Raw genomic sequence first — 121896 nt, 5'->3', positions numbered from 1 at the left:
CATGCATCCAAGAACACAGTCAGAAATAAATTATGTAACATTAGACGGACTTTTCTTGTAGATTAGTCATAGAAAATGAGAACCAAGTTCTCCTTGTGTAGCAACCAGCAAACAAGTTGTAGCATGACATGTTTGACCCGGCATGTACAGTACTGTACAGTAACACAAAGAAAAACAACAGTTCCACATTCTGTCCAGTATAAGAAATAAGGGAAACATTTTGTTTTATGCAAACTCTACTATATTATGATCTGAACAATCAATGTGCAATATGTTGAAAAACAACATATGACATCATCAGTGCATTGTCAGTTCTTTTTTTTACATCATGTCTTTCTGTCAGAATATGTTTTGCACAGTTTCCATTCTCTTTTTAGTTTCTGGAATATTACTGCAGATGTTTTTTTGTTTTTTCATACACTCTGTTATTCTCCTCTATGTGGCTGAAGCTGCATTAGCAATTATTTCCAGGACCAGATCCAGAGGTGGAGCACAGCACAACTTGCCAGTACAAAACTTGCCAGTACAAAAAAGAAACTAAAACTAAAGTTTTTAATTATAAACAGGTGTGTCACTGTCTTTTCTTAAATGTGCAGTTGTACAACTTGAGAATATCTTCAGTATGTTTGCTGACATTTCAGATTTCACACTGGAATTTCCATCATCTGGTAATATTAAAACCTGCATTGTTTCAGGGACAGAATAAAAGGAGACTCAGATCAGAGGAGTCCTCACTTACAAGATACTCTACGTTCGATCTGTTAAGACTCTAAACTCTGCAGGAACAGCAAAGTAAGTTTGAAACGTAATTTGGTAATAGGACCTGAAAAATATGAATGCAAGTTTGTACCATTTTGGATTTTTTAATGATGAAATATTTTATTGATTTTGTTTTCTCTTTAGACATCTTCAGACATGAAGTTGCTTCTTGCAGCAATTGTTCTGTTTCTAATTGTGGAAACCAATGCACAGTGGTACAAGTTTCCTGGTGAAGTTATTCAAGGTTAGAAACATCTTCACAAAAACAATGTGTATAATTGTAATGTTATATATCCAGGATTATGTGGAGAATTACCTGATTTTAATTTCTTTTAAAATGTAATTTTCTCTTTCATTTAACAAAATAATGTCTGCTGTCCTTCTCATCAGGAAGTCGTGATATGTGGCGAGCATTCACGGACATGAAGAAGGCCAACTGGAAAAACTCAGACAAGTACTTCCATGCCAGAGGAAACTATGATGCTGCCCAGAGAGGACCAGGGGGCAGGTGGGCTGCTGAGGTTATCAGGTGAGCAAAAATCAGTTTTAGTCTTTTTTTTTTTTTTTCTTAGCTCAGTGTGAAGTACTTCTGGGATCATTTTTCAGCTCTTTAGCAATTTTCATTTACATGTTTCCACTAACTATATCAAAAAGTATTCTATCTGTTGTTACTTCTATGCTGATGACAACCAGACTTATGTATCATTTGATCACAATAACATTTCATGATAAAGGAATCTGCAGTTCTACCTTGATGAGGCTCAATGTTAAAACCTCCTTAGTGAAATAAAGATATTTTATCCATTAAACGACTTTAAGTTAAGCTTTGAAAAGCACTTGTGTTGTTTTCTGCTTGTACTGATATTCATTGTCTATTTTCCCAATTCAGTAATGGCAGAGCGGCATACAATTGGATAAAGGGTCGTGATCGTGAGGACATCGGAAAAGATCTGGAGGCAAACCAGTGGGGGCGTAATGGAGGAAATCCCAACCGCTACAGGCCACGAAGACTTCCTTCAAAATACTAGTACGAAGGCTAGTCTAGTGTGGGAGTTACTGACCACACAGTTTGAGGGAAATTCCTCTTATAATCATGTGATTTTCCAATATAATCATGCTTTTGCTAGAATAGATGTGTCTTATATAGCCACCATGATATTTCTGTTGAAGATTTTTGGAATGTAAATACAAGTAAACTCATGAAAAAAGACTTTAGCCTTTCCTGCCACTCAAGCACATTTTCTTAGGTCAACATAAAATACTCATTAAAGTGTTGTCATGATGATGATTGGTGGTTGTTTTTTTTAAGTATCTATAATGGTTAAACAAAATGCTCATCACTTACTTATCAGAGCTCATATGTGGAAAAGCAAAAGTCACTAAATAATAATAAATTGTTTGCAGTGAGCCTTGTTGTCCAGTAAATCAAAGAAAAATAACTCTGTTATTCTCCTCTTCTTGGCTGCACCAGCATCAGCAATTCTTTGCAGGACCAGGTCCAGAGGTAGAGCAAAGCAAAAATTGTCATTACACAACAAAAAGAAAAAAAAATAAAGCTATTGACTATACAGTTTGAAGGAAATTGCTGTTATAATTTTGTTTTTTTCCAATATGGAATTATGCTTTTGCAAGAATTGATGTGTCTTATATATCCACGATGATATTACTGTTTAAGTTGTTAATAAACCGAATATAAGTAAACTCATTATAACAGAACTGTGGCCTGTAAGTGGGTTGAAACCTCTTCCTGTGCTTTGTCTGTTGGGTCCAACAGCTATCTATGAAACAGCTATGAAATCAGTTCATTACAATTTTTTTTTTTATTATTGTGCACAGATAAATACATTTTTTAATTTGCCCATATCAGAAACAGTCTCTGACTGCCAAAACTCAGAAGAAGAGGAAAAATTCCCCCAAATAACTTTCAGAGGTAAAAGAGACCCCCTTGGAGAGCAATAAGATACAATTGATAATTTAATAAATAATAAAATGTCACACTCCAACATGGGTTATTTGCAATACTCGCAGACAAGAAAGTTGCTAAATGGAACAAACATAATGCAGCAGTGACAAAAACAACAAAATCATTCACGATTAATAAAAATTGAAAGGAACATAATTGGCAATGACATTTTTTTCTAGCAACGCTCTGTTTATACATTTGTTATAGGTATGGACATAATGGCTTCATATTGTTCACTGTGTCATAAAATATGCAGCTATCCTTCTTTTAATTTGAATTTCTGCAATTCAAAAGAATTGAAGTTACACATTGTTTTGAAAATGTAAAGTGAGTGAAAAAATGTTGCCTCGCAGTGGAATTAAGTCTGCCTCTCTGGGGCATTAGTGGATTTATTGTGTCAGATTTCCGTCCTATCCATCTGTGATTGTGTGCTTGGTGTTTCATTCAGCTGTAATGTTGATACATGGCCACTCGGTGGCAGTGCTGGACTCCACATCACATCTGAGGCTGAAGCTCTTCAGAGGAAATCTTCCTTCATCTCAGCATGGACAACATAATAAAGCACAAGGCTGATCCATGGTGATCGATACAACTGGCAACAGAGTTAATGAATGTGATTACTGTTAACGTCTAGAATGAAAGCCTTGAAGAGCTTGCCACCATATATCAGCTCTTTATGAAACTAGTCAGAGTCACTATTCAACACGCTCTAGTGATTGAATAAAGTTCCCCGGGTAAACACTAAATTTGAGAAAACTCTTTTCAATTTCAGTGGTCCGTACACTTGGAACATTTTGTAACGTACATTTAACCTTGATACAGTTATACCTACAGATCAGTTTAAGACTTTGATTTCAAACTACTCAGCATTTGAATGTAACTGTTTTTAACTACGGCTGTCCTGTATGGTTGTCTGCCATTTACCTTTAATGCGCCTCTTTTTTATTTGTGTCTTGTCATGTTCGTTTGCTTGCCGTTTCTTATCATTTTCAGGACTTTTTTTCCCATTTTATTTGTATTCTGTCATATTGCTTCTTATCTGTTATCATTTTTATGTACCCATTCTGTTTACTCGCTCTGTGATTCTGTTCGTTGTTTCTGTTTGTTATCACATTTTTGTACCTATTCTGTTGACATCATTGAAAGTGATGCCCTCAATGATTTTTTGAGATTTAAATAAAGGTTGAATGAATGAATGAATGAAACAAAATAGCTACATGTCTTTCCAGAAACAGGGCTGTTGTTAGTCTGGATAAGCCACAAAGAATGAAAAGTTTTATTGGAAACTACTTTCTTCAGAAGAAACAAAGCCTAAGACAAATTGTTTTACCGTGTTGCATTTTAAAATGTAATATAAGGTCCATTCACCTCTGTTGTTTTGGGACAAACAAACAAATGTGAGCTCGCTATCTCAAAACCTGCTGCATAGATAATACAAGAGGCGTGAATATGTTTTTTTGTGTGTGTAATTTTTGCAGTGGCAGTGCTGGACCCCACGTCACATCTGAGGCTGAAGCACTTCAGAGGGAGTCTTCCATCAGCTCAGTATGGATAACATAATAAAGTCATTGTGATCCATTCTGGGTGATACAGCTGGAAACAGAGTTGATGAATATGATTAACCTCAAGAATGAAACAAAATAGTGGCATGCCTGTCACTGTACTCAGTGTGAAAGAAAACCATCATATAGCTTATTAGGTAAAATAATAAAAATACCATCAGTCGTTGAGGTATGTGACTTTTGAGACTTCTTCTTCTTTGAGACTTTTGCTCATTCTTTAACCTGCATCAGTTGTGTCAGTGAGCACACATTTCTTCCAAGAGTCTTAAATATTTAAAATGAAGATTTAACAATTATAATATTCAACCTATTTATTTATATAAGTAACAGTAGTTGGTTGTGTAAATAAAGACAAAAAATGCAATAAACATTGGTTCTGTTGAATATAACAACACAGTCATGAAATGTGCCTTTCACGCCTTGAATACAGTAGCCAACCGATAAAACTTGTTGAAAAAGGGTTAGTTTTCAGCCCTGGCAGCTCTCCATAATCAGTCGTACAAGCATAGCGGCTTGTGGGCAGGCTATTTGTGAACTCACACTTCCTTCACTGTTTGGTTGGGGGCGGGACTAGGGGGAAACAAATCTCCAGGGGGAAACGATACTCGATGCAACACCAGCTTGGAAAGTACCGATGTGATTAGCCAGATTTTAAATCTTAAACATTTAGAGTTTGCGAGCAGTGCCGAACAGCATGTTCTGAAAAGGCACTGCGGCAGTTTTATAAAACCACCAAAGCAGGCCCTACTTTGATTGATACATTGATCAAGAATGATCAATGAATGTTCACTGGGCTTGCAGGAGCCTGAATGTAACTCACAAGCAACAAACTCCCATGTATCCAAGAACACAGTCAGAAATAAATTATGTAACATTAGACAGAATTTTCTTGTAGATTAGTCATAGAAAATGAGAACCAAGTTCTCCTTGTGTAGCAACCAGCAAACAAGTTGTAGCATGACATGTTTGACCCGGCACGTACAGTACTGTACAGTAACACAGAGAAAAACAGCAGTTCCACATTCTGTCCTGTATAAGAAATAAGGGAAACATATCTTTTCATGCAAACTCTACTATATTATGATCTGAACAGTCACTGTACAATATGTTAAAAAACAACATATGACATTATCAGTTCTTCTTCTTATTATTATTATTATTGTTATTTTTTACATCATGTCTTTCTCTCAGAGGATGTTTTGCACAGTTTCCATTCTCTTTTTAGTTTCTGGGATATTACTGCAGATGTTTTTTTGTTTTTTTCATACACTCTGTTATTCTCCTCTTTGTGGCTGAAGCTGCACCAGCAATTATTTCCAGGACCAGATCCAGAGGTGGAGCACAACACAGCTTGCCAGTACAAAACTTGCCAGTACAAAAAAGAAACTAAAACTAAGGTTTTTAATTATAAACAAGTGTGTCACTGTCTTTGCTTAAATGTGCAGTTGCACAACTTGAGAATATCTTCAGTATGTTTGCTGACATTTCAGATTTCACACTGGAGTTTCCATAATTTGGTAATATCAAAACCTGCATTGTTTCAGGACAGAATAAAAGGAGACTCAGATCAGAGGAGTCCTCACTTACAAGATACTCTACGTTCGATCTGTTAAGACTCTAAACTCTGCAGGAACAGCAAAGTAAGTTTAAAATGTAATTTGGTAATAGGACCTGAAAAATATGAATGCAAGTTTGTACCTTTTTGGATTTTTTAATGATGAAATATTTGATTGTTTTTTGTTTTCTCTTTAGACATCTTCAGACATGAAGTTGCTTCTTGCAGCAATTGTTCTGTTTCTAATTGTGGAAACCAATGCACAGTGGTACAAGTTTCCTGGTCAAGCTGTTCGAGGTTAGAAACATCTTCATGAGTACAATGTGTATAATTGTAATGTTATATATCCAGGATTATGTGGAGAATTACCTGATTTTTTTTAAAAAAAATTCTGTAATTTTCTCTTTAATTTAACAAAATAATGTCTGCTGTCCTTCTGATCAGGAAGTCGTGATATGTGGGGAGCATACAGGGATATGAGGGAGGCCAACTGGAAAAACTCAGACAAGTACTTCCATGCCAGAGGAAACTATGATGCTGCCCAGAGAGGACCAGGGGGCAGGTGGGCTGCTAAGGTTATCAGGTGAGCAAAAATCAGTTTTAGTCTTTTTTTTCCTTAGCTCAGTGTGAAGTACTTTTGGGATCATTTTTCAGCTCTTTAGTAATTTTCATTTACAAGTTTCCACTAACTACATCAAAAAGTATTCTATCTGTTGTTACTTCTATGCTGATGACAACCAGACTTATGTATCATTTGATCACAATAATATTTCATGATAAAAGAATCTGCAGTTCTACCTTGATGAGGCTCAATGTTAAAACCTCCTTAGTGAAATAAAGATATTTTATCCATTAAACGACTTTAAATTAAGCTTTGAAAAGCACTTATGTTGTTGACTGCTTGTACTGATATTCATTGTCTATTGTCCCATTTCAGTAATGGCAGAGCGGCATACCATTTGATAAAGGATCGTGATCGTACGGACATCGCAAAAGATCAGGAGGCAAACCGGTGGGGGCGCAACGGAGGAAATCCCAACCGCTATAGGCCACGCGGACTTCCTTCAAGATACTAGTACGAAGGCTAGTCTAGTGTTGGAGTTACTGACCATACAGTTTGAGGGAAATTCCTTTTATAATCATGTGTTTTTCCAATATAATCATGCTTTTGCTAGAATAGATGTGTCTCTATAGCCACCATGATATTTCTGTTGAAGATTTTTGGAATGTAAATACAAGTAAACTCATGAAAAAAGACTTTAGCCTTTCCTGCCACTCAAGGACCTTTTCTTAGGTCAACATAAAATACTCATTAAAGTGTTGTCATGATGATGATTGGTGGTTGTTTTTTTTAAGTATCTATAATGGTTAAACAAAATGCTCATCACTTACTTATCAGAGCTCATATGTGGAAAAGCAATAATCCATAAATAAGAATAAATTGTTTGCAGTGAGCCTTGTTGTCCAGTAACTCAACGAAAAATAACATTTGTACAGTAAGAAAAATGATTAGATATTGATGAATTTACTAATGAATCATCTTCCTCTTTTCAAATGTTTAGCAAAATGTTTGATGGTTAAAGACATGAAATTCAGGTCTTATGTGCTATGTCTGTTTGGTCCAACAGCTATCTATGAAACAGCTATGAAATCAGTTCATTACAAATCTTTTTTTTTTCATGTTAAATGTATTTTTTAATTGTGCACAGATAAATACATTTCTTAATTTGCCCATACCAGAAACAGTCTCTGACACAGCCAAAACTTGGAAGAAGGGGAAAGATTCCCCCAAATAACTTTCAGAGGCAAAAGAGATCCCTTGGAGAGCAATAAGATATAATTGATAATATAATAAATAATAAAATGTCACACTCCAACATATGTTATTTGCAATACTTGCAGACAAGAAAGTTGCTAAATGGAACAAACATAGTGCAGCAGTGACAAAAACAACAAAATCATTCACGATTAATAAAAATTGAAAGGAACATAATTGGCAATGACATTGTTTTCTAGTAATGCTATGTTTATACATGTGTTATAGGTATGGACATAAAGGCTTCATGTTGTTCACTGTGTCATAAAAATATGCAGCTATCCTTCTTTTAATTTGAATTTCTGCAATTCAAAAGAATTGAAGTTACACATTGTTTTGAAAATGTAAAGTGAGTGAAAAAATGTTGCCTCACAGTGGAATTAAGTCTGCCTCTCTGGGGCATTAGTGGATTTATTGTTTCAGATTTCTATCCTATCCATCTGTGATTGTGTGCTTGGTGATTCATTCAGCTGTAATGTTGATACATGGCCACTCGGTGGCAGTGCTGGACTCCACGTCACATCTGAGGCTGAAGCTCTTCAGAGGAAATCTTCCTTCATCTCAGCATGGACAACATAATAAAGCACAAGGCTGATCCATGGTGATCGATACAACTGGCAACAGAGTTAATGAATGTGATTACTGTTAACGTCTAGAATGAAAGCCTTGAAGAGCTTGCCACCATATATCAGCTCTTATGAAACTAGTCAGAGTCACTATTCAACACGCTCTAGTGATTGAATAAAGTTCCCCGGGTAAACACTAAATTTGAGAAAACTCTTTTCAATTTCAGTGGTCCGTACACTTGGAACATTTTGTAACGTACATTTAACCTTGATACAGTTATACCTACAGGTCAGTTTAAGACTTTGATTTCAAACTACTCAGCATTTGAATGTAACTGTTTTTAACTACGGCTGTCCTGTATGGTTGTCTGCCATTTACCTTTAATGCGCCTCTTTTTTATTTGTGTCTTGTCATGTTCGTTTGCTTGCCGTTTCTTATCATTTTCAGGACTTTTTTCCCCCATTTTATTTGTATTCTGTCATATTGCTTCTTATCTGTTATCATTTTTATGTACCCATTCTGTTTACTCGCTCTATGATTCTGTTCGTTGTTTCTGTTTGTTATCACATTTTTGCACCCATTCTATTTTTTTTTTATTTGTGCTCTCGACATCATTGAAAGTGATGCCCTCAATGATTTTTCGAGATTTGAATAAAGGTTGAATGAATGAATGAATGAAACAAAATAGCGACATCTGTTTCTTTCCAGAAACAGGGCTGTTGTTAGTCTGGATAAGCCACAAAGAATGAAAAGTTTTATTGGAAACTACTTTCTTCAGAAGAAACAAAGCCTAAGACAAATTGTTTTACCATGTTGCATTTTAAAATGAAATATAAGGTCCATTCACCTCTGTTGTTTTGGGACAAACAAACAAATGTGAGCTGGCTATCTCAAATCCGGCTGCATAGATAATACAAGAGGCGTGAATATGTTTTATTATGTGTGTCATTTTTGTAAACCCACCAACTTCCTACAGATCATTTTAAACAACTTGGTACTGACAAGACATTTTCACATTCCTCAAAGACACATTCCCCGCACACGCCCGTCTTATTGATTACTCTGACTGATTAGAATTCTCCTCAGTGCTGAGCTATGCTGGGAATATCATGAAGTCACCAAACTCAACCTACCCGCAAGGATGACAAATTCACTTCACGGTTGTACATTCCCAGGAATAATGATTATGTCAGTCAAGTTTGCACTGCATGTTTGGACCATTATACCTAAGAGCTGCTCTTATCAGGGAAATAAGTAAAAACACCTGTGATGGGTGGAACATGGCTAATTTATTCTTCTAAAACAAAAAACATCTTTGAACCCATTTTACAAGTAAGACTACGATAGCAAGAGGCATATCAAAGTTTCAATGTTTTTCTTGCTTTTAGCTTTTGAATAATTTTCCTTTTTTTGTACAATGTCATTAAATACAGCAATAAGGCATCATTATTTCTCTTGTGCCATAGAAGCTTGAAGATGAGGTGAGTTTGGTAAAAAAAAAAAAAAAAAACTTAACTCAATTTAGTGCACCAAAAACAGAAAGTACAATAAAGATTTTTTTTAAAAACTACTTATGAATCAAACACAGTTGAGACAACAACACACAGTATCTTTGAACCCATTTTAGCCAGGTTAGGCGTGTCACTTCCGGCTGCCATCTTTGTTTTCTGTGCAAACGTTGGCAACCTTTTGGTTTTTTTAATCTTGCAACATAATATTACAATTACTTGTTAGAAAAATATATATAGTGGTTCAGCAGAGGGAAGTTTTCTCATTCATGTGTCAGACTTCGGGAATGATGTTGTGAGTTTTAGTAAAACGACAGGTAACACTTTACAGTTAGGTACACAAAAGTTAGGCTTTTTGTTTTTTGGCTAAGGTCAGTTTACTTTGTTAGCTAGCTTAGCTGATGTAGCCTCAACATTCATTGTTAATGTTAGCTAACGCCTATGCAGCATTTAACATTTAACACACTTTAAACCAAACGTAGCTCTTACATGGCCGAATGGTTTAAATGTTAAATATAAAGTACAATGACGTGATTAAAAAGAAAACAACCTGTCCTATAACTTTAGCTAGCCATGTAACATGTTTGGTTGTTGGATACTTTGGATATTTGATTCTAGTAGCTATATTTTTCATATGTTATAATGAAAGTGGTAACGAACGACAAAGAGTAACGGATTACTCTTTGTCTAAGTAGCGGTTCGGGTGGGGTGGCTGGCTCTCGTATTCAAGGGCCAGACAACTGCAGTGGGCTCGTCTGATTTTATGCTCGTTCCGGGGCGCCGCTGTCAGGCTCGGCTCTCCGTACGCTTTCCGTCGGTGAAACACACACTGAGTGATGCGCGACCAGCCAGCACCATCCCTCTCAGATCCGAAAAGGAGGTGACTTGATCGGCGTATGACATTCTCCAGGTAAGGCGCAGTTTTTGTTAAAATGTCAGACAGCTGGTCATCATCGGTAATAATCCATGTGTCAGCGAGGCTGTAGTAGTCTCCCTCCGAGGCATCCGGAGGAGCTGTGGACGGATGCTGATCCGCTCTGCCTGTGGATTTGTCCTCAGCATCAGTGTTAACAACGGGCGGTGAGCTTTGACCGAAAACGTCTCTTGCTTTTTAAGTCTGGCGTGTAATTTTAAGATGTATGTATTTCTGGGCAACTCGGTTAAAAGATGTAAGGTGCTTTGAAGTACGATCACACCTAATGCTAAATTTTTTAGGTGATTCATCCATGCGCAGGCTCGTCTACGCCTAAAACAATCGATTGTAGTTATATTGCTATAGGCCTTTAGTGTCTCATGAGATGCGGAAGGTCATTAATTTTTAGATGTCCTTAATGGTCCAATTCCTTTCCTGCATCGTTTTAGTAAACGGCACCTCGGGCATGTGCAGCCTGCTCTGAGTTCTCTTTGTAGAAATGTCTCATTCACCCCTGATATCTACTCATTTCCTTTAATATGCATCCTATTACCCCATACTTGTTTGACATTATAGTGATATCCAGATGAATTCCTCCCATCCATAGTGCCAGTCTCAAGATTGAAGTTGAGAGCAGTGGTACAGGTTCACTACACTAGCCCCTGCTGAAAATACTGGCTTCAAGTTATTTACCAGCTAAACGTTTTATAAGGCTTGTAGGTGGCTTGAGGCTATATTTGGTGGAGGATGTGTGGATCCTTAAGTGCCTGTTGTGTGCCACCCCGTGCCAGTCCCCGGCCACAGGGGAGGGCAGTTGCTGACAGGCGTTGTGTCTGGCTGTTCATTGTTCAGAGGGAGCAGGGGACAGGCTCAAAGGGTCTGTTCTGCATCATACACGGTTTTGTCCTTAGCGTCTGTCCTCATCCAGTCATGCAGAATGCATTTCATTAGCTATTGTCCACTTTTATGATATCTCTGGGCTGTTTGATGTTTACAGTTCAAGTCTTGTTTTGTTGGTTTCTCTCACAGCAACAATGTTGTCCCTGAAGTTGATGCTGGCCCACAGTGGAATACACAATACATGCTATAGGGTTAATAACAGCGATGTCAACCAGTAAGATTTAAGTAAGACTTCCATTCAGTATTTGGCTATATTTCAAATGATTAGACGTGATATAATCAGACTATGATCATTGGCACAATAGAACAGGAAAAAAATCTCTTTCTTTTCCACTAAAATGAAATCAAAAGTAAATATTTGGATCCTAGTTTGCTAAGCTTGAAAAGACACGCTGCAGCCTCTTTTTTGAAACTCTGCACAAACAATGAAGCCAAACACAAAAGATAGAAACGCTCTCTTCCTAGCCTTGATAAATGATATACAAATGTTTATTTACGTTCTGTAGCTAGTGAGTAGACAGCGATATTTAATTTTGTTTGACAACAAGAGTAAAGCTGACAAAAAGGTTAACAGTTGGATGGAATAGAGATGGAAGATGGGACTTGTACAGTGGGGAGAAGACAACAGAGAGGCAGAACAATGGCTGTGTCACAACTGAGGATGACCAGTGCTATCGAGGATGAGGGCAGATAGAGGAGAGTAATGCATGGCTATTAGAAAAAGTGAAAGGCCCCTGGAGAGCCGTGATAGAAGCCTATAAGGCCTTGGAGGATGCGTCCAGCATGTTGAGTTGCTGCGATGTTGAAAGTGGGGATGCTTAGTTTTCATCTCCTCCCTCTCTTTCCAGCGTTTGCTCTCGGTCTGTCCTCACTTCCTCTGCACCGTCCTCCTGTGCTTGTCTCCTTCACGCCCCTGCTTTGTATCCCGTACCCTGGGATAGTTTTCTGTTTAGCACCTGCACTGAAGGACAAACACCCTCCCTGCAGCCTGCTGGGATTTTATTCTAGCTGCAGCTAGAGGATACTAAATTGGACTCTGGGGAAGGAAACAGAATGGAGCAACACCTCCATCTGTGCAGCACAAATTATGAAAAATACTATTTGGAAATCTGTTATTAAACCATTAGCCTATCAAGGCAGTTGATCTAAATACACTTGTTACTAGGGTCAGCTAAACAAAAATATTATTTTAGAGTCGTGGACAGGAGTGCCACAGGGAAATCAGTTAACCATTATATAATATAATGTGTTATATCTTCTTAAAAGCTTTGCTTTGTAAGCTATGGATTTCACATACAGCGCCAACACTTACATTCTCTACTCTGATCATAACATTGGTATGGGCGGAGGTTTGATGACATACTATCATGTCCTTTGGCAAAAACAAAAGATTCCAAGATAATTAAACACATAAATAAGGCTACAGGGTGGCTGTTGATTTTTTCATGTGGCATAAAAATGTTAGAAAAGGCAAACAAAAACAATGATAAATGATGAGGCTTTTGTAAGATAAGATAAGTGGTGCTGCAGTGTTGTTCCAGACAACTGTATTGCTGTAGAAAAGTGTGAACAATTAGAGCGTGCAAATTTATTTTCAACACAGGATTTAGCATGTAGAGGACAAGCTGTGAACCAAACTGTTGCTGTGTGGTAACTAGCAGAGAGAGATATGCTGACATATTACAGATGAAGGGGTTTACCTGTGAAGTTACAAATTACTTCTCAAAACAAAGAAAATGACCGCCATGTGCTGAACTTTGGTTATGCTGTTTTGATTATGGGATGCTTTAGGGCTGCATCTGATTGATATTTTTTATTGATTAAATGTTAGTAATTATAATATCTTGGTTTTATGTAGCGCCATTCAGGAGACCCAAGGACACTTTACATTAAGGAGGGCACAAAAAAATAAAAATGACACTTAAAACAAAAAAATAAAACAGTCAGGAAGCAGGAGCTGAAGTCAGGAAAAGGGATGGTTGGATGGATTACAGAGCAGGGTGGATTGATGGAGGGTAGACAGAGTTAGTTGAAGTTGCATGTTTTTTAAACATTACCTCCGTGAAGGAGGTTATGTTTTCACCCATGTCAGTTTACTACAACTACAACTAGTACCATTCTAGTCACAAAAGCCTAACTCTATTTCCCAGAGCCCAAGGAGTTATTGTTTAAATTACTTTTTTTAATCTGACGAGGACTCAAATACCCAAAGATGTTCAATTACAATGATAAAAAAGAAGTAGCGAATCCTGACAGACATTTTAGATGCTCAAACCTGCCATTTTTGTCTGTGTTTTAGTATATGACTTAAATGATTTTTGAATTACCAAAATTCTTGTCCATTAATATTCTGTCCTCCATTAATTGACTGATTGTTAGATGGACTGTTAGATTCAGCATCCACAAACATAGTCAACTGTCTCTGTAAGGTGGAAATTAGAGCATCAAGGCTTAAAATAATGATGACATAAGGCAGCATTCTTTTTGCAGATGGTTTGCGTGCCAGCAGACTTATTCATTACTTTACTTGCAATATTACATCTAGCTTGTTTTTATGTGAATGTAGTGTGTGATGCTGTGGCTCACCAGTAAGAGCACCATGGATGCTGTCATATTGTCCTACGAGTTGTTCCATTATTCACCATCTGTGGAGGATTTATCTCCAGATGACATCATCACTACAGTCTCTTCGCAGCTCAGCTCCACAAACCAACAATGAGCTGTGCAATATTATGTAAATCAGATACATATGAATCACACCATGAATTTTCACTTATTATATTATTATAATGTTTTGACTTAGTGGTCATGAGTCTGGTTCAGGTCCTTCTAGTACAAAGCCCTACTATTTCCATACAGGATTCTTTCCTGAAATCAAACTTATTATTGATAGGATTCAGATGCAGCTAAAAACATTTTCCACTCTTACTTAATATCAGATTTAGAGGATTTGTGCAGCCTTGGCAGATTTATATGCTCTTTGAGGGCCATGTAGTTTTATTTTGCAGTCAGCCATATCAAGCTTAATTTAAAATAAAAACCTAGGCAAAAACTTTGTGGCAGCCAGCTAGAGTGGTCAATAGCGCGAGAGAATTTAGAGCTGACAGAAGCACCTCTACATGTACTGATTGAAAATCCTTTCTATCCCTACTGGTTGTGTTTCATAAGGTTATTTGAAATAGCACTGCAACCTTATATATCTACAGAGCTCATGTACTTAACTTCAACTCATTGTCTTCCACTGCACTGCTTTGATGGCTGTTCTGTTTGCCCAGTAAGGACTTTAATCTTCTGGTTTTTAGCTTGCCAGCAGCTGTTTTGTTTTTCCTTTTCCTCAGGGTTTATAGACTAATCACAATTCACTGTTCGTCACTTGACAAAATGGTTTTCTGGTTCACATGTGAGCTTGATTATAGCATCAAAACTTAGTCAGAGTTGCAAGGATAACTGGTGATGACTCACCATCACATATCAGATGATGATGCTGCTGCTCAAAGGAAATATACACATTACATATTCAGTTTGACCTTTCATATTCAAATTTGTATCCAGTGATCATGGCACGATATATGAGTGTTATATCAGATTGTAATTCGATATAGCATTTGGCTTTTTAAACTTGTGCTTTTTCAGAAATGTCTGATCAGGGACATAATTTGCCATATCACTACCGTACAAAATGCCAGGCTATACAACTTTAACCATCAGTTGTCTCTAAGTAAAACATGAATATCCTGAAGGAGTTAGCCCTTGTTGTCCAGCTCTTGACTTTGTTCTAGTATCACACACATGAATATGACAGCCATATCAGTGTTACTCAAGCTGTTTTGACAGCACTGTCTCATTCGATTTCAGTTTTTGCTTGAAAGTGTGATCTGTGATTCTGCCTCTGTCATGGTTGTTTTTTTAAACCCTCACTAGACCTCTTTGATTTGGAGACAAAGCTATCTCCTATAGCTTTCATCCAGTGGATACAATCAATCTGAAGTGGCCTGATCGGTCTTTGAGAGGCCAAATATTATTCTTGCTGAAGTGTTGACTTATGGCTTAAGTGTATTACATGTTAATGTTGCTATTTACTAACAGGTAAAGATGACATGCTGAAATCCAGGTCACACTCTGCGTCATTCATGGTTTAGGGGCACTATTTTGGCATTTCTTGTTTCAGTGTTTGTGACAGGTGTTAAAATGTGGGCCAGTCTTTGAACTGTTTGGTTTTGTCTCTGAAGCTCTGTTATGGTTCAGTAGGTGTATAGATAGCATGCAGAGTCACTTTTAATGTATTTTCTATTCAAAGTTAAAGGAAAGAGAAAGAAAATCACCTCTGTGCCAGTAATACAGCAGCAAGCAAAGTTCTACAGTTGTCTTCACTGTGACTTGTTGTTTTTTCTTTCAGCATTCCCTTTACATTGTCAATAATACTTCTTGGTCCTGTTTCTATGGCCTTGCTTTAAAATCAATTGTGGTTTGAGAAGTCAGTCTCCAGAATGCATCAAACACTTGTCTTTGCTCCCTTGACATTCTTCAACACATCAATGACCCGCACCTTCAAGGAATCGATATTGAAGCAGCGACTAGTTGAGGCATGAAGAGGGTTTGTTAGCGATGTCGCAGGCCAGCTGGATGTGTCATTTACTCTTTCTTTGGTGTTCAAAATGACACCGCTGAGTCAAGTGTGAAGGCCAAGTCCACATTGTCTCAAGCCTAATGTTCTCGAAACACAAAGGTAGGGTGTACAAAATCTCCTTTGACTGTCCTGCCACTATACAAACATGATATTATCCTCCCTGCTGCTTTTAATAACCATTACTTCCATGTATGCAGTTATATAATCAAAACTGTACTGGTCTTTATAGGTGTTTTTATTTTTTTGACTGCTTCTGTTTGTCTTCTCAGAAATCTTCTTTTGCACACCTTTTTTGTCCATTTAGCTAAGATTCATGTTTTGTATCTTTTTGTGCATAATTTTTTTGAGAATTTTGAGAATCTTATCAGACAGAATTACCTTTAAAGTAATCCTTAAAACTTTCTTGTCCCTCTATGCTAATCACAAAAACAGCAATGAACAGTGCTCTATTTGATCATCTTATAAAGATCATGCTGAAGCCTGATATCCTGTTTGAAAACATATTAAACTCAAACTCACAACAGCTGCATCTCTACTGATAATAATAAATAAATGCAGTAACTTTTGCTGCCCTCCATCTGCAGCTATTATCAGGTATTATTTTAACACAATTTAATTTATATTTTTTGGGACCTGGCTTGTGGTCTGAACCAGTGGATATTGGTCCACTTCTTTCCATGATCTGGTTTTGTATGATGATAAAATACATCTTGATTATATATATGCATATTTGTATATCATCAGGATGTCCTATAATGTAACCTGCTGTGCTGAGCAGTGGCTTAAATCTTGATCTTTTTGTTGCTCTTTTCTATTTATGAATTGCGTTAATTATTCTGCATGTCATACAGTAACTTCAACAAGGTCACCTTTGAAGTAATACAACCAACACACATCTTCAAGGTTTCACCCTCCACTTTGCAGCCCCCATTTTACTTCTCCTGCAAATCAACAACAATATATTTCTCCCTTTAGCGTGTCAATGTGGAAATATGGAACGGTGCTTCATGGTACTACATGAAGGCCGTGCTCCTTCGTGCTATTCCTGAGTTAGATTTATGAATATTGAGCTTGTGAATTATATAGTTTAAAGTGCCGATTATTTTTCCCAAGTGCTGTGGTGTCCGTTAGAATCATTGAGGTGTGCGTACACATCATTTCACCTCTCTTTATGGCATTAGCATGTAAATGAGTCCAAATCAGTTTCACACTCTGTGACTAAATCAGGTCACATTGGGAGGAAAGCAAGATGGCTAAGAAAGAAAGAAAGAAAGAGAGAAAGAACGAAAGAAGCCTTTCTCCCACAGCGCTTGGTGAAAGAGAAACCCATTCATAGCTGCATTAATCATGGGTGGCACTAAAGAATCGCTCTGAGGCGACACCCAGAGAAGCATTGAAACAGCCTTATTCGCTAACTGGATCTGTCTGAATGACACCAGTATGCTTTCCTTCACAGTTGTGTCTTCTGTGATCCAGCTCAGATGATTAAAACATTTGATAGATGTACCTATATGGTGCAATTTGATTACGTTTGTATAAACTCTTCTCTAGTCTTAATATTTTTATTTGTATTGTTATTGAATAATAATCATAACTTTATTTATGATGCACCTTTGAAAACAGACAAAGCAAAAGCATGATACTCAGTAAGGCAATATACAGTAACTACAAAAGCTAACCAGTCAGGTAAAACAGAAACAAGACCAAATTAAGGAAACGTTCAACAAGAAGATGAGGATGCAAAAAGCAAAACGTAAACTGTCAATATAAATAAAAACAATTATAAAGACCAAATGCAATGAAAAAGACAACATTACACAAAAGCAAATAATACAAATAGAGGAATTAAGAATATGAGCAATAAAAGCAATACAAATAGTTTAAAAAAAGACGACATAAAAGCAAGTCTTTAAAGATGGATTTTAAGCAGGGATAGATTTGATAGAAGTCACTGTTTCTGCCAGCCTTATCTCTAAGTCTGTCCAAAGCAGAGGGGCCCTGATGGCATAAACATGGTCACCTTTAGATTTAAGCCTCTACTTTGGAAAGGCCAGAAGTGCCCCACTTAAAAAGAACCAAGGCTGTGAACTGGCTCAAATGTGGTCAACATTTCTGCTACCTAGCTTGAGGCCAGACCTTGATGAGCTTTAAAAGTGATCAGTTTAAACTTAAAATTAATTTTCAACCAAACATGGAGCCAATGGAGAGAAGCCAGGATTGGGGTAATGTGATGTTGTCTGTTAAAAAGCAGTAAGAAGTGTGCTTGCTGAAAAAATGGAAAGACTAGAGTTTGACTGACTAACCCTAACCCTAACTTTATTAACTTAATGTTCACAACCTGTAGCTATAATTAGATAATGATATGAAACGTTGATTAAATATGCCACTGTCCACCAGACTATAATTATTCTAGAGAGTGGCGTTTCTTTCCTGATAACATCATCAGTGTTATTTTCTCAGACTGTAGAAAGCTCCTTCACAGAAAACATTATACAACTGTTTTCACAAGCTTACTAATACTCCTTGTGACAATTAAACTCACTGGCATGTGGAAAATTGCCCCTAAAAGAGCTAGAAGAGATTATTTAGCTTCAGAGCTTAGCGTATATGTTAAGTATTTTATCAGTATGGAACTTGATCCAAAATGGAACCCAACCCTAATATTGGAGCCATGGCTTTTGTGTTACAGGACAACAGAATGCATGAACATGAAAAATGTGAACTATAAATTTAGCTGCAAGCAGCAACCCAGGGCAGCAAGCCAGAGTGTCAGAGTCAACCAAAATAGATTGCTTAGAGGTACAATAAGGACATGCCAGAAGTGGAAGTACATGATCAGGAAGAGATGCATGTGTATGCACATTCAGGACAGACTGAGCAGGCTTGAGTCCTTTTGGTTACACCTTTACTAAGTTGGAGTCATTCTGTTGACGTTTTAATCAATCAGGTACTTAGTGTGTTTTCAAAGACGCAACACTGCATTTATTTGCCTCTTGCTCAGTAGTTTGGCTTTCTTAGAGTTCTCAGCATTATTTTATAATCTTGTAGTATGAGTGTGTGTGTACAGGGCAAGCATACGGTAGACAGTCAACAACTGTCACTTTGCACTCGGATCTTCCTCCAGAATTTGCCTTTTTATGTTGTAAGATTTTGAGATGCTGACTAAAGAGGAAGATGCAGGTATTCCATATGCATAGGATCTAAAATGAAAACCTGGAGTTTCAGTCAAACTAACCGTGGCATTGTTAGTTTTTAGTTATGCATGTGTGTGTGTGTTAGTGCTGGCGTGTGTATGTGTGTACCTTAAAATACCAATTTTACGAACCCTCCTGCTGCGTTGTGAGTCATAAGATGCCTCCTCTCCCTCGGTATGCTGTCACTTATGTCATTACTTAGGCTTAAGATGCAACCACCAAGCCAGCTCATTAGCTTCCGCATTTTTTTGAGGAGCAGTATGCTATTAGCATTTAGATGTGCAGAGAGCTTCACCTGCTGCTGTCATTGTTGGGCTATGCAGACAAATTCACATCTGGTAAATATCTTTTAGTGACAGTGAGAGATTGCTGCTATTCAAAGAAACATTTGTCGTCTATGGATGTAGAGGTAAATGTACTCCCCTATAAAATGCAGCATGCTGTTGTTCAAGCATGACGAATGTAAATGAGGCTGAATCTTGAACTGCTTGGAGAACAAGCCTCTGGGCCGTTATTTCTATAGTCAGACATGTTTGTTGATTGACAGCACAGATGATTGTTCATCATTTGTGTGATAAAGGTGATGGAGTGACCAGATGGCTGTTTTATCTGCAGTGTAAGACTTGCTCAGAGAGGAATGGGGGAAAGAGGAGACCTTGCAGACAAAAAATAATAAAAAAGCTTTAGGACAAATGTAAGAGAGAGCGAGAGAAGCAGAAAATGCAAACATTTTATTCTATAACACTCTTTTAACAAATATAAAGTAGATTGCTTCAGTGCAGCGCTGTCTCTCCCAGATTTCCATGACCCAGTTATCGTGGCCAAACAAATACACAGTACCAATATTATCATGAGATCTATAGAAAATTAACAAAAAATGCTATTAGTCAAATTCACCTTTAACTTTGTTTTGTTTCTTTTTTGGCAGATACATTTCTATCAAAATACAAGCGAATATGTAGATGCTAGTCTGCTACAGAAGGTCTGAAGAAGTTTCTTAAAAAGTCTCAAAATATGATCAAGCAAATTAAGGTCACACATTGTCTTTGATTTACTAATTTTCTGATTTGCTGTAGGTATTACTTTTTCAGATGTTATTTATTGTCAATAATAGTTGCAAGCTAGCTAACAAGCAAAGACATTGTTTTGACATTCATAGGCCTTAAATTATATTTGTTCCCTGCTTAAAAAAACCCCCTTAAAATTTGACTTTGAAAGAACCCTGGGGGCTGTAGTTGAACCTAAGTATTTATTTGACTTTGTGTTACAACAGTACGACATGAAAAGTTTCACATGAGTAGTTTATCATCCCACACACCAGGTAGGATATTAATTTATTAGCACATAAGTTGCTTTTGAATGAGTTCCAGTCACACTTATTTTCTTGGGAAAATTGAGAAAACAAAACAAAATATGAATGGATGCAAGTTGCATTTCTTTTGCCATGTGAAATTGTTGTAGAGCAATGGCATTTAATTTGAGGAAAGCTCAAACATCTTGGGTTGCCTCCGCAGCAAATTGCTTCTCAGAGCCCTGGACAGCATGTTAGCATTAATCCTCTGACCAGAGGGAGGGTGGTAAAGTTGACTGAGGAGCTGCCAGTCATGTACAGACTGATGTGGAAACATCCATCTAATCTATATTGCTGTGCTGTTGTGTGTTCTGGCGAGAATTGCGAAAAATCCCCTCAGAACCTCAGTAACTCTTAAAAGACCAAACACAGCAGGTGCTTTTATATCTCTGGCCCAAACTTTACTCTTTGTTCTTCAGTGTTGTTATATAGGCCATCTCTCTCCTGCTATTATTCACTCACCTGATGGGTTACAGTATGTAGCAGGAAAGATTTTATAACACTTCAGCACTGTCAGAAAGCAGCGATGTGCCTTCCAATCTGTGTGCCCATTCTGTTGTTTTCTGGTCTATGGATATGAGGTCAAACATGAATGATGTAACAATACATCAGGATATTTCTAGAGCAGCATCAGTGATGATATATTTTCTGGCAACAATATACTGTATATACCAGCCTTAAAGTATCTGAGGTTGAAATCTTAAGTGCTAAAATACCAAGAGCACAGTAGATGCAGTCATTTATTTTTCAATACTTTAAACATTTGTTTTTTCTTCTCTTTAGATGAGGCCTTTCATATCAATGTGCAGGGTTTTGGTCAGAAAAAGTGCTTTTCCTCACAAACACATTTTAGTCTCAAAAAACCTTGCAGCAATAATTTTTTTTTAAAACTTCTATGATGCTTAGGCCCAGCGGGTCGCTGGTCTTGTAATACGCTGGTGGAAGTCCTGTTGTCCTGTTGTTGTCAGAGAGAAGAGAGGGCGAAAAAGTGCAGCTGGTACCTGTGTATTGAATTCTACAGAAAAGTAGCATTTCAACAGTTATGTATAGAAAATCTATATTTTTGACAACACTGCAGTGCACTGACTTAAAATGTACACCTCCCACACAGGGTCAAAACAATACTAAATGTTGCTTATGTGAGTGGGACGGTGAAAGTGAAGGGAAAGTAATGCAATCTAATGTTAGTCTGTTTATTTAAAGAGCTGTCAATCAATGTGGATTTTGATCAGGAGTTTTGACTAAAAGGCTTATTCTACACAGCACAGCAAGCCACCTGTTTTACATCACAAACACACCTAATTATGTTAAAAAAAAGTGCATACTGAGAAGATGCTTAGGAGCTTTATAGGTATGTTAGATTATTTTTTATAATTTAGACAACATTTCTTGAATAATTTATCAAGCAAATTATATCTATTACCTACAGAAAAAGCATATGTTTTGGGTTTGCCGTGTATTCACACAAGGTTTCTGTGAAGTACTGTACACCTGTATACACTATACAGTATACAACACTTAACATATAGTACACTGCATTAAACTAATTGCTGCAGCACTGCATCAGAGAGTTTCGCGTACCTTCTGGTTTTGGTTCAGGAGGCATTTGAAAGGTCAGAGGAGAGGTTCCACACCTCAGCAATAAGCTCAAAAACAGTCCATTGGTTTAGTTGAACATGCTGAAATTGGAACCGTCTGTGCTGACCTCTCAGCCTCGGGTGAGTTGAGGCTGGCTGAGGAATATTGATGAGAGAATTAAAAGAGGTGGGTCTGAAGTGAATAGATAATTAATCTGAAGATAACAACACAAGTTCATATGTCAGTGTTAACTGTACCACTCATACGTACCATGTTTTGATTTTATGCACAATATTATGCACCATATTCTTTGATAAGACCTGAGATGGAATTATTCATATGTTGCATTTGGTGGTTTTTATCTTAACACTGACTGCTAAACAGCACTGACAGTAAAGCTGCAGGTCAGGACATTTTAACTGTACTGTTAGCAGCCAGCAGCTTGTTTATCTCTGCTGTGCCTCAGAGCTCTCTCATTTCATCCTCTGTTCCATCTTTGGGTGCCTTAAGTCTGTAATTCAGCAAAGACAGCTTAGTTATTGCTCTGGGACAGGAGGTCAGGAAAGCATGGCAGTGAGCAACCTTGTAAAATGTTGACGGGGTGTAAAATGCCAGGGAACAGCTTATGCAAGGTTTTAGTGTGAACAGGGCACTGTAAGCTTTCGCCTGTCATGGCAGAGGAGAGAGGGAGGACGGAGATCAATGTGGATAGATTTCCTACTGGAGATGAGCTCTGATGACCTGAGATGTAGGTGTGCAGACAGCTATGTGTATTTGTCAGCTTGTTTTATGTGAATTTTCCTGTGTACACACATGCATATACAGTATTGAGGTCTGCAGACTATTCTCATTATCCTCTCTCATTCATAGCAAAAAACACTTTTAAGAAGGGAAATCATCATTGTATCACATCATGTTTTTCCCCTGAGACGAAAGCCCCTTTGATACAGCCTGTTCAAGGTGGTAATAGTCGGCCATTTTTCCACCTTGCCGTTTTGTATAAAGGGTACAAAGAAGAAATTGGGGTTCACTGTGTTTCTTCCTCTGAGCCAGAGTCCAACTAGTAACAGAGTTGAATCGACTTGTCTGTAGAAAGAGCAAGCCCCAAAGGCGGGACAGCAGTGTGACGTTTTGATGATGTGTTATGTATGTGACCAAAAAACGTCAGAAAAAGCATTCTTTTTAAATGCAGCTAGCAGCAGTTAGCAGGTAATTCAAAGGCGAAGAACAGCAACCAAAAATGTCCGAAAATGTCTCAGGTCCAGGACGAGATCAACCGCCATACAACCGAGATGGTCCATGATTATTATTGCCATGTTATGCTACTGTTTTCTGACACTGTTATGTTACAAGTCACGTCCGTCGCACCTCTTTGCTGAAAGAATGCAGGCATACTATTTAAAATTACACACTTCTTTATTGTGGCGGTATTGCACAATCTCACATGTTTATAATGTTTTAAACTTTGAACACATAAAAATAATCTGCATTAGATAACAAACAAGATGTCTCCTTCTTCAATGAAAAGTACATTAGCAGCAGGTTGCAAGTTTCCACATCACACTTGCACACATACATGGACATAACAGAGACGTGAAAAACTGCAACTTAAATTGAGATATACTGTATAGTTTGTAAATTAAAGTCAAATTTTGACATATTCACTGAACAGAATGAGCATTTACACTCACCATCATTCCTAACCATCTGGCCCTCATTGCTTGAGCAGTGAATGGATGAATGGTTCAGATAACACCTAGGGCTAGAAGTCTATAGTGGTTTGCTGTTTTTGAGTGTGAGCCACAAGTTACCTGTTGTAGAGTTTGCATGTAATATTTGGTATATTTGATGACCTACATTATGTCGTTGGTACAGCATTATCGCACTGAAAATGAATAAGGACAAATAAAAATCTTACATTGTATGTAACCACTCTGATTTGGCCTTTGGAAAATGCCCTTTTTAAGTGCACGTAATTATTCCAAACAAGCCTATTATCATCTTTTTAGCATTCTTGTGTGGGCTCATTTCCATTAATCATTATGTGTCTTGAGGTTAGAGTTAGTAGCAAAACGATTCTCAATGCATCGTAATGCATCTCAGTGTATGGCATCCTCAATGATCTATATTACTGTACATGGCTACTTTTTCATCATTTAAATTCCCCATTTATTCAGAAATTCCTTCCAATAATCAGACTACAGCAGTATACAAAATAAAAGCTATATCTTTTCAATACATAAACATTACAAAAACAAAACATTTATCCATCTGTAGTGCCTTTCACGTTAGTTGCATTCTACAATAATGTTTTTACATGGCAGCTTTAAGATGAGGCATTTATTAACTCTGAAGTTGACCTCCTCAGATCTTGGCTGATTAGCAGGGCATGTTGTAACAGTTATTATTTATGGATGCAGACATTAGCTTCAGGTGAAAATGTGTTTCGTAATTGTTGTGAGGCAGAAGTCATGCTCAGCGTGGGTCTCCTCCAATTTGTGCTTCCCAGCAAGGTCATAAAATCTGTTTAAAAAAATACGGTATGTAGCTTTGGAGCAACTTTGCGACGTAACTTTATTGTCCAGCTGAAGCCGGACAACCAACAATCAACAGTAAGCTTCAGACTCTCGATTATGCTCCGTGTCTGCATCGATGCATCTTATAATCGAGAAATTTCCACACCTCTAAGTGATAGGGGAGGTGGGTGTCTCGTATATGTCCATGGACCTATAAATTGCTTAGTTTTCGCTGTAAAATATCTATTTTGTATTCAATCACATGCTTATGTGCACTATGTTTTGCTTGTCTAATTTCTGGGTGGAATGCTTATATCCAGTTGTTAAGAGTACAGTAAAACAACTTCTTGAGTAGGGATGTAACGGTATGAAAATTTCACACCACGGTAATAGTGACCAAAATTATCACGGTTATCGGTATACCGCGGTATTTTTAAAAATGTCTTCAAAATGTTGAAAAAACACTGATACACTGATAAATTGAAATAATTTCACCAAGATTTATATTTAAATAGATTTATTATATATTAAAAGGGTTAGGGTATAAGCAGCCTGTTTTTGAAACGTGTCCTGTAATGTCTGCGTTACAGAGGTAGAATGAGATGTATTGGCAGTAACACTCGATTGGCCAGCAGACCCTCTCTGTGAAAAAAATGAATAGAAAATGTCATTATTAATTATTACTGTCATTGTTACTTAATACTAAGGGTGCAACCAACAGATCACAAAACTCACAATCTAGATCATATCACTTTTGTGAGAAACAGGTTGGATAATCTTTTAGATCAAAACAAAAAGGATTATTGTTAAATTAATTATTAATACTCTATTTTGGCTCTTATCTCTATCTAGACACTTGTTATATTCACCATTTTAGATTATTCTTTATATATAGTCTATTCTACAAATAATCCACAAGTATTATATATTTCTGATATTACTTATATATATTGGCTGTCTGTCTCTGTCTGCTTGCTCGTCTGTTGTCAATGGACTCGGTCAATTTGATTGGTCTAATGGCTGCTGAGCCACAGGTAGACGCTGCTCCGGTGAACGGAGCTGAGATGAAAGTCAGTCATCTCAGTCAGTTTGCATTCACTAACTCAGTCCACCCAGTACGTGTTTGTCTCAAATCCTCCTCACAGCAGCTCTGCATCAATATTTGGGGAATTATTAGGTCAACTTTAAAAAGTAAAATCTACAATTAATAAGCGGTTCAGATAACGTGCCAAATCACGGATCAACTTCGTTCAGTTATACCACTATCTGGTCAGTTTGCATTAGTGACAGCAAATTAGACAGAGAAAACTCGACATACACACATCATGCACCCCAGCTTAAGGTTAATTTACCTTGCATTCGCTGAACAGTTGAGGGCGATGGTTGCGCAAATGAGTAAGTAAATTGGATGTGTTGCCGCCCCTCGCAACAACTTTCTTCTTGCAGCTCCTGCAGATAGGGCTGCCATCCTCGACCAGCTGTCCCTGAGCATTGTTATAACAACCAAAATACGCCCAGACTTCAGATTTGGTTCTCTTTGAAGGCGGAAAAATGCCTTGAGGGCCGCTACTATCACGTCCTCCCTCCGCCATGTCTTCTTCACTACATAACAAGCGCATGTTGCACGCTGCGCCTGCGTAGGGAGACTTGGATAAAGTATCTCGCGAGTTTTCCACACCGTGGTTATCGACCGCGTCGGTTACCATGGTAATTAAAACTTAAACGGTAACCTTCACCGTCGGGAATTTTACCGTGGTTTACCGTGACACCGGTAACCGTTACATCCCTACCCTTGAGTACTGTGATTAGTCAGGAATGATCTATAACATTGGTAAGGGTATTAAGGAGAGACAAATGCAGCATAATGAGCAGTTATTAATAATTAAAAATAGTTATTTATGTATCTGGCCATTTTTGCTTCACAGTGTCGAAGATGATATGGTGCTGGGAATGAGGCTATACAGTATAATAGTGTAAGATTCCTCGAGTGTAGCTCACTGGAGTATGCACCCCTTTGTAAATGTTTTTTTTTTTTTTCATTTGGGTTGTTCGTAAGCGTGATCCACTGAGTGTTTTGTCTCAGACACTGTATAGCTGCAGTGTGCTGCAGTGTGAGGTGGACCTGTGGGACCAATACAAGCCTCAGGGCTGTATGCAAGTAGGAGGAGGGGAGCCATGGTGAAGTACAGCAGTGCTAAGACCGGAGAGCCACAAACATTGCAAATAGTTTGAGCACAATCTGTGTGTGTTATCTATTTCTCACCTTGTGTGGACAACAAATGTGTTTACATCATGTCCTTGTGGGTAACCTGTTCTCATTCCCAGGTGGTCAAATTCAGACATTTTGTCATGCCATCTTGCATTTAATACAGATGCACAAGGTACCCTTTAGTGCAGGCCTATTCACCTACTTTTTTTGAAAGGCCTGATTTGCAAACAAGGGAAGTGCTAATGGGTCAGACTTTTACATTCCCAGTTTGATAGGTCTGCTTTAGTGTCTGGTGAGAATGGCAGAAAGCCTCTATAACATGTGGCTAACAATGAAAATAGTCACAGCTTGGTTAGGTTTGGCACCAAAATGACTTGGTAGGTGTCTGAAAAGATTTTTTTTTTTTTTTCACAAGGTACAAGGTAAATAAATTTGTAATTTTTTAAACAAGGGTTTAAAAAACAAAATAATGTTAGAGTCCTTGAGTCCTGCTACATCTATTTTATGGAGTGTTTAGTATTCTTGTTGAGGATGAGTTCAGAAGTCTCACAGCCTGGGGAAAAAAGCTGCTCCGTAGTCTGGTGATACGGAAACGGATACTTATGTATCTCCTGCCAGAAGGCAGCAGGGTGAAAAGACTGTGGCTGGGTGGGCGTAGTCTTTTAGTATCCTTAGGGCTGTGTGTAGATCATGGTTTGGCTTAAAATAAGTATGTAGCAACAAAACGCCAGTCTGGTTTGTGTCTCGCCTACCAATTAAAAACAAAATTTCCTACCCAACAAGAATCACCAATTGCTTATTTAAGGACTGAGACATAGTTTTTGGGTTAAGGTTAGAGTAATGCTTCTGATAAGACGCGGGTAAGTGTTACAGTCATGCATGTGGAAGTTAAGGTTAAAGTTGGAGTGTTATGGAAAGTCCAAACAATGTCCTCACAAGCAATTGTGTGTTGCCACTGAATAAAGAGTCTGTCATGTCTGTAGAAGTAAGCACCAAAGTTGCTGTTTTCCCTGTCAATAGTTTTCTATAGCTGCTTTTTCTTTGTCTCGCACTCAGGCATTGCTCGTCTCTTCTGCTCCTATATACCAAACTTTGTATTATTCCCTTGGAAGATTGAGTCAGCAAGTGTTGATCACTTGCAGTTCAAAAGACCATTTTGCCTTTCTTGTTATTCCCTCTCTCCAACATTTGGTCAGATACATTGCTGCTGAGGATCCAACAGCATATAAGTTCTTGTTTTAAGTCAGCTGTTTGTGAAGCAAAGTTTTGGTTTTCTGTTACTTTGATCAGTAGTTATTACATAGGCAAGTGGAAAACTCTTGATATCATGTGGGAACCATGGTAGATTAGCTATTCTGTTATTTAGCACACAGCTGCTACTGTTTGTACACTTACACTTACCTGTTCCTTTTGTGTGTTTTTTTACCCCCGTCTGACCAAATCACTTCACTCAACAGAACCCCCACTGGCTGTGAAAGAGCTATCATACTGACACCAACAGTGTGTATGCTGGTGGTGTGTTTTTCTGGCTGATCTGATCAAATTGATGAGTGGGGACAGCAACTTGGGGCTGTCACATGGGGACTCGGGCCATGAGGATGAGATGTGACATGCAGCCTTGGCTTGGTGGCAGATGGTGAAGCCTTGCTGTCACAGCTGAGCTAATGTTGCTGTTTTACTAAGTTTGCTGAAACTCCTGCCCTGAAATGCCAGTTACTCCCGTTTAGCTACACTGCTGTCATAAACCGCTGTATTAAAAAAATAAAGATAAAAACTAGGGATACATGATACCAATATACTTTGAATAATTTATTTAGAGATGAGATGTGTCAATCTGTGTCAGGAGAGTTTCTGCAGGGTTTGAGCATATTATCATCCCCAGCATGATGCAATTTCAAAAAATTCTGTTATGAATTCAGGTCCTTATTTCAGAGTCAAATGACAGCTGCCCACAGTGCCACTTTCTGTTTTGTTTTATTCACCAGATGTCTTCTTACCACTACAACCCAAACAGTCCCATTTCTCATCATCCACCCTCGTAGCCTCTGCACATCCAGGCAGGAGAAAGGGATCAAAGCTCAATCTTCGCGCTGAACTGAGTGTCTTTCATGTGCGTTGTCAGTTTGATGCTCAGCGTGACGCTCTGTCTCCTTTTGTGTTTTAGGTCACCGCCTGGAGCAAACAGTAGAGCTGCTCTGCCTACCTACGGATATCAGTAAGTTCGCTTGACTGTGCCTTGACAGGTTTTAACAGTATGATGTTATAATGAACAGTGTGGGAGGACTCCTTAATGTGTCACATAAAAAGTACTCAAGTTCTCCCAAATTGTAGAGACACATCAATAATGATAGGATGACCACTGTCCACTGTGTTTCTGTATACTGGTACACTCAGACCTGTTTCTGGGCACTGAGTGAGCACACATAAACAACCTCCAGGCGCTGGGGAGCTCCTGATCTTGCCTGGCTGTCTACTGAGTAATGCCTCTCTGGTGTAGAAACAAACACTGAAAGGAGAAGATGAGGGAAGGAGTAAGGAATAAAAGGATGGAAAAAACATATAAGGGTCGAACCAAAGAGATTTTGTTGTGTGGAGGTTTACTTAGCAAGGCGGCAAGGTGACTCTTCTTGTGTTTACAACTGCATTAAAGCTCATATCTTTAATGTTTTTACTTCTGCATGATGGAGCATTGCAAAAACAGAAATCATCTGCTATTATAGTAAATCCTATTCTGATTGGCTTGTGAACTGAAACGAGTCCTTGTTGACAAGGCCAATATGCAGGGCTCCTGAGAGAGAACTCACACACTTCACACTATGTTAGTATTTTTACGCATCAGAGACAAAACCCATTAATTGATATCACACTTCCCTAGCTGAGACACCTTTAATGTTTTGCCATGGCCGATTGAAAAACAAAACAAGCTATGCACTTTCAGAGGATTTAGAGAATATGAGGAGAATTCAGTGCCCTTACTAGCTGAGTAGAATGAACCCTGTTTATCATGCCAATAATAATAGTTAGTTATCCCACCTGTAAATACGTTAAGAGGTTAACGACAGTCACATTTTTGATATTGAAGTTTCTAGTCAAAAATACTGTGATAGACAGTTAGTTCCTCTGATGGAGGAGGAGGGAGGGCATGATGGGAGAACCCAACTGAAGACATACTGTACAGAGGTGGAGGAAGGGGATACAAAAACAACAGTTGAGCAATCCAAAGTGTCGTGAGTCTCTCAACACTGCCTCCCCTCATCATTTATTAATATTCTGCTAGAATATTCATCCACCCTGGTACAGCGCCATCCACCCACAGAGAAATTAATAGAGCTCTGTATCATCCTGACACTCAACAGTATATCACAGCCTTTGTTATTGTAGTCACTTGAATATCATCCATCATCAACCGACTCCTTCCATCCGTTCCGCTTGTGTGTTTATTTCATGTTTACTGTTGATAGTCACCGCATCCTTTTCTGTAAAGTGATTAAAGAGACACAGGGCAGGGCTGTTTGTTCTGGGGTTTCGAAGTCTGAGCCTCAGTGTGGTCTGAAAGGAGCTGTGACTCCAGAACTAGATCACTGCCGTAAGCTTCGCAACCATACTCACTCGAGTTGGTCCGTAAACAGTCCAAAATACTCCTCCATCCATCTGCATGTCACTGATATGGGAAATCCGTGGCTGTTTGGATCCATATGAGAACTTTAGGGATAGACTAGTTTTGGGGATGGCTGCATTTGGAATTTGAGTCATCCAGTGCAGCGCAGTGATGTGTGCTCAGTCTGCCAGCTGCTATGCTTCACTTATTCTGATTAAATCCTTTGAAGATGAAGGGAAGGACAAAGAATCTGGCATTCCCATGACTTGTTATAAATCATCAAAAGCCTGAGCAGCTCCATTAATGTGTACACTGGTTTCTGGATACCACACTGTGAATGTACTCATAATTAACCCCTAAGTCATAGTGGAATTTGATGCCACGATATGAAGTCGGTCACATCTGTCATCGCAAATGTGTAAGGAATCTTCTGTACTTTCCTTTCTTCTGCTCTTCCTAGGAATTGCAATCATCTGAATTGCAATCATTCTTCTGCTTATTACCATTTAGTCAAATTTGCCAACCCACCGGCACACAATATATGAGGTTGCCATAAATGCGTGAAGGCTGTGAACAAAAACAGTTAAAATGTGATATTTTCCACTTCAAATTGTCTGTCATCCCCCTCTTCAGGTGGTATTCCCTGCTGCCCTATGTTGCTCAACTAAAGTGCATTGATACTCTAGAATAATCTGAATCATCCATATAAATTCAAAGTACCTTGTAGAAAATGATATTTTTTTGTGATGTTGGAATTGAAATTTGACCTAACATAAAAGTGTACCCACAAATGGCTTCTTGCTCAATTTGAAATTACAATTAATTTGGATGAGGAGTTTGCTGATGTATTATCTTTTTTCTAAAAACTACATCTGGTTGTCTAGCAAAAAATTTGATTTCGGAATTAGTGTTACTGAAAGTATTGAAGTATCAATACATATTCATTTTGGATATGTGAGTCAGTTTCAATATTTATTTTCCACCGTATCAATACACCAGTACCAGCTGTGCTTTCTCACTCTTTATTAAATCAGCTCACTGATGTTGGTAGCAGTGGTATCTCTTTTCTGCGGTCCGCTATTCTCTTCATCCTTGCCATTGTTATCTGCTTTGTCTTAGCTTAACTTCCTAAATAGCTAGATGGCTAAGTCTTTTTTCATGCTTCTGAGGCTGAACACAGCTAAGTTACGGACATGTAGTGTGGAGACCCTTTTAAACCTGGCACAGGGATGTATGTCGGTGGTGACGGGAGACAGTTTTCTCCGCTTAGTGAGATCTGTGGGTCAGAGCGACAGTGGGAAACAGCGGCGACTTCAGTGATATTCTAATGAGCAATTCCTGCCTTGTGGTAATGCTGAAGGGACACACTGTCTCCAATTTGAAAAACACACAGGTGATTGTAGTGGACTCGCATCTAATCTCACATCTCAAAGCATGGGTCAAAGTCATTTATAGAGAATTGACTAATCTAGATACAGATTTGAGGAAGTTGAGTATTCTGACAAACAAGCAAAGAACAAAATGAATTCGATATAAAATAAAATATTTGCAGAAAAAACATAAATTGCTAAAAATTTAACCATTAAAGATCCTCAACACCTACAAAAAATTGGCCGTTATGTTTGATCTAATCTAGTTATCAGATATTGGTAAAGCAGTAATGATCTGCCTCCTTCCAAAGTCTGCACGGACATTAGCTAGAACTAAAGTGCATCAGGGGCTGTCAGATTACCTCGGCTCTGCAATGATGTACTCTCAAGTCCTCATAGTGGTGTGATGATAATGTCACCACTTCATTGACTCCTGTAGGTCGATAAGACTAGGTCAGAGTGCAGGGTCAAATATACTGAATCAGGACCTGTGGTGAGTCAGTGTCGTGCTCAGCATGTGAACCTCCAGCTGAAGGCCAGCCTGTTTTCCTACAAGGCCACTGTACTGCCACTTAATAATAAAGGGACTAAATGGGGGAGAAAGGTCCATGGTTTAGTTTTAGGATGAGTAGAAAGACCAGAGTCAGAGTGATGTGATGTAAGGGGATTCAAATGTGAGCTGCAATAATCCAGATTTCTGTCATCATGGGATCAGTGCTGCTGTTGGCTCTGTTTGGTCATCCAGCCTCGATGAGCCCCGTTAGACCCTTCTCTGTCCTTGCCGTGTCTTATGATCCCTGGCTGCATCCCAAGGGACAGTGACATTATTACTCAGCACATCACAGTGAAATGACTGAGGCAATGTATCTACAAGCTGCCATCTTTGGCATTGATTTATCTCTCTTCAGATCTGACCTTTCATAAAATAAAAAAAAGCATGACAGTTCTCTCAATGATCCATTTGTACACAATGTACTCTCGACATTTTCTAGGCAGTATTTGGGATAAAATGATCTCTATACTTGGACATACATGGCAATTTTTATGTCAACTGTCAGTCCAGTGAAAAGACAACTCTGCGCTTATAGCCTGAAATCACAAGTCTGTGTCAGAGAAATTTGCAGTCCACACATGTGAAACCCTCTATGATTAGACCCTCCGTCCAGATAAGGAAGAACTTCCAACACACAGCGACATGTTGCATGTTCAGAGTAGGCAACAATAGTAGTAGTAGAAACATAGAAGTATAACATCAAGAAAATAAAAAGGGTTTTCAACATAATTTCTTTTGTTTTAATTGCATACCAAAGTGTTTTTGTACGAGTGACAGATGCAAAGTAGTTGAAAGAATGTTATCTCCAGCCGGAACAGGTGTCAACAATTGTGGATTGCACTTAGTTTAATTACTCATAACATTTTGCTGAATGTTGTCACATCCATTTCATAAACTTGAGAGCAAGAAAGCATCAACGCCTCATTGCTAAAGCCAAGAAGCCATCAAAATCTGCAGGCAAAAGGGTAGAGTGTTTTCGAGTTGAGTGTTTTGGCTTCATAATTGTTTGACCAGACTTTCATTTCCTGAAGTCACCGCTAAAGTTTTCTAAATGCTGTATGGCACTGTAGATTTCTGGCATCTGTTGTTGTTGTTGTCGCCTGGGTGTACAGTCTGCAGTTTACTTTTCCCTAAGTTACTCTATATTTTGTGCCCTGTATTTTTTATTGAGGATCCTGCTTATATTGATTTTATATTCCACTTCCCTATGGTTTATGCATTTGCTGATTTTATGTTTCTATGAATGCAAAAACCATAAATACAATTTTTATGAATACAACTATTCCCGTAGACCAGTGACTTCAGTGAGATGTATGAGAAATTTGTATCTTTTAATTAGGTAACACATAACTCAAGGTATGCCTGTTAGTTTGTGCATACAACACAATTCAGTTGTCCCCTTTCATTTTCTGACACATTGCAGCAGCATTTTCTTCCAACTGCTCCGACTCCCTCCATTTTTTGCTTAACCAAACATTTATCACACCTGCAACTCTCTTTATTGCCTTTCCTCTTATCCTCATTCCCTAAATACTGTGCATACATATATTTCTGTCAATACATACAGAGAACTTGACTGGACAGGCTGTTCTTCTGCTCTGCCCACAATCAGTTAAATTGCTGGAAATGGTGGAACGTTACAATTCCTCATAACAACAAAAATGTCCTCACTCTGTATATCACTAAACCTAACTTTAATCTATTGCTGCCAGCCAGTAATTGTCATTTTTACTTGACATTTACTGAATATTTGACAATAGATTTATTTTAACAATTATTATATATATTAATCTAAATGCTGTTGACAGAGTAATCTATTGTGAAAATAGATCAAATCAGCACAATGATGACAACTAATAATTAAGTCATTTTTAAAGCAAAAGTGCTAAATTCCTTCAGGAAGAATTGCTATTTTTCTTTGTTTTATGTTAACATAAAATTAAAATCATCAGGTTTTGGCTGTAGGTCAGATACAATACAAATACAAATCATCAGTAGCCCTAGTTGCGACCCTGGACATCAGCGTGCATACTTTCATCTGCCACAGAAATTAAGAAACCATTTTCACAGCTGAAATATTGGCCAATCAAAAGCTTTTTAGAACTTTTAGCAGTCTCTCAACATAAAACAATCAGATGAATATGAAAAATTAAAAAGCAATAATATGACTCTCAATCTGTCTCCCAGTCCCTGAAAATGAAATAGCCCAGCTGCACCCCATAACCTCATCATATCTCTATTTTATACTGTGTTCCCTGTTTTTAGTTTTAGTTTGACCTCTAAATTGCTTTAATATTTTATCTGGACATTTTGTGACTTTCTTCCTTCAAGGGATATTAGTGAGTCTTGATAGTTAATCATGATAACATGATATTAAATCCAAAGTCTTCTTAACTGTTCATTTCATCTAGTTATATTATCAGTTCTGTTATCATGACTGACTCACTGGGGATTTACACTGAGATAGAAGAGAAAGAGAGAAAAGAGAGATGTGTCTGACGACTGTGATCACATCTTGGACGACTGCCTGTGTTGCCTTGACATTCACTATTTAGGCCAGGACAAACAGAACAGACGTAATGTGATGACGCCAAATCTGAATAGATACATGTTTTCCCACCTTGTCTAGGTATAACACTGAGCCTGAGCCAGCCTCATTACCAAACCCAGGCAGGAACTGACTGTGTTCCTGCTTGGCACAGTTTCTACTGAGCACTGTGAGCGAGATTTCCCCAAAGAAATCTAGGTTTAGCAATCCGCAATCTTAAAATAGCTTGAATCATACATTATTACATAGCAGGCCTGCCTCCTCTGTCAAACTACACTTGCTGCTGTGATTATTGTCTTCTTGTTTTCTCCAGCCTTCTACTTTTATAAAGATTCCCCAGCCTCATTAGCATAGCTTTATAGATGATATGAAGAGACTCACAGATGACTTTTCTGTCTCTCAAAAGTAAATGCACTTAAAATGAAAAAAACAACTTTGCAGATTATACAACACACACATGAACAGATACAGTTTTGATGTTTGAATGTATACAAGAACAAGTGCTGGGGAATACGGAAAAACCCTACAGAGCTGCTTTTGCAACATGAGAGCATTTGTTATGTGTTTCTGTGTGTGTGAGTGAGTTGAAGTGGGCAGATTTCAATCTTCCAGCCTGACTCAGTGTGTATCCCTTGGGTTCAGTAAAGCTTTAAGGATGCTTGGAGGTGTGACACCCCCTCCTGAACCTGCCACTGCTTTAGGAGGATTGATGTGACAATTTCACACATACACACACATGCGCATACCACACTCAGGCAGTCAGATGCAACAAACTAGAACCACTGTGTCAACAGTTAGCACGCTTTATCTTCCAGTTCTGAGACACAAAAACACACATTTGTGCACACACACAGTGACATGTAACACAGTGCAACATGGGACTGGATAATCAAACCAAGCCGCTCTCTGTCTGTATGTCTGTCTGTCTGTCTACCTGTCTATTGTTCTTGTCCGATGTGGTGCTGCTCCTCTGTGTTGCCGAGCAGGCGCTGTCTGCCTGATTAATCCCCAGCCTGTCAGCTGGCCAGCAGCGATACTGAAACCAAACAAAAAGTCACACAAAGCTTAGCAGCGTGCATGCTCTCACGGTCCATTTCAGGATGTGCAGAGGTGTGCAGGTCGTGCACGCAAATCACATTGCTCCAAAGCAAATAACGATGAAACATTCAACCCTGCTGTGTTTTTCAGGGCAAACACTGATGCGTGGGAAACCTGAGTGCCGAGTGTGCTTTGTTTTTCAACTCACACTTAATTACAGTCATCACCTTGGTGTGTTGTTATCAAGCCATTTCAGTCACAAATGCATGTAGCCTACGCATGCATGTATAGCTGTGGAAAAAGGCAGACGAGGGCTGATGGATCATGCATTGCAGTACGTGTTTGTGTGTGTTTGTATGTCGGAAACGTGATGCATATTTTCCTCCTGTTTTCCCCGAGGGGCTGTATGATTGACTGAACCCAGAAGTTATTTCATGTGCCTGCCACCAAACTGCATTAGCAGGCCTGGCTGTTACCGCTCAGCCTGTCTGTCTCTCAACAAGATAAGGGGATATTTCCCAGCCCAATATTGCTTGCTCTGTTCTGTGCTGTCACTGAATACAATGACCATCACCACATTCAATGAATATTATTAGCATTTTTCTCAGGAATCTGTCAATGTGGAAGACAGCTTTGTGGGAGTAGAAGTACATGCTGTTTTTGCCGTGGCCTGATATCTGAGCTGACTCTTGGAGAATGGAGTTGATACTGTGGTGTATTGTCCGGTCTAAATGCAATTATGAGGCAGCTGTCAAACGTCCATTATTGCCAGTTACTAACAAGAAGTCACCTGGCTCAGCAGTTTCAAGCTGCTGCTGTGTTTGGGTTTGAAAGGACCTGACAGAGGTTAAGAGAGTGAAGGCTGCTGAGAAATAACTGCTGCTGATTAAAAGTTGACAAAGACTGAGGATTAGAGGCCTGAGGGGAGAAGCTGTTTCTGGAGAGGGGTCAATAAGAAGCAGACGTCTAACTGACGGCTCAGGTGGACTTTTGTGTCAGACAGGGAGCAATTCTCATTTTCATCTCTTCAGGCTTTAAGTGACAATTCAAGAGAAATGACAGGTCAGTGGAGCAGACCCGTAAAGGATTGCTGTCCATTCTGCTGTTTGCTGAGGTCCATATAATGTTTATGTAGTATTCATACATTTGTTATATGATAGAACAGTCACCACTGACTGGATTTTGACAAAACTTTGGGAGCCTCTGACTTCTGCCATATTCAGATTGACAATGATTGATCCAAAGGAATGGTTTCAGTTACAAGAGGAGGTGGGTTAAGATTTAATAGTATGCTGGTGCTAATTCAATACCAGAGTTTCTGTACCAACACTACTACAGAACTAAAAACACATTTCATTTGTATTTTCATTAGTCAAACGCAGCCAGAGATCTTACCTATGTTAACATATGTTAATGTTAAAAAAGTGGCACACTACATTTGGCAAAATTCATCTAATCATTTGCTGATGTGCTGAAAAAGCCTGATGGTCAGTAAGGGTGGCAAAAGCAAAATAACTGACCGTGTTTAGTGAATTTTTGCAAGAACAAAACCTCTTAAATCCTAAGATAGCGATTTGCACATGACAGCAACACGGCTGCCATTCCTGCCAGTAACAAATGAAAGGTAAATGAACATTTTGAAAGGGCAGTAACTATAACCACCTACACTGATGTGTAAGCCACCTACAATGTTCATTGTTCAGTCAAAGATTAGCAAGGATACAACAACAACGATAAAACAACTGACGTCTCACAAATCACATCTCCTTTCCTAATTAAAACTTGGATCCTAAAAACCATACTTTTTGCTTTACAGACAATCTTCCAATCTCAATTCTCATATCCTGAGATTTATGTACTTCATCCTGTTTTTGTCAGAACTCGCACAAAAATGACTAATCCCCAAACAAAAATAAACAGCGGGTCTCTTTTTGTCCTGCATATTTTCCCTCCACATCTTATCAGCCAACAGGACAAACAACTATAGTTTTTAATTAGCAGCATCTCCACAATCTGTATTACCACCCCCCCCCCCCCCCTTTTTGTATTTGGCTATTGGATTAATACCCATTTATTGTGTTGTCACGTTTCAGCCCAATGGGGCAAAGTGGTGTGGGAGGATTTCTCATTAAATCCAAAACAAAAATGTTTTCCCTGCTGTTAACATGTGTGCAGTGGAGGCTGTCCCAACAATGATTGGGTATCCATGTGATGTCAAGGCTGCTTTTACTGTTTTTCACCAAGTTCATAGTTTTGCATATTAAAATAACTTAATGCTTTTTATCAGTCTCGCCCTTTCTCACTCATTCTCTCTAGTCAGTAACCAAACCCAGCTGACAACTTCAATTAAACCCTGTGAAATCGCCCCAGTATCTGTCTCCCTCTGGGGCCATTTAGCCGTGTTTAGCTGTCTGCATGCTGGGCTTGTCGCCAGGCAAACTTTAGAGAGTGTTTCATGTTCCTTCTTAAAATGTAGGCCAACCTAGCCCAATGTGCCACCTGGCCAGACTCAGAGCCCACAAACCAAAGTATGTGTTCACACTGTGAGTTAATGGGTGAAAGTTTACTCTTGTTGGTCATGTTGTTTAGTGGTCACAGGCAACAAGTTTTAAAAAGGCAAAATGTGTGAATTACTTTCTTTATTTAGCTGATAGGTTTGTTGACTTTGACTCAAAGGCCAACTGATCAAAAACATTGCATTGCCATGTATCTGGTTTAAAGTTGAAATCAAACATTGCAAAGTCTACAGATTGAGCCTGCTGACCACTAAAAAGCACATGTTACACCTATGTGATAAGAAATAACTAATCTATTTTCACAGGCCAGACAGACAACATGATAGAAAGACAATATAACATAAAAGGAAACTGTGTGGCACCAATCACAGACAAAATCAAGATTAGTTCTGGAATCATTTTTTAAGCTTGATTTTTTAAGATTTGATTGTTTACATGCAGAGATGGTTTCCTTTTTGATTTTCATTTTGCCTGATGAACAGGATCCTGCTAATGATCCACAAATACATCTTTTTGTCTTGGGAACACCACTATAAAATTTAACCTGACAAATCTCATCAACACAACATGTTGGTGATCACACCACGTGTCTACCTATGATGTAATTAAAAACGCTGAGCACCAGTTGCCACTTCAGCCAGACACGCATAGTCTTTGCTCAGATTACCTGGTGTTTTGGTTTTAATTGATTCATAATTGTTTCATGGAACTGTGTGATGCCTGTTGATTTGCAGTATAAACAAACAAAACAAATTAATTAATGTGGTGCTTGTTGCAGAACATTTAACTAGCAGATTTGTCATGTGCAACATCACTCCAGTAAGAGACTACAGATGAAACAGTTACCTGCTGAGTTAAGATTGAGACTCACCAGAGTAAAGGAAAGGCCTTGTAACTGTTGTGGATTTAAGAGCTAGCATCCAATAGCTGTCTAAGACATTTCACTCATTGTGGCGATAGACAAAAAGTCAGGGGATCACTAATGTTGTTTGGCTTCATCATGAATGTCCAATTAAAAATTTCAGGGCCGTACACCCAACACTTGTTCAGATATTTCCATCCTTCGAGCCACACTGCTGACATGCCCTAATGACTATATTGTCTTTATTTTATCCAGAATTGACAGTGTCTTCTTTGTTTGCAGTGAGGGTTATTCTCCCTTTTTTCTGAGGAAGGCCCGCCGTTAAGTCTATATCTCAGTTAATACCACTGTGAATCAGTAAGGAGGCTTGTTGTTTGTGTCCCTGAAGGTAAATAATATGGTCCTATCCTTGCTGGGCCACCCCAAAAGAAAAGTGTCCATCTGTTGAATTCACTCTGCCTCGTGATTTGATGTGAGGGGGCAAATTTACTCAACACAGCTGAGACCAAAAGTGTTGCTGTTTCCTGTGTTTCCAAAACAGATTAAAACGGCTACATTAGCACAGTAGCATTGTTTGAGTAATGTGTGCATGCTTTGTGTGTTTGTTCAGTTAGAAGGCGTTATTTGGTGATTGGCTGAGACAATCCTCCTCCGAGAGACTGCACTGGAAAACAAAGAGTTGCCATGGTAACAGTCAAGGGTGAAGGAGGAGGGTGTGCCTGTGGTGTGCTTTCGAGTGGCGAGATGGACATTGGCAGGCAGAATGGGCGAACGATGCGTTCTGTGGTCCTGTGCCATTCCCGCTGCTCACCAAGTCTCTGGTTTCCTTCTCTCCCCGTCTCCCGCATCGCTCTCTTGTTGTCGTCCTGAAGTGAGTGGGAGGCTGTAAGGAGAACAAACGCTGAATCTCAATGAGACAGCTGAGAGGAAACTCATTTTCTCGCTCTGTCTCCCTCTGATAGTGCCTTTACTCCTTATTTACAAGCAGCATAGCTCAGCATGGCCAGGTTATTACACAATTTATTAACATGTGTTTAATGATGTGGACATGTCGTAAGGGTAGTGTAATGTCACGCAGTTAAATGTTTACAACATCATGTGATCAGAGCTGACCCTATTAAAGTTGATGGATGTCTGCTTCGTGAAGGGCAACAGAGATTATTTCATGGATCAGAAAATTTTAAGTTAGACATAAATAGTATCTCAGAAATTCAGATTTCTTCCCAGATTGCTTGAATTCACTCTTCAGGTCAGTCTGACAGAATTTAAAAAACAAGCGTTTCAGCACAGCTGGTCTGTGGAGATGGAGAATATCATGATGGTACATAAGGAAGTGGGTATATTGCAGTTATGCTTCAACTAGTAGAGGAGAAGGTAGGATGGCTGCAGTGGGAAAGAGTCCAGTTAAAAGGGCTGAACTTGGCCTTATTTGTCGAAGGAATGTTTGATCTAGAGTTGATGCCTACAGGCTTCATAACCTGACTGACACAGAACCTCACACGGTGTCAGTTCCTTTTTTGTTGTCTTGATCATTTGGCCGAAGGATTCTGATTTAGGGTCATATCTCCAACCATCGATGTCAACAGAAATCAGTTTGACAGGGGTTTCACAGGAGCTTTTTTCCCACTCCAATCAAAATATGCAGAAAACAGATGAAATGGCAATTTTAAAGTCCTCCTCAAGACAAGTTTGCTGTGATTAATGATGTGTTTAATATGTTTTCCACATTAAATGTTTTTTAAAAGTCTGAAGTGCACTGGGAGCACATCTTCTCCCTCACTGCGACAGTGTAGATCCATGTATCACAGTGTGTGTTCAAATTGTCGCCTTGTAAATACATACAAGGGTATGCAGAAAGATATATTCCTCTTAGCTAGGATATTTACATTACATATGGTGTAATATCTGTTAATCTTGATAGCTAACCAAGTCTGCCTGGCTCATTGGCAGTAGTATTATTTCATATTAGACTCAAACTTTGCAAGGATACAAGTCGGTATAGTCAAGATCAGACATTTTAGGGGACATAAAACACATTTTGAGTGGAGGTGATCTTTCTTTGTTTTTTTCATCATAGTTATTAGACATTTTAATTCTCCCGGATCTTAGTGGATTCTTTGTCAGATGTTTTGTTTAGGCTGAAACTTCAGTGTATATATCTCTGTCTGTTCTGGCTTTCTGTGGTTGTTGCCTTTCTTGTTTTTTTAATGTGGGGTACGTGTGTTTGGTAGTTGGTTTGTAGTTGTCATTTTAGTTGGTCCTTTGAATAGCCTCTGTTTTATTGGTTTGCATGACTCAATGCCAATATGACATCTACCACTAGCCCTAAAGATAGGTGCATGTAGTCCACACTTATTAAATGTGGTTTAAGAGTATTGGCGAGTTTAGCCTCCATTACATCCCTGTATTCATTAAACAACAGGGTAGATGTCCAGTAAATGTGCACTCTTGTGGGCAAAATCAGTGCATAGTCAGATCTTTTTAGCAAAATACTATGCTCTGACCATATTTTTCTCTACAAATGTGTCTGTGTGCCTGTGCAAAAGAGAGAGAGTGAGAGAGAGCAGAAAGCACACTTCAATTGAAACAGCAATTTCCTGTCTGCCGAGTAGCAGCAGGAAGCCAGGTCCCCATCTTTGAAAGAAATGAAACAGAGAAGATTCTTTCTCTCCATTATCGTTCTCCTCTCTCTGGAAACTCATACTGAACTCCTCCATATTCCATCCATTTGACAGCTTTTAACTTTAAACTCAGCCGACAGGTCTCATTTTCTTCTTTTCATAGTGAAAAATGAGCCGCAAGCAGACCCCAAAGACTGAATAATAATGCATAATGTAGTCATTCAGACCACAATATGCACACACACCAGCACACTCCCAAATATAGCAGAATTTATTTAATCAGATTAGTGTTGTTTTGCAAGTAGTATGTGCTTATTTTATTTTCATTCAGCCAACATATTTTAGGTTTTAAAAAGGAATAGAATGTTTTTATTTTTTTATTTTTTATGGTCCCCTTGGACATTTATCAAAAGTGGCTTATATCTGGTAAAGGAATGACAGAGGATATTTCTGATAACCAGATAACCAGATTATGTTTGTGATCAAGCATGAAATATACTGAAAAGGTTTGGCCATAAGTGTTGTCTGATTCTGTCAAAACTATAAGCAGCAGGATCATTTTGTCAGAAAATAATTTAAATACTGTAGTTAGCTATCTAGACTAAGGACTTAAACTTTGCACTGGCACTACCAGCAAAATAAAAATAAAACACTTTTTCTGAAACATCCGTAACTAAATAATTCATGGTGTTTTAGAAAGAACTGTTAAACCAAACTAATGTTTTTCTGGACATCTTTTTGGTTACATATGTCAAGAATTGGATGCCAAATTCATGGTTATCTGTTTTATCTGGTTAGATCTTTGAAAAAAAAGATGAAAAAGAAAGTAGACATTTTTTTAAAGACAGCAGAGAAAGAACAGAGAGAGGTGGGAGAGACAACATGAAAGTTTTAATGGATTAGTCACGATGCAGCAAAAACTGCAGAATTTCCTATTTTGGCAAAAAGATCACTTGGCTCAACTGCAGGGTAAATGTATCGTACAAAAACAATCCAATAGAGACAGCTGTGAGTCAGTAACTTGAGCTGGTGTAGGTAACAGTATTTACCAGAAAAGTATCTACCCCTGTGTGATTGCTGCCTGATATGCAGTTGCCTTTTGCTTGGAGGATGTGTCAGTATTGAATCGAACTTGCAATAAGAGAGAACATGATGCTCCACTTTTCCAACAAGCTACAGTGCTGCCTCCACTCCCACTCCTCCTATTTCACTCCTTGGAACTCACATAAAGTACCCTTTTGGTGTTAAATGATGATTCTTGTTAGTACACAGCTGAGCCTGCAGCAAACACATTGAAAAATGAGTCACTGGACAACAGCTCAAAATGAGAAGCACAAAAACCTCTCTGTAATGCGAGGAAACAAAATACTGTTTTTGTAGCATGTAACATGAAATGTTCTATCAGATCAGATCAGAGCAGCAGTTTGTTCCAACACAAAACACGTTTGGATGTAGAAAATGAAAAAATGTGGAATTAATATTTTTCAAGTTTGTTAAACAGTGCCAAGGCAGGGTGGTGATAAATGGTTGAAATTGATATTACAATATTCATAAGTTAAATTTTTGATAGTGAGATCTATCACAATAGGTAAATGTATGGAAATGTATTTAAAACACTGCTAATATTAAAAAATATGTTATTGCAATGACCTGTTTCAGAAAAATTTATACATATAAAATGTAAGAGTGGACTCGGGTGTGGTCAGAAGTCCAATACAATTGAAACTATATTGCAGCGGACTTACCATTGTAGTCAGTGTTACCGGTCTTACACAGTGGTCGAGCATACACCGATTATATTACTTGCCCACAGCTGTCGTTTTGCTTTTTTAATCAAACTTAATCAAACGACAGACGCTTCAGTTACAAACTCTTCTGCAGCAGAGTTGCAGCACACAGTAGCCGCAGTCACATCTCACATATCAGGCAAGGAGGAGAGATGACAAGACGGCAAGATGATGGTGGAGGATTTATTGTCAAAGTGAAAGGCAAAAGCTCGTATTTGGCAACATTTTGGATTTAATCCCAATACTAACAGGAAATCTGATAACATGAATGAGTGAAAAGGGAGTTGGTTACCTTACTGAGAAGTCGAAGGTGTTCAGTCTGTCACCTGCAGCTCTTCATCTAACATCTAACCTTCTTATGTAACTAGCGTACTTCAAAATAATAATGATGTCACGTTTCGCAAGTGAAATGTTTCTAATGTTTACTTGCAGCAGGAGGAAATGTTGGGTTTGTTTAAGCAGTAAATAACTACACTGCTCTACAGATAGTGAGCGTATCTTCACGTAAAAAGCCCGGTGTACAGGCTATTTCTGGTTTTGTCACAAGCTAATTACTTGGTGGGAAAACCATTAAAAAAGGTGCGGTGTCATTGCTGTGTCATGTTTTAACCTGAATGTTGGAGACTGTCCATTATACCTTTGTGAATGTGATCATTACGTCCCCACACCCTGAGATGAATTGTTCATTCAAATGCTAATGCAGTCAATAGAGATACTTATTTCTGTCTTATTGCATTTAAAGAAGATGTGAATAGCCATGTACAGTTTGCCTGATAATCTTCTTTTTTCACGGGTCTTTAACACTCTGAGGGGTAAAAGACACTCTCATCTGTTCCGTCTTGCTTCTTCCCGGTTGAAGCCTGACTCTCTAATTCACTGGTGTGAACAGAGGTCATATCTTAGAATTCAAGGCAGAGAGACATTAGTATTCCCGAGGCCCACACTCTGACCGAGCCATCTGCTGCTTTCGAACTGCCTCTCTCGCCCTCTGTCCTCGCCCCAGCCCTGCTTTTAGGCACACATACACACACACGTTTAAGACATGTCTGTCAAACAAGGGGAGTGTCTGAGGGTAATTTAAAGCTTTATCTTACTGTAGATGAAGCGCTTTGTGGCAGACATGAATAGGTCTGTCCATGGAGACAGCCCTGAACAAGTGGTCCCCAGCTGCAGCTCAGAACAGACAATTGGGATACTGCAGGCGGGCTGGCTGGTGTGTTGCTGTTAGTACCCCCAGTGTGCATGTGTGTCGAGCCTATTTTAGTGATGAAGGTAACAGCTTGAATCAGTGCCTACATTTCAGCTCATTTATGTGGGAGACCCATACTTTGTGTGTGCGCAGGTGGGACGTAGAAAGAAGTGTACAGTGATGGAGCCAGCTGGATTCTGATTTCTTTTTGCACCAATCATTGATTCATTTTCTTCCAACACACATTTATATTCAGGTTCCCATGAGGCTGGAGCATATCCCTGCATGCATTAGAGAGAAGGCAGAGACACAACCTGTACAGGAGAGACTAACTCGGATACACAATCTTTTAAACCCACATGCGGGGCTATGGGCAATTTACCAATCTTGTAGGAGGTAGTTACAACAATATAAGAACTTTCCCTCTTCACTGAGGACTTATTTCGGAGTTGTGAAATAAGGGTGGCTGGTGGCCTAGGGTTTAAGATGTTGACCAGTTAGTTTACATTAGTCTAACTTTCAAAAATAAGCCAAAGAATCTTTTTTAAAAATTACACACGTGCACCTTGTCAATAGCACAGAATGGTGAGCAATTTAAAACAATCCTTGAAAGACACTCAGAACAGTTCAGAAGACTTGAAATTACCTGTGAAAACTGCTTAACATCCCCAGTTCAAAGTTGCACATACCACAAACACCTCGAGCTGAAAAGCCATCTGACCATAAGAGAAAATATCTTATCAGGAATCTGAATTTACTGGTCAGGAGTCTGAAAATAAGTAGTCACTCAGTAGTCTGTTTTCATTATTTTTTGATTAATCTGCCAATTATTTTGCCAATTAATCTCTTAATCATTTAGTCTATAGATGTCAAAACAATTTCTTCAATTCCTTCTTTTGTCAAATCAAAAGTCCAAAACTCGAAGACTCTTTATTTGCTATAATAAATGACAAAGAAAAGCAACAAATGCTTACATTTAAGAAGCTTGAAGCAGGAAATGTTTTAACATTTTTGCTTCAAGAATAACAATACCAACAACAACAGAGACAGAACAAACTCGCTGACCATGTTCCGTATGTCTGATGAAGTAATTGCAAATCCATTGCAAATGGCAATCTTCAATTTGTCCCACTTCTTTGCCTTGTGGATTTTTGCTTGTTGAAGAACAGAAAATGTTGGAGTGAAAAATACAATGAAACTGAACTGCAAAAGGGGACATCATTGATTCTGTGAGGCGTGCCCCACTAATGGTCTGCCTCCTGTGGCAATTCAGCAGCAACGGCTGCTGTCTTGAGCTGAGTAGAGCCACCTGTGTGGCAACACATGACTCAGTGGTGCCTGACTGCAAACTGATGGCTTACAGAAGACTGAAAATAAACTGATGACTGGATAAAGTGTCTCCAATACATAAAATTAAATTAAACAAACTACATTACCCTGCAATTACTAGGTCCCTAAATAAGGTGGTACATCTTTTTGTTTTGAGTGAAACAAAAACAAAAACTGACAGTGTTCATGAGTAATGCAGTGAGCATCCAGTCAGTTGTTAAAGGTGCTAAAGGTGTGTAAACTGTCTCTTACCCGCAGCTACAGTATCTCCCATAAAACAAATGTCCTCTTTATCTATTTGCCACGTAAAATTATGGGTATTTTGTTCAGCAATCGGGACCACTGAATAATAATAATTATGATTTTGCATGTAAAGACAAATGCAGTGGAGCTCATATGCAAAGTGATAATTAATGCAAAAGGAAGGCAGTGTTTGTTTTATAGGAAACATTCTGAGCTGAAATTCAAAAAGAAATCTACAAAAATCTTTAGAGAAATGTAATGTTAATTGGAAAAACAGATTCTACAAGTGAAGGTACAAACAAGCCTTGTGACATGTAGACAGGTTCTGTGTTTACAAGCATAGTTGTATGTACCATATGTCATAATTCATTCAAAATCTGTCCTCATGGTGCTAAACAGGTGGGACAGATCCCCTGTGTGTTTTGATGATGGCATTCATGTACAAATGCATGCAAATCAATAAACACAAATCAAATACTGAAATACATGCCAGACAAAGCAGATTTGGGAAAAGCCACCTGGCCAGGGAATTATAGGATTTCCAGATTTACACAGCAGTTGTAGTGACACTCAGGAAAAATATCAAAAACACGACATGAAACAAATACAGCAACAGTCAGGCAACACCACACCACAAAAATAAGGCCTGTGATTGTAGTAAGCCCACAAAGAGGAGGTCAAAGGGTATCAGTCCCCAGGGGATGCAGTTACCCATAGTTACCAATCCTTACCCTCGGCCCTGGGGAATTGGACGAGGCGGGGCTGGGTCTATAATGTGAAGGAAGAAGGAGGGTGGAGTCAGGGAGGTGCATGCTGTGTAGATGCTGGTGGGGGAAGGGAGGAGCGAAGAGAGATGGGAGGGAGGATGGGGCCGTTGTTACAGCTAGATCTCTGTTCTATTGTACACCACATCCCAGCTCAGGAGCTCAGGTAAGACAGTCAGTGCATGGTTTCTTAGACATTAACCAGCTGGGGTCATTTTTAAGGCATTTGCAAAAAATTGGAATTGAAAACCTTTTTATGAGCTGTTTTAAATGATGCACAAAATTGCTTCATTGGACGTACATGTTGCTATATATCATCAGGTGTACAGAACATGTATGTCCTTGTGTCTGTGTATGCATTTACAAATACTACATGATGAGTAACCTCCAGAGAAGTGCCTATATTTATTTATACCGTTCTGTGCCAAATAGCAGCAAGAGCCCAGTACATGTGCTTTGTGTGCACATGTAATCTTAGTCCCCTGACTTGGCTACCTGTGGAGCAACCAACTGTGTCCATGTGTGTGCTCTTAACTGTATTTGTGCGTTTTTGTTTCAGCATGGATGTGTTTGTGGCAGGTTGTGTGGAGCTAATTAACCAGCGTAATCACTGGCAGTGGAAAATATGGGGAAATAAGCAGCAACACCCCTCTGTGGACAGTTGTTCATGGCAACTGGATGGCACAACAGAGCAGGGATGGCGACGAACACATACTCTGAACTTTTGTTGTTGGTTGTTAAAATGCATTACAACAAATAGTAATGCGCTCTTATGGCTGTAATCCTTGGCTCTGTTTGTTTGTGTGTGTTGATGCCGGCTTGCGTGTTTGTGTTCCTTCTTTTGTATGTCTGAAATAGGATTTATTCATGATTTATAGGATACCTTTATCTTGTTTGTGTACCTTTTTTAATAATATCTGTTTTGGTATCGGGGAAAGTAAGCCTATTACTTTATATCTATCTGTTCTTGTCATAGATGCGGTTCCACAGCCTGCTCAGGGTTGCTCTGCATTTTAATATAACCAATGCTACAATACCTTCTTGTTTATCTAACTGGATGGTGTAGATTTTAAAAGACTGGATATGGTTTAGTCACTGATTTTTGATGATAAAAGTTGGGTTTCATCACATTAGGCCACACTGGAGCAGCTTTAAGGTTTTTTGAGAGCAAACATGTAGATTTGGGATTTAATCTTGTGCTAGCTGGCTGGCTACTTCCTTACCACAGCATGAATAATTTGCTTTGTCTTCTCACCTGCACTACTTAACCAGGTCTTGTCGAGAAAGAGACTTTATTGTCTCCCAGGTTGACCATTCTCAGCCAGCAATTCACTGAAGGATCAATAAAGTCTTCACCAACATCTGTAGGCCCAGTGGTATCAGGGCACATGTGCAGCACCTTTGTGAAGATGACCTTGATTTAACTATTGATTCTTTCTCTGGCAGTGTCCCATTAGGTTCATGTAGAGGGGGTATGCTTAGAAAGGCTCTGCTCTTTGTGTCTATTGTTCTCAAGCTGAGCCTGAGCGATCCACTGTTGTGTATTTGAAGCCAAAGTTTTGCTAAGTAAGCACAAAAGTGTAAGTAAAGTAAACCTTGGCTGTTGTGCTCAATTACAAGAAAAGATTGGTTAGTCAGGCACTGTGAATATGTGATAGATGTATGTAAAGTGAAGAAGAAGAGTGAGAAGATGAATGGAGGACTATGTTTGTAAGGGTGTAGTGTGTGTGTGTGTGTGTGTGTGTGTGTGTGTGTGTGTGTGGTTGATAAATGGAGTCTATTACCATTTTGATAAAGGGTCATATGTGTCAAACAGACACAAAGTTCTACTTGTCTTAAAAGCTGAAAAGCTTACCAGCTTTAGTCTTGAACATCATTTAATTCTGTTACATTGCAGTACATTCGTCAATGCACTTGCAGCACTTGCGTGGGTGGATTAACAGTTGTATCTGATGTTGCCCTAACACTGTGCCTCTGCGTCTTTATCTGTCTCCTAGGATCAAACCGATAACAATGCATGGCCAGTAAGCCGCCAAACATGGCTCATAGGAAGAGGCCGGGGACCAGCGGAGGAAACAGTATGGCTGCTCCAGGCCCCGCCTCCTGTCCCAACCCTCATCCTCCAGAGTCATGTGATCTGAAAGTCCTCCCCCCTCGGCAACGCCCAGTCCGCTACCCCAAAGAGTCGTCGCATGAGCCAAAACCCCGACCCCATTCCTGCAAGGCACAGTACTCTTCCTCCAAGTCTCAAGACGTGAGTCACAGCCATCCAGAGGTGGATGCGAATGCAGAGGTTGAAGTGAAGCTGTACAGCAACCAAGCAGATGCGGAACTGGAGGATCAGCGGCCAGCAACACCCTCCACGCCAGAACATGAACAAAATGACCATGACCGGGCAGACTTCCATGGTGGAGCTGACAGCTTGGATGACGACTCCAGCTCTGACTACATTAACAACACCTCAGATGACGAGGAGGATTATGATGACGGTGAGTATGATGTTAATCATGTGGATGATAAATCTTTGCTTATCATCAGGGATTAAGATTTTATCGTTGCCCCTCCGTTAATCATTCTTACATTATTGATTCTGAGCTCTCCATTCATTTCTGTTTGATTAAATGTGAAGCCCGACAAGAATAGTGCACTTGAGCTGTTGAGCAAAAAGTAAATTGAAAAAATATGTGAAGCATACAAAGACAAGCTGAAAAAAAACAGGGAACTGTCAAAGTAAAAAAAATTGAAAGTAGTAGTTGTCATCCAGGTGCTAAAATGTTGGCACTGCCACTATTGCATGTGGGTGTCCTTTTGTTTTGTGAATTCAAGCAAGGGTTTAAATTGGCACCCAAGTTCAAACATTTTCCCATAGAAAGACTTAAGTTCCACATGGAAATAAACTTTGAAACCTTGTTTCTCAGTGTTATGTAGCTGTATTTAAGTTTATTATACCATGAATACTGTGGTTCTGATTGGCTACAGGGTGTCAATTAACGAACACCTATAGTTCCAGTGAAACTGTGTGTTCACTCCTCTGAATTAATACTTTTTAGCCTGTATCTAAGATCAGTAACAACAACACTGAGCTAAGTCCTTCAGCCAAGACATCATCCTTTGAAAACCACATGATGGCACATGTTACAGAAGAGCTGCAAGATGTTGCATAAACTCTCCCTATGAACATACCGATACTTTACTTTACTTTATAAGCAATCATCTCACATTCCATTTATTTTCATCTCATTACTTTAGGCTGCGGCCGACAGTACACATGGTATACAATATTAAGATTTTCACGATCAAATAATAGGTTATTTGATCGTGAAAATCTTAATATTGATTTGGGGACAGTGACATGGCTGGCTAGCTTCATAATCTTGTTGTTAAACATACTGTTGAATTACTTTCACATTTATTTGTTTGTCAACCGTATGCAGATAATGTAGCATAATGTTAGCTATCTTGCTAATAGTTGAGCCAAAGGGTTCTCTGAGCTAAGCAGACTAGAAATATCTCCTGTTGCTAAGTCAAATCTAAGGCTCGTCCTATTTACTGGAGTAATGAACAACGTTTCCATAATAATATCTTGGTTTTATATAGCGCCTTTCAAGAAACCCAAGAAGGCTTTACATCATGGATGTCACAGAAAAAAAACAATAATCAGGAAGCAGGAGCTGAAGTCAGAAAAGAGGGGTGGCTAGACAGATGACAGAGTAGGATGGATTAATGGAGGGTGGACAGAGTTAGCTGAGGTTGTAGGGCTTGGTGATCAGGTGGTGCTTCAGGAGTTTTTTGAAGGTCTCCAGGGATGAACCACTGCGGATTGGAGAAGGGAGAGAGTTCTACAGGGTGGGGGCTGTGACACTGTCTCCGAAGGTTTGCAGTGGGGTGCGGGGAGTGGAAAGAAAGCCAGAGTGTGAGGACCGCAGCTCCTGGGATGGGTTATAGGAGTGGAGGAGGTCCGTTAGGTACTGGGGGGCAAGGGCATGGAGGGATTTGTAGGTCAGAAGGAGGATTTTGTAGTCGATGCAGGACTTAATGGGGAGCCAATGGAGCTGAATAAGGGTGGGGTGATGTGCTGCCAAGGTCTGCTGCAGGTGAGAACCGTGGCAGATGAGTTTTTGAGTTTTGCCGGCACCCTGAGCAGGACACCATTGCAGTAGTCAAGACGAGAGGTAATGAAGGAATGGACGAGGGTTTCTGCCACGGATATGATACACAATTAGTGGGAAGGATCATTTTTGCGTCACAATTTTCACTTCCACTGAACAAACTTTTAAAATCATGATGATGTATCATTTGTTGGGGTCTGTACTGAGAAAACATGTTTCCTTACATCTGTAGAAGGTTTGTAGGCCAGTGTATCTCTGCAGCACTACAGTACTACATTATAATGCTTTTTTTGTTACACATTTACCTTTATCAAAATATTGCAGCCTCTCTTCTTTTGGATATTGCGATTATCCATATTGTGATTATGTTTCGATAAATTATGCAGCCTCAGTAATGATTGTTCAAACTCTCAAGTGTTGCCAGGGAAACAGAGTTAAGGCTTGTGAGAATCTTTAGATTTTGATCACAGAATGCAAGAAAACAAAAATGAATGGCTTAATCTAACCTTTTTTTCTCTGGAATGTGACCGTGGTATAAGCCAATAAATGCTCTTTAAGGTTTCCAACATCAGGAATTAATCGACGATGTGGAGGCCAGAACCATCCGACACCTGTATTTCAGTGCTTGTTGTGATTTTAGAAAAGAGGCCTCAGATATTAAGAAACACTTCTGTGTTGACCGCTATTCCCTGCAGGGCTGGCAGAAGAGGATGAAGGTGTGACTTACTACATCCGCTACTGCCCAGAGGATGACAGCTACCTGGAAGGTATGGACTGCAGCAGCCAGGGAGACTGCAACCACAGCCACAACCACAGCCAGGGGGACTGCACTGGCAACATGCAGCCAGGCGCAGCACACACTGACGAATGCCAGGAGGCTGTGGAAGGTTGGGTTGAAGAGGGGGAGGTTGAGGGGGAGGTGAGAGAGGAAGAATGGGTGGAAGATGAGGAGGGAGAGGGGGCAGTGCAGGAGGAGTGGAGAGAAGAGGAGGAAGAGGTGAGGGAAGAGTGGAGAGAGGGAGATGAGGAGGCGAGGGAGGAGTGGAGAGAGGATGGCCAGGTCAGGCAGGAGCAGTGGGCAGGACGAGAGAGGCACAGCGTGGAGGAGTGGGCTGAGGGAGAGGGGGAGGTTCGCTGTGAGGTGGTGGAGCAAGACCCTGATGAACAGATATACAACGGGAGACCAGAACCCATCCTGGATCATCACCATCACCATCACCACCACCACCAACCCTCCCTGCAAGACACCCTGCACACCCGAGAGGATGAGGAGGAGGCAGAGAGCGAAGAGTACTGCCCTAATGAGGAAGAAGATGAGGAAGGTGAGGAGGAGGACAGACATGGAAGGGCCTACACTGGAGACTACTATGCCCCAGAGGACAATGGGAACTCAGTGCGAGCGTCTCCTTACCGTAGCCGTAAGGTGCTCGTGGTGGAGGGGGAGACAGGGGAGGAGGCGGAGGAGGACATTGACCAAATTGTTGCAGAAATCAAGATGAGTATGAGCATGGGGAGTCTAAGCAGTGGCACTGACCAAAGCCCAGAGGAACTGGCGCAGGACCCCGCACCAAGTGACTACCCTCATCCCAAGCCTGAAGCTATCCCCTACCCACCAGCTCACCATCGTCACGACAGCAGGCCCAAGTCCCTGAACCTGCCCTCCATGCACCACAACAACCCTGACCTCCAGAGGGGCATCAAGGCACATCCACGCTCCCCTGAAGACAGGCAGAGGTGGACACAGGAGCAGGTGAGCTGTGTTTCCACTCTGTCCACATTGACCTACAGTATATATCAGCATCCCTGTTGGTTTGTTTTGAAACATGAAGATAAAACCAACTCAATAGGGAATACAGAAAACAAAACCAAGCAAGAAAAGAGATTTGGTAGTTAATTTCAATCCATAATAAAAAGAAAGCCTCGATGGTTTCAGAAAAATAGCTGACAAGACAGGTCCTAATTCTTGAGTATTAAGTTGATAATCTGAAAAACAATGATAGGTTAGCATCAAGGTTTAAGGATTCCCACTAATGTCTACTGGTCTCCAACTCATTTGTTATTTACCATTACAAAGCTAGCTACAGGCTACCTGTTTGAAACCTCTTCCACACTGGATAAAAAACGCAGTAACATCTGTCTTTTGTCTTCAGTGAAAGGGTACAATTAGCACTCATTAACGGGTAAATGACTAAAGGTCACAGGTATTTATCGGCTCCACCTCCAATCAGCACTGATGGAAACATGACACCTGAGTGGACACGCAAATTTTTGCCCCTTTTGTGGCGTGATGCTATGAGGAAGTTAAGGATGTTTGTAAATAGTTTTCTGTCTTGCTCAAACAGTGCTTGACTGTTGTTCAGTCGGCATTGGGTTTAAAGGGGGACTGAAGTAGTAGATATAAAAAAAAGGAACCATAGTCACATTGTCACTGGCCTCCATGCTACTTTCTACTGTTTCTTGTTTGTGAAGTCAAATGTAACAGTTCAGTTCAGTTCAGTTCAGTTCGGTGGGTTTCAGTTTGGTGGGTTTACACACCTTGAAAAATCTTCATGCAAGAGGTCATTTTGGTGTTAAAATGATATAAGAATGAAGTGAGGCGATAAGCCAGAAGCTCTGGAGTAAGGCACTCACTTTCTTGTAAACTGCTTTCTTGTAAAAGATACAGTTCACTCTGTCCTTCCAAACATCAAAATGATCAAAAGTTGTGCGTATACACATTGTAAGTATACAATATAAAAATACAAACACCTGCATACAGAGAGCACATTCACCAGGCTACAGCCAGGAGGTTCATTTTGCAGTTATATTACCAGCAAAACTGAAAGACGACCAATAAACATTTTACCTTTTGTTAAAAACTTGTTGATAGCCAGTTGTTTTTTTTTTTTGTTACACCGTATTAAGGCAGCAATTTTAAAACTCCTGCAGATTTCTATTCAGAAATGATAACTGTTATTCCAAAAAAAAGACTTAAATTTCAAGCTAATAGGCCTTTTTTGCATCGGATATTTTTGACTTGGAAAAAAGCACAGGTGTTAATCATCACATTAACAAAGGCCCTGTTCTATTCAAGAGCCCCAGTAAGCCCTGGCAGTATGTGACAGTGAGCCAAGACAGACAATAGAGGGAACCTGAAACTGAAGCAGCCATCATCGGTCGGTGTTATAATTCACATCTGTTCTTTTCATGCTGTGATTTTTTTGAACATCTTTAAGCAGTGAATTAGATACTTGTGAAAAGACTAGTTGAATTTCCCATTAAAATGTATCACAGAGTTCTTCATTTCTGATATGTTCAAAAGGCACACAGATGAAAAGAAGTAACACACCAACAGAACAATGCGAATATGGTCAGAGTCTTTGCAGAAAATGTACAGATAATGTTGCTACCTTATGTAATTTAAGAGCTTTGTGGTGAGGAGCAGGAGACGAGTTATAGGTGACGCGTTCCTCATTGCCTCATCGTTCCTCTGAGCCTTTTCCCTCCCCCATGTTACCTTGAGATGTCCCCCACCCCTCATCTCTCTCCCTCTCACAGACCTGGATAAATGCACACACGCTGCACAGACACATCGATGGGCTCAAACACACGCAGAGCTCCCCCATCTTTTAAAAAGTCAGATGGTAAAAGGAGAACAGAGATAGTCTCCTGTGGGCAGCATGCTGATACACACCTGCTCCACAGTGCGCACATGTGCTCGTACATTCACTGTGGAGCTCATTTGTAGCACAGAAGTGGGTCAGACACTAGATTAAATTGGAAGAATGTACAGTACACCGCAGATTCAGATGAGTCCCAGACACACTGAGATGATTTGGTCGTTCTGACCTTTGTTAACAAATGAAATGTTCTCTGCACACCACTTCTACATGACCCTTGAATAGACCAGAATAACAATGAATTTGACAAGAGCTTTGCTGCACAGTGTGGTGCCAGAAGATTATGCTAAAAGAGCTGGAACAGTTTGAGGTCATCTACAGACGCATGCTGTTGGTGTGAGGAAAGTATATTACACAGTGTTGTAATAGTGTACTACTGTACACCATGCTGCATGTTTTAACATGTAAGTGTTATTAGAGTTATTTTCGACATAATCACCAATGAGACAATGGTCAATTGTTATTGCAGCGTAAACATTTAGACTCTGTTTTCCTGTAATAGCCAGTATTTTCAGTCAAATGTTCCTTTTTACTTGATTTTGTTTTTTTTTGGGATGGAATGATTTCTTTATTTCTACATTGAGGGATCCTTTATGGATCCTTTATTTTATAAGTCTGTTTAAGACCAATTACAATCTGTTTAAAGCCAGTGTGTACCTATTATTATGTTTCTGTTTTAAAGCTAAACATTTAAAATTATTAGATCTGCAAACATTTGTAGCATTTATATATTTAAAGCTATGCTATGAAAGATTTTCTGAAATTTTCTTCCCTGTCGGGAACTAATTTTTCCAGTTATCCCTACACCACATCAAAGTCCTTTTCATGCAGATGAAGGCATGTGCAGGGTTTGACTGAATTCACTCTGGATTCTGTACATGATTGTAGTTTTGTAGAACATCACAGTTAAACATCCCACCAAACAGCAACACGAATCTCATTAATTTAATGGTTGTTTGCACAACAGAGTTGTGCAGCATGAATACTGATCAGGACTTTACGTTTAGCTCTCGTTTTGCAAATGAGGCCACTAATGTCATGTTTGTGGTAATTAATTTCAATTCCACATGCACAACAGCATGGACCGTTCCTCCGGATTTCACTTTCTCACCACCACACCAAGGCAGGAGGTTTTCATTTCAGCCAGTAACACGAGTGAATGTTAATGAGCAGTGGTGGACTGAAAGATGGATATCCAGGGGAATAAATGTAATCCTCCCTCTGTGTGATTATATGCTGGGTGTGCTGTATATGTCTATATATTTGATGTGAGATGAGACAAAAGAAAGAGCTGGCTGAAGGACAAGTAAAAGACAGAACTTAATCATGCTTCAGCTTACAGCAGCTTGAACGCAGACTGCTTGTTCGAAAGAATGCTTCACTCTTAAGAAGATTAACTTTATTTGTAGGTTAAAACTTAATCTTTGTTATGATTAGACAGTGCAGGACTCTCACACACATTGTGTTCATAGCAGGTCTACCTACACATTAAAACCCTCCCACATGTGACTTTTCTTCACACTTGAACCTCAGAAACCGAAAACAAAAAGTTTTTCTATGTGTGTGACTTTGAGCTTATTCAATATTTCCCCTTGATGTTCACTTTTATTATATCCTAATTCCTATCCGGTCGCACCTGTTCTTCTGTGTTGACCCACCAGGTGAGCAATGGTGCAGAGCAACCCAGAAAACAGCAGCGCTCCGACCTCAACGTTCCCCTGGAGAACAACAATGTACCAGAGGTAAGATGCTGCTGGATGTTGTGTCGCAGTGTTTCCTTCATCATCCTTTAGATCTGTTGCAAGGTCATTTAGACAGAAGATATTGTTTGTGTGTGTGCTTGCGTGTGTGTGTGACTGAGTAAATTAGTAATTGTGTAATTACAACCTCAGCTCATGTCCTCTGCTTGCGGCGTGATAGCGTTGTCGTAATTGAGCGGTGTGTCTGCTTGTGGTTTTATGAGAGCCATTTTTCACTGAGATGTCTGCAGCGGAGGCTTCCTGTGCAGCCTTCAACCACACCTCCCTGTCGGTGGGCTGAGTACACTTTTTGATTGTGTAGTGAGCAGGTTCGATGATCCAATAGAGTCAGGGCGATGAGTGTTTGAATCTCATGAATCACCTCGCTATTCACAGCTCTCTCTCTCTGTGCAGCCATCTCTTGTCTATCCTGCTTCCTCCTCACTCCTCCACCTCCCACAGCAACGTGAATGAAGTGGATGAGTAAGACTTGATGCTCTCTCCACACCCACTTTTGTATTGCCCTTGAGCAAGGTCTAAATACTGTAGCATTAGAAGTATTCAGGTTTAAATGGATGTAATTGTGTGAATGGGGTGCAAATAAGTGAAATCTATTTATGACGCCTTTTCTCTGCAAAAGCATCAATGGGAATTTATCTACATAGACTGAAAGAGTCATTTATAATTATTCTGATGAGGTTCCTGCTTTGTTTTCAATCTTAACTCTGCCTTTTTTCAAATACACACATTTACATGTTTTGTGTGTCCATATGGGACAATATTTTTCAAACATCAGCACTAATTGTGTTGTCGATCTTTTAAACCACGTGAAAAAGATTGTTTTCCATCTCTGGTGTCAGGTATAGCCTCTTTTTACCTACTGAAGGAAGACATATTGAAACTTTTTCAAAAGCTTTCACAACATTTTGTGTCAAATGTTAAGCTAATACTGTTCACACAGGATTGTCATGGCAGTTTGTGAAAAGCAACTACCAGCCAAAATAGCAGAGGGGCATCATGCCTCACACGTAAGGACGGTCAGCTTGCTTGTTTGTGGAAAGTCAGACACCATTCTCAATCAGTTTCGCAATCACTGACGTAAACATCAATCAGATTTGACTTTCTCAGACTGTGTCAATAAAAGACAGAAGGGTTTTTGATTGAGCGTTTGATGTTCGTTTACCTTGAAGATTCTCTCTTCATCTTTGTTTTAAGATTCTTAACAGGCTTCCCTACGCATCATGTCAAAACTGTGGGCAGGTGCTCTTTAAAATGAAATATAAAGGATTTGCTGCTCGATTCCATGAACTGATACATGCACAGTACAACAAGAAAAGCAGACGAGTGTAACAGCTGACAACATTTACAAACGGAGTGAAACATAAAGATTTCTCTGTTTTATTTGAGACTGAAGAGACAAATTTAATTGACTGTAAATCTATTCACAATCACTTATCTGTCATATCCTGTTTTTGTCTTCCAGCCAACAAAGAAGGTTGCATCATTTCCCAGCTTTGTCGATGGTAAGTTAATCTGTCTTCACACCTGTTTGGTGATGAAATCAAAACACTGTAATTGCATGGAACCATTCCAGGTATTATTTTGCCTCCAGTCTGTCACATCACAGGCTCTGATATAACTCTTCCAGTGCTCTTTCCTGCCTCTGGGCAGATGCTCGGCCCAATAATGTGTGAGGGGCTTTGCTGCATCTCTGCTCCTTCAGATCATGACAGCACATTGTGTCCCCGAGTGGGTGTCTGAGAGTCCACATCTACATTTCACAGACACAGATTAATCTGAGCCTCAGCCTCCCACCAGCACTGAACCTCCATCAGCTCGCAGCCAGTGGCCATCTCACTGCTTTATCCCACCCAGCCTGTTATCTCCATCTCTCCATCTCCAGAGCAACAGTGTTTGGCTCCATTTCTCCACACAGCACACTGACTGCAGTGATTACTATACCCTCCCCACTGCACACTCGACCCTTTGAGTCTTACTGCACTCTGTCCTTCCTCTCGTCTCCCCGTTAATCACCCTCCTCTCTGCTTCTCCCTGGCCCAGTCCCAGGACCCTGCGAACCAGAAGACCTGATTGATGGAATTATCTTTGCTGCTAACTACCTGGGCTCCACTCAGCTGCTGTCTGAGAGGAACCCCTCCAAGAACATTCGCATGATGCAGGCCCAGGAGGCTGTCAGCAGGGTCAAGGTACTCAAAAACACACCCACACACACCCAGCCACAATGACTCACACATAAAAACAAACACACATTGTGTTTTTGGCCTAAAGATATCCATATCCATTCTTCTACTCACTCACCAGGCTGTTTGTTTGCAGTTCTGCTGTTTTTCATCTGGAGGAGTTGACCAAAAAAGTCACTCACCTCAAGAAGGAACTAGGAACATTTGGATCAACCCTGTGTTTCCACTTCAGGGACCAGAGTCTAAATTGTAACGTTCCGGGGACATTATTTTACTTCCCAAAAGTCCTGCAAGGGTTATTACTTTCCAAAAGTACAGTACTGAGCTTGCAGAACATTTCTGGTTGATCAGCACTTGCATCATTTTATTTCAGCCACTTTTTTTTTTTAAATCTGCAGCAACAAGCCAGTTTTTTTTTGTTCATTGTGCTTCGACACATCAACAATACAATACAATAACACGCAAATAATGATGCCTGTCCATCGCTTTATATAGCATCATCATTGCATAGTCACATGCAAAAATGACATGTTTAAATAGCCATGGCTTCCCCATGTGTAGGACGAATTTTCTGAATCTTCATGGGTCAAAAAAAGTTCCTTGGACTAAAAGATCAGAATACTTTGGGTGGAAACACGGCTATAGTCAGTTTCTACTGCAGGAACTTTTCCAGGGATCCAACAGCCTTTCAAGATACTGGAACTTTACCTGAATGTAGAATTAAACTGAGTTCCAGTTGTAAAACTGGTGCCTGCACCTGCTGTAGTCCTTATGATGATTCAGAACTATTGGGGTGGACTGGACAAAATGTCACTGATTAGTCAAACAGATACTGCAGCTGCTTCAAGTTGTGCACTTCAACAAAGTAAAAAAGTACAAGGCACCCCTAGTATTAATATAAGGATGTCGGGTGGATATTTCTTGCTGCTTTGGTAACATTATAAACAAAGTTATGTTGTTGTTTTTCCCACTAGTTCAAAAAAAGTGAGAGCAGCAAGCGATGTAATTGAGAGAGTTAGTGGATGAATGAGAGAGAGAGAGCTCCGGTGAGAGAACAAAGAGAGTGAACAAGAAAATCAAAACTTACTTTGTTGTTTCATGGAGGTTGAAAAGAAGTAACCTTAAAACAGATAGAGGATTGTCACCTTTGGAGAGTTTCCTTTTTATCAATTTATTACACCAAACTCAAACATCAAAGCACAGCAGGATGACTCTGTGTTGTTGTTTCTTTGTGTCTGAAAATAGCATTTCTAACAACACCGTAGCCTCTAATTCTATTTCTTTAGATGAGGTGGAAATGACTTTTATTTTCTGAGTGTTTTTCTTCTGGTCCCATAATTCTTGGAACTGTCCTAATCGAGTCTGAAGAATATTAAGAAAACTATTCAAATAATTGATTAAAAAACAATTGCTTTGTTTTGGTTTTTAATTTGCAGTTGCACAATGTTGACGCTGCAAGTTGGGAAGTCAACTACATACTATAACTTGGTATTTAACGTCAATAAACATGGACTGATATTTCTAATACTTTCTTACTGTAAGAATTAATGGTTTGCACAAGTTGTAGCAGCCTTGATGTTCATTCAGTGACAGCACAGAAAACTCAACCCGGGTAGTTCCTGAGTCATCGAAAAGGATTACCACCAGAGTCATGACTGAACCAGAAAATACATTTGAATTGTGGTTTTGAGCTACAAGAAATGTCCTTTGCGTCTTGGAAAAATCCTTGTCATAGAAAACAGCTATTTGAGAGTCTATTCCCCTCTAAGTTATTCCAGCCTCTCAGAAGTGTTGTTGAGATGTGTTTGATCACATCCCTGGAGACAGCATCCGATCAGTGCTGCTGGTATGGCTGCAGTTCTCTCTCTTCTCCCCGGAGGAGCCGGCATAATGTTACAGTCGACTTGTTGTTATTTAGGCTGCTTTGGTAACACTCTGTCAAAATACACAGAGGCCCAGCAGGAAATATGTCCAGCGCCTTTACAGGGCTAATACTGCATGTTTGATCACATTTGTCATACAGTATCTGAATTCATTTCTCACATTAGTGGACATATATGAATGGGAAGATAGATGCATTTCCCCAAACTCAAGCAAACAAATGGAACCCCGCCATTTCAGCATATTGTTTAAATGTTTTATCATTTGTACTTAATAGTTCATGAGGTATTTTTTTGTTTTATATCTAGTCTATTTTGCCCTTAATGAAATGTACATGGACAGAGTGCAAATGGTGCCTCGAGGCAAACATTATACACATATATTAGGCATGAGTGGTCTTTTAGGGCAGCTAAAGAACTTGGCCAGATTGGGCCACAGGGTATGTGTTTGCCACAGCTGGCTGGATAATGGGACTGTTGGCTTGTGAACCTTATATTTCCCTTGTTGACACTCTCCCTGCTGCTCACTAATGTTGTTGTGATGATGAAATTCCAGTGCAGTTTCAGAGAAATACTGTGGATGGTACCAGAGCAGCGTCGAGGAGCTGGCCTCATATTCTTTTTCATTAGCTTGATTGCTCCATTCATCACTGCTGCTCTGCCCAAGTGCAAGTGTCCAACTTCACAAAAATCGAAACTCAAAGTTTCTCTCTTCAGGAGGAGACTTTAAGCTTGTTTACATTTCTTAGTCATGGACTCGTGATCAAAGCGCATTGTTTCGTGACTTGATGACATCATGCAGCGCTGATGTTTCGGTGCAGAGTTGCTACCCAGGCACCAGTCTCTTTTATCTCCCTCTCATGCGATCACAAGCTTGGCTGTATTTCTAAATATTAAATGACCTTCCGTCGAGTGATCTAGTTTTAGAAAGTTGCGTGCTGTAATGTCACCGGTGACATGGATACATGTGAGTGCAATTGTCCAATGAGATACGTCAAGAATTAAAGAACAGACAGAGAAACTTACAGGTGCACTATGTAGTTTTGTGGAAGAAACTTTAATCACTAACTAAATAAACAAACTCTCTTCGTCTTCATGACTGAATAAACAAACTGACCTTGAAGGACTACACGATTTCATACTGTTTTACTTTGTTTATATTTGGTGGACCTTGCCACCTTTTTAGCTTCAAACAGTGTTCTGGGGACCTTATTTTCATCTGAGAACAGCTTGTTTATTCAGCTATGGAAAAAATACACATTTCTGAGTTCGTATTGTTACCACATTAATACTGTAAATATTAAAATTCTGAGTTTGAATTTCTTCTCCAAAACTACATAGTGCCCCTTTAATGTACTGTTGGTCTTTAGTTTGAAATATTAGGTCAGGTTTCATGGTGCATGACATCAGCAAGGCATTAAAAATTAAATACCAGCCAGTTTCAATTCACTCTAGTGTGTGTCTGTGAAGTTGTATTTTAGCCTCTAAAATTGGTCACATTTTGTAGGTTCCTTTGTTTGGTAACAGGAAGTACATTAAAGGATAAGTTCACCCAAAAATGAAAATTAAGTAATTATCTACTCACCCTCATGCCGATGGAAAGTCGGGTGAAGTTTTGTAGTCTACAAAAAATCTCTATCCTCATCTACTTCAGTTGTTTAGGAGAATGCTGCAAAGCTCTGAAAACGTTTCTATCGGCATCAGTGTGAGTAGATAATGAATTCATTTTCATGTATGGGTGAACTTATCTTTGAACCTATAGTTTGGTCCTTTAATTAAGGGACAGACTCGGATGATAAAGGCATCATCCTCATACTTATACAGCCCTACCACTGAGCTCTATCCTATGATTTTACATGCTTCAGTAAAGTCTAATCTGTTCCACTTACATTTAGGATTGTTAATGGTTAATGATCCTTTTGCAGGCTCCAAAATGGGTCTTAATATATATCAAATTGTTGCTGAAGAGGCCTCGAAATGGCTGCTGCCTGCAAGTAATTATGTATCATGTATGTAATTATGCAACAAAATGTAAATTTTAAATTTGTTGGAGCATGATAGTTTAATCGTGCAGGTTAAGCAATACCAGGATTTTGATACAGATGCCAAACCAAAACAAACATGTCTTTTTACAGCATCACATTTTCACAAACTTAACAAACATGAAATGTTGTCAGGCGCATTCCCAGAACGAAATATCATTCATTTAAATCAGTAAATATCTGATTCAAGAATAGGCAAACACAACTACAAATTGGACTCTCTATTCGATGCCAACATTTGGCACTTGACAGGTTTGGATGCACGGTCCTGCAGAAACGTATCAGTCCATGCCTAATGAGTATTTAATTTTGATATTGAGCCATAAATGCCAACATGTAACCATGAATGTGGCATGAAAGACCACAACAACCAATGGCTGCTAAGAAGTATTTATGATTAGTTTCTGGTGACTTTAACAAGTAAAATGACATTTTGTAATTATATTCAACCCTAAATCCCTAATTACTTCACTTCAGGGGTCACAACCCAATCAAACAACATTCTGAAACAAAGAAGAAAGTGACGGAGGGTCTGAAAGGCTTTTGGCCTGTTGGCTTGTTTCAGTCTAAAAGCCCTCTGCACCACAATGAGGCTGTCGACTGGCATCATTTCACATTTATCCAATCTGTGTTTGGTTCTTCTCTCACTCACTCACTCCCTGTCATGCAGTTGCCTTCCCTGCAAAAAGTCTTGTCAGGATGAATCCATGGCAACAGTTAGCTATCACCGTTAAGTGCCTGTCCCCTGCTTGTAAAAGGTCCATTGAACAGGAAGTCGTCCATTATCTCCTTGATTTGTCCCCCGTGGAGGATTGAGTTGCTTTACAGCAAATGTCATTTTTAATCTTTGACATTGAGACGGACACAAACGTTGACTGCACTGAAACCCACCACACATGCAGTAATGTGCAGCCCTGCTCGTGCTTTTTGCTCCACTTGAACCTGAACAAGCACACATGTCGTACATACAAGCACTTAGACTCTGTAGTGCTGGATAGAGCAAAAAGAAAGTGTGCCAGGTAGATTGTAGCAAGGCTGTAGAGGTTATTTATGCAGATCTTCTTCCATGATGTTCACTCTGTTTGATGTAATATTTATGCAGCTTCACCCCCCACACACACACACACGCAACCGAGCGCGTGCACACACACACTCACTCACTCACTCACTCACTCACTCACTCTTTCCTGCTGTCTGTCCCCTCCCTGCACAGCTCCTCTTTAGCAAAGTAGTAGATGTTGCTGAAAGCCTCAGATGTTTGTCTTGCGTGAGAACTGATGACGGAGGAGGGAACTGTCATAAAACGAAAACCCCAAAAAAGACTCTGCCCTTTGGGCTGTTTTTTTTTTTTTTTTTTTTTTTTTTTTCAACTAATACTGTCTTGGCTCGGGCAAACATCCAGCCTCACACTCAGAAAACGTAATAAGGGTCAAAATCATTTCTCTGGTCGATGGCAGATGGAGATGGCTTGAACTTTATACAGGAGGGTTGATTTTGTAAAGATTACAAAGTACCCTGAAGGATTATCAGTGCAAGTTCAGCAACTGTAGGGCCCACACCAAGACCAGAATTACTGATGAACTAATCAAACACATTAGCTTTGTAAAACTGCCTCCATGTTGATCTAAGCTGTTTATTTCCAAATATAGTGACTTGACTTTTTTTTTATCCTGCCCAGAGCACAAACCCCAAGCGTACATTTTAAATCCTTGCTCAGGGCTTTATCCCCTCCCCTGCCTTTGTGAGCGTTGATTGTTTTCCAGCCAGTCTTTCTCTGGTAATAGCGTTTAGACTGTGACATGAACATGGAGGGTAGTAAACAGTTATAGACTTTGTTGTCTTTGTTTGCTGCAGTGCTGATAAAGAGAAATAAACCCTCCTTATAGAGCTTTGTTTTGATGTTAAGACCGCAGGAACAGTGTCAATTCATGTCTGCATGTTTTGATTTGCTGTGTTTAAAAGAGAAAAAGCAATTATTACCCTCTGTAATTGCTGTTTTGATTTGTATCTGATAACCAACATGGCTGTGCGAACGCTATCTCCACAAACATATTTACAGTCACACACATACTTTCTCTCTCTCTCTCTCTCTATCTCTCTCTCTCTCTCTATCTCTGTCCCTCTCTCCGTCTCATTGAGCAGCGATAGCACACTTGCCGTTTGGTTTGAGGCTTTACTGTCTTACCTTCTTTTATTTACCTTCTTTATTTCCTCCTCCTCTCCCTCCTGTTTTTTGTGCTCCCGTATCCGCTGACCTTGTCCCGTTCCAACGCCTGCCCGCCCGCCTGCCAGAGGGTACAGAAGGCTGCCAAAATCAAGAAAAAGGCGGTGTGTAATAAACAGAGCAAAAGGAAGACCCTTTGGCCACTTTTCCCTACACTCTCACCTTTTCTTTTATCATTTCATTTGTGCCTGTCTGGTTCCGTCTGTCCTTCTCTCATCTGTGTCACGTTTGTTGTGTGCATTAATTTAGTCAGGGCCACAGGGTTTCCAGAAGTAAGACAAACATGTTTTGTTTTTTTTATGTGAACGGCTATGCATTTTGGTAGTGAGAGTCTTTCCTAAGTCAATTGAAATGTCTCAATATCAGTAAAACTGTAATGACAGATTTTAACCGGACTCATCATCAAATGCTTTTCTTAAAGGACCTTTATTCTGAACGAAGATGAAGATGAGGTGTGCTTGTAAGGCACCAGAGCCGCTAAAGCCAAATTCAATAACAGCACATTTACATGGTTATGTGCAACCACTGTGAGCACAAGGTAACAGAAGACATGTCAGCAGAACACTGTGGGAGAAGCTGCAGGATTTATTACTTCAAGGGTTTCTCAACAATACAGTGCCTTTTATAAATTTTTGATGTGTATTAGCCTGTGCTATAACACTTTCATGAGATCAGAAATGTCTGTTTAAGAGTATGATGGCACATTGTAATTAATCTCTTACCCATGCTCTGGATTCCTGCTATTTTATCCCCTGACCGAGTGCAGGAATAATTTTCAAGTGATTCAAGTAACACGAGTGCTATTAATTTAAAGTCAAATTTAAATTTGTTCTTTCAAACCGAAGAAATTGAATCTTTGGAGGATTTTAAGCCGGTACAAATGTCCAGCAACTAGTTTCCTTACATTATGAATGTACCAAGATACCAGAAATCAAAATGCTTTGTCTAGTTTAGCTTTTGCTGACAAAAACGCACAACATACTGAATATGACAATGTTTTACCTCAGGGCAAAATCTTCATTTTAGCCAGGAGAACAGCAGAAAATATCACTTGCCAATGCAAAACTCATCAGCTGCAACTCTAATTTGTCTTTGCAAATTCAGTACTTTCCCATATTTTTACTTCTACTTGTACTTTTGTAGTTAAATTATGTATTTTGGAGATTGTAATTCAGTGCATGGCTAATTTTTGTGTGTGGGCTAAAGCAGAAAATAATTCTTGCAGTAATAACATCTCAGTTCATATCATGCTTCTTTACATGACGGTGAAAAACAACCTCAGCTCTGACTGCATTAAGCATCTTTTAGACTCAATGATTTGAATAACTACGGCATGCTTAAAAGACAAAAATGTATAATTCAACATTGTTTAAAGTAATTGTTTTTTGTGGGATGCCCTACATTTCTGGTCTCATTTAGTTGTTAGGTCTTATATTCCTTTTCTTTTCTTTTCTTTTTCCCATAACTTGACATGATTAGCTATAATCAAACTTTTTAGTGGTAACATCAGGTCAAGAATAATACTAATAATTTAATCTTATAAGCAAAAGTCCATCATAGCAGAGGCTGATTGTCATTTCTCCTGTAACAATCGCCTCTGTAGACCATTAAATCCACAAGACGAGTTGAATTCTGTTCACAAAGAAAGACTGCGCACCTTTTCTCCAGGCAAAAGGCGTTCTGGAAACTACAACAACACTCGCTTACATCTTTTTCTGAGCTCTGGTTAGTTTTTATGCATCCTAAGACATTTGCTCAGGATAAAAATTGTTACAAGCCACAGTCTCAAATAAATGATTCACCATTTATGACATTAAATATTTACAATCACAGCTTTTAGCACTATTGCCTTATTTGTGAAATGCATGTGGTACTTTTAATGAAGCAAAATCAAATGTAATTTTATTAGCTCGCACTGCACAGTGATTAGGAGGGAGATGTGAGCAGACTTGTTCCAGTGCTGAAGCTGCATTGCTCTCACTCTCAAATACAGCCAGCTGGTCAGGGTTTAGTGTTGAACTGTTTCCGTGCCAGCTCGCCATCCTCCTGCCAAGACAGTTGATGTAAAGTAACGTCACTGCCAACGCTTTCTTTTTCTGCCTTATCCACCTCACCTTTAGACTCAACAACCTGTCCATCTAACAAGCATTTCCCCAGCTGGACCCTGAACTTTACATGCATGCATTTTGGATATCTAAACTAATACGTTCCTACATTTAACACAGACACCATTCAAAGTTGTGAATGACTGTAAACCATGTACAGCCAAGTTTGGTACAAAGATCTTGAAAGTCAAAGGAGACGATCTGACCACCTCTTCTGTTATTTTCTTTTTTATCTTGATGCAGAGTGCAGACGGAGATGCTCAAACCCTCACCGAAGTCGATCTTTTCATCTCAACCCAGAGGATCAAAGTCCTCAACGCAGACTCACAGGTGAGAACCAGAAGGCACAAGTACATCATGTTTCTGTTTTTTACCAAATGGTGTTTTTCTCACCGGCGAGAATGAAAGCTGTTTACCCTTCCAGTGCCTCGGCCACCCACTGAGGTATTACACATCAGGGGAGTGCTGTTGTGTCATAGCTGACATAACTGCAGCTTAACTGTGGCCACACACTGCTTGTTATGAAATGCCATCACTGATTGTAGTTTATTTATTTGTTTATTTAATCTCATGACGTCACTGTCAGATTTCTGTTGGACTCGGGGTGAGATTAAACTCTGCCAAGCCTAAAAATGCTGCAGGAACATCTGTGCGTGGAGGGTGACTCAGAGAGCAACGTTTCTTCATAGTTGTACGTTAGAATCAGAATCGGCTTTATTGGCCAAGTATGTGTACACGTGCAGGGACTCCAGTTTCACATTATTCTCAGTGTTCTTACACAAAAATAGACAGACAGCTAGAAATGAGATCAACAAAAACTAAACAAAAAGGAGATAACAACTAGTAAAGGCTAGAGAATGGTGAATGGGAGAGGAATGTACTGCACAAAACATCTGAAAAGAAAGTAGGTGTATAAACAGTCTGTATATAATTCAGCTGTTTTGTGTGTTGTCACAGTACAAGTACTGCGATGATGCAATTAGAGTATTCCAAAGAAATAAAGAATAAAGACAAGATAAATATGCATACATGAGGTGGACAGATAATGTAAATTACTGTTTATGTATACATATCTATACATTACATTAAATTCAGCTTGCAGGATTTATATTGATAGTGACAGTGCATGGAAATGTGCATTTTAAAACTGTATAAATATAATTTATCTATAAGTGGGGGTTTTGGTGCCAGAGGGTTATTGATATTGTGTGACTGACTTGATATAGACATCCAAATAACTAAAATGGAAATCCACATGTACGCGGGTGTTTCTTAAAATGAAGCCTTTCATACACATGTAAGCTGTGAAGTAGGTCACTGTAAACAGACCTTTTGGGAAACTCCCTTCTGGGGAAAGATTTTCAGAAACTTCATTTTTAGTGTTTACGTCTGGATGAAAAGAAACTGACGCAGACAAATATTGTGATATTGGAGTATCTGAGTTTCTACATTGACAGAATGGGTATTATATTGTTTATATTGGGAAGGACACAGACAGACGATGATATAATGCAATGATGGAAAAGAGAGACAAAAATGGCTGCTTTCAATGTTTTGCTGACAAATCTGCATCAAATTGTACTCACTCATAGATATCAGCCAACGACATACACCTCTTTCATCAAGATCTATGCATTATTCCATGAGAAATAAATGAAAATCTCATAATGTGAAAGAAAGTGAGAAAAGAAATTCCTGGATCTGTCCCTTTATTCAGATCCACACCAAAAGTTAATGGGGTGTATTCTGGGCCGAGAGCGAGACCCATCCTCCATCCAAGTTTTGTTGGAATCCGTTCTGTATTTTTTGTGTAATCCTGCAGACAAACCAACTATCGAAAAACATAACCTCCTCAGTGAAGGTAATGAGCACATCTGTACTCAATTAGCCATGTATTTAATAGATCAGAGGTAGAATATGGATGGTTTTTTTTCAATTATTTTACAGACACACACAGTCCAAAAGTCAAAATTCAGATTGAAGTTTGACTTTCTGAAGGTCTTTATGAATGAAAAATCACATTTATCCACCAGATTTTCTCATCTTGAAGTTTCTTTCTTTAACAAAGCTTCTCTTCACTCTGTCAAAGTTTTCTTGCCTTTTAGCATCATGATACGCAGCTGTGTGAAGCACAAGAATAAGTCTTCACAGGAGGCAGAGACTTTGATAGGAGCAGAAATGCTTCTGAGAGCGCTGCAGTTCTTTGGATCATAAATAGAGCTTTGTGCTCACAGTAACAGTTAAATGTATATGTGATAGATGATTCATTTGCAGTATGTCAGTCTGAGCTGCTGTCTGGCCGTGTATGTGTATGTGTGTGTGTGTGTGTGTGTGTGTGTGTGTGTGTGTGTGTGTGTGTGTGTGTGTGTGTTCGTGTGGGAAGCCGCCTGGCAGAAACCAACGTGCTGCAATGCAGTGTCTATTTTCCTCCCTTTTCCATCTGGTTGCCACTGGTCCTGGCTCTCTTAATGGAGAGATTCAGAGTGAAAAAAGCCTCGTTCTTGCAATCAAAAGCCTCGTTGTAGCTTGCATGTGGTTTCTGACATTGATTCATAATAGGAACAACTCCAAAGGTGGGCTGGAACAACAGCACTAATTAGGCTGATGGAATAAAACCACCAGACACAGTTAATGAGGTGAAGTTAACTAAACTGAAATGAAATTGAGCACATTATCATAAAACATGAACAAACGAGTTCTTCTCAGCAAACCCACAGATTCAAGTCCATATCTTCTCTAAATTTCAGTTCCATAGTTCAGAAACAAAGCCTCATAAAATCCACATCATGACACAAGACAATTATTTGACTGAGTGAGCAAACACGATTACACCGTTCAAATCACTTAGTTTCATCAACACAAACTCTGATATCCAAAGCTGCCTGAGTATTTTGCACACCTGTTTATTATTTTCGGATGAACGTGTACTCAAAATCTAATTTATCTGTGCACTGTAAGACTTTAATCCCATCAGACTTTTTTTAATGCTGCACACTTGTGTTTTAATTATAAAAAATGACAATGAAATAGTTACTACAGATGCAAAATACTCCTGAAAGCTATCGTAGTATCAGAGGAACAAAATTAGAAAGCTCACTGTGGTGACATTTGTGTTATTACGTCACTTTGTTGGTTCAAATGTGGAATTGTGATGTGAGTATTTTGTCTATTTATTGGCTCCATCTTGGACTCTCCAGCACATATTTATAACACCTACTGTATATTGTTTTATTTTCCTTAGGGTGCGCTTTACAATCTGTACCGTGAATGACGTCCTCCGTCCTTAGACCCTCGATTCCAGTGAGGAAAAACTTATAATATTGAAGAAAAAAAACACTTCTAACAGAGAAAAAAGATGGAAGAAACCTCAGGAAGACAGAGGAGGGATCCCTCTCCCAGGACTGACAGACATGCAGTAGATATCGCATGTACAGAACAGAACAACAAAATCACAGCTTACAAATTTCATTGATTTAATGTCTGATGTAAGTAAATTATATAAAATATATGTGAAGAGTTTGGACGCCTGAGCAGGCCAAGGCATCGCCATGTGGTGCCCGAGTTACACAGTCTTGACTCCACTGTGTCGACCTGGAAGAGGACAGGCCATACAAGATAATTAGCAAAAATCAGAATGTAGAAAAGATTACAACTTTACTGAAGTACAGATATAAGGGGATAGTAAAACAGAATAGGGAGCAGCCGGTGTCTACCGTGATTCAGGAGTAGTTTACTTTTTGTAGTTTAGCGGTTCACTTTACTGAGTCACTCCTGAATGTGAATAATGATCCACATTTTCACAATTCAAAGAAATAAAGCATTGAGCAGGATTGACACTGCTTTGCTGTTGCAGCAAAGTAAATAAATTCCATTTGTTCATTATTAACTGGAAATCAGCAAATAAAAACCTGCATTTATGACATCATCGACTTTTTGGGAGTTGGTCCAGTGAATTATTAAACGTCTCTGTGTTCATATTTTTTTAATTTTGTTCCAGATTTTAGGTCCAGGTGGATTTTATTTGATTTGCGGCTCACAGCTGTGAATCCAATATGTCTTCATATCCTGCGTGAAATATTATAAAGTCACAAATTGAACCATTACTTGGAGAGTATTATAAATAAATATTCATATTTTAATTTTATCTTTATTTTATTAAGATCTCCCATTGAGATGATAATCTTATTTACAAGAGAGTCCTGGCCAAGATAACAGCCGTACAAAATCACAAGATATTCAAATACAACATATAAAATGATACACAAAAATCCACAATAAATCAAAACACCTATTCAAACACAGCAGCCTCTCAAGAAAACTACTACATGCCTCCTTTACGACATTCCTAATGATGCCTTTAAATTCATCAGTGGATATAAAAGTGTGGCCTGATGTTTAAAGGTTGATTTTGTCTTCAACGTGTGTGACTTTGGTTGATTTTGCCTACAGGAGACAATGATGGACAACGCACTCCGTACTATATCCTACATCGCAGACATTGGGAACATTGTGGTCCTGATGGCGAGACGCCGGATGCCACGCACAGCCTCCCAGGACTGTATTGAAACTACGCCCGGGGCACCAGAGGCAAAGAAGCAGTACAAGATGATATGCCATGTCTTTGAGTCTGAAGATGTAAGTGCTTCAAGTTCACAAACCTGATGTATCTGATCATGCGTTAATAAGAGTAGTTGTCCATTTTAAATGACAAGGAGCAGCTGAGAGGAAGTCAAAAAGTTGTTTTTCTGGACTCATTTTGAAGAAACATCCTCTAACAGAAAGTAAAGAGATAAGGATTGTTATTGCTTTGTTATGATTAATTTATTGTCGTATATATATTATATGTATACATATATATTTCACATATTTTTCCTCAAATTTGTATCCAAGAAGTAATTTTGTTTTTGTGTCTGCTCCACATGTATTTATTTATTTCATATTTATTTGTATAATGACAAGTATGTAACACAAACTGATGCCACACAACACAACATTTATAGTCTAAGTATCCAATCCCTGTCGCTAAATACATAAATACTCAACAACACGTACAAAAAAAGACAACACAAACTCAACAATAAAAATGTACAAGAAAATACATACAGGACAATATAAGATATAGACTGTAATACAAAACAGACTACATGACTGATCTCTTCAAAAACTGTTTCAGTTTGATTTTAAAATGATCCCCGTCAGGATCCAGTTTGAGTTCAGCAGGAGGAATTCCACATATTGATCCCCAAACAGAAAAAAGCTTTTTGTGCAAATCAGGATTTACATAAAAGCGCTTTTCAATTCCCGTGCTCCACGTGTTACTGAGCCATGTCACAAATTTTACTTAAATATAGAAATTCAAAAAACAATGCCGTGTGACCTTTAATAAGCGATTACAGCAGCTCAGTGACGTGAAATGATGAAAACTGTCTGGGCTTTTTAAAAATTTTAATTTATTTTTTTGAAGACAGAGAGCCGCTGCTTGTCTTGTTGAAGCAGATTCAGTAAGACTTGGCAAGATGAACAATGTTGCACAGAGGAGCCAGCAGCTCAGTGTCTGTTGCCAGTCAGTATAAAGGCTGGACTCCAATCTGTCCTCTCTTCATCTCATTCTGCTGCCAGGTTTTAAAGGCCGGCCAGAGTTATAATAGAACCATTCAGCCGCTCATCCATCAACTTATAAACAGTTTCTGTTATTGTGGCTCCGCTGGCTGTATGCAGTGTTTGCCCGGTTTTGATGTTTTTTTATTGTTGTGCAAAACTCAGCCAGAGTGTATTGATTCTGAGAGTTTGGGCCATTACTGTCTGCAGATTCTGCAAGAGATTTATATGCAAGTACAGAATCTAATTACAAAGGAAAATAGGGGAATACGGCATGCAAAATGATGTAGATGATGCAGCAAAGATAAGTCCTCAGGTTTTTAAGTTCATATTTTACTAATTTCCCTTTTTCCTAACTTTTATCCTCCTTGGTAGCAAGTCAGGTCCTCAATGTTTTTTTTTACTCAGCCCCCACAACCCTAACAGATAAGCTAAAGCAGCCCTTCAGCAAAAACACCCACCATGTTTGGAATCTGTTTATTTGAACTGACTATAAACTGGATGATCGTTCTATAAAAGTGTACATTCTTGTGATATTTCTGTCAAAGCAGACATTCGGATCGTAGAGGTGGTCGTGTTTATCTCTCTCTCGTATTTGAGTTCATGAGTGAAGCTCATATCGCGACCGATTATCCATCAGCTGTATCAATCTATTTTGAAGTTGTATTTGTTTAAGTAGTTTTTGCACATTCTCAATCACAGCACACGGCGGTCAGTTGTTACAGCTGATTCAGGTTGGTGGGAGGTGTGAGTTTATTGGCTATTCTGACAGCAGCCGTACTAAAGATCAACCTCACACTGACATTTAATCCTATTTGTGTGGGTATTTTTTCTTAAACACATGTGGATGTATATTTTTTCTACATTTTTTTTATTTTTGTAGCTGAGGTACTCCACAATCTTTCCATGTACTACCTGGCAAATGCAGAAGTACCCACAGAGGTATGAGCATTGACTGTTTAAAATATAGAGAAAGTGAAATCGATGTGGAAGTGCCTAAAGCGTGCATTCTTTCTAATGGTTAGCAGGGAGCAACTCCTCTTGTCCAATTGAATGTAAGCGTATGAGAAAATGACCCGACTTCTTACTTGAATTATTACCTCAGTAAAGAGTTTCCCAATGAGTTCATGGTCTCAGTCGCTAGTTTCAAGTCTTCTTCAATACACTATTATGTTCATCTTGTAAATGATTGTCCCATTTAGAGTAAAATAGATAATAAAGCAGGGTATGCTATAGAGCATAATTATCTCGAGTTCTCAGTCAGATCCAAACAGGATGTCCTTCCCAGCACCGCCCACTCGTCCAAATATGGTCACGTCTGGTTCCAAAAAACAAAATGGTGAAGGACGTAATTCCAGACTCGATGCTTTAAAATGGTAGTCCACAAATCAGTGGGTGACATGATGGGTTCACAATTAGGTACGAGTCCTCCTGGTTGGGAATAACGGCTTTAAAGTCCTTGATTTGTGTGGCTGAAATTGTGTATCATTCCATCACTGTAGTTAAGACAGACCATTTAGTTTGTGTAGATTTAGTTTTTCTGGCTGTTATCATTAAAGTTTATTCCTCCTCATTGAGACTCCAGCAGGGAAATGCTCCCGTCTTTTCTGCTCTTGTCTCACAATGCAAACAAATAGCTTGTGACAGTCAAAATCAATTTATATTATGCCATAACATATTCTTGGCAAACTCAATGCTGTTATTGTTTGATGCCACCGGATGTTCATTCCCCGCTCTATTGTTATTTATATATAACTCAGTGAAGCTGAGCTTCTGTGGATCTAACAAAACAAGCTCACAAACACATGCTTATGTCTGCCTGCAGGCCCAGCTAATCGCTCAGTCCATCGGCCAGGCGTTCAGCGTAGCTTATCAGGAGTTCCTGAGAGCGAATGGCATCAACCCCGAGGACCTGAGCCAGAAGGAGTACAGTGACATCATCAACACCCAGGAGATGTACAATGACGACCTCATTCACTTCTCCAACTCTGAAAACTGCAAAGAGGTTGGTGTATATTAAATGTGCAGAACACGCATTCATTTCCTGCAACTTCAAGATTTTCCTGCAGATGTTTGTTGGTACCGGAAAAAAACGAGACGCTGTGAGATTTAACGTGTGGCACAAATCGCACTCCTGCTGCAGGGCCATCAGAGAAAGTATACAGTAGCTGTTAACTAATTAGACAGATTAAGAGGCAGATGGCACAGTAAAATCTTCGAGCATGTCAACTCTTGCCTTTTTTTTAATATTATCGCTGTAGCATTTCCTCTTGAACTTACAGTGTACGCTGAAAGCATTACTGGAGGCTTTCAGAGAATTACAAACCGTGAAACAGTTTCTGCTGTACGAGCAGAGAGGCTGCATGGGCACCACCACACAGCTGCTATTTCAGAGGCACATGGGCAATTTTTAGCGATGATGGGGAATCTGGGCTTTCTTGAAGCAATAAAGCTTCTTCACCAACTGTGTTGAGAATAAGTTCATTTCACAAGGCTTCATGAGTAGCTGGCATCTAAGAGTGTGAGCAGAAAACTGTATCCTACATTAAAACAGTGTGGAGATTTGCACAGTACTTGGATCTGTAAATGTAAAGCACTGAAATTGTGTCATACATAGAAAAAAATACAAGAATCAAGTGTTTTTATAACAATTTTACAAGATAAAAACAGAAAAAATATCGATCAAAAGATTTCAAGATGGACAAAATATATCTAAACACTACAAAGGTGTTTCACCGCCAGTGAACAAAAGCTTTGAAACCTCATTGGCTTAATTTTTTTCTTCATCAGCAAGGCCTCAAAAAAGACGCATGCAAGAAGAAATAGTATTAAAGATGTTTTACTTCTTTTTGTCACTCACTTCCAAAACAAATGTACGAGCCAGCCAGATCAAGATCTTGACAACAGGAGGCAGTGCTCATACCACTTCTGTCCAAAGAGGCCGCCAGAATTTAGGAAAAATTGAAGTTCCTTGTAGCAGCTTTAATGTCTGGCATACTGTAGTATTATATAATTCAAAACGTTATTTAGAGAGCACTTCTCTAAACAAAAGTCAAAGGGCTGTACAACATATTGCTGAGTGTGAGTGTTGAAGTACTATATACTAATCTACACATCTACGTATGTACTGTATGCTTTTTACAAACATCTGTGCAGGGCACATTTGAACAATTATGGAAAGTTAAATGGGATTTACTTGATTGTTAAAGAAACTGTCCTTTAGCTGCTGAATATGTTAACGTAGTGGATATGTAGTTTAATATTATTACGGTGATATATATTGTTCAGAGAGAATCCATTCATGTATAAAATATACAGGTGGTTATGTCTGTTTTTTGAGAGATTGTGGTATTTCTTCACATTAATTCACTAATAAATAATAAATCCAACATTGCCATAAAGGAGTGCTGCTCATTGATTTGCAACTTTGCCTGCAGTAATCTAACACAACCAGAGATATTAATAGGATAGATATCTTGGTAGGGTGTCAGGGCATTGAACAGACTAGGAAGGAAAAAAGAGAGAAAAAGTGAATTTTCTGACGGGTATTAAAAAGGATTCATATTGTTTTAAGTAAAAACGAGTTCTTTACACATTCTTACAAATTTGAATCTGAATCAGGTGCTGCTTAGATATACTACAGCAGAAAAAAACTCTGATGAAGACACAGTAGTGTTGAAATGTTTTTATTGTAGGCTCCAGTCAATCAGTGTGCTGTGGTCATGTTATTATAGTTAGTCAGCTTCTGTACAGAATGAGACCTGACAAACTGTCTCCTCCTCTCTCTCCACCTCCAGCTGCAGCTGGAGAAGAGTAAAGGGGAGATCCTGGGTGTGGTGATCGTGGAGTCGGGCTGGGGCTCCATTCTGCCCACAGTTATCTTAGCCAACATGATGAACGGCGGGCCAGCCGCTCGCTCTGGCAAGCTCAGCATCGGAGACCAGATCATGTCCATTAACAACACCAGCCTAGTGGGGCTGCCACTTGCCACCTGTCAGGGAATCATTAAGGTACAGAGACACTGAAGATGCAGTTAAATCTGTAAAATAAACAGGATTTCTGTAAAACTGAACAACTTTTATGTTTGTGTGTTCCTCTTGTGTTAAAGGGCTTGAAGAACCAGGTTCAGGTGAAGATGAACATTGTCAGTTGCCCTCCTGTCACCACAGTCCTCATCAAGAGACCAGATCTGAAGTATCAGCTGGGCTTCAGTGTCCAGAACGGCATTGTAAGTATAGTTCTGACTTATTTTTGTTACCCAGGAGCATGTAGGGTGGTCACTGTGATATAAGGTTGTCATAATACCAGAATATTAAGTACAGTTCAGTACAATATGATTAGAAATACAATGATACTCAATACTACTTTCAAAACCACCACACACAAAAAACACTCCTTGGCATGGGATCATTTTTGTCTTCTTTTAAATTACAACCTAAAAAAACCCCAAAAAAGAGTCACTAAAAGCATAACCACACATTGGTAATGAAGTTAATATCTGTGCAGCCTTGGGTTGAAACCCTGATTGTGGGTCTGTTTTATTTATAGCAATGGTGCTTTTAATGCTATTGTATTTATAATTAAGGGAGATTTAATGATTTTAAACATGCGGCATCGAAAAACGTATCAAAGTATCGTCACTTTTGACGACCTTACTCAAATCATAATTAAAATGTGCTACTTTTTTGTGATTTTCTATTTTTTTCGTGATTAAATTGTGAATTTTAACATTCAGTGTGGTATATTTCGTACTTGTACCATTCAGCATGTGTATGTTCCTGTCTCAGTTTAGATTAATCTGCTCATTATTGTATTTGCCCTGTGTTGGATACACTGAAGAAACAGTGTCGTTTGCAGGGTTGTGATAAATTGCTGTTTGCTCTAATGCAACTCCTGCTAAAAAAAACATTGTATTTAGCATAGATGTAATGTGCAGTTTATCACTGTCTTTAAATATAAACTATCTGTTGTAGCCTCAGTTTCAGATGCCGTCACAGCATTGCTACAGACATTTTACCCTTCCACTGGCATATACCTCTGAATTCTTGCAAAATGCGTCTAACATGAAGACTTTTTCTTGTGTGTGTGTGTGTGTGTGTGTGTGTGTGTGAATGGTTTTTTTTTGCTCGTCAGATATGCAGTCTGATGCGAGGAGGCATTGCTGAGCGAGGAGGAGTCCGTGTGGGTCACCGGATCATAGAGATCAATGGGCAGAGTGTGGTCGCCACAGCACATGAGAAGATTGTCCAGGCCCTGTCGAACTCCGTTGGAGAGGTTAAACTCATGAACACAAACACACACATACACACAGAGAATAATTACATACACATTTACGTATGTGTATCTTTTATAAGCCCTATTTGAGTGTATACAGGTTCCACATTTAGTAATGAGGTTCTCTACCCATAAAGATCTTGGAAAACAGTTGTTTAATGTCTTCCTGACTCCAGAGAAACTTTCTAAAGCAAAGCAAGAAAGTAACCCTGATGGATCATTTCAGGCTCGGCCTGGTGACCACTCATTTTTAATAGAAATCCTGCATTACAAACTGGGTCGTTAGGTTTGAAAGATGTAGGCATTTACCAGGCAGGGGAAGACCAATAAAAGAAGTGATTCAGTATCTTTATAGGAAATGTAGGATCCAGCTTGTTTGGACAGTAAAAGTGAGGATATCTCGGCCTGTGCTGCCTCGACCAGACAGTTCCAGAGTCTGTTTGATATGCTTGGCTCTGACTACTCCAGTGATTTAGTATTGCACTTCCACAAAAGTGCAATACTAAATCACTGGAGTAGTCAGAGCCAAGCATATCAAACAGCTAATAAAGTCTGCAAATATGGGTGGAAGTTTCTGTGCTGTGGAAGGATGGAAAGAATCTGTCAAGTTAATTTCTGTTTGGAGTCTAAACATGGGTTCGAAATCACTTACTGTTTACTACTCAGTAGTCTGTGATCTCTGTTTAGAGGAAAATTTAGTGTATAAGACAGAAAAATCAAAAACTCCACTGAGGTCGTTCCTCTCGCCCAACTGCCTTCTAAATTTACCTCTTTGAACTGTCTGCGAGAACACGCTGCGAGATGGTAAATAAATCTTGTTTAGTGACCATTGATTTTACACTACTTTTTATGTTGCATTGTGGGATAATATAAGTCAGAACAGAAACCAGGAGATAAATAGATATTTAAAACATATAAACGTAGAGTTACACCAAAGAAATCGAAGGTCAGGAAAGTGTCAGCTAATGAATACCAGGAGCCAGAAGAATGAACGTACCTGATGAACAAAAAACTGTGTGTACGCCTGTTCCCACACATGGACTGGTATTTATAAAGGAAGAACATGTAGTGAATTTTTATCAATTTTTATTTACACGGGAGCTGTTAGATCCTGCATCCATCCATCATCTTTTCATTTGATCCTGAATTGCAAAGCACTTTGTAAAGTCTGTTTCAGTTTGAGCTCTATGATTATTCATCGCTCATCCTTCTGACTTACAGGAATGATGATGAAGATATTATCATTATTAATGATGATTTATAGGTCCATGTGCCGTGCGTAACGGTTGCACGTAACAACAGCTGCTCTGGTGCTGCTGGAGAACACAGACGGTTAAACCACATTGTGCTTCTTATTTTACCGTTCTTCTGGGACCAGTGAGTGGTGGAGCCGGCACAAGTGTAGATATGCAGAGTGCTTCTATGTCCATTTATGGATATTTGTGAGTTGGGAATGAAGCTTGTGCATGCCTGCCGGTTTTCACGAAGAGAAAAAGAATATAAAACAGAATCAGGTGTACGCACAGCTTCATAAATCTGACAAAAAGAATGTGTATGAATATTTCTATTTTTCTAAATATACACAGTTTTAGTCATGAATCAATTTAGTCATGAGGTTTATGCATCTTCTAAATATCAATAAGAAAACACTGTTCATTTGTGGCCTTTTCACTGACATTGTGTTGTTTTCTTTCTCTCAATGTCAGATTCACATGAAGACCATGCCTGCAGCCATGTTCAGACTTCTGACAGGACAGGAGACACCTATGTACATATAAACAATGGCCAGGGACCGCTCCACAGGACGGGCTGTGATCAGTTGTGATTGGTTATCTTACGGGGCAAACCAAACTGACCAGTGACCGGGGGGGAGGATCACTTCTCCCTGTCGATTCATTTCTCTTTTTTTTTCTTTTCTTTGAGCTGATGACTTCATCATCATCATCATCTCTTCCCTCGTCTGTGCTTAACATGCATCGGCCATTTTATTGACATGAGATGCTTTTTCCATCCAACCAGCTGAAGAGACTGTGTGTGTGTGTATGTGTGTGTGTGTGTGTGTGTGTGTGTGTGTGTGTGTTATTTATTTGTCCTGTATGTGCTTTTCTGTGTCACTCCAGTGAGACTGTGTGGACGGACTTATCGAGCGAATGCATCACAGTTTATTTTTTTATATTCATGTAATGCAATATGATACTTCTACTATACTTCTTGTATAGTTTCATTTTCTCCACTGTTTATTTATTTCTCATGTAAATACATATTTTGCTAATATTGCAACTGAAGGCAGAGGGGAGGGAGGCGCCCGCAGCTGTAAATATTTATTGAATCTTGCTGTTGAACTGAAAGCGGTCTGTGATGATGGCAGGGACACAATTAAATGCCAGATATCATCGTAGTTGCCAGTGAAAAGGGGAATGCGTCAAGTGTTTGAAATGTTGGGTTTAAATACGCTAAATTGATATAATGTACATGTGAATCAAACCAACGCTTGCAGCAGGGGTTTATGGGAGAAATGCCATATCCTTTTTGATTTTCGTCATCATACGGCAATACACAAGTTCAACCTCTGAATGGCAAGATTAGTCTTTTCTAAATCCCATGTACAAACACTCACACACATTTAAATAACAAGCAACTGAATACAACTATTAACATGCATTAATTATGCTTTTGATATCAAAATCACATGTATGAGGAAATGAAGTTTCTTTTGTGTGCTACTCTACTGTATGTTCATCTTTAGTGTTCCTGACTGAAACTCATGCATACTATGAGTGGATTGTGAATGTAACTGTGTTGTGTGAGCTGTCCCATTGCCATAAGCAGTATTAGAATGTCTGTACATAAGGAGAAACTCGTCTAGTATTGTGCTCATGTTGAAAAAACAAAACAAAACACACAGGTTTAGTCACTGCGAACATCTTCCCACCTGTATGTTGGCTTTCAGTCCTGAGAGGGAAAGAGAGAACTGTGAATCACACACACTGTGACAGAAACAAGCCTTACCACCGAGTAATGGTTTTGCAATGCATTGTAGTAAATTTTAACCATATGAACATTATCTGTGTGCATGCCTCGTAAAGTAGTACCATGTCATTGTGGCAAGATAATAAAATCTGAGCTAAACCTGGCTGGTTTTGTTGGACTGGATCAAACTGAAGACAGATTCAAAAAAAAGGATGTGTTTGCTGTATGAAAGTGCAGCCTTGGCACCGATCCGTTTCTGTGAAAGCCCACTGCTGCCAAGAAAAGAAAAAAACTTCAATGATAAGAAGTCAAAATTATTTCTGACTGACTTTAGCCCTGTCCACACATACGCAGGTATTTCTTAAAACAAAGCTATGCGTTTTGGCTTTCTGTACACACTTCCCACAAAGCTCACAGCTGCAAAGTGAATCAATAAATTAACAGTAGTTGGTGTGACAGCTTCATAAAGACCTTGAGAACTTTAAAAAGTACTGAATCTTTCAAAGAGTACTTTGCTTTAATTGGCAGTGGAGTATCCAAGCTGCAGTTTGATTGATATTCCTGTTGGCATAAAATGGCAAAGTATTTTCGGTTCTTGTTTATTTAAAGTGTAAACACAACTTTTGCCCCTCTGGTCTTTTCAAGCGCCATTATTGTTGACTCAGCTATCAATAACAATAAGGATAAAACGTGAATTTATTCATTCATTTACTCTTTATAATGGACACATGAAAGCAGGTACAAGTGACTGGATCTCCAGTCAGTCTTCATTCAAGTCTTCAACCAATCTAAACACCAATGGTGTCATTATTCTATAGCCATTACATTGTGCAATCAACATTTACTTTATAATGACACGCTAATATAAAAAAACTTGTCTAAACTTGTTTATATATAGTACCTGTTATGTACTATTGGGTACTATTGGGACAAAAACACAGCTATGTTTTCACTTTGAGTCTCTAGTTCCCCCTAATGGCTCCAATCTGGTAGTGCAGGTTGTGTGAAAATGAAATAGACGACAATTTGTTAAATTAATTTAATTAAGGATTTTTTCTTTTTTTTACTACAGTAGCTGCAACTATCAGAAATTTAAAGAGCAGATTTGTAAATTATGTACAATCATAAAACAATTTAAATGTTTAACAAAGTTAAGCATCATAAAATTATAACTCGTACCATTTGTTGCAACTACATCTCTGACCTGCAGGCAGTACAGCAGTAAGTATTGTGTTAGTAGTGTGTCTCTTTGAACTAGCCGTTATCTTTCTCAGGGTCAATGTCCAGTGTGTGTCCGTCACGCTGAGTCGCTCGCAGTCAGTCAGGTTTGCTTCACTGCAGCGGGTCACATCAGGGATTCTGGTCGTTCTGGTCACACTTTAACATGACCTTTATCCCCAGACCCTGACGCGTGGTCTCAAAGGCCGCGACCGCCTGCTTCAGAGGGAACCGGTGCGTCACGAGGGGCTTCACGTTCACTTTGCCCGACGCCAACATGGCTATGGCCATCGGCCAGCTGCAACACAGCAAGCCAAACATTTTACTTAAGAGTTCAATCTCTGTGATACCTACTACTTAATTATTACTGCCTGTAAACAAACTCACAAGTTGAACTGCATCCAACTTTGCTTTAAACGTCTGCTTATAGAATAAGAAGGGCAGTTAATCATTATCTTACGTGTTGCAGTAGCGGAAAACTCCTCTGATGTCCACTTCTCTTACAGCAGCATTGATCAGAGGAACAGTGGCCATCTCAGAGCCGAGACCCACCAGCACAACCACACCTCCTGAACGTGTCGCCTGACAGGAAAGAGACAAATATAACTTTAGAAAAACAAACAAAAAAAACTTGGATTATTTTATCTGCAGATACTGAAACTCTTTGGCATTTAGTAGGCTGAGTATAACATAATAAATACAATAATACAAGCAGTGATGGAGAAAGTATTCAAATTCTTTACTTAAACTGAAAATAGACAACTTTTTTTGCTTCAACTTATCTTTCTGAAGTAAATACTGATTGCACAGTGTAATGGCTGAAGAAAGTGTACGTATAGATTGGTACCCTATAAACTTTGTTTTCACTCAGGAAGAATTACGGCGAGGAAGCACATCTGCCATTGGGCAACCAAAACAAGAAGAGGCATTGTTTTCCCAGGTCGCTAAACCATGTTACTATGGAGCAACTGGAATAACTGTGGAAACTCACACAGCAAAAGATGACGAATCTCGCTTATGGAGGAGGCAAAGAAGGTGAAGAGGAAGTGTGACAGAAACCGAGGTAAAACAAGAGTGAATGCCCACGTGTTCTTTCTTTCTACTAGATCAGTAACAACACCTACCTACTTATTGATACAACCTGGCGTGTCTTTTCATAGCACTGAGATCAGAGTTTCGAGGTCCAATTGTGATTCTTACGATTGTTTTGCATTGGACAGTAACCAGGATGCTAGCGGTAGCCATGTTGCTAACACTGTCTTTACAAAAGCACTTGGACCCGTCCTAGGATTTGATTTGAAAAGTTGTCTGTTTCCACTTCAAGTAAAAACAGTAATACAAAAACTGGTCATTTTACATGCTAATTAAATATAGTAGGTAGTGTAATCTGTAATGTGACAAGTAGCTGAAGCTGTCAGATAAATGTCGTGGAGTAAAAAGTACAGTGTTTCCCTTATGTGATATTTTACAGGAAAAAAGACGCGTACATAAATGGCAGTTTGAATGCAGCTCTCAACACCAGTGCACTCAATAGTAATGTGAGGCTGAGCGCCCAGCATGTCCTCTACACTCTTGGCCAGCTGCTGGGCTCCGTCTCCTTTCTTCACCGTCAGCTGGAAGTCTGCACCCAACTCTTTGGCCATTGTCAGACGCTCTGGGAACAGATCTGAATGCAGCAGAGGTGGATTAGAGAATAAAAGACCAAACAGAATCTGTATGAGCCGTTTCAGCTGAGATGGACGTTTAGAAACTGCGCGTGTTACCTGTGATAACGACCTTTGAGGCCCCCATTGCTTTGGCCACGAGCAAACAGACCAACCCGATAGGTCCTGTGGAGAGAGAGGAAATAAACAACATGACCACTGTAGAGAGTAAAAAGAGCCAATGACATAATGTGTGCTCAGCATTTACATTGGACCTATTCTGTTTAACTTACCCTTGTAGAACAATTTTTGCTGTTTCACCTGATATTGCTGAACACATCTGTCTTTAATGTTCATTAGCTTGTTTTCACAACATAAGGGATTTGTTAAATATTAAGTCTCTTACGAGGTGCGTTCAGGTTCAGCAGTTTGTGCCCCGACTTGAGTTTTGTTGAGTCAGTATGCTTCTTGCTTTGGTGACTACACTCACAGAGAGTAATAACTGATTCTTTACTTGCATGGGCATGTTACTCAAATAAACCTCTCTGTTTGTATTCCTTAACAGTGCGCCCTGAAATGCTGCCTGCCGTGTCTTGTCTTACTGATGGATTATTATGAATAATCCTACAAAAGTCTTTTAATTTAATTTCAATAGTTTGGTCTAAGTTTTACCTGCACCACAGATGAGCACTGTGCTGCCGAGGGTCACGCCACCTCTGCGACAGGCGTGGATCCCCACAGACAGAGGTTCGATCAGAGCTCCCTCCTCGTACGTCACATTATCAGGCAACCTGCATCGTTGGAAAAAAAAGTCAGAGAGAGAGAGAATAAGACGAAGAAGGACATAAAAGGATAACCGCAAAGGTTAGGCAAGAGCAACAGTTGGCAGTCAGATCAGGCGGTTGTTGGGCAAGATCTGGTGCAATCATGAACAAAATGTTACTTGTAACAGAAGTTGGCACTGTGCTTGTAGTATTGGCTGAGGTTTCCATCATCGGGGGGCGTGGCACAGAAGAAGATGGTGGGAGACAAGTTATACCGTCCGTTTTTTAAGTACTCGTCCACCTGGCGGGGCACACCAGGCTCAATGGCCACTCTGTCACCTAAAAAGTAAACAGCACTGGATGAGTTAAGGACTTGCATCAAAATGATGACATTACAGAGCCATGAATGCATGTGATTAAATGCATTCATGGCTCCGCAAGTAGAGTAAGTAATGTAACCAGAGTTAACAAATGTAATATAACCATTTAAAATTATAAATATTGTTGTTTGAAATGTAAAAGCACATCCACTTCCATGACACTGCTTTCGGTATCTCACCCACTCACCTACTTTAAGGTGCTTGACTGCAGACCCGACCTTCACCACCCGTCCTGACGCTTCGTGCCCCAAAACCATTGGCTTTGTGAGCACAAAGTCCCCGATTCGGCCGTGCTGCCAGTAGTGAACATCTGAGCCACAGATTCCAACAGAGTGCATCTGGAGCAAAACCTCTGGGTACAAAATATGGACAAACAGTACTTACTCATCAGAGGGTATGCATTTCATCACCCTGTCGCAGAAAGACTCTGAGGACCAGTCTGACTCCAGAGGTCACAATTGTTTCCTACATCTTTGATTTTTAATTCACATTTTACAAGAATATTATATTGATTTAATTACTGAAATGTCTTCATAGCTTTTTTTGTTTTTAACATTAGATAGGGAAGTGGTATATTGTTTAAGATCATTAACAAAGTGCAGGAAAGTTGTCTTGGATTCTGACCATTTTTCTTATGAATATGGATTATGATAAAGATCTTCAGAAAAATCATGAATGCATTTCAAAGCTATAAAAGCAGCAGTTTATAGTATTTTCCTTTAAGGGAATAAACGGAAGCATTTTGACTTGCAGTGTCTTTTAAATAAGAAACAGACTGTCCAAAGTTATTTGCATTGATGTATAGCATGAAGTTTATTTAATTTCACTCACAATAACCTGCACACACAGTCTACATATTTTGTTGAAGTGGCCTGTAACTTGTTAAGAAGTGTCATACCATCAGGTCCTGGCTCAGGGACGGGACGGTTTTCCTGTAAGAAAATGCAGAAAGGTTGGATTCAGTTGAAGTCACACCGAGTGTAACTAATCGCCACATGTACACGGACCACGTTTGTGTCGGTCTCCTACCAGCCGCAGGTCTCCCTGAGAGTGCAGCACCACGGACAGATTCTCCTGCGACATGACGGGTGTGACAGCGAGCTGACAGCAGGATGAACATGAACCAGACAGATGAAGAGTCCGGAGAGACAAACCTCAGTCCTGCTGGTGTCAAAGTACACACAGCAGCGAGCGAGCGAGCTACACCTTCCTGTTAGCAGGGCAGGTACCAAAACAAAGCATGTGATTGGCTAACGACCCGTGGAACAGTCCACTCTGCAGGGGTGAGCGCGGCCACGCAAAGAAATTCAACCTCGCTCATTTAACTACATTTAACCCTCACATTGCTCTGTATTACTTTGCAACGTATTTAAATTATGTTTTTAGTAATTAAAGGCTGATATTAAACCTGTCTAATAGATATGCCGTGATGTGATTACCATTAAAAACCCTTTAACTTTAACGTTATACTACGCTCAGTCCGATACGATTGTCCAATAGGAAACAGGCTGTACAGAATGAGGTACAGCAGTTTGTTTTCATCTGATGAGAATTTTATTTATTATTATTTACATTTAATTAAATTGAAACCATTTTGAGTATAGTACCTGTTTGTTTTTGTATGAAATAACCATCTTTCTGATTACTAATGTGATTGTGAAACAATATGTCAACAATTTCTTTTTTCCCCCTCTTCTAATGGTTTCTACATTGTAGAGAAAACTTTCTGATTTCAAATGTCTTATTGAAAGTCAATTTTAAAAAAAGAAAAGCCAAAATGTCTTATTGAAGAAAGTGTTTGTTTAATCAAATTGTAAACAGCTGTAAAGCCTTTCCATTTTGGTATATTTGTTCTTACAATACACTTTTCTATATGTCTCACTTGTCTCGTGCTGTCTGTCATCTGTGATTTTTCCACCTTGTGCTGTATTTCTTAAAAAGTACAAAACATTGTCTGGTCAGGTATACCTTTAGAAAGTAAGTATGTTAGTTGAGTGCACAAATTACTTGACTCCTCTTATGGACAACTTAACAATTTTAATTCAAGTGTATCGTCACTCCGTTGTCATATCAGAAACTGAGCAGTATTGTACACACTGTCAGGCAGATGTAAGTTATTTTACCCTTTTGTACCATTTATCTATTTCAATTTCACTGGGCAACGTGAACAAAATGGGACTATGTGAGAGGGATAAAACAAACAGCAGACACAATGAAATAATGTGGACAAAATGAAATCAGCATTAGCCATGGTACACATTTATTTTATGTCACTGTAAACATCTACAGTGCAAGCGGGCAATGCAACCATAAAAAAACAAACAAACACATAACTCATTTTCTGGTATATTATATATATTTCTTGTGACTGTTAATACCACAACTGATATTTATTCTTCTTCAACATGCTTGTCTCTGAGTGCACGACTGCTTTATGTGTGTGGCAAGCAGCAGTGGGCTTTACAGTTGGAGCATCGGACACACCCGGGATGGAAATCACACAGATCATCTGAATATTTCTGCAGGTTGTCCATGCTGACATACCCTACAGTGAACAAGTCACCAGAATAAAAAGCATAATGTCAACACACTGAACAATACAAAACATACTTCCAATACCTACAAAAGATTGTCTCATAATCTAAAAATACAGATTGCACCACATCTTCAATATGGTTAGTTATCGCTTATTATCTAATCAAAAACAACTACAGACATTTACTCAAAGAACAGTATGATTGAAATTATGAAATTAACATTAATGTTTCACCTGTGAACATGTTACTAACTGGATAATCCCGCAAATGACCACATAAAGGGGCTTCACTTCCTGATGAGTCTGTGTCACATGGTTCGCAGCTGCTTAAAGAGCATCAAAGGCAAAATTAGTTTACGGGACGGTTTACAATTTTCTGAGCTCTTTTTTGAGTTTCTAAATATTTAACATACTTGCTTGTGCTGACTTCTCCTTCACTGTGCTCATCCTCTGTCTGGTAACTCAAACTCTTATGGGAACCCTGAAAAACAGAATTAAACTAAGAAGCTTACAGTAATTTACATGATCTGCCTTTGTGTAAATTCAACATCCTGGTGTACTTACCTCTGCTTCTGACTGCTCATCTTCACACTCCCAAATCAACCTCCCAACCACGTTTCTCACTTCTTAAATGATAATCAGACAAAACATGGCAGGAGTTGAGTAATTCATAAAATTGGTTTTCATCAAACGAATGACTCATCCCTTTGAATATTTCTGAGGCCCGAAGAGGTAAAACAATCCAGTATTAACAAAGATTAAATATGTTTTTTATTTTTTTTATTGTTAACCATCTTGTAACCCTTCAGACTAATGCTGGGATCTCCTTACAGGTCCAGATCCCAAGGTTGGGATCCACTGATTTAGCATGTTTCACAACAAATCAATAAACATAGTTGTCCTCACCTTCCTGCACTGAGGCCGGAGGCAGCACATAATGACCAATGCACACAGACTTGACGCTCTGTCTCTTCTCACAGGTGGACAGAAACAAGCAGTGAAAAACCACCACCTTGTTCCAAAGATAATCTTTGCTCTCAAATATCCTGAAAAAACCAGAAATGATGGAAACATGACTTTCAAATGATCTGCTAGATGATAAATGTGCAGCTTTTCGTCTCTCAAACACGCTCACCTCAGAGTGTCAGGACATGTAGCGTCCTTGCTGAAAAGGTAGTCTGCTGTTCTCCAACCAGCAATGGTCCCACCCTCCAAAACTACAAGAAAAATGTTATTTTAAGCAAAAAGCCAGCTCAAACTGACAATAGCAGGTCCAATTTAAATGTGTAAAGGAATTCTTGAGCCATGCTGAACTGCAGGTGGTTCAGGAGACTTGATGTATAGACTGGCATAGACTGGTCCCCTCGACAAAAAGCCTGTGAGACTTTTCAATTGGATTTTCGATTATTGCCGAAAATAATCTCTGTGGCAAACACAACGTTAGCTTTTTACGTCTAGCGATTTAATTTACACTTCGAAAATCACAAAAGTGGTGTTCATCTGTGAAGATTATCTTGCTGAACAAAACATGTAAGTATCATAAACTTGTAAGTAAAGTTAAAGTTAGAATAGTTTGTAACTAAAGTCTGTAGTCTCATTTAGCCACTTGTTAGCAACCACCATTTTTAAGACATGTAAGCGCATTATAATTAAATTCTGGGACATTTAATGATGAATTTTATGTTGTAGAACAAAATGTGTAAATATCTTAAGCCTGTGGTAACCACAGACCTTATTTCAGGCATTTAACCAAAAACCAGTTCAAATGTGTTCAATATGGGGCGGCTGTGGCTCAGTGGGTAGAGCAGGTGACCGGTGACCCAGGCTCCCCTGGGCGGAACTGAGCCACATGCCGAAGTATCCTTGAGCAAGATACTGAACCCCGAAATTGCTCCTGACGCGCAGTTGGCACCTTGTGTGGCAGCCTCTGCCGTCAGAGGGCCCTGCGATGAGCTGGCGACTCGTCCAGGGATATACCCTGGCCTCCGCCCATATGAACACTGGATTTGGCCCCAGTAAGCCCCGCAACCCCCCGAAAGGGGGGGATAAAGCGGCAACATTCCCGCGACCCTCACGGATATAGCGGTCAAGAAAATGAACTGAACTGAACTGAACAGTTCAAAAATCTCATTGACTTTGAGACGAGGGAACTGGATGTGCCATAATGCTAACTGATTGTCAGGTTTTAAGGCTACAAACTACACCAGTCTGTTACGCTGAAACTTTTATTTAAGTTTGATCAAGGGGAATAGGCTTTACAAGCATTACAGATCTAATAGGAGGCTGTCTGTCTGTCTATCTGTCAGAGTCTGAGGCCAAGTACATCATATCTACTGGCCTTGGCTGTCATGGAGGCAGCACAGATTCCTAATCTTGGTAAGTGGCACTGTTTTTACTTAAATTTTTGTTTCACCATAACATTAACCTAACACAATGTCAGTCTCTTAGATTGCTAACTAAAATAAACACAGGCTACTATAAACCTTGACCTGATAGTAGATTAACAGTTAGCTAGCTGACAGCACTTACCCCAAAAGTTGTGACATTCCTGTGGTGCACTACTGGAGAACCAGGCAGACTTATTCCTAAACATGGCAACAGCGTTTATTAGCCTTGTTAGCTAGTTTCAACTAGTAATTATACGTATAAAAATAAAAGCCCAGTAACTCTTCAGCTAGCTGCTGAAGCTGCTGCTGTTGTCCCGCTGTTTGCTGTTTCGTGCTCAAACGACTCTGCTGCGTTTAAATGCTGTCAAAAACTGTCGGAATTCTGAGGGACGAACGACAAATCAAACAGTTAGCAAGGCCTGAGGCTAGCTATCTTAATACTTGGCTGTTACGATGCTTAGTTGTATGGCTGTGCTTGTACATATTGTTTAATGTTTCGTTTTTATATGATTTTTTTTTCTAAACCTGTACAATTTAAAATTACAGCCTCCTAAAGAAAAAAAAAATGGTTAGATGGTTAGTTAGCAAAGTTAGCTAAGTGAACAGTAATGGAGGCTGGGCAATCTTAACATTTGGATGATGGGATCTTAGGAGACTAATTGGTGGGGCTGTTTTTGTTTACTTTTTTAAATTACAGCCACCAAAAGAAAAAAATATCCTGTTTTCTAGTTTTCCAAATTAGGGATGTAACGGTTACCGGTGTCACGGTAAACCACGGTAACATTCCCGACGGTGAAGGTTACCGTTTATGTTTTAATTACCATGGTAACCGCCGCGGTCGATAACCACGGTGTGGAAAACTCGCGAGATACTTTATCCAAGTCTCCCTACGCAGGCGCAGCGTGCAACGTGCGCTTGTTATGTAGTGAAGAAGACATGGTGGAGGGAAGACGTGATAGTAGCGGCCCTCAAGGCATTTTTCCGCCTTCAAAGAGAACCAAATCTGAAGTCTGGGCGTATTTTGGTTATTATAAGAATGCTCAGGGACAGCTGGTCGACGATGGCAGCGTATCTGCAGGAGCTGCAAGAAGAAAGTTGTTGCGAGGGGCAGCAACACATCCAATTTACTTACTTATTTGCGCGACCATCGCCCTCAACTGTTCAGCGAATGCAAGGTAAATTAACCTTAAGCTCAGGTGAATGATGTGTGTATGTCGAGTTTTCTCTGTCTAATTTGCTGTTGTCACTAATGCAAACTGACCAGATAGTGGTATAACTGAACGAAGTTGATCCGTGATTTGGCACGTTATCTGAAACGCTTATTAATTGTAGATTTCACTTTTTAAAGTCGACCTAATAATTCCCCAAACATTGATGCAGAGCTGCAGTGAGGAGGATTTGAGACAAACACGTACTGGGTGGACTGAGTTAGTGAATGCAAACTGACTGAGATGACTGACTTTCATCTGAGCTCCGTTCACCGGAGCAGCATCTACCTGTGGCTCAGCAGCCATTAGACCAATCAGATTGACCGAGTCCATTGACAACAGACGAGCAAGCAGACAGAGACAGACAGCCAATATATATATAAGTAATATCAGAAATATATAATACTTGTGGATTATTTGTAGAATAGACTATATATAAAGAATAATCTGAAATGGTGAATATAACAAGTGTCTAGATAGAGATAAGAGCCAAAATAGTGTTCATAATTAATTCAACAATAATCCTTTTTGTTTTGATCTAAAAAATTATCCAACCTGTTTCTCACAAAAGTGACATGATCTAGATTGTGAGTTTTGTGATCTGTTGGTTGCACCCTTAGTATTAAGTAACAATGACAGTAATAATTAATAATGACATTTTCTATTAATTTTTTTCACAGAGAGGATCTGCTGGCCAATCGAGTGCTACTGCCAGTACATCTCATTCTACCTCTGTAACGCAGACATTACAGGACGCGTTTCAAAAACAGGCTGCTTATACCCTAAGCCTTTTAATATATAATAAATCTATTTAAATATAAATCTTGGTGAAATTATTTCAATTTATCAGTGTATCAGTGTTTTTTCAACATTTTGAAGACATTTTAAAAATACCGCGGTATACCGATAACCGTGATAATTTTGGTCACTATTACCGTGGTGTGAAATTTTCATACCGTTACATCCCTATTCCAAATACAGTTTGGGCTTTTAGCTGGTTCGTTTGCCAAGTTAGCTAACTTAAAGGTAATGGGGGGCGATAAAAGGTATGTTTTCCTCTCATAGGTTGTTCGAGGAAATCCTCCAAAGATTTCTTCTCCCATAGGTTTCCAATTCAGTTGAGGTTCGGTGACTATGAAAGCCATTTTTATTGTCCTGACATGATACATGTTGAAGTCTTTGTGTTTGTTTCTCCACTTTTTTGAGTCTTTTCCCCTTGACACCCATCTGGGTCAGCAGCAGTGTTACGCAGTACTACATTTCACCACCAGATGGTAATATTTCTTAACATATACAGTGTGTGGCTATTACAGTCCATTTTATATGGCTTATAACAGTTAGGTCTAACAATATGTTGAAAGTAAAATACTGTATTGATCAAGCTTTTTTTCATTTCATTAGTGCAGCTGCCATTGAATAACTTTGGGGCTCCATAGTAAGTGTTTCATATCTTCTAAATGCAGCTACGTTTGGAAAGCAAAGCTATGCTGACTGATATTGAGCTGTTTGTCTGAGGGACTGGGACTGAATAATGGTGCAGCTTTCAGATGATGGAAGTGCACAAGGGCTTTGCATATCTAATGTCGAGAACTGGTTTATTTTTGAATATATGTAAGCAATTTTCCAATCTGGTGCTGCTGTAATGTCTGATGTTTGTTGGAGGTAAATTCAGCCTCTTGTTGTCAAATCTCACTTGTACACAATAACCACTGACATACTGAACAGCAGATTTTGGCAGTATGGAGACATCAGCTCCTCTGCTTTATGTTCTACCACCTCCTCTATGGGGTTGTCTGCAGGTCAGGCGCTCATCACATCACACAGAAACACTCAGAGAACCCGTTGACTCCTGTTTACGAAGCCTAATAATGTCATGTAACCTTGTGTTTTATAACAGCAGCAGCCTATTAGGGGAGATATTGCTGTACAGCAGTATTGCTGGTATAACTGATGGGCTATGCATGTTTGAACTCTGAGAAACCGGAGAGCCTATCACTCTGTCACTAAAGGGGATAGTATTGGATGTATCTCAGGTTATTACAGGTCTTTGGAATTGCTCAGAAAACCATTGTGCGTGTCTCCTCCATGTGCAGGCGCTCGGCTCTGTGTGCTGTTTGTATGTGTGACGGGGCTGCAGGCAGAGACTCCATGTCGATTACAGCATGCATGTTTGTAATGTTTTCTGCATGTGCCATCGTTCCTCCACTCCATACGGTGACTGGTTGATGGGGTTCAAAGCAGGGATATCTCTGTTGCCATGACAACAGTGAAGCCACACCCTGTTTCTTATACCCAACCCCCTCAACATGCTCCGTTCAGAACAAAGCACTGGAAGGAGGAGCAGGTTGGTGGTACAGGCACTGAGGTTGAACAGGAGCAGAAAAACAAAATTAATCATCTAACTGTTGTTGATTGAGCAAAGCTGTCGACGACACCTTTTTTATTATATGATAAAATTGTCCTATTGGTTACCCATTTTATTTTTCCTTGCACAAAAAGCAGTAAAGCATTGCTGGAATATGGATTTTACTGTGCGTGGAAATCATTTGTGATCAGTTCATATTTTGCTAATAATACCTTATTAAACATTTGAATCTACCTCTCAAAAATAAAGTAAATTGACTCCTAATGTAGCCTTCTCTGATTCTGCATCACACATAGATCAAGTCAGTGGTTTTCCAATGGAGAAACATCCAACATATTTCATACATTATTAATCATTAATCGATAATGGAGCCGACAATTTAAATAAAAGAAACTGCTCAAAATTTGCACCCATACTGTAAATATTAAATGTTGTTCTGAAACAGACGGTCAGTTGATTAGTGGATGACGTAAGATGAATCCACAACAATACTGATACCCAGTTATCATTCAAGTCGTTTATCAAGCAAACATTCTCTGGTTCCAGCTTCTCAAATGTGAGGATTTTATTTTTTTTCTCTATTTTATATCATTGTTAATTGCTTTGGGTTGTGGACTGTTGGTAGGAAACAAAAAAACAATGTGAAGGAGTCATTTTTTAGTCACCATATTAATCTGTAATAAAAAGAATTGCATGTAGCTCTATTTAAATGCAGCACTGAAGCAACTAAGATAAGTACTGTATGTCAACAGAAAATTATGCCGACCAGTGGCGATTTGCTCTGGTCCTTTTGTCACGAGATAATAAATGAAATACCTCGGGGTTGTGGATTGTCGGTTGGAGAAAAGAAAATAATTGTTAGCCGCAGCTTTAATTAAATGTTTCATGTTTGGGGAGGTGTTACCACACTGCATTCATGCTCCAACTGTTACATTTACATGTCTCTTGCTCTTCTCTTTGACTCTGGCCTGTTGGGTGTTTGTGTGTCCTCTGATGTCCAGGAATAATTCACATAATCTAAATTATGTAAAAATTACCGGATGTGTCCTCTTCCTGCCTTTTGTTTGCCGTTGTGCTGATTTTGTCCTTTCAGCTTCCCTCCTGCTGGACACAGTGAATGGCCTGCAGTGGCAGAGCTGGCCGCCCCAGGATCATCCATCTCCCCCTGTCCCTTGTGATATTGTTGTACCATTGTGTGGTAGCCTAGATTATTGTATTGCCATTGTTGTTGTTTTACTGCTGTTGGTGGTCGTCAGTTTTAGGGCATTCGTTTTGTGTTTTTTCGATTGATCTGAGATAAAACTGATTGATTGTTCTATAAAATGTCAGAAAATAGTGAAACATGCTCATCACATTTTCCCATGACACAAAGTGACATCTTTATATCTCTAGCTTTGGCCAAACAACAAAGACCTGTAACACAAACATATTTATTTTGGTGTCATAGAACAGTATGTCTCAAACTTGACACCGTGTACCATCTCAAAAAATATTATGCTCTCAAGGTACCACTGTTATAAGTACGCTGAGTCATTTATCTTTACTGTTCAGCCCAGTTGTTACAAGCCAAGAAGGCTGGCAAATGGCTGACTGCAGGTCGAGTCACAGTTGATATAAGGACACCTGGGGATATTTCCAGCTGTTTTTTGGTGACCAAAACAAGCTGTTTTTTTCTCAGGATGTTTGGCCATCTGCATCTGTGATCGTAGCGACCAAAACAGGTATTTTAAGCCAAACCATGATGTTTTCCTAACCCTAACCAAGTGTTTTTTGTGCCTTAACTTTACCAGAGCATAAGAGTTGTGACAAGAGTGAAATAAACCATTCAACCTAAAAAAGGTACAACATAAAGAAACATTCAGTTTTCTTATTTGTGGTTTTACAGATATGCTTGATATAACATTGAAAAAAGATAAGCAAATGCACACAATATAGTAATCATCAATTTTTATATCACTGTATACCTCAAAAAGTAATATCGCTGCAACCCCACTCTCAGATTTGTTTCTGATCCATTTCCTGTTAATTGCCTGGTCGTTTCAGTTCTTGTATCTGTTATACAATATGAAAGCGATGATGTCATTACATACATTTGTCTCCATTTTGATTCTTCTCAGCTGTAATCCTGATACAGAGATGTGGTAGGTCTGGTTGGCCTGGTTTCAGCTTGCCTTGGACTCCTTTGGTATTTTCTACATCTGTAGTCCCCAACTGTGAACCTAGTTGTTCATATACATGTGTACATACTCTATTTTTTTTTACATTTATTTGTTAAGCTTTGTTGTGCTCGTTCTTATCTGTTAGGTCTATTCCTGTGTAAGCTCACTGAGGTCAATGAAAAGAAAAAAAAAATCCTTGTATGTGCACACACACACACATATATAATCATTTGCTGCTACATATGTTTTAATTGGATGGTTTTGGTGGAGTGAAGGCTTCATTCACAGGGGAATTAAAGCAGCACACTGATTCATCTATGTGATTTTTCATGAAACACAGCAGCCTGATTAAACATTACACAGAAAAAAAGGGCAAAAACAGGAAAAAGCATTTTTAATGATATACCAACAATGTATTCAATTCAGTTAAAAAAAATCTTTATTCATCCCCAGGGGGAAATCCCTGAAGCAGGCATAATTCACTCGGTACATGTAAGACAATACGTGATAGACAAACAGTAATGCATATGACAAAACAGCACAAACAGCAGTGACCATGTAGCAAGAGGTACATGTAAGGCCTGTGGAGACATTTTTATATCGTGGAGGACCGGGAGCTGTGAGCTCTGGCCTTAAAAATAATGTCCAGACAAGCTCAATGACAACTGGTGTCTTTATGAGTTGTTGCTGGCTTTGAATTTTATATATTTATTGGTTCCAGACATCAGCAGATAGCCAGTCAGCATTCTCATCCAGTACTTTGTCAGTGAGATGGAGCAGTAAACCTTCCCCGAGTTATATCATTGAAGAGTTATAGAAGAGCTGATTTGCTCCTCGCACCAAACTGTCAACTTAACTTGCATTCACTTTAGTTCAGTTTTAAATGAGCAGTCTATTATCCCCCCATCTCGCTCACTCTCTCTCTTTCTCTGTCTCCCTATCAAGTCTCTTTCTCTCCAGCTGAACCAACAACATCAAAGGAGTGTGCTTCAAATCGCAGGTGTTGAAGGATTAAGGCCACCGCAGGACGGGGTTTTATTCTCAGCCTCATCTTTGATGTAGTGTCTCTTTCACTCACTAACCTGTAACATGGATTGGTAACCCCACAGTGTCCATTGCTTAACTGGAAATATGGAGGGTGTCCATTCTTGCGCACTTACATTAAGTTGATTCAGTCCAAAGAGGCTTCACGCCCTGTGTCACAACCTCTTAAAATGTCCCAAACTGAGTCATGACAGTAGTTGCACAAATGAAGCAAACATCGTACAGTAGGAGGTTGTGACACGGGGCGATATGAAGATAGAGCGATGGGCATTAAAAGTATTTTCCATAATCGAGTAATTAAATTTAATTTCTATCAAGTACTTGCATATCAGCCCTCAGTTTCACTGCGCTTTCTGCATTTGTCTCTTATTTATCTCTTTATTCACTCTCGCAGTTGTTGTTCGCCGCAAACAACTTGTAATCCAGCTCGATAAACGTCATCCACTCACGGGAAACTTCCTCTTCTACAGGGCTTAGCAGGAGCCCTCTTCTTCGTCCTGTTGGTATCACATGGCATGTGCTAACATTGTTAGCAATTGAGGTGACGAGAGATTGCCTGTCGTCTGTGTCTGTTTTCTACTTGTGCTTGATGCGCAAATGGTTAATTATTGTTATTATATGTAAGTTTAATGTTGCCTAGCTCGCACTGCAAATTCATTCATTTTGTGATGTCTGACTGAAAATGCTGAATGTTACCGAGCGCAAGTTTATTATTTTGGTGGTGTGGCTGTATCGATGGCAATATCAGTCTGTTAGATGGTCACTCTACCACTTGCAATAACTGTAAACATTTGTGCAAACATTCATGGTGCCCAGAGAATGAATCCTACTGACTTCGGGGATATCCTTAGTTTTTCTGTAGTGAAACATGTAGGCTGACATTTGTGTATATAATATAATATATATAATATAATGCCTGCTAAACATCAGCACTTTAACATTGTCATTGTGAGCATGTCTAGCATGCTGACGTTACCATTTAGGTCAATGCATAGCTGTGCCTGAGTACAGCCTCACAGACCCGTTTGCATGGCTGTCGGCTCTTGTTATATGATTTTTGCACCAATTTGATGAGGTATTTGATTCAGTGGGTATTTAAATAGCTGGATTAGTAAAACAACAAGTAGTATTTTTTGTTCATTTTATCCATATTGTATTGTATTGTGATATATAAACATTGCATCCATATCTCCCATCTGCATTCAGGACCTGTCATCGACTGTGAAAGTTATTTGTCCTACTTTCATGGTAACCATAATTTGTGTTACGACTATATTCGATATTTGACTTTTTAATGACAAAATCTGCAAATTCTCCTGCTTATTATTGTTTTAACTTTTGTCTTGGTTGTGTTTCATAACTGGGTTTGAGCTGATTTGAATGCACACACCAATTTAGCCAGCTGTAATAATAATGTGATAATTAATGTAATGCCTAAGTCGTCCTCTTTATGTTGATTTCAGAGAAAGAAAGATGTAGGAAGTCAGCTGCCGCATAGTGTTAGCTACAGAGAGGTGTTCGTGGTTCTGTGCTTTGTCTGTCGGACCTGCTGTGAAAGTGTGATACATGCTAAGATCTTAAAACAGTCTCTTCGAGGCACATTTCAAGAAGTCCTGCCACCAAACTTGGACTTTGGAACTGCCCTCAAATTAAAACTGAATTTGACTTGAACATATTTCAATTTGATGTACTGCAAATTACAGAAGAGAACTTTATTACAATCACTACAAGTGTATGTCATGACTTTTTGGCGAAACTGTATATGCGTCCAATCCTGACCTATCAAACCCACCCAAAATTCAAACTAAACTGAATGTCTAAAATGTTGCAAATATTTATTCACAGCTCTGTGAACTCACTTGTTTCTCAGTTAAGTAGAGGAGACAAAGAAACTTTTCCAGAGTGACCTCTCCAGTGCTAGCTCTGGGCTCTGTGCTGACCTTTAGCCCCGGCCGGGTCACCGGGGTGTGTTGGTGTGCTGAGGAGGGACAGGAGGGTACATTGCTCCCCAGACCGTTAAGAAGCCATGCAGGCAACAGCTGAGCAGTGCCTGACAGTAGGGTGAGAGGAAACGTCGCAGGCTCCACAGGCAAACCCTGAGGAGAACAGACTCACTCTTAAACAAGTATGTACTGTAGACTCATACATGCATCATTCGCATGTGCACGTGCACATGCACGGCTGCACAGAGGTATCAGTTAGGCAACACACAGAGTGAAAGATGTATTTGAACAGAGGACACCTGCGAGACAGAAACTGCCAACAGAATCAAAGTTTTGACTGACTGTAGCTAAGTTTGTGTCTCACCAAGGACTGTCGTGCTGTTATGCCAGACCATGTGTGAATGTTATTTGCCCTCGATGGGTCCACGATGAGTCATCCTTTTGGAGTTCGGAGGATGGCATCACTAAGAAATGGCTGCTCCCTGGGGTTAACACCCCGCTGAGCACCAGCCAGCTAGATTAATGACCCGACTTCCCGTTCTTGTTTCACTTTCCGCCCATCATTTTCTCTCTGTGTTTATGAGCCTATATTTCATCGAACGTCTTATGTTTGTTCCCCATGGACAGCAGTGCAAGAAGCATTTATATCATTTACTTAAAGGTGCCCTGTGGCATTTTCTTGTAAACAAACAGAAGTTACGTATACATGCCAGAGTCATCTCTCACCAAATGCATTCTTTGTATCCTTGATGTCTTCTTACCTAGTTCTGGTTTTTGGTGTATACCAGCATATCTTGATGATCAGTGACCTGTTGATCAGTGTACACAAAACAAACAAAACAGGGATGCACTCATAAAGTAAACTGTTTCACAGTAATAGTAGGGGTCAAACACTCAACAGGGTACCTTAAAGTAATATTAGCAATGCCACATTAGAAAAAGACTTCATGAAAAGTAAAAGTAGAAGTCCTAATTCAGTGACTCAAAGGAGACGTATTATGCTCATTTTCAGGTTCATAATTTTATTTCGGGTTACTACTAGAACAGGTTGCTTTAATGATCAAACATAACCCATGTTCCTCTGATTGGTCGGCTCACACATGCCTGAGCCAGCATCGCTAACAACAACAAAGCAGCTGTGGTAAATCAATTCTTAAGAGCCAAACTAGCTGCTAGGCCCACATTATGCAAAAGTGTGACATGGTGATGTAGTGTGATGTCACAAAGTCACGGAATTAAAGGCGGGATGACTGACGAGGCGTTTCAGGAGCAGTGTTTTCTGTGGGAGAGAGGAGCTTCTGATGGTGCGGACTTTGACTGTTTTAGCTTTCTAGATCTTTTACATGCACAAGAACCTATAAAACACTGAAGGAAAGGGAAAAAAATAAAAAAGCATAATAGGTCTCCATCAATTTTACACATAAAGTAGTATTAAAACAGTCAGTATTAAAAGTCTGGATATCTCAGCCTCTGCTGCTTCTTTTTTAAACTGTCTCTCGTGAGTCCTCTAAACTGTAATAAATTGCATTACTAGTGTCATAAGTACCATCAGAAAAATGGGCATGGCCCATATCAGTTTTATATTGAATAGGCTATATTACAGTATTTTCATACACTGCTAGATTTTATAATGAAATGTTGAATGTAATATTTATATGACCATTAAAAAGATGTAATCTGCACATTAACAAGGATTGAATGAATGTCAAATTAAAAAAAGCAGAGTTACAGATACAATACAGTGTAACAGTGGTTAGCCCTGTTGCCTCACAGGTCCTGGGTTCAAATCTTAGACTTAACAGGGTGTTTCTGATGCTGTGATTTGTTCTCACCTTGGATCCGGCTACTCCGGTTTCCTCCGCCATCAAAACATATATATTAGGTTCATTCTCCGGTCAGTGCCCTTGACCAAGGCACTGGCTTGGATCTGGAGTTGGCACAGTAAGTTGGCTGCCCACTGCTCCTCCGGGATGGGTTACATTGTATATTGTATGTGATGAATTAAGATACTTTGTTTTCTTTTTTCTTCTTCTTCTTTTTCTTAATATTTCCTCTGAAATGTGGAGGAGTGGAAAACATTATATATCAGTACTTAAGTACTTAATGTACTTAGTTACCTTCCACTCCTTCATTGGAAACCGTGGCTGTGTCCAAATCATCATTTTTGCATTTTCTCATTTTTGGATTTTAGATCACCAGTAAACTACATCTGTTGGGATATTGGCACCTGTGACCTGACGCTACTACTAATGATTAACGGCCACTTAAATGTTTGAAAAGTGTTTTTCTTATGTAAACAAAGTTCACACACAACACCACTGAAACAGACTGGAGCTTTTTCCATTTATCATGAGACGATGTAAACAGAACAGTGTGAACAACTTAAAGAATATTATTGGACGTCTGGCTTCTTTCTTCCTCTCTGAGACGCTGTGATGTCGAGACATTTTCCTTCTTGTTTCACCAGCACAGGATGCCCCTGTCTAAACACAGGCCCCGTCCTCTACTTATAACACTCACTCACACAACTTGTGTTTTGGCAGTGTCTCTTAAACTTATATCTCTGTTCTCTGTAGCCTGCTGTCAGAGGACAAGCGGAACAAAACTAAACTGTATCTCTTCAGTAATAGGCCTCCAACATGGCATTAATTAAGTTGTCTTTCTTGGACTGTTTGTGTGAAACTGGTACAAACATTTAGGAGGAGATCATTTACAATAACAGCTACAGTGAATAGCAAAAAAGGAATGCCCAAGCGTATAGTTAAAATATGCTCTTGTTTGTATAAGGTTGCTTATTTTATGAGTTTTCTCCTGCTTGCCAAGGCCAAATAGCAGGAAGGCTGAGGCTATGATTATTGTGGCAAATTCTAAACTGTTGAGACCAATCTGCCAGTTTGTGTTACTGATGTAGATTTCCCCTACGAGGCATCGAGAGCCGGGGACGGGCCGACTGGAGGTCTACACACAGGATCTGGTTAAAGTGTTTCTGACTGTTGCTTTGCGTGCCTCCGTAGGGCAGGAACATACAACTTGAGTCACTCCATAGTCAAAATCCCCTGACTGAAATGGCCCACCAATTTACCTGAGGTCATTTATGATTTCATCACTAACCGATCGCTGCGAAACTTTAACTTTCTGTTGATGACCTCAATGATGACAAAGAAGTTGCTACCCTCCGGTAAGGACATCCCTTTGTTGGTATTTTATCTTTTTACCAATTATTGAGTTAGTTAGATGAGAAAATTGATACTCTATTGACACTCTTATTAGGGGTGTCACAATTCTACAAATCCCTGATTTGATTTTAAATTTTAAGGCCATGATTCAGTTTGATTTTAGATCTGAACTTTTTCTTTGTCCTGCACAGTTTTGCCATTGTTAGACTATCAGATCCTGGATTTGTAAAAACCAACAGGTCGTTGGTTTTATGCCCTGACAACTGTACATTTTCAAATTCTTCTTTAAAAAGATAAAAGTACAACACCTTGACTTTATCCTGGTGGCTTTTTGCAGGTTTGGGCAAGGCAAGTTCAAATAATGTTCATCAAAAATAAAGATTCCAGAGTTGAACAAAAAATACCCTTCAGGGATTCAACAATAAACAACAAAAGACAGTCATTCAGTTTGTTTGTTTGTCACATTTGTCCCGAGTGAACCCTCTTTCCAAACAAATTAATAAAGGATCTTTGCCAATGTTTTCAGTTCAGTACAGTTCTTCACCCATGAGTAAACACTCTTCCCAAAAAATCAATAAAGCATCCCTTTAAAAAGAAAATAAACCCAGTATCTCACACGCTGCCAGTTGTCTCCAGTACCAGTCTGTTGATTGTCTTCGTGCACACAGGATGTGCAGATGCAGGCTAGCGGTAAGCTGACTGTATCATCTTCCGATTCTCTCCACCTCCAAGTGGAAACAGCAGTCTTGTTGTCACAGTGAGGTTGTCAGGCAATGATGGGAGACTCGACCCGAGGAATAGTCCGACACAAAACCCCTTTAAAACCACAACATGTTTTTACGAGGTGATGGTAGATTTAGTTACTTTTGGACAGAGTTTAGCCAGCTTTTTCCTCCTGGTGGTGTCGATCTTCTCATCAAGAAAGCCGATGAACGTATTTCCATTCAATCAAATAACTGTTTAGTCTGTAATATGTTAAAACATGCTCATTGCAGTTTTAAGGTGACATCTCCAATTGTTTTTTGTTCAACCAACAGTGAAGAACAAACAATTTTTCGCTCTAAAAAACAGGAAAAGACAGAAAATCATCCTGGAACCAGCTAATGTTTATGCATGATAAATGACTTGAGTGGTTCATTGATTATTGTTGTTGTTGGCAATTAATTTTCTGTGGATTGAGGTCGAGGAGTATTTAAATCTAGTTTGGCTTCTTTGCTAGCTGTGTTGCAGTGGATCAGTGATGTGTTCAGGAATTTTATGATCTAGTCTACATGTGTTTTACGGATTTAGAGAGGACTTACAGAGCTGTTTCCAAAGACAGCTTGTGGGAGATACTGCAAGTCATATCATATCTGTTCACACTGACTGACAGCTATGCCTGCTTGCTTAGCATGGAGTCAGACACATCCCAGATATGCTGGGGAGTATTGACAAGGGGGCTCAACTGACATCTGGAGATAAGTGACATAGTGGCATCTATGCTATTTGTGGATTATGTAGGTTTTACAGAGCTGGCTTCACTGAAATCTCCGGTGTGTTGGTTTGCAGCTGGGTGTGATGCTGTCAGGATGAGAAACGGCACCTCCAAGTCCGAGGCCTTGGTCTTTTCCTGCAAGGAAGGTGACCGCTGTTATCTAGCAGCTACCCTGAGAAGAGACTTCCAGGTATCTCACAGAGCGTATACATGAGTGAGAAAAGTAGAGACAGCCCATTAGTATCGCCTGGCCCTGTGAGCTGAGGCTGTCAGGGAGTCCATCAGTGAGATGGCTGACACCTATGCAGGCAGGCCTCTCAGTTATACACAGTGTAAGCTGGTGGTGTCAGTCACTGCTTCTCTCACTGTCCCTATTCCATATATACTGTATTTTTCTTTTGGTTTGGGCTTACAACAGAGTAATTATCAATAATCAAAATCACATGTACATGCAAGTTGTAATTATAACTTGGACATTTCCTGAAAGCTTATCCGCGTTGATTCTTAATAACAGCAAAATCTGAATGTCAAAAAAATGGACTTTGTCCTGTTGTCGTTAGAATTGATGGTCCTGGAGCATCATTTATTATAATGTTCCAGGAGCAACACCAACACGAGTCGATGTGCTATGACATTACACAAATGTGTTGGTCAGTTGCATTTATGGTCCTGGAACAACATTAATTATGATGTTCTAAGAACAACATCAACATGCTGATATCAGACAGACCCTTAAAAACATGGAAGTGCCTGAAGACCAAACATTGGTTGCCTCATTTCAGCCAAAGTCATAATCTGACAATGTTAACACTTACATACATCCGTCCTATTTGACGTGAATGAAATGAAATGACATTAGAAATATTTATTTTGTACATTGCATTGTCTTTGCCACCAGTATTTGTACAACACATACAATTGATGTTTCTGTTTAACACATTTGACATCGTCTGTCACATACTGGACATTTTATTTCATTATTTATTGTGTGATATGACGATATATCTCGCATGGCGATGAAAAAAAACATGACTATCATTTCATATTATGGCCAAATTTTTATTTCGTTGGTTGCAAATCACACCCTTGACAGCAATATTCTTTGTAATTGGACAATGCTTTGCGTTCTTCTGCACGCCATGGATGCAGGCAGAAAACACAGAACGGGATCATTCCAACCAGAAGATGGATTCTGAGCAGCAAAGAAGAAAACGAGGAGCTTTTATCAAAATAGGGACATGGTTTGGGTATGAAAAGTCTGGCACGGACCAGAAAAGCGTAATTTTGCAAGTTTTGCTGCAGACGTCCTCGCAACATACTCAAACACCACTAACGTCTTTTACCATCAACACGAGAATCATGTAAAACAGTACGAGAGTCAAGGGATAAGACCTGTACAATGTATATTTTATGGGTATCTTGGAGTTGATCCTCAGTTGAAGTGATCACATCCTCCAGTTTTTCTGGGAACACACAAAATTCCCCAGAAGAAGCTGGAAGAAGTAAGTGACATAAAAATGTCTGCAGTTCGAGGTCTGAATCTGAGTTCTGTTCCTCCAAACATTAAAATATTTTCGCGCCTCACTAGCTTCAGGCAAACTGCAGCATCCTGGGTTTAAAGCCTGGAAAAAAAGTTGAATAAATTACCCTCTAAAATACATTTACCAGCCGTGCTTTCTCATCATATCAAAAAAGCATGGAAAAGCATGATTACTGAAATCCAAATCCGCCTTGCCAGAGAGACATGTTACATGTTATGAGAGTCTTCCTGAGCTCTGATTTCACACACTGTCTCACCCTTCTGTTACCTCGCTGACACATTTTAGTCCACCAAAATGTTTATTGGAACCAGACTATCAAAGTAAAATGCTTACACCCTCTCCCGAGGTTTTAACTTATAGATGAAAGCACACTTCATGTAGAGCACATGAATATTTTAATCTGTGTGCTGAGCTGCCTCACTGAATGGTTACTGGTTAATGGCTACTTTGAGCACAGAGGAGGAACTTAAAGTTGTTCAACTGGATTGTTGTTATGAGTATTTAATATCTCACTTTATTGGCACATTGATAAACTATGATTTAACACTTGAGCTACTAATAATAACATCACTATGTGGAAAAATGACAGTAAAAATCATGCGGGAGAGTCGTCTCAAACTGAAAAAAGAAAAGCATCACATGACCTACGAATTAAATCTGATCTGTGGACACACAAAATATCTCTTGCATGCATAAAATCTGCATATGTTTTCATAGACCGCCTGTTCACACCAGCACAAGGGCAACCTCTTTTTTTTCATTTCACACCCATGCTGGAGATAGTGTGGGCTCTCTTGTGTTGCAGTTGTTGGTTCAGGTTACCTCTGCCTCTGGCGGGAAGTAAGCCTGCTGTGACCTTGACCTTGGCCCTGCAAATCTGCTCAGTGCAGCAGAATCTCTTCCTCTCTCTCTCTCTCTCTCTCTCTCTCTCTCTCTCTCTCTCTCTCTCTTACATACATACTGTAAGTACTCCACCTACTCACCTGCCCCTATACACACTTTATCATTTTGTTTTCAATATTTTAGCACATTACAGCACTTTTGGTGCATCCTCAAAACAACACAGGGTTTTAACACCGTGTGCAAGTTTAATGCATGTATGATGCATGCTACAGACCCCGAAGTGGTGGAATTTGGAGAATGAAGAATGTCTTTATACACGTTGGAAACAAAGTCAGGAATGATCCAAGATGCAATACAAAACACACTGGAGTGCATACGTCAGTTTTGGTTTATTTTGCTATTGATTGCCCGAAATCCATTAACCGGTAACTAACCGATAAATTCACTGGTTAATGATTAAGACAAAAAAATGACACAAATCCTAAAGAAGAGGCTTCTTTATCATCCGGTGCTCCATTGGCTCATTGAGCCTTTTGCCGTGGTTGTCTGATATGAGATGGAGAGGCTCTGATTGAGGAGCACACTAGTCTGACACAGTTGGACTTATTTCCACACTGGACTTGACTGGAGCACACTTGACTGCATCTCCCAGTCAACACTGATGAGGTTACCGTACAGGTAGTCGTCAGATCTTATGTAAGCTTGTCTGCCCTGGCTAGCTTGACTTCTAGCTCATCCTTCCTCTTCTCAAAGTGCTTTTGTGTTTCGTTACAGTAGCTCTCTGATTGACTGATGACATGAGGAATTGTAACGAGTACCAGCACTGACACTGTATGAAGCCATCATTGTAAAGTAGAAAGCAGAAAGTATGACATACTGAGATTGCCATAATTATGGTGCAGCACCGTACACTAACTGTATCTACACACATCCACCCATCCTCACTGGTTACACTGACTGGCCTAACTTGAAACTTGTAAGCAACATGTTGGACTCCACTGGTGTGACTTTGACAAAAGGTAGCATGTGATATGAATCTGGCTGTGACTGCAGAACGGGGTGAGTGTCTCTAGTGTGTCTCCAGACCACAGAGAAATGCTTTATTTTACTGTGGCCTGGAGACACATTGAGCCACAGCCACTTCGCATCAAATGAAAGAGAAATGAAGTGGGTGTAGTGTATACATAAAAAGGTCAAAATTTGAAAGGCCAAAAATTTACATGTTGATGCACCACCTTGTTACAATGTTGACCAAGGGATATCTGTATCATAAGCTCTTTTTTTTTTCATGGAGATACTGCAACACAAAGATCCTTCATTGCGCCTGCTTTGCTTTTTGACACTGGACCAAACAACACCGGCATAATGCTGCCCCAGTGTGTGATTCTAGATAGCATGTCGTCCTGTCCTCTGCTCGGAGGGTGAAGGAAGCTCCCGGACCTCATTGTGACCCCAATTATGATATTTTCAGTTGCTCCTCTTCTTCTTCGAGTTACTGTAGCTGCTAATTGCGTCTAGATGTTTTTTATGTGGGTCCCACACACACAACATGTTATCAACACATTACACCTTATCCAGTCCTACCTACTCACTCTTTTTCCTGCTGGGTCAAAGGCAGAACAGCAATGAGTCTGCCTTTGTACCTGTGTCTTTGTACCTTTTAATGGCTTAACTGTCCCTCCTTGAACAGGCTGTGTTTATGATAGGCATTTCTTATTCATAGAGCGAGACAGTTGCCAAACACTCCATATCTATAATTATGTGTTGCTCTCAAAAGCGCATCACTTGTGTGTATTGAGAAGTGGGATTTAAAGTTTATGTCTTCTTATGTAACAAATTCACCACACAGTCCAGCCATGGCAATAAAAGGCAAAGGACTCTATGATGCACACATGTAAGTAGAGACATGCAATCTCTAAGGCTTGCACACTCCAGTCCAGTGGACTCTCACAGGACTATCTGATCTCCCCCTTCTCGTGCTTCCTTTTTGACATGCGGGCTGCCTGGCCTCGCTGTTGTTTGGTTTGCCCGTTCACTCTGATAATTAACTGCCAGGCCACAGAGTATCATTTGAAAGAATCTCAAGCACAGCTTGTGTATGCTGTGTCAACACTGGGTTTCTGCACTCTAAAGAGAAAAACAACATATACAGCCGTGTTTTTATGTTTTGCCCAATTATTTTGCTTTACACGTCAGTTTTATCGGAAACTGTTGCAACAAAGGTTGTTACAGGAGAGCACTCTGCAGAAAAAAATAACCCTTACAAATTTTTTTGTAGATTATACAGCTAATCTTTGTCCAGAGGAGACAACTTCAGAAGCTAATGAAATCAAAATGTCACATGATTATTTATACCTCAACTCAGTTTCAAAGCCAGTAACCTAATGTTTATTCTGCCACAGTAAGATGCAGCTAAAGACTCCAGTTAATAACTTCTCTGTGGCATGAATAATGGAGTTGGTTGTTACCATGACCTGATAACCTTTAAGAGACAGAAATCTGAGTGCATAAATAAACAACTAAGACTTTAATGTTTTGACAGTAGAAAGCACGGGTGGAAGGCACTAAATACAAATACTCCAAGTACTGTAATCAAATCATGTTTTGGAGTACTTGTACTAGTCTGAGTATCTTTTCAAGTCTGTAATTTTGCTCGTACTTAAGCATTACATCATGTAATCTGCTTAGTTACTTTTAAAATCATGATTGAGTACTGAGTACAATTTGAATTAATATCTAAACCTTTCATCTGCCTTTTTGAAGCTAATAAGGCTATCCGACAAACACAAACGGGCCAATGAAAACCCTGACATACCTCTGCAGCAGGTGAAGGTTTGGAGAGGTGACCATGACCACTGAGCAGAGGAGAGCAGGAGCTGGGAGTAATTTAGACTGAGCATTTGAGAAGAATACTTTTACTTTTATTATTTTAAGAACAGTAGTTTTACTTGTAATTGAGTAATATTTCAGTGATGTAATTGTACTTGTACTTGAGTACAGATTTTCAGTACTTTCCACCACTGATAAAAAGCTTCATTTAGCATCAATGCACAGTGAAATGACAATGAACATGTTTTATTTTTATCTTTTGGTGGTTACAGTAAGTACCCACACCATTGTTGTAATGTAAGCTTCATTACTTTTAATTATTACTCTATGACTCATCTTTGCTTGTAGTAAACCATTGCATATGCACGTTTACTCATAAGTCTTTGACCAGCAACCTTAAAATACTGGGATGTGATTATTATCCTATTTTTCACATCTTAATTTTGGCTATTTCACATCGGTTAGAGACCTTCAAGCACATAAAGGTCGCCTCTGTTAATGATGCTGCACAAATCTGAGCAATCTGATGTTTTCCCTTCATTTTTTTCAGATTTAATATCTGCACCGGCATCATTATCTGTACAAATCTGACTTCATTTCAAATCTGCACAATAGGATACTTAGATGTGCAACAGGGATAAGACTGCAACTTTATAGGCCTCTCTTTCTTGAATGTATGCACACACAGATGGTGTAATAGTCTATTTTCACTCTTGGCTGAGATTGCTGTGATTAGATGCACAGCGACAGCCTTCACAGCACACGCATGGCAGCACCTACAGCACTGTACTATATACAAACACACAGCCAACTACATGCATGGTTTGTAGAGAAAATAAAATCCACTCATGTCTCGCGGGGATTAAGTTAATTAATGTATACTGTGCACTAAAGGAAAGTGGATAAAAGGATGATGTAAATCAAAGTCAAGCTGTTAGTCTGATATAAAAGAAAATCTAACTACACTCAGTCTGAGGACTGTGGTTCTGCTGAGCAGCTCCCAGGTGTGTATGTGTGGGAATGTCAAGCAGGGCATCACTGAAAAAAGCAAGTATGCTCTGTCAACCTTCACTAAGTAACATAAATCTATGGATTGTAACATCACTTTTGCCAAGTCATTCAGCAAATACCTCAGGGGTGTTATTTGAAGGTTGAGCCGAGGGGGTTTAGACTGAAGACCGGGGAGTTTATCCCATAACTCGTCTAATACTTACCTCTATATTCCTTTTTTCTCAGGCTGTGGAGATCTTCTGTACCTCCCAAGAGGGGCAAATTGATTTCTAAGTAAGGAGCTCTCATGACTTTATATTATGACTTTAAATCTACTTAATCTAACAGAAGATGTTAAACAGCAGTAATAGTGTCTGTCAAAGAAGCAACAGCCATACAAACACACACACATTTTAATCTTTCACTCCCTTGATTTTGTCTGTGGGACACGAACACTGTGTAGAAAAAGAATTAACCTGGGCACAATGCGTGACAGGTTTTAAAACAGAAACCTCAAAGAAACATTTTGGGAATTATTGATATTTGTTTTCTTGTTGAGAATAAGAGAGTTAATCTCATATCTTTCCTTAAAATATTAAGCTACAGCCAAGAGCTCATTAGCTTAGCTTAGCATGAAGACTGCAAACAAGGGGAAACAGCTAGCCTGAAAATCTGCCCACCTTCACCCCTAAAGCTCACTAATTAAAACATTATATCTTGTTTTTTTAATCTGTGTTTTTTGTCCGAGTCGAATGGGATGCTATGTGCCAGACTATTTGTTAACAGGAGCAGTTACTTACTGTTTTTTTTCGCTGGTTGCCTGCCTTTAAAGCAGTGTAGCAGACAAACAATGTAATTAGGGATGCATGATATGGATTTTTTTTCAGCCAATAAAGATAACCGATAATTATCCATGTGCTTGTCATGGCCCGAAACTGCCACGGAAACTGTCAGTTCCTGTGGTGGTTCTGAATTTAAGGCAGCAGCTGCTCATTAGCTCACCACTGGAGTCATCGCTGTTACCGACTGTCGCTCTGACGGCAACCTCCACTGTCTCCCGTCACCACCAATATACATACACGCCCATTCTGGGTTTAAAAGCGTCTTCATCTCCACACCACTTCTGTGACTTGGCTGCATTCAGCCTCTGAAGCTTGAAAGAAAGTAAGCCGACTAGCTATACTGAGGACGCTTAGCTAAGAAAACTGTGAATAACAACGGCACAATAGAAAGAAACACATTAACAGCAGCCCGCAGAAAAAGTAACACAGCTGCCACAAATTTAAGCAAGCATATACGTTTGCCTAACTGGGCAAGTTTAATTGGAAAATAATAATCTTTAAATCACAATGTTACAGTGGTCAGGGCCCAATAGTTGATGGCTTTCAACCAGCGGCGATGGACATTGGCTTTGTTCATCGGCCCAACCCTAATCCATTGTCACATCAAGAGTGTTTACATAATACAGGATACGGTATTTCTTTATACAAAAGTCTTAAGCATAGAGGTTATATCCAGCAAGTTTTGTCATCATGTGACCACGCAGCTCTTGTGTAACATTTGTCCAGTCCAACTTTTAGATGGTAGATTAAAAGGCAGCCGGGGTGTATTATCACAGGGCAGACCACCTGACACTGAGGTGCTTTGTATTGTACTGTCTTAAACAGTGTATATTGCTGCTCTGTGTTACCTGTAAACAGTGCTTTTTGAACAGGAGGGAGAGCTGCTCCCTCCCACAGGCTCTTTGTGCCTCTGCTCATCACTTACCTCAGCAAATGTGACGCTACAGTGGGATACTTGGGAAAGAAAGTCTCCACCTGGCAGACTGTTAATAAAGGTGACAGTGGGAGGGCAGGAGTGGAGGAAGCTGCTGGTGTCAAAGCCTGCTGACTAGAGGCACCGGAGCACAAAGCCTCACTTCACTGTCAGGTAATACTGTCTATAAACACACATTGATGTATAGACTCGCACACGGAGTTACCATGAAAATTCAGTTCTCTCTGCAAATGTCATGTGGAATATCTGTTTACATGTATATCTCTCTTCATGGGGAACCGTCCTTGTTTTCCCTCCCTACACACCCTACACCTCTGAAGCTGAACCATAAATCACTGTCCGAGCAGCAACAGCAGTCATTTAATATCCAGGGCTCCTGGCATTCATTCCCAGTCGCTCCCTCTGTTAGCTTTTTCCGCTCAACCTCCATCACCTCACCACCTCCGTGCTCTACCCTAAAACTGCGTGATGCTGGGTATTTAAAGAAATCTACCTGTTACTTAACTTGACTTGACTGTGGGGCTAACAAAATAATGATTTTATCCACATTTTCCCCCTCCTGAGTGCTCAGACTGAGAGGAAAACAGTATAGCGTGCACATGTGTTATCACTGAGTCGTGCGCCGTGCTTTTCACATGCAATTTTGAAACAACAGCAGGCACATTCACTTCAACAACTGTTTCATTTACATATTGCATTACCCTTGGTTGATTCATATGCTTTATGCATCCTCGGCAGCTCCCATGTCTGGCGGTCCGTGTGTTTCTTCTTATCACATCACTGCTCTCTGGCGAGTCTCACACACGTCACAGGCGGGTTTTTATCATACAGATACTGCTGTTAGCTATAGCTCCTCTCCACTTTACGTTACAGCGCAGACCTCTACTTTGTTTTTGCCATTTTACAAAAATGGGACAGGCGCTGCAAATTAGCTCCAGCTAGACCCCCTACTTACATCACATCTGTTGCTTTTCTTGTATTTCCTCTATCAAATACAAATAAAATGTATAAAAATAACCGCAACTGCTATAACCTCTATATTACAGAATAGCATTATATCACTTCAGAATTATAGCATTATTAGATGGTATTGCATCCCAAATCAGTGTGAAAATGAACCCAGTGTTATCTCAGATCTAATTTTAGCTCACCATTTACAATCCAAATTAAAGAAAAGAGGATGTTCTCCATAGTGACATTCTGCTACTTAATTCAGTGTCCCATTTTAGAAACACTTTCTTAGCCTTCCGAGTTAGTCTAAATGAAAGGCATGCTTGGTGCGAAGACACATTTAGTCTAATAGGCATGTTGTAAACACCAGCATGTATTTCATTACATTATAAAGACAGTGACAGTGACACCAATTCAAATTAATAATCATGTGTTTTTCCATGTTTTATTCATAACAAAGACCGTCATATGAAAATAGCAATTATTTTCTTGATTACCCAATTAATCAGTTCTTCTATAAAACATCACAAAATAGGGGAAAATATGCATCTTAATTTCCTAAGGTATCTGTCTAAAAACCCAGAAATATTCAGTTTAGTTACAAAAGACACATAGAAACAGAAAATCTTCACATTGGAGAAGCTCGTCCATCTAATTGTTAGTAATTTATGCTTGAAAATTGACTGAAAAATGATTAAAGGGTAACTCCACATTACAGTCCTGTGGAGTACGACTGTATATGTGAAAAAAGTAGTATAAAGTATAAATTTGTGGCTCCAGCGGAAACTAATTGCCTCCAGTGATGTCACTCAGTGACCAGGTGCATTGTGGGTAAAGTAGGCACCACATTTTTAAAATAGAAGAATGTGTGGAATAAAAGAGGTGATATCTCTGGTTTGGCTGTATCCATTTTGATTATTTGTTTTTAAACTGTCCTTAATGAGTCCAACAGTGTTATAGCAGTGGATTGCTTTTTACATTACCCACAATGCAACTTAAACTGCTTTGCTTTTTCATTCCCTGAGACCTGTAAAATAACTGTCTCTGCTCTTTATGAAACTAAATGTCTCTTTTAGTCGTTCCTGTTAAACTTACATAATTGTCCTCTTTAAATATGAAAGCATATCAAGTGTCAGGGACACCCTTGCCAAGCCCAGAGCCATTGTTGCCGTGGCGATGCAGGTCTGGCCGTGAGAAATTAAAGCTCTGCAGTGAAGTGTTGAGTTACAGGCTGCAAACAGCATCGGGAGCTGTAGCCTACAGACAGTGACACATAACAGGTGGATGACACACCATCCACACAGTGACTCATTTCTATGATGGCACACTTGTAGTTGCAACCTGTATATTTGTCACTATGTTACTATGTGCTCAGCTGATGTTGTGTGCGTGTGTGCTTGTTCATTATTTGTGTGCCTCGTGCATGAAAGAGAGGCAGAGAGAGAGTGAGACAGGAGAACAGTCCAAGGCTACAGATTTAATCTGGCTGCTGTGGTCATGTGATTAATCGTGGCCAGGGGCCAGGGGATAGTGTAATTTATGGTGAGGGGGGGATCAACACATTTGGATGGTTGCTGCTCCTGAGGGAAATCTCACTCTTCAACCAATCCAGGTTTCTTCTCCATCTCACGCTCGCCGTAAACTCAAAATGATGACAGCTGTGTTTTGAGCTAGCCATTTATATCAGCGAATATAAAGACGATGAAAGAGACTCCCGGTGTAGTTTTATCAAGCAGATGTTGACACATAACTGAACCATTCAGCCGGACATATGTTGGAGGCCAGTAAAATTAGCACAGAAGAAGTTGGCACATGCTACACACTGAGCACTCTAACAGGAATAGTGTGTTATTTCTGAGGCACAGAGAATCTGTTTTGATTATCGAGGTTATGGTGTCAATTTGCAAGCCAGTGTCACCAAGTAGCAGTAAATTTTAGTTATGAAGAGAGATTAAAGTGAGTATTGACAGTGTGCTGCAGGCTGTGCGTCATTCACAGTCTCAACTGTCCTCCTGGCTAAAGACCATATCACTGCTGTGGTGACCTCTCCATCCTCTGTCTCCTTCAGGCCACTGGTGTGCCTCTCTCTCTCTCTCTCTCTCTCTGTGTTTGTGTGTGTGTGTGTGTGTGTGTGTGTGTGTGTGTGTGTGTGTGTGTGTGTGTGTGTTCACTTAATCCTCTTTGCAACTCCAAGAACTGTAAACAAACATGAGAGGAGTCAGAGGAAAGGCGAGGTGATTTCTTTGGTGAGTTTTCTGTTGTTTTCATACGTGCCAATATCAAGCAGTGCTGATAACAGCAGTTTCCCCACTGACCTTCCCCACCAGCTGCTCACCAGCTTGCCCCATCCAACACGAGATACCTGCCTGTCTGACTTTCCTCCTTGGCAATTTTATCGTGGTGTTACTCGTTCCAGATAGAGTTTATATCTAGATTTACTTTTTCCGGTGCATGGGCCATCTCAAGACGACTGTGGTTTATACACCGCGGCTCTCCCTTCCTTCATTCTGTTTATTAGTCTGAACAAATATGTAAATACGGCGACAGAGATGTGCTGTCTCACCTCACGGTGCAGTTTCATTGTATAAAAAAAAAAAAAAAAAGAAAACCCGGGATGCTCTCCAGCCTCACTGCCAACTTATTTAAAGGTTAATGGTCCTGCCCAAAGGGGTTTACACAGAAGGAGTCTTTATGGTTACATCACGCTCTTCCTAATCACCCTACAGTCCTGAAGAAAACACTGTTTCGACTCTTTCACTGATAACATGCAGATGTAAACATACCAGCACACAGAGAGGCACGTTAGACCATATGCACATGGGCTCCTCTGACGCCCCCTTGTCCTTCAAGACTCATGTTTAATGGCCATTTAAATTTGACACTGAATCAATCACTGAACCCCCAAAGGGTGAGGAAAGGTAACATGAACCTCACGTTACTCTGTCGATTGGCAGTAAGAGAATGCATACATGATAAAGAATAAAGGTGTGGCAGGTTTACTAATCTCTTGAAAACTTATATATAAAATATTGTTCTCTCTCATTACTGGCAGCTGTTGTAGCAAACATTTTATGTATTTATATGAATGTATTACGCTCTGTTTCCATTGCTCCTTCTATCCTTTCTGAGCAGTTTCTTAATTAGCTTTGCTTGGCTCAGTTTCACTGAGCCGCCAATAAGATCATGGTGACTCGCCTCCTCGTTCAGTCAAACCTGCAGAGCAGCACTGTGCGGCTACTTAAGGGGATTGAGATTTAAGCAACAAGGTCAGTAGTTGAATGAGACACAAGCAACTTCTGTTGATTTGATAGAAAAGAAGATAAAACTTTATTCACCCCAAAGGAGTGTTTGTGGCCAGATGCTTGATATACACAGGGAAATACATTTTACTGCTTTCTCAACAATACTAAAAATGTATATTTATAAGTAAAATATGTTTAGGTACATTAAAGTTGTATGTGTCATACGCATCATCAACATTTCAACAATGCATGTCATTTCATTTCATGTTACAGGTATGTGAGCTGGCTTTCAATATCAGGAGGGGGAGGGGATGGTGATGGTGTTCTGACTGCCAAGCCGGAGAAAGACAACCATTCAGCATTTGTAAGCGTGAAACCACTGGATCGGGACACTTTCCAGGCATGTTTGTGGCGACAGAACCAGGTAAGCTAAAACACGATTGTCCCCTAAGCCTAAATAGGTGATGTTTGTCTCTAAACCTAACCAGACCACTAGCACAGCGATGTCACAACATAAAATTGAAAACTGGATTTAAAGAAATGTAAAGCTGCGACAAGGGTTGCAGCGTTATATTGGCGTCTATTAAACTGTGTACATTTGCTTATCTAAGATATTGAATTCTACTGTATTAGTGTTATTAAAATATATATATTTCCGGTTTATATCAAGTTTAATGTTGTGAAATTATGGACAAGAGTTTGTACAACCAAAAAAAAACCTCTTCTGTTTTCAGTCCTTAAAGGGTCATTAAACTGTAGCTGATAATAATAATTATTATCTGTGTATTGTACACCGTGACACTGTGATGGTTGGTTGTTGTACTTATCATACCTTAGTTTCAACATAAACATGGTTTGCGGTGGGGTTGCATTAATAACAGTGAGGCACTACTGTAGTTACAATTCTCCAAATTACAAGTGGATCTGTGTGATCATATGACACATTTTCTAAATTACAAGCACAGAAATATCTTGTATTAATGGAAAATTAAAAAAAATGATACACAGTATGAGGACGGCAGGGGTGGGAGTACATGTTTCTGTGCATCATGATGTTTTTTGCAGCTCTTCGGGATCCAGGTTTCCTTTTGCCATCAGTGAGTTGGCATTTTTTTTTGTTGACATTTTTAAACCTTAGAATAGGTGTTGAATTGCTTGTTTTTGTTTTTTTGTTTCACGCTGCTGTTGCTTCACTCCACCCCATCCTCTCTGAGCTCCAGTCTTAAGTGAACCCAAACCAATCCTGACAAAATGACAGCAGAAAAACACTGAAAGCGTTGCCTCCAAATGTGCAACACTGAGATATTACTCAGCAGTAGTAGGCTAGGTTCCCCCCTCTGTTAAGCCAGCACATCGCTGCTGCCTCTATCTCCTCCTTCTCTCCCCCCCTCCTCCTCCTCTGTCACTCCCCTGCTCTCTCTCCCTCTCTGGTTGGACACACGCTCACTCTCTTTCCTACCTCGCAGACGCTTGGGTGCCACCGCCGCTGCATCCTATCTCTGACTCTTGTTTGTCTCTTTCTCTTTTAGAAAAACAGAAAAAAAAACAAATTGGAAAGAAAGGAGGGAGACAAACAGAAAAAAAAAAAAAAACAAAGTGGCCGCGACTGATGCGAACCACAACAATGACCCGGTCCTGACTAAAATTGAATGGATTAGCCAATCTATTCTGAGCTCTAATGAGATTAGAGACATGGGTCGCGGCGGCGTGGTACCTTCAGTTGAGCTCCTCGGGGAGCGTTTTCCCTGTCAACTCTCCTCCAGACGTGGAAATGGCGTTTTTGGCTCTGGAGATGCCTCGGGTGCCAGGGGACAATAACAGACATTTGAATGCACGCTCACCTGTGCCGCTTTTGTGGCGCGCGGATTCCTAGAAGTAGAAGTAGTAGTAGTTGTAGTAGTAGTTGTAGTGACAGTAGTAGTAAAGGAGGACAAAATGAAGTACCAGAAATATATCACGGTGATGCAGATGGCCATGGGAGTGACAGCCTCCAACAAAGACTGCCTGCCCACTAAGAGACAGCTGTGGTGAGTAGAGAGAAGGAGGAGGTGCGCGTGAGGATGGGGAGCGTGTTGTTTGTGCGTGCGTGAGTGGCGAAAAGGTAGTGTGTGTTTTCATGTGGAGGGAATGGCTTTAAAATTAGCTCCTTAGCTTTGTTGTCATGAAGAGCCCCCACCCTCTTCTTTGCCTGTTTCTCGTGCGAAGTTGAAGCCGAGCAGCTGTTGGCGGAAGTCGGGCTGCCTCCATCTCTCCCCCTCTCCCTCTGTCTGCCTTCAACAACTGTTACATATTCACGCCGGTGGTGTCCACCCACAGCGGAGGGTGAAGAAGAGGAGGGTTGTACAGTGTTGTTGTTGTTTTTTTTGTTTGTTTGTTGTGATCCGCTGCTGAGGGTCAGAGAGGCGGACAGCAGGTGTATTCACAACAACAGCGCCAAACAATGCTGAGCGCCGTCCGATACATTGCGCGCCGTGTTGTCCACCCCCCTCCAGCCCTCTCAACATCGCTCCTGTGCTGCTTCCAAGTGTCATTTTTTTTGTGTCTGCTCTCAGATCTATTTTTGTGATCTGATGTAGTAAAAAAAAAAAAAAAAAAAAAATGTCGGCTGATTTATCCACTGATCACTTATTCAGTAGCTTCGTGCCGCCTGCGTTTAGATCACCGTGCGCAGGGACTGATGCTAAGTGGTTCATTATCATTGGCTGCTCATACAGTATGTCTGTGTTTCAACCTAGTTTAATTCATATCAAAGTCTGCTCTTTACTAGGCCCATATGGCTTTTTTTCAGGGACGATACCGATCATTAGAAATCAAGGTGACTGAAAACCGATATTTGGGACCGATATTCGTTTTCCGTAGCTACCAGTGAAACTCTGTGTCAGGATGTCAAACCACCAGTGATGAAATAATTTACTCAAGTGCTGTTCTTGAGTACAAAAAAAATGCTGAATATCGGCCCCAATAATCGGACTACCCATTTTCTTTACCCATCTAACTTAGCTGCTCTCTACCTTATATGCTGCTACCCTTATTTAATTATTTCTTAGCATTTGGAAATATCTGTTATCATCGGAGGTTGTACTGCAAACAATGATTGTTTCGCTTTAAATCCAACTGTTGATCAATTTCAAGCTAATTAACAAATCAATTGATCTAGAAAACACTAGAAAATGTTGAAAAATGGTCATCTCTCACTAGGCATCCTGGCAGGGTCTAAGGCGCAGGTCACGCACTGTAATGAGTCCAGTTTGAGTCCAGCTGAGGACCTTTGTTGCATGTCATTTGTCATCTCCTTGTCCACTCATTTCCTGCAATCTGTTGGCTATCTAATGAAGCAAAAAATGCTGTAAAAACTTTAAAAATAGCCATCACAAGTTTCCAGAATCCAGGGTGACATCTTCAAAACGTTTTCTTTGTCTAACCAACCGTTATGCATTTGCAGTAAAAATACGAATAACCAGTAGCACAATTTACTCAGGCACTGTGCTTAAGTGCAATGTTGAGGTACTTCCTTGAGTATAACTGTTTTCTGTTACTTTATACTTCCTCTCCACTACATTTATTTGTAAACTTTAGTTACTAGTTTCTTTGCAGATTCAGATTATTCAGTGTTGATAGGCTATTACTTTTCTTTCTATTGATTCCTGTAACCAATCAGAGACTGCAGAGTGCTGACTACGGACTGAGAAATGATGCTGCATCAGAGCCACAGTAGTGCATTTTTGAATTAATTTATTTTACTGGCAAGCTGACAAAAATCACACCGATATTGTTAATCAAAAAAAATACCCTGATATCAGTCTATCCCTACTTTTTACTATTTATTATGTATAATGTATTTTTGTACACAGTCTCTCTCTCCATTACACTTGTATTGGCTAAAATGTATTTGCCAAAAAAGAGACACGTAAGCACACAGTTAACAAAGTTAAGGATGAATTTAACTAATAGCATTTTTCTTTTTTCAAATGTTCTATAAATATAACAATAGTATCGTTATCGTGATTTCAGTTGGCCACAATAATCATGTAGTGAAAATCTGATGTCGTGACAGCCTTAAACCAAAAATGTGTTCACTTTACAATTACATAGACCCAATTGGTTTAATTGTCATTAGAAAATCTTCTGAGAACAGTTACAGTTGCAGCAGTCCCTGGTTGGAGTTTTTTTGGGAGTTTTGAGGTTTTGCCTGAGGTTTTTTGTCTGATATGTTTAAAACTACATATTTTGGGGTTTTGGGACTGTTGGTAAGACAAAACAAGACATTTGAAGACAACACATCAGGGCGTAGAAACTTGTGATGGGCATTTTCTACTATTTCTTGACATTCTACGCATCAAACAACAAGTCAGTTTATCGAGATTAATAGTCAGATTAATCAAAACATTTAAAAAACCTGATTGCAGCCTCTACAATATATAAAACCGAGAACATCCTTACATTTTAGAAGCTGGAAACACAAAATGTTTGGTCTTATTGCGTTATAAATCTCTTGAATATCTTAAATTTTTATCATATCAATTGATTCCATGTCAGCTGACTAACCCTTTAATTGACCAATCGTTTGGGGCATTTGTTGCTTGACATCAGGGGCCAAAGGGTGATATTAATGTATATAATCTTATCTGGCTTTTGACAACATGACAGATGCTATCATACCGGATTAGGATTATTAGGTCATATAAGGTAAACTGTAAACCTGTTCCTTTTGCTCATTGATATTTGGAGCCTCATTAGTATAAAATGGAAAATCAAAAAAAGCATTACACAGCAGGGTAGTGTGGAGTCTAATTATAGGCTCTCATTATTCATACAAAGGGCACATTCAGTTCTTCTTCTTCTGTAATCCACATAGATAACATTAAACACGAGGTATAATCCTTGCAGATTGGCATTACTTTACAGTGGGAAGACAAACACTGGTTTATTGTAATGAATGTCTGAGATGGTTCCAGGGGAGTTGGTCCTGTATGTAGGAACAAATGGCTCTATAACTTCACATGCACTGTAGAAACACACCTGACTGAATCAGAAGTCATCACACAGGGGGAAAGGATCGGTTTTCTCCTCTTTAGCTCGTGACTGTTGTCAAATGTTTTGCGAAGGACACAGTGGTGACTTGGTTTTGACACTTCTCCCTTAAGAGAGGCGCGGCGGTATGTCTGGGGCCATCACTTCATGGTGGGGGAAGGGGCACGGCCATTAAAACAGGATTACTATATCGCCTCCGACAGCCACTTTAACGAAGGGAAGCTGAGCCAGCGTGTGCCTGCAGTGTGTGTTTCATGAAGTCACCCCATGCATTCACTTGCATGCCATGTTTGTCTTTATTCAGTGTGAAGTCAGAGCCCAGGATCAGTAGGCTTGCATGCACACAAGTAACTCTGAATACTGTGAATAATACCCAGATCGAGGTGATACTCTAAAGCTAATAATACGGGGTCACGTGCGTTGTTTGTTCGCCTGGTTTATATCCAGATGCACAGTGACCTTTGAGCCAACGGGAGTAGGAATATTCTGGAGTAAATAAATGCTCGAGGGATTTAGCTCATATCAATGTAGTTCTTATAACTGCCTATGGTTAGCCTTATTTAGCTGTAGTTTCTTAGTTTTAACACAAAAAATAACTCAACTGAATAGCGGTTGCCTGATATTATCGGCCGATATTGGCCTATTACAGATATCACCGTATGCACCGATATAAAAACATTCATTTTTAGGGATAAAGATGGAGATTGGAGTGATTTATAATTATTAAATTCATAGTAAAGTTAGCCGTTTCAGTGTACTGATGTCATAAAGTTTACTGTAAAATATCCTGCTTCCATTGCATATCTTTATCACAACGTTTGATAACCACATTTGAGGGATTGTTGCAAAAAAGGTGTGTATATTGGCCTGCGTATCGATAATGGCATTTTTTAACTCCCCAACAACACTAAAACACCAAAAGAAAAAAGACGAGCAATAAACAGTAAACGATAAGAAAGGATGACGATGTTTATTTGAGAGATTGTTGAATAAACTATTATGGGTGCTCAGCAGAACTAGCGTAAGTAGAAAAGTATCATAATAGCTGATGCAATGCCTTTAGAAGCATTAGCTAAGTGGGCTTAGCAATAATAATGGTGCTATAGTATTTACTCTACAAAGTTGCATACCTAGATTTTCATTAATGAATGAGTCGTAC

At 39.6% G+C, this 121896-nt stretch overlaps 5 protein-coding genes across 6 annotated transcripts; 3 read left to right on the top strand and 2 right to left on the bottom strand.

Moving 5' to 3' along the window:
* Positions 1-915: 915 nt before the first annotated feature.
* LOC140994184 (amyloid protein A-like) lies at positions 916-2047 on the top strand. The gene is made up of 3 exons (XM_073463732.1): positions 916-1003; positions 1150-1288; positions 1649-2047. Exons 1-3 carry the CDS (start codon positions 916-918, stop codon positions 1785-1787), a joined length of 366 nt encoding a protein of 121 aa, XP_073319833.1. The 3' UTR covers positions 1788-2047.
* Positions 2048-5863: 3816 nt separating this feature from the next.
* Positions 5864-7211, top strand: LOC140994182 (serum amyloid A-5 protein-like). The gene is made up of 4 exons (XM_073463731.1): positions 5864-5924; positions 6037-6136; positions 6284-6422; positions 6777-7211. The coding sequence occupies exons 2-4, from the start codon at positions 6049-6051 to the stop codon at positions 6913-6915; spliced, it is 366 nt and encodes a 121-aa protein (XP_073319832.1). The 5' UTR covers positions 5864-5924; positions 6037-6048; the 3' UTR covers positions 6916-7211.
* Positions 7212-10543: 3332 nt separating this feature from the next.
* Positions 10544-80298, top strand: apba2b (amyloid beta (A4) precursor protein-binding, family A, member 2b). The gene is made up of 14 exons (XM_073463730.1): positions 10544-10640; positions 29183-29233; positions 49434-49925; positions 52241-53295; positions 56866-56946; positions 58427-58466; positions 59005-59150; positions 67639-67725; positions 71845-72030; positions 74819-74998; positions 76791-77003; positions 77102-77221; positions 78127-78267; positions 79974-80298. The coding sequence occupies exons 3-14, from the start codon at positions 49454-49456 to the stop codon at positions 80043-80045; spliced, it is 2793 nt and encodes a 930-aa protein (XP_073319831.1). The 5' UTR covers positions 10544-10640; positions 29183-29233; positions 49434-49453; the 3' UTR covers positions 80046-80298.
* A 1963-nt stretch (positions 80299-82261) lies between these two features.
* Positions 82262-86421, bottom strand: sord (sorbitol dehydrogenase). The gene is made up of 9 exons (XM_073464463.1): positions 86272-86421; positions 86141-86174; positions 85430-85594; positions 85042-85201; positions 84771-84889; positions 84219-84284; positions 83943-84121; positions 82916-83037; positions 82262-82753 (listed from the first exon to the last, which is right to left on the bottom strand). Exons 1-9 carry the CDS (start codon positions 86323-86325, stop codon positions 82588-82590), a joined length of 1065 nt encoding a protein of 354 aa, XP_073320564.1. The 5' UTR covers positions 86326-86421; the 3' UTR covers positions 82262-82587.
* Positions 86422-87510: 1089 nt separating this feature from the next.
* On the bottom strand, positions 87511-90457 carry terb2 (telomere repeat binding bouquet formation protein 2). 2 transcript variants are annotated; one of them, XM_073465116.1, is made up of 7 exons: positions 90308-90457; positions 88914-88995; positions 88685-88824; positions 88343-88404; positions 88192-88259; positions 88013-88104; positions 87511-87787 (listed from the first exon to the last, which is right to left on the bottom strand). In XM_073465116.1, the coding sequence occupies exons 1-7, from the start codon at positions 90369-90371 to the stop codon at positions 87675-87677; spliced, it is 621 nt and encodes a 206-aa protein (XP_073321217.1). In that variant the 5' UTR covers positions 90372-90457; the 3' UTR covers positions 87511-87674. The 2 variants fall into 2 exon arrangements, with proteins under 2 accessions (XP_073321217.1, XP_073321218.1); XM_073465117.1 differs by having other exon boundaries at positions 88013-88101.
* Between the last annotated feature and the right edge of the window lie 31439 nt (positions 90458-121896).

The sequence above is a fragment of the Pagrus major genome, chromosome 4 (assembly GCF_040436345.1).
Source record: "Pagrus major chromosome 4, Pma_NU_1.0".
In the NCBI taxonomy this organism is placed as follows: Eukaryota; Metazoa; Chordata; class Actinopteri; order Spariformes; family Sparidae; genus Pagrus; species Pagrus major.
Note: the sequence above shows the minus strand (reverse complement) of the source record. Positions and strands in the feature narration are given on the sequence as shown.

Bases quoted from the DNA above. Each gene is read 5' to 3' on its own strand.
- terb2 (XM_073465116.1), bottom strand. From the start codon at position 90,371: ATGTTTAGGAATAAGTCTGCCTGGTTCTCCAGTAGTGCACCACAGGAA. The intron at 88,405-88,684 runs GTGAGGACAACT...TTATCATTTAAG, and splicing joins TCCGGCCTCAGTGCAGGAAG to AAGTGAGAAACGTGGTTGGG. The intron at 87,788-88,012 runs GTGAAACATTAA...TGTTCACTGTAG, and splicing joins AGTTAGTAACATGTTCACAG to GGTATGTCAGCATGGACAAC.
- LOC140994184 (XM_073463732.1), top strand. From the start codon at position 916: ATGAAGTTGCTTCTTGCAGCAATTGTTCTGTTTCTAATTGTGGAAACC. The intron at 1,004-1,149 runs GTTAGAAACATC...CCTTCTCATCAG, and splicing joins TCCTGGTGAAGTTATTCAAG to GAAGTCGTGATATGTGGCGA. The intron at 1,289-1,648 runs GTGAGCAAAAAT...TTCCCAATTCAG, and splicing joins TGGGCTGCTGAGGTTATCAG to TAATGGCAGAGCGGCATACA.
- apba2b (XM_073463730.1), top strand. From the start codon at position 49,454: ATGGCCAGTAAGCCGCCAAACATGGCTCATAGGAAGAGGCCGGGGACC. The intron at 67,726-71,844 runs GTGAGAACCAGA...TTTTGCCTACAG, and splicing joins TCCTCAACGCAGACTCACAG to GAGACAATGATGGACAACGC. The intron at 78,268-79,973 runs GTTAAACTCATG...TCTCAATGTCAG, and splicing joins TGTCGAACTCCGTTGGAGAG to ATTCACATGAAGACCATGCC.
- LOC140994182 (XM_073463731.1), top strand. From the start codon at position 6,049: ATGAAGTTGCTTCTTGCAGCAATTGTTCTGTTTCTAATTGTGGAAACC. The intron at 6,137-6,283 runs GTTAGAAACATC...CCTTCTGATCAG, and splicing joins TCCTGGTCAAGCTGTTCGAG to GAAGTCGTGATATGTGGGGA. The intron at 6,423-6,776 runs GTGAGCAAAAAT...GTCCCATTTCAG, and splicing joins TGGGCTGCTAAGGTTATCAG to TAATGGCAGAGCGGCATACC.
- sord (XM_073464463.1), bottom strand. From the start codon at position 86,325: ATGTCGCAGGAGAATCTGTCCGTGGTGCTGCACTCTCAGGGAGACCTG. The intron at 85,202-85,429 runs GTGAGTGGGTGA...TTTACTTTTTAG, and splicing joins AGTCAAGCACCTTAAAGTAG to GTGACAGAGTGGCCATTGAG. The intron at 84,890-85,041 runs GTAACATTTTGT...CCAACGATGCAG, and splicing joins AGTGCCAACTTCTGTTACAA to GTTGCCTGATAATGTGACGT.